Source organism: Euleptes europaea, chromosome 19 (assembly GCF_029931775.1).
Source record: "Euleptes europaea isolate rEulEur1 chromosome 19, rEulEur1.hap1, whole genome shotgun sequence".
Lineage (NCBI taxonomy): Eukaryota > Metazoa > Chordata > Lepidosauria > Squamata > Sphaerodactylidae > Euleptes > Euleptes europaea.
This window is the reverse complement of record NC_079330.1, coordinates 27,353,197-27,496,409: the sequence shown is the minus strand read 5'-3', so window position 1 is coordinate 27,496,409 and position 143,213 is coordinate 27,353,197. Positions and strand designations below refer to the sequence as shown.

The following is a 143,213-nucleotide window of genomic DNA, read 5'->3' as shown; positions in this document are numbered from 1 at the left end:
TTTGTTCAGTCCAAGCTACACCGCTTTAAAAAAGGAACAGGCCATCCACAAGGGGGCGCTTGGAGAAGATGCTTCCCCAGAAATATACAGTCCTATCAACCAAAACGTCCTGAGATGAAAACAAGAGGCAAACACCTGATATTCTCATCTATAGGATCCTCCTGACACTACTGGTTGGCCACTCTGTGAGACAGGATGCTGGGCTAGACAGACCACTGGTTTGAGCCAGGAGGGGCTCTTTTTATCTTCTTACATAAGAATGAGAAACCATTATCATCTTGTGGTGGTATTTCCCCCTAAATTAGGACTGCATAAGCTCGCTGCTGGAAAGGAAGTTACCCCAGCCTATCCCAGAGGAGATTAAGGCCTAAAACGCATGGTCACTTAGCCCAGTTCCAGCCCAGTTCCATCCCCGTTCCACCCAGGATCAAATGAACCCGCATTACCTGGAACGAGAAGGGACTAAACTGTGTGCAAATGGATCCATGTAAACAGAAAATGCGGGTTCCTACTGAGTAAGCCCTCCCCCACCCCACCTCAGCTCCTGGTGATTGGTCCTTTCGAATTGACTAATGGAGGCTTCCCCCACCCCGCTTGTAATTTTAAAAGCATTTTAAGAACTAAAAAACAAAAAACGGAGCTACCTGAAAGAAGGGGGGGAATGCAATCCTTCTTTTTCTCAAAAAAGCTCCAAAGTAGCAGCAGGCAGGAAATAAGGTCCCGTCCGTTTGCGAAGATTTGATCCTGGGTGAAACTGGGAGGGAACGGGGCTGGAACGGGGCTGGAACTGGGTTAAGCGACCATGGTTTTAGGCCTAAGAGAAGGAACAGTTGAGATGTGGATGGTGCGTCTGTGTGTATAAAACAGGGATGCCAGTTTCCAGGTGGGGCTTGGAGCTCTCCGGGAAGTACAGCCAATTTACAGAGATCGGTTCCCCTAGAGGAAATGGCAAAACTGTAGGATGAACTCTGTGGCATCTAACCCACTGAGTTTCCTTCCCTCCCAAGCTCTGTCCCTCACCAGGCACCATCCCCAAATCTCCAGGTATTTCCCAAGTCAGAGTTAGCAACCCTGCTATAAAAGACAAGGGCCTCTGTTTGCACTGGAGCTATACAGGGTAGGGAGGGATTTCACCTTCCAACCTCCACTTGGATTTGTCAACTGAAACTGGGCTCACCACACTTTGTTTATTAGCATTTTAAAGTGGAAAAGAGATGTTTTTAAGGACATGTCTCCCCCCCCCCTTTAAAATTCTAATGGCAGGGTAGGGTGGTTGACTTGGATTAGGGAAACTGAGTGGAAGTTGAAGGGTTAATCTCCCTCTCTGTTCTCTACATGACCCCAATGAAAACTGAGGCTGCCCAAGCTTGTAGTTTGCATTTTGTAGACAAAGCGTAGTTCCACACAGGAAGTTTTCCCCTCGTGGAAAGCAGGAAGTACCCAGATTAAAGGGGGTGGTTCTTTCACACCCACCTTCTGTATCATGACACTGTAGATCCCTGTCAGTTGGAATCCTCGGGTGTAATACAGCAAGTTCATCCAGCCCAGCAGCAGGGAAAAAACCATCAAAGGCACATATTCTTCCATCCCCACAAAGTACATTGGCACTGCGATCAACAGCATGAGTGACTGCACCAACCTGCAAAAGACCAGGAGGAAGAAAGCGTCACATGCCGCCCAGGATGTACCAGAGTTTCACAAGAAAGCTAGAGAGGCATTTTTCCACAGGGCTACAGGAAGCATGCCCATCTTGCCATGGAGTTCTACGGTCCATCCTTCTGTTCCATCTCACTCCAAATTAAAACAATAGTGTGCAATAAAAATATTGCCATCCTGTTTGTTTTTGCTAAAACTATTACAGGTGCTAAATATAGAGTCATTTCTTTTTACATATTGCTGGGTTTCGAGAGACTGACACAGGAAAGTCGCTATTAAGCTTGGAAAGAATGTCACCAATGCCCCACTAACACCTGCCCCACACCCCCAAGGAATCTGTGGCCACTGCAAAAATCCTTCTGTTTCCCTTATTTCAATCCCTAACCTGGGATGGAGGCCTCTTCAACCAAAAAGATACTAGCGAAGAAGAGTTGGTTTTTATATGCCGACTTTCTCTACCACTTAAGGGAGACTCAAACCGGCTTACAATCACCTTCCCTTCCCCACCCCACAACAGACACCCTGTGAGGTAGGTGGGGCTGAGAGAGCTCTAACAGAGCTGTAACTTGCCTAAGGTCACCCTGCTGGCTTCCTGTGGAGGAGTGGGGAAACAAATCTAGTTCACCAGATTAGCCTCTGCCGCTCATGTGGAGGAGTGGGGAATCAAACCCGGTTCTCCAGATCAGAGTCCACCGCTCCAAACCACCGCTCTTAACCACTACGCCACTCTGGCTCCCCCAGGACTGCCTGTTCCTCCCCCCCACCCACAATCCCCAGTCCCAACGTACAATAAAACCTGAATACAGTCATCTGAGAGCAGACGTTTCAAGGACAGGCGCCTCCTCCACAAGTAAAGAGTCTAAACAAATGAACAGGGGCAGTAAGTTAGAAGAAAAGGAGGGTGAAGGGCTAATTCACAGCAATAGAACAAATTGTGTTGGCAGGAGGGAGAGGAGGGCATCCTTACCTGAGCAATGAGAAGATAAATGGTACCCACTAAAACAATGGCCTGGCCAAACACCCTTAACGTATCTCCTGCTGCATAATTCCTCGGAATTACAGACTGTGAAGGAAGGGAGAAAACCAACATAGGTGAAAAACACCCAGACTCTCTCACATGAACACATGAAGCTGCCTTATACTGAATCAGACCCTTGGTCCACCAAAGTCAGTATTGTCTACTGTAAAGTCAGTATTGTCTGCTCAGACTGGCAGCAGCTCTCCAGGGTCTCAGGCAAAGGTCTTTCACATCACCTACTGGCCTAGCCCCTTTAACTGGAGATGTTGGGGATTGAACCTGGGACCCTCTGCGTGCCAAGCAGATGCTCTACCACTGAGCCACAGCCCCTCCCTCTCTGCTGTCTTCTCTTTGCTACATCCACAAGAACAGAAGGTTATTCAGGCTTTTTACAAAGGTTGTCCCTAAAATTAGGCAGGGCACCAGATTTTGGGGTAACATTAAAGGGCAGCACTATATGCACATATATGCTCCACATGTGCAGATGCCTAGCAGCATTTCTTTACAAAAGCAAGCCTATCATGTCTCAGGATGCTGGCTTTTCCTCTCTTCCCAGGATGAATGCTGATGCCTTTTGTAAACCGAGAACAAAGTACAGTGGCACAAAATATCTCGGCAGCCTGGCCCAGGCTCCACTGTTAATTTAATTTATGACTCTGTTTTACCTAAATGGAGTGCATCTGTCAGTCAGTCAGTCTTTATTACAAGTCATAAAGAGCAGAACAAACAATGTCAATTAATTACCTAAAATCATGTCTCTTTATATATCATTCATCCTAGGACATCAGGCAATGAAAATCATACGCAGGACATTATCTCAGCCTGTGTTTTCATAGCAGAGGACAAAAACATAGCTGCTTGGTACACTAGCCAATACAATTTAAGAATCTTCTGCTCAGAAAAACATTTTTTATCAACCAAGTAAATCAAGGTGTGCTTAATTCTAAAATCTACAGTGAAATAATACTTGAGGACAGGGACAAAATCTACAGTTAGCTGGATTATTTTGATATGGAGTGTGTCAGGAATACAGATGTGTCTGCCTGAGGCATACAGATGTGTTCTGCTGTCCCTGTGCCTTACTTAGACCAATTTACCTTCCCAGTACTTGAGGCTCATTAACAAGTATCACGGGCAAAATAAAGGTTGCCAGCTCCGGATTGGGAAATATCTGGAGATTTTGGGAGTGGAGCCTGAAGAGGGTGGGGTTTGGGGAGGGACTTCAATGGGTTATTCTGCCATAGAGTCCACCTTCTAAAGTGGCCATTTTCTCCAGGTTAACTGATCTCTTGCCTGGAGATCAGTTGTAATAGCAGAAGGTCTCCATCCACCACCTGGAGGTTGGCAACCTTAGGCAAAAGGCCCCAGCGTCCTTGGTTAAAAACTACCACTCAGGGGAGCTGGGAAAGATTCATGCCTGAGACCTGGGAGTCCTACTATCCGACAGAGCAAAGACTACTAGGCTAGGACAGACTAGTAGTGCTCATGAGGACTTTAATATTACGAATATAAGAATCTGCCCTTTTTCATGTTTGGGGGGGGGGTTAGGGTTGTCATTTTGATTCTTCTCACTTGTGCCGTTCCTGTGGGTGTGTTCCTGATTCCTGTGTTTCTTTATGACATTTCTATAAAAAAATTATTTAATTTATTTAATTTACCGGTATACATTAAATGCCATTTATACACAACTTAAGCAACCATCATTTCACTGGTAATTCTTCTCTTGAATATTGTATGATCGAGAGAAAAGATGACTGCCATTTTGGCCTGAGCGAGGAGAACCCATATGAGAAAATAGGACTTGCAGTGTGAAACAATGTCATCATGAACATCCCTAATTGTTTACAGAACGAAATAATTGCCACACTCATACACACACGTATGTCCCAAAGCTGACGTGGTGTGGTAGGTAAAGTATCAGTCTAGGACGGGTCCCCCCACATGGTGCCCACAAATAACTTTTTTGGTCCCCGCCTAGTGTTTTTAGGTCATGGGTGGGGCAAGGTAGGGCTTTTGCCCAGCAAGGCTTCTGACTGGCTGTGCAGATTTTAAAAATATTGCTTTGGCAGCAGCTGCCAGCACAGCACAAGGATCTATTCTATGCTGTGTTACTGAAGTTAAGCTGTGGCAATCGTTTTGTGGCTCGCGCCTTCTCCCGCGGCAGCCATTGTGTGGCAGCCATTTTGTTGCTGCGCCCACTATGCCATGTCACTATTCCAAATGTGCCCACAGTCTCAAAACGGGGTTTGGAGATGGGAAGGGACTTCAATGCATAGAGTCAAATTGCCAAAGCGGCCATTTTCTCCAGGGGAACTGATTTCTATTGGCTGGAGATCAGTTGTAATAGCGGCAGATTTCCAGCCACCACCTGGAGATTAGCAACCGTATTGCTGGGTGACCTGGGGCCCATCACAGTCTCTCACTCAGCCTGACCTACTTCAGAGGGGTGCTGTTGTGAGGATAAGGGTGCAGCAGCGGAGAATGCTGTGTTAATAGGGTTGCCAACTGCCAGGTAGTAGCAGGAGATCTCCTGCTAATTCAACTGATCTCCAGCCGATCGAGATCAGTTCACCTGGAGAAAAACGGCCGCTTTGGCAATTGGACTCTATGGCATTTAAGCCCCTCCCCTCCCCAAACCCCGCCCTCCTCAGGCTCCACCCCAGAAATCTCCCGCTGGTGGTGAAGAGGGACCTGGCAACCCTATGTGTTAAGCCCCTTTGGGTCCCCAGTAGGGAGAAAAGCAGAATAACAAATAAATAAATAAAATTAGCCACACCTTGCCATCAATGGCCTGGTAGCAAACAACAGCTGTGAAGACGCCCATGAATATCGCATGGGTCAAAAAGCTTAGATGAAATCTCAGGGCAGCAAAGGAGTCCCATTTGCACTGGAGCAGTTTGTTCAACGGTTCCAAAACCACCATTTTGTACCGATTCTGTGTTCATGAGAAAGAAAAACAGCACACTGGTAAAAATATACACCCGTGAAGCTTCTCTTCTTACAGCCCACATACATTACAATATAAATCTCTAATGAACCCTAGAAACTAGCGCTTCATTCTTGTATCCAGATAATTTCAGAAGGTAGCTGTGTGTATCTGACAAAGGGAGCTCGGACTCCCAAAACCTTATACCCCAAGTCTTGTTGTTGAACTCTAAGGTGAAAGTGGACTCAAATCTAGCTATCCATGTATCCAGAATTCTTTATCAGAGGTCTTCCTCAGAACAATTTTAGCTCGTCTCACCCACACTTCACATTTCTTTTAAAAAGGACGCCCTAAGCATTCCTTTCTTGCCTACCCCCCAGGGAAGAAATTCTCCCAGGGAAAAAGATTTATCTCAGAGGAGAGGATTTCTCTCAGAGAAGAAGAGTGGCTTCTTTTAAATGAAATTCAAGGCAGAGACACATCTCTGGTCCATCATCATGGCTGATCTCTTGCATTTCTCTCTGTCAGGGCTACTAGTTGCATGCACACACATTAATATGGCATTGAAGAGCCTGCTTATTGCTGTGGGCGGGAGGGGAGAAGTGGCCATTGACTTCCATTCCCTCCCGCTGCAGTCCTCCCTGCCTCCTGTGCCAATGCTTGCCAGCACATTTTTGCCTCTGTCTGGCTAGTAGCATATGCTGTCTCTAGCTGTGAAGTGGTGGTGGAGAAAAGTCTGTGGGGCTGCCTGCCTCTCTACCAGTGTGTATAAGCAAAACATTTGCCTCTGTGCCTAGCAGAACAGCAAGCAAAAAGGAGCAACTGCATTTTTCACATGGAGTGCAATGAAAACCCTCCCTCTTAAAGCTGGTGATGGATTTCAATAGCACAAATTTATCAGCACAGTCATGAGGCTGCCTTATACTGAATCAGACCCTTGGTCAATCAAAGTCAGAATTGTCTACTCAGACTGGCAGCAGCTCTCCAGGGTCTCAGGCGGAGGTCTTTCACATCACCTACATGCCTGGTCCCTTTAACTGGAAATGCCAGGGATTGAATCTGGGACCTTCTGCATGCCAAGCAGATGCTCTACCACTGAGCCACAGCCCCTCCTCTCTGGTGGCATGATCTGCATATAACTCTGATAAGTTGGTAAATGTCCCTATAAGTTGAATATCTCAAGAGAGGTCATGACTCAAATTCTCCCTGCCCCTCTCCCCGCTGCAGGACTTTCTTGAACTCTAGACAACCACACATTAGAACAATAGTCAAATCCAAACGCTTCCTAATATTATAGCTGTCATCAATATTCCCATTTGTATTAGCTATAATAATGATATTAAAGAACAGTGTGTATTTAGTTCAGGTTTTGACTAGTTACCATCCAATTGCATATTGCCAATCATGTCTATCTTATGCAAGGACCATTTTCAATCAGAACTATGTTTTTTTCTTTTTTTGTGTAGCGTTGCTACCAAATCTTGTTGTTCCACCATTTGGACTCCAGAGTCCCCTGTCATGATTCTGCTTGCTGGTTGTGTGAAACAAACCAGTGAGTATTTTCCCAATTAAATATTTCACTATATTTTTATCGATCATCTACAAAGGCTATGAAAATGCCATGAAAAAGGCAAATGAATCCGTAAGCACCAGCAACAAACATGAACAAAATATTGTCGAAGGCTTTCACGGTCAGAGTTCATTGGTTCTTGTAGGTTATCCGGGTTGTGTAACCGTGGTCTTGGAATTTTCTTTCCTGACGTTTCGCCAGCAACTGTGGCAGGCATCTTCAGAGTAGTAACACTGAAGGACAGTGTCTCTCAGTGTCAAGGGTGTAGGAAGAGTAATATATAGTCAGAAAGGGTTGGGTTTGAGCTGAGTATTGTCCTGCAAAAGTATTGTCCTGTAAGTATCAAGATAATCATATTAACATACCATACCCTCATTAGCACATTATCTTGATACTTACAGGACAATACTTTTGCAGGACAATACTCAGCTCAAACCCAACCCTTTCTGACTATATATTACTCTTCCTACACCCTTGACACTGAGAGACACTGTCCTTCAGTGTTACTACTCTGAAGATGCCTGCCACAGTTGCTGGCGAAACGTCAGGAAAGAAAATTCCAAGACCACGGTTACACAACCCGGATAACCTACAAGAACCAAACATGAACAACATTAAAAGGCAGCATACAAACATAGAAAAGGGAGCGTTTGTACAACCTTACTTCCAACTCACCGGAGTGTCACTGCTGTAGGCCAGGATTTCTAGCACAGAGTTTTTCTCATAGCTATCGATGGAGGATAAGTCATACAAAGACACATGGACCGGTCCATAGGTCCATTCGGTGAACTTGCGAGATAAGTGCTTAAACTTGGGATCTTTGATCTCTCGCTGAAGAATGTGCTTGAAAATCTATGAAAAACAGAAGTGATCTCTTTGGGCCTTGTTTTCCAATATGGTGATTGGCCATAGTGTAGTTTGAGACTCAGCTACAAACCAGAAAGCTTCCAGTTTGTATCCTGCCTCTGTATGAGTTACTAGGTGGCCATAGGACAATCACACTTTGCCTCAGCTCTGGCCACCAGTTGTTGTTTTTAATGTTTGATACCATGAACACATGAAGCTGCCTTATACTGAATCAGAACCTTGGTCCATCAAAGTCAGTATTGTCTACTCAGACCAGCAGCGGGTCTCCAGGGTCTCAGGCAGAGGTCTTTTACATTACCTACTTGCCTAGTCCATTTAACTGGAGATGCCGGGGATTGAAACTAGGACCTTCTGCATGACAAACAGATGCAGGAGAGCCAGCGTGGTGTAGTGGGTAAGAGTGGTGGATTGGAGCGGTGGAGTCTGATCTGGAGAACTGGGTTTGATTCCCCACTCCTCCACATGAGTGGAAGAGGCTAATCTGGTGAACTGTATTTGTTTCCCCATTCCTACACAGGAAGCTAGCTGGGTGACCTCGGGCAAGTCATTCTCTCTCAGCCTCACCCACCTCACAGGGTGTCTGTTGTGGGGAAGGGAAGGGAAGGCGATTGTAAGCCGGTTTGATTCTGCCTTAAGTGGTAGAGAAAGTCGGCATATAAAAACCAACTCTTCGTCTTCTACTACTGAACCACGGCCCCTCCTTTTTGTCAACTGAGAAAGGCTGTATGCTTGTTCATTAATAACAATCCCAAGATGGCTATCAATCAATTATAATTTAAAAGGGTTTTTAAAAAATCAAAAGTACAAAAAAGTCAGATTGAAAGGACCACAAGACCAGGAATAAAATTATATAAAAACCAACAATTATAGCAAAATTTAGAAAAAGAAACTTTAAAATTAGCTCCAGTTAAAATCAGCCTGTTGGAACAAAGCCACAAACAGGAGAATATGTTGGTGTACCTCTACTTTGCCAGTTTTGGCCGCCAATTTCAAGGGAGTTAACCCTTGGTTGTTCTCTATTTCCTCTAGTTTCAGTAGCGGATCCAGCTTGCAACCTTCCATTAGGATCTCATCATACATCCTGATGACGACCTCTGTATTCTTCTCCGTATCATTGGCCACCATCACTAAAGCATGGAGGACTGTGTTGCCCAAAGAATCTCTTGCTGACAGGCTTGCCTTCTGTTGGGGGTTGTCCAGAAGGTACTGCACCACTTCCATCTGATTGGTACAAGCTGCCAAGGACAGGGGGAGCTCACCTTTAGGCAGAAAGAGAAATTAAAGCTAGCCTAGCGAATGAGAAATGACTTCAGGCTAGGAATGCTACCAAGGTTCTTGGCCCTATGATTTTGACTCGAAATTTCCAAGCCAGTTTCTGACAGGGGATCTTCCCCCAACCACACAAATAAAATTCCATAGCAATATTGTTAAATGGCTCTGCCCTGGATGGCCCAGGTGAGCCCAATCTCATCAGATCTTGGAAGCTAAGCAGGGTGGCCCTAATTAGTAGTTAGATGGGACACCACCAAGGGAGTCCAGAGTAGCTTTCTTTACTTTAATGATACTGCTCACACAGCCAATTCGTCTCTGAACAGTGTCACAGAGTAGCTATGCAGAGGCAGGCGATGGCAAACCACCTCTGAACGTCTCTTGCCTTGAAAACCCTACCAGGGGTCGCCATAAATTGGCTGCAACTTGACAGCACTTTCCACCACCATTGTTAAGATAAATACCGGCTTTGGTGGCTACTGCGTAAAAAAATTCCACAAGAAAAAGAAACAGATTAGGAATATCAGCAATTAAAATGGGCAAAACAATTTCTTTTACAACATGTGAGCACAAATAAACATGAGAAGAACCTATTTGCGCATCCTCTATTCAGGGGTCACTAACAAACAAAGAAATCTCTCTCCTCATTAAGGATCTCTGAAAGCAGACCTGGGGTTATATTGCCAACGTACCAAAATAGAAGCACACCCCTTTCTTCTTCATCTGGAAGAACTCTCCTGAGGCCCTGGCGAAGACATTGGCGCCGTTCTCTACCAGGAGCTTCACTAAATCTAAATTCCTCTTCTCAATGGCAATATGCAGTGCTGTGTTGCCTGGGGAAAGAAGGTTCACACAAGAAATGCATCTCCAGCTTCTGATGTGGGACTAACATCCAGAGCTGCACTACCTTTCCTCAATTGCAAAACAGAGCGACCGAGGAAGATTTTAAAAAGCATGTGACTAGTAACAGATGCCAGGTTTGATTAAGCAATGTGCCACTTGATAAGCAGGGATTTGTTTTTAAAACACGTTTTTTCTCCTTTATGTGCATGTAATGTAATAAAACTGTTCCCACCACTTATATGACCAGGGCCGGCATCAGCATACCATCAGGTGGGGGATCTGGCAGGGCCCAGGGAATCTGGCAGGGCCCACTGCCACCAGCCCCCACCTGCACTCCCTCTGCTACCTGCCTGCATGCCCTCTCATTGCCCACTTGCTTGCAAGCACTCCATCTCTTGTGCTCCTAGAAGAAGAGTTGGTTTTGATATGCTGATTTTCTCTTACCTTTTAAGGAGAATCAAACCAGCTTATAAACTCCTTCCCTTCCCACAACTGTCACACCTTCTGAGGTTGGTGAGCCTGAGAGTTCGAAGATAACTGTGACTAGCCCAAGGTCATGTAGATTCATGTGGAGGAGGGGGGAAATCAAACCCAGTTCTCCAGATTAGAGTCTGCTGCTCTTAACTACTACACTACGCTGGCTCTCAACAGTGCTAGGGAAGAATGTTTGAATAATGATGGTCACAGCAGTGGCACACCCAGCCGTACACACCTCCCAGTTCCATTGAGGAAAAGGCAAGCATATGGCTGCGGGAGAGGTCATGAGTAGGCAAGGGCAGGCTGGGGGGGTACATGGGTGGGGCCAGAAAGGGAAGTGTGAGTGGGGGTCCAGGTGGTGAGCATAGGAGGGGGAGCTCAGCAATCTCTGCCCAGGACCCAGCAAAACCCTGGATATGACATATATGCTGACACCACTCATTTCAACTTGAATTACTCAGACAAGCAATCTGGGATTCCCCCCCCCCTGTGATCTATATGCCATTATGCCAAATATCATACAATGGGGACCTGCCCCTCAGAATACCTTGTGGACCCTGTAGTACTGCACTGGAAGGCTACCTTTCAGGAGGTCAGTCTAGATGTTCTCAGGAGGTACAGAGTGGTGGCAGCAGGTAACCAGGGTACTTTCCAGGGAGCCCTTGGTCTAAGGGAGGTTCCCAGCAAGGAAACGCACCATTTGCCCCTTCCTACCATAACTCCCTGATTGGATGGAAAGGTGACATAATTTTTAAATAAATAAATAAATAATCATCATCCAACTTGGTCAAACAAGAATGCTCACATTTTGAACTAATAAACAACCATAAAACCAACAGGCAATGAAAAGGGTGATGTTGGTCCATAGCCCTAGTGCTGATGGAGGGGTGGGCAGCAATTTGAAATCCCTCTCCCTCTCTTCTATGCTGCAGACACTGTGGACCTAAAAAACCAACTCACCCACTTGATTGGAAACAGGCCATTAAGTTCTATGGAATAAACCATGGTCGGATTTATCAACAGGATATGTCCTTTTGGCCTTTGCTCATCTGTAGTACATTCTGCCCTGGATGGGCAGAGGCATCATTTAGGAACACTTACCTTGGTAGTACCTGTCAGTGCAAGAAGCATTGACCAGAGGGTTCGGATTCCCACTCTCCCGGTCTATCTTCAACAGCAAGGAGATGGTGGGGTTCGTCCCATCTTTTAAATTCAGCAGGGCCTTCATTAGGCAAGTCTTCCCTGTTTTTCCATCTGGAAGAGAAGAATTTGCACTTAGCTGCACCATCTCCTGTCGGTTGTGCTTCTGTGGTGATATCTACCTAACTCTATGGATATGTGGCATTTCGTATCTAGGAAGAATGTGATAGCTTCCCTCCCCCACCCCACCCCGCCATTTCAAGAAAATATAGTTCTGGAAGGACAGATATTGCGTCAAGGATATGGTGCATAATGTAATAACACCTTAGAAGAAATAAACAAATCAGGAATGCCACCAGCCCATCTGGGCAAAATGAAAATGCTCACAACAACATAAAAAAACACACACAGAGAAAGGGGAGAACAGATTTGTAAATCTTAAAAGCCATGAATGCGTAGGTTCTGTCCATGTGGTTGGGAATGCTGATATTCCAGTATCCCTAATCACAAGGGAGAGACCAACATAAGCAGTTTGTACCCTTATGTTGTAAGATGTTATCTTGTACTCTACCGAAAATGCAGAGGCGGGAAGTTAGTCCAGTGGGTACGATTCTATTGTCTCTCAGCCTCACCAGTAATAGGGTGCCTTGCAAGCTCAAGGCCTTTGTTTTAACCATTCTCATCTTTGCTTAATAAGGGCCTTGAGTATCAAGGCAGAGGATCTGGGGACCCAATGCCACTCAGAGCAGAGAATGAATTTGTAATTTCCAGGCTATGTGCCACAATCAAACTGATAGTCTGCCATAGGGGATTGAATCATCCTTGGCTCATGACAGCTCAAAGCACCTAACCACCAAAAAAGGTTGTCCGCTATGTCCACTGGATAAGTCCTTGGCCTGGGCTTGCTTCCTTCCAATCAGCAACAGATGGAGCGGGTACTTCTGTGGTATCTGTATTTTGGCACACAGAAACAGGTCGTTTATGCATGGGAGTTTTACCTGAGGTTCAATGCTCGCTGAACCCACACTTTCCTGTTGGGAATCTATGCACCAGCAGTCTCCAAGCTCAAATCAAAAAACATTTGAGTCCCTGCCCCTTGAAATGCTGCTTTGTAATTGGCTGCAGTGCTTACTGTGAGAGAAAAATCCCGTGTCCCCCCACCACCACAGAAACCCAATTGCCGCATAAAAAAGCATTTTAAAAAACGGAGCTTTCTAAAAGGAATGGGGGGGGACCCAAACCTTGTTTCTAAAATCCTTTCTTCTGCTCAGAAAGAACTCAGAGGAAGCAGGAAGCATTTGAAACCCCGCCTCTTTACACGCTGTTTTGTAATTGGCTTTAGTTCTTTCTGTGAGAGAAACCAAGCTTCTGTGTCCTGCACTTTGCCTTATGAATGGGGAGTTCACCTGGGCTGAGCTCAGGGAAGATGGAAGAATCCGGTTAATAGAGGAATGGGAAGTCCTGGGATTTGCAAGGGCTGGCCGCGAGGTCATCTCTAATGGACGGAAAACTCATGCATAACTAAGGAACAACCGAGACAGATGGAGGCAAACGCAAGTGAAAGTACCCATGCATAAACGACCACAGACAAACAAACCCCTTTGGCTGTCCTGAGCCTATTCTTAAACTGACAAAAATATGACCCTCTCCAGGCAATGGCAAACCACCTCTGGACGTCTCCTGTCTTGAAAACCCTATGGGGTCACCATAAGTCAGCTGTGACTTGGGGGCACACATACACTCACACATACAAGACTACACTGTTGTGTTCTACTTTTGGGCAGGGAAATGCACGCGTCTACCTCTGTATTCAGAGTTGGAGAGAAATTTATGGTTTCTTTGCAAGTATTCAGCCAAGCCTTCCAGCTCCTCAGGTCTGCCCCTTGTGACGGCAGCAAAGATACGGTCTCTATTAAAGGGGTTTGGATCCTTTGGACTGCGGAAGAAAAGCAACGTTACTTATTCCAGTAATTACAGGAGTTTGGGGATCCAGTTTGGAGATCTGGGATCAGGGAACTTGGGCCAGCAGGCTGGAGGGCAGGGTTTGGGAAGTGGAGGGACTCCAGTGGGGTATAATTCCATAGAGTCCACCTTCCAAAGTGGCCATTTTCTACAGATGAACTGATCCCTGTCATTTGGAGATCAGCTGTAATCCTAGGAGATCTCCAGCCCCCACCTGGAGGTTGGCAGCCCTATATCCAGGTGCTTCACTGAGCAGTCCATAACAAGATGTTATCCTTGGACAAGTAAAGCATTTGTTATGCTGCAGGACTTCACACCCTCAGGGAAAGCTGCCCACTGAATCTCTGCATGAGTCACTATTCTGGGCCTTCTTGCTTCCTGTCAGGAGGCATACCCCGGACAGTGATTTACACAGAAACAAAGGACATGGGCACTTCTAAGGGAGCTAATAACAACTTGTGGGATGTAAGTTTGCCTTCCATTTTAATCCCCTAAAGCAGTGTGTCAGTTATCAGAAATTTGAGGAGAGTGGCAGACTGCTTACCTCACATTTTTACCCCAATCTTTTCTTATCATGATCTTTGGGGCAGGCTGCCTCTCCTTCTGGAAAGGGGTGTCCAGAGGTCGCAACTCATCTTCCCCATCATCTGTCTGATTCCTGGCTGCCTCTGATTCCTCAGTGACACTGTCAGCAACCTCTAACAATGGCAACATCGTCCGATTGGAGGCGCTGCCAGTGGGATGGAGAGAAAGTGCCATGAGAAGAATTCATTAGTTGCAGCAAGTAGATTGAACATGACCTCAGGACGCTCATAATGGAATGTGAATCTTGGGTTTTGGCTGACAATGCAGAACAGTAACTAAGTTTCTGGCTCTCGTGATCAGGGAGAAACGTCTGGGAATGTGTCTGGCACATCCACTGGCCAAGAGAATGGAAATTTTGAGAAGTCTATTGTGGAAGTGCATTTGCCATGGGGTATGCTGTCCTGAGCCCTGACCTGGATGGCCCAGGCTAGCCTGATCTCATCAGATCTCAGAAGCTAAGCAGGGTCAGCCCTGGTTAGTATTTGGATGGGAGACCACTAAGGAAGTCCAGGGTTGCTATACAGAGGAAGGCACTGGCAAACCACCTCTGTTAGTCTCTTGCCTTGAAAACCCCATAAGTGGTCGCCATAAGTCAGCTGCGACTTGACGGAACTTTACACACATATGCTGTCCTGACCTGGATAACCCAGGCTAGCCTGATCTCGTCAGATCTCGGAAGCTGAGCAGGGTCACCTCTAGCAAGTATTTGGATGGGAGACCTCCAAGGAATACCAGGATTGTGACATGGAGGCAGGCAACGGCAAGCCACGTCTCTTGCTTTGAAAACCTTTTGGGGTTGCCATGAGTCAGCTGTGACTTGATGGCACTTCCCACCACCATGCTGCTCTCTAGCTATCGCCTCATTGGAGACCAGACCTGCCAGTTTGCAGCAGGGGCCACCTGTGATTAATTGATGCTTCTGACATGATAAATCCATCTTGCCTTCACAACCCCAGACTAGTTTGGCAGCTCTTTTAAAATTAGATTTTCCTTTAAAAAACAACAAAATGATGAACAAACAGTTAAATGACAGCTGTACTTAAAAAAAATCAAGAGGCAGAAACTCAACCTGAAGACCTTCACAAAAGCCAGACAGTTTTCTGAGATCATCATTTCGATTGCTGATTTCATCAATTTAATGCATTCGGTGGGGAAGGGGGGAGGTAGTTCCATGGGAGGCAGCTGCTGCTTAGAGAGGCGCTTGTACACCCCAAATGATTCCGAGATTGATTTAGATGTGGAGTGTATGCTTGGGGGGGGGACCCTGAAATTTAAAGACTTTTTAAAATGATGTGATAGGCATTTGTCTAAGTAATAGAGGTCGAAAGAACTAAGCGCTTATCAAGACTAGAGAGCTTGGTCTGGCCACACACTGGCTACGGAAACAGGAAGGGTATGAATCAGGAAGTGCCACAGTTCATATCCGACTTCTGCCTGTGCTGCGTGCCTACCTAGTGGGGAAGACAAGCTTCCTGGCCTCCTCCCCACCCACCACCAACCTACTACGAACTGGCTCCCCTCTAAAATCTCCTTAAGAATAGCTAAGGACCTGCAAGAGATTGTGACACACTTAAGAACTTGTATCTGAGCTGAATTCATAAAAGTCTCCTTCCCTCTTGGTGGTTGGGCCCCCACCTGAATAAAATTTTAGACTGCACGCTTCTCATAGCAGTGCCCTTCCTACGTTGTTGTTAAAGCATCCTGCCTATTCATGGAAGAAAGAACCTGGGATTAATCCTCAACCCTACAGTGATCTTTAAAAATGCAGCACAAGGATAACTAACAGAGTGCCTTTGAGCGTGCACAGAGTGTTGTCTCCTCTACTCTGTAATGAGGAGTGTTGTCTCCTGTACTCTGTAATCACAACTAAACTGTGCACGTCTGAAATTAGGGGAAAGAGGTTTTCAGGCCAGGAAAAGGGGAAATTCTTTAGACTTGAACCGTACCACCTATCGTTTTATAAATTTAGTGCAACTTATGAAACTGCCTTATACCAAGTCATCCCGTTTGTCCATCTGGTATCACCTACTCTGATTGGCAGCAACCCTCCAGGATCCCAGGCGCTGGAAGTCCTTCCCTAACACACATCTAAGATGCTTTAATCTCAGGCATCGAGGCTTCAACTTGGAACCTTCTTCAAGCAAAGCAGGCGCTCCACCAAAGAGCCACAGCCTCTCCAAAGAACAGCCTCAACAGCAGCCAAGCCTGTGCTGACGGAGGTGGAAAAGTCTACATGTCTGTGGGGTATGAAGGAGATTTGTGGCCTGTGTGTCTGTGGAAGAAAGGTGCGAGGGGTGTGTGCATATAATTACGACTTGAACACATGAAGCTGCCTTATACTGAATCAGACCCTTGGTCCATCAAAGTCAGTATTGTCTACTCAGACCGGCAGCAGCTCTCCAGGGTCTCAGGTAGAGGTCTTTCATATCACCTACTTGCCTAGTCCCTTTAAATAGGGAGAGACCTTCAGCATGCAAAGCAGAGGCCCTACCACTGAGCCACAGCCCCTCCCCAGAGAGAAAATTACTTCCAGAGAGAAAACTACACCCTTCTAGACAGAGGCTCTGTAACTTTGACAAGCAGAAATGCACCTAGCCCCCAAATACACAGTTTTAGCAGCTGTTTTTTAAAGCAAGAAGCCTCACCCTCTGATTTAAACCCTACTTCCTAATTCCAGATGTGCAGGGTTATTTCCAGATCAGGGTTACTCGCCAGCATGGGGAGTGGATTCTGTACATGCCTCGAAGTAGCCTGACCATTGTTTCTAAGACTGATTCCATGGCTGACCACATAAATTCATCAATTTCTGTACTTAGCATGCAAGAGCCTTAACTACCGGTAGTCTGAGGCTGTGGGGGGAAAATAAATGATATACTTACTTTGCGGTGGGGTTTCTTTCACTCTGTCTCTAATATCTTGTTGAGCAGAGTAAGGAGGCAAACGTCAGATTTCACAAACCCTCCTCTTGCAAACTTACAATGCAGCTTTTCCTATAAAGGCGAATGTGCTGGCTGCCGAATCCACATGCTTAAGATCCTTACACACAGGGTGGTGTTCAGTCCAGTCGGAAGGAGATCTATGGATTTCTCAGCTGCCAGGTGCAGAATTATAAATATTGCAGCCTCAAGAAAAAGACAAAGTGGTTCTCAAATTCCCACTGAAAACATTAAAATCATCCTATAGAACAGATGAATGTAGCATTACTCGGATCAGACTGTACATGATCAATATCTTAACCTCTGCCTTACCAAGATGGAGAATGCAACACACACAGTACAGACACTATAAGGTTCCTTCTCCTTTTTTAATTCTTCTGCCTGCCTGCAGATCTGTCTCTCGAGTTCATCACAAGGCTTCTAAAAAAAAACCACAACCGCCCTGGATGGCATCCGTCACGGGATCAATTTCTTGATGGAGCTGGGTTTTCCTCCCTCTGACAGTTTCATTTATGGTGCAACGTTGAGAAAAGAGGAAGCAAGCTAAACCACCATGTTAGCAGAGAACATGTGGCATCAGCTGAACAGCGTGGCAGAGAGCACGAAAAAGGTCTTGATGCTTTTCTTGTTAGCTGCTTCTCAAAAGGGCTGTGCATATGCTTTACTGGAGCTGATATTCTGGTCCTCGTGGACATGAAAGATGGTCGTACTCTTCCGCTTGAGTAGTGGTGGCCAGAAAAGTAAGTCCTTTCAGCTACCAGGGTGAAGAGAATGAAGCGACCGTTGGGCTAGAGATGTGCAAACATGTCCTTTTTTTGGGCTCCTTTTGTTTTTCACATCTTGCCATTGTGAACCTTTTTTTTGTTCCAACCAATTCGTTCATTTATTTTATGCTATTTAGATGTTAAATCTTATTTACATGCAAAAGACTGTTAAGACTGTACAAATTTAACAGGAATAATTAGAAATAAGGAAACAGAAAATACTGTAACTCTGAAGGCTTGCCAGATCAATTTGCACAAGGGAGAAACAAAACTAAACAGAGATTTTTGAGATGAGCTTGCAAGAATGAGAAATTAGAAAGCATTCCTCAACTGAGAAAATTTTCACACATCATTAAATTGCTTCCTGGGTCAGTGTTAAAAATAGCACAATTGGGTGGTAAAATAAATATATAACACAAGAAACAAGAATTTTACCCATTTCTCTACATTGATTGTTACAATGGCTGGAGACAATCATTTAAAATAAGAGATATGAAGGAAATGTGAGGGGAGGGACACCATTTCTTGGGATACGCATCTATATATTTTGTCTTCTTACCACCTTTGGTCAAACGGGTTTGAATGTTTTTTTAAACAAATAGAAAAGAAAACAAACCCTGCTGCACCTTTTTAACAGAGGCAATGGTGGCATGAACAGACTGTATATAGCACAAACAGGATACTAGTTTCAAACCATCCACGAAAGATGGCTCACAAACTGCAGTTCAATCAATCAATTTTTATTAATGTTTTAGTCACAGACCTTAACAACATTCAGATTAAAACCATACAAAATATATAACCTACAACCCCCAGAATTACCTGAATAAAAATGTCCTGAATGCTAACCCAGTATGATATGTTAAGACAATTGTTCCCAACCCCTTTCCCCCCTCTTTACTGTGTACTATCTAAAAAACCCAATAAAATATTTTTAATAAATAAATAAAAATGTTGAAATGTTACAAACAGTCACGTTTATACATAATATTGCTGATTTAAACATTATAGTTCGCCTAAAATCTTACTATGGCAACTTTGGAACCTAATTTTCAACAAATTTCTTCTGTAACTGAGACACTAACATGATTTAAAAAAAGCCACACTAAGCGTGATCTTAGAATGAACGTCTACCATTAAAAATCTAACTCAGCCCTCAACTGTATCTAATATATCTGGGATATGCTGGGTTAATTTAAAACGAATGGAGTCATAAAGTGGGCAACTGAACAAAATATGTGGGAGGTCCTCTACTGAACCCATGGAACAGGGACATCGCCTTAGATTATGGGGGATTTTTTTATATGTGTCATGGGTATAAACTGAAGGCATCGTTTGGAATCATGCCAAATTGCAGTTATGTATGGCAGAACCTCAAAATGGTGTCCTGTTGTAAAAATACAATATCTTGATTGCTTTTCCTGCCTAATTTCTCTGAATAACTGATTCCGTCTCTCCAGCAGTTATCAAATGTCACAAACCCACCATTTTGACTCAACTCCCTCATGTTAAGTTCACTTTTCGCTTGTTCATATCAAACATGTGAATGTTTTAGTGTCACTTTTGGTTTCCTCATGGCAAACTTTAACCATGAAATGTATCTAATTTTAATGCTAATTTGGCATCAATTTAGGGTTTCCAGCTCCGACTTTGAAAATTCCTGGATGTTGGGGACGGAGCTGGGGTTGCCAGCTCTGGGTTAGGAAATACCGGGAGCTTTGGGGGATGGAGGTTTGGGAAGGCAAGGGACCTCAGCAGGGCATAAATACCATAGAGTCCACCCTCCAAAGCTGCCATTTCCTCCAGGGGAACTGATCTTGATCACCTGGAGATCAGTTGTACAGGTGGTGTACATAGCAGCTCTCCTGGCAGGCATGGTAGAGTACTAGCCAAATGCACTATGCAGTGTTGTGGAGGAAAAGGTAAGCAGGCCGTGCATGTGGCTGAGTGCACAGGATGGGATGGGATCCAAGTTGGGAAACTCCTGGAGATTTGGGGGTGGAGCCTGGGGAGGACAGGGACCTCAGTGGGGTACAATGACATAGAGTTCACCCTTCAAAGCATCCACTTCTCCAGGGGAACTGATCTCTGTTGTCTGGAGATGACCTGTAATTCCAGGGGATCCCCAGGTCCCGCCTAAAGGTTGTCAGCCTCCAGGTGGTGGCTGGAAATCTCCCGCAATTATAACTGATCTCCAGGTGACAGAGATCAATTCCCCGGGAGAAAATGGCCACTTTGGCAATTGGACTCGAAGTCCCTCCCCTCTCAAAACCCTGCCCTCCTCAGACTCTACCCCCAAAACCTCCAGGTATTTCCCAACCTGGAGCTGGCAACCCTATCCCACCAGGAGGCTGGCATCCCTATAGTGCATAGAGGTGGGCTGCAGGGCACTCTCTGTCTGGGACCCCTTAAAACTTGGAACCGGTCCTAGCTCCAAAACTGCCATTTCCTCCAGGGGAACTGATCTCTAATTCTGGAGATCAGTTATAATTCTGGGGGATCTCCAGCCCCCACCTAGAGAATGGCAACCCTTCAGTCAATTGCATATAAAAGAAACAAATGAATCAAGAACACCAGCAATGAAAATGAGCAAAAGAGAAAGGCTCGGATTGGTTTACAAAGAACAAAAAGAAATGAAAAAGGACATTTTCATACCTCCCTAGTCTCCTACCCATATCCTCAAATAAAAAAGGTAAAGGTCCCCTGTGCAAGCACCAGGTCATTCCTGACCCATGGGGTGACGTCACATCCCGACGTTTACTAGGCAGACTTTGTTTGCGGGGTGGTTTGCCAGTGCCTTCCCCAGTCATATTCCCTTTACCTCCAGCAAGCTGGGTACTCATTTCACCGACCTCGGAAGGATGGAAGGCTGAGTCATAACCTGCCCCATAAATCTCAGTTCAGCTGGAATTATTTTGCAGAGTGGAAGAACGCATTCCACAACCCCTTTTCGCAAATATGGCTTCTTTAAAAGATTCCCTCCCATTCCAAACTCACAAACACACACACACTTTCCCCTTTTTGATAATGTTCAATATTAATGCCTCTCCCCAGAAAGCTTTCCAGCCAAGCTGTGCATTAGCAAGTTCCTGGAAGATAGCCAAAGTTAATGGCTTCTTCACCGCACAGACTCTGCATCAGCAATATTACAGGAATCCCAAAACAGATGCCAGTCCACTCACTGTCCATTTCTGCACTGGGGCGGGGCGGGAGGAATGACAGCAATTCCTAGCAAATCCAAAGAAGGGGAAATGTTAATAGATATCACATTCAACATTAGATTTACATTAAAACATTTTATTTTTGTTGTCAAGTCACAGCTGACTTATGGCAACCCCGTAGGGTTTTCAAGGCTAGAGATGCTGGGAGGTGGTTTGCCATTGCCTGCCTCCACGTCGTGGCCCTGGTAATCCTTGGAGGTCTCCCATCCAAATACTTGCCAGGGTTGACCCTGTTTTGCTTCTGAGATCTGACGAGATCAGGCTAGCCTGGGCTATCCAGGTCAGGGCATTAAAACCACAGCCTGAACTATATTAATATAGATGTTGAGAGCTACTTCAGGATACTTGAAGCAGGAAATTAAATCACAGCGTGTGGGCACACACACACCCCTCTCCCCCAATAAAAACAAGATGTTAATGAAATAAATAACTTATCTCCCAAATATGCCCCCCTGAGGTAGCCTCCTTACATGCTTCACAGGAGAGCTGATGATCCTGTAAATGCTACTCACTTATCACAATGACAGTACCGTAGTTCAGGTGAAGGAGAGGAATGTTAGGTTAGGCCTGAGGTACGGTTGCCAACCCTAGGTTGGGAAATTCCTGGAGATTTTAGGGGTGGAGCCTGGGGAGGGGAGGGACTTCAGTGGGGTATAATAGGGTATAAGGTGGGGTACAAGGCAGAGCCCTGAAGTGGTAGAACGGAGTGCACCTCTCCAGATTGCAACGGGTGGACTCCAGCCCTGAATGTTCCTTTGCCTACAAGCTCCCTGCAAACAGAAAACTAGCCTAGCAGGAGGAAATGTCCTCCCCATCTAGGGCTACCAGCTCTGGGTTGGGAAATACCTGGACTTTTTTGGGGGGGGAGTCTGGGGAAGGCAGGATTTGGGGAGAGGAGGGACCTCAGCCGGGTATAATGCCATAGAGTCCACCCTCCAAAGCAGCCATTTCCTCCAGCAGAACTGATCGCTATTACCTGGAGATCTGCTCTAATTCTGGGAGATCTCCAGGTCCCACCTGTAGGTTGGCAACCCTAGCCTGAGGAGAAATCTTCCTTTCTAGGAATGAGACTTAATTTCAAAAGCTGAATGATTCCATTCAAATATCTCCATTTGGGTATATATATATTTTGCCTCCCTTGCAAAAAACGAACCCATCCATCTTGATTCTTGTAGGTTATCCGGGCTGTGTAACCGTGGTCTTGGAATTTTCTTTCCTGACGTTTCGCCAGCAACTGTGGCAGGCATCTTCAGAGTAGTAACACTGAAGGACAGTGTCTCTCAGTGTCAAGGGTGTAGGAAGAGTAATATATAGTCAGAAAGGGGTTGGGTTTGAGCTGAGTATTGTCCTGCAAAAGTATTGTCCTGTAAGTATCAAGATAATGTGCTAATGAGGGTATGGTATGTTAATATGGAACCATTGTATCCTGAAGTGATCTGTTAATGTGTGTAATCCAAAACTAATCTGTATGGCTATTGTTGAATGTTGTCTTTGTCTGGAGGTTTTTCAGGGCAGGAAGCCAAGCCTTATTCATTCTTAAACTCTCCTCTTTTCTGTTAAAGTTGTGCTGATGTTTATGAATTTCAATGGCTTCTCTGTGCAATCTGACAAAATAGTTGGTAGAATTGTCCAGTCTTTCAGTGTCTTGGAATAAGACCCTGTGTCCTGTTTGTGTCAGGATACAATGGTTCCATATTAACATACCATACCCTCATTAGCACATTATCTTGATACTTACAGGACAATACTTTTGCAGGACAATACTCAGCTCAAACCCAACCCCTTTCTGACTATATATTACTCTTCCTACACCCTTGACACTGAGAGACACTGTCCTTCAGTGTTACTACTCTGAAGATGCCTGCCACAGTTGCTGGCGAAACGTCAGGAAAGAAAATTCCAAGACCACGGTTACACAGCCCGGATAACCTACAAGAACCAATGAACTCTGACCGTGAAAGCCATCCATCTTGATTTTTCATGAGTTTTTATTTCCTTGCTTTCCAGATAAAATTAATTAATTATTAATACTTTTTAAATTTTGCTTTTGCATTAAGCGCATAAAAATGGCAAAAACCATATGGTGCAAAAACCCTGTAAAAGAAATGAAGAATCATCAGCAACAAAGGCAGGGCAAGCCTCATCCAATTACAATGGCAAATAGACAGAGATATCAAAAATAATTTAAACCAGCCTTTTTTTTTTTGTTACCGTTTAAACAAAAAGAAAATTGCTTAACATCCAATGAGGAGTGCTTTCTAAAAAGAAAGACACTGAGGCCAAAGCCTGCATAGATTCAGTGCCCTGGAATATATCCTCCTTTCCCATGTTCTCTGATACACTGAAATTGGTTGCAGTTACAAAGCGATGAAGGGGAAGGCACTTTGTACATGCTCAGAAGCCAGTGCTGCCGACCTCCTCCAGAGGTCCTGGTGCTCTCCTGGAAGTACAACTGACCTCCAAACTATAGGCCCCTTTGGAAGAAATGACATCACATCCCTACTGGGCTCCCTTCTCAAACTCCACCAGGCATTGCCTCCAAATCTCCATGAATTTGTGTGTGTGTATGTGTGTTAAAGTGCTGTCAAGTTGCTTCCAACTTATGGTTACTCAATGAATTAATTACCGCCAAAACATCCTATCAGTAACAGCCTTGCTCAGGTGTCGCAAACTGAGGGTCATGGCTTCTTTGATTGAGTCATTCCATCCTCTTTTGTGTGTGTGTAAAGTGCAGTCAAGTCGCAGCAGACTTATGGCGACCCCTTTTTGGGGTTTTCAAGGCAAGAGACTAACAGAGGTGGTTTGCCAGTGCCTTCCTCTGCACAGCCACCCTGGTCTTCCTTGGTGGTCTCCCATCCAAATACTAACCAGGCTGACCCTGCTTAGCTTCTGAGGTCTGACGAGATCAGGCTAGCCTGGGCCATCCAGGTCAGGGCCCATCCTCTTTTACCGAGTGCAAAATCCTATAGAAAACCTATCCTGGTTAATTATTTCATGTTAACCATGGATGAGAGCCGGCGTGGTATAGTGGTTAAGAGCGGCAGATTCTAATCTGGAGAACCGGGTTCAATTCCCCACCCCTCCACATGAAGCAGGCTAGGTGAGCTTGGGCCGGTCACAGTTCTCTCAGAACCCTCTCAGCCCATGAGGAGGCAGGCAACGGCAAACCACCTCCAAACATATCTTGCCTTGAAAACCCTACAGGGTTGCCATAAGTCAGCTGTGACTTGACAGCACTTTCCACCACAGCTATGGATACTCAGTTTCTAGAAGAAAGCTCTGTACATTCTCAGAAACACTGTGCTATTCCCTTACATGTGCTAGGGTAGAGCCCGATTGAGCCCTGGTTTCAATCAACCAATCTTTATTAAAAACCGTCGTAGACCAGCACAGCTCTTCACAATTTACGCTCTACCCACAAGTTATTACAAATAGTAAAAAAGTTGTTTGTACTCTTTCCAAACTATATAAACTACCCATTAAAATTAATGCCATGCCAGTGTTCTCAGCAGCGTCTGACAAATTCTACAGGCCACTGCACAAAACATAGCCGTTCCTAATGTAACCTGTGGATTTTAATCTATAAGCAACATTTTAGTATGTTCCTGACCTGAATGGCTGGAATGTTGACTAAGCCAGGGGGAGATAAACTTAGAACGAACCACTTGATATAATGGAGAGCGGAGTAGGACGTGCTCTGTTGTTTCAATCTCCTTTAAACCACAGGGCCATACTCTATCCTCCAAGGGAATCTTTCTGTATCTCCCTTCCACAACTGCCGAGGGGAGAGCTTGGCATCTGGCAAGGGTGAATGCTTTCCTATATGTAAAGATCTCTAATTGGGAGAGGTAGCCGGCAGGAGAGGCTACATATCTGGACTGGACTTTGATAAAGATGTAGACAAGCTGGAACGTGTCCAGAGAAGGGCAACAAAGATGGTGAGGGGTCTGGAGACCAAGTCCTATGAGGAAAGGTTGAAGGAGCTGGGTATGTTTAGCCTGGAGAGGATAAGACTGAGAGGGGATAGGATAACCATGTTCAAGTACTTGAAGGGCTGTCATATAGAGGAGGGTGCCGAGTTGTTTTCTGTTGGTCAAGAAGGTCGGACCAGAACCAACGGGTTGAAATTAAATCAAAAGAGTTTCTGTCTAGACATTAGGAAGAATTTTCTAACAGCTAGAGCGGTTCCTCAGTGGAACAAGCTTCCTTGGGAGGTGGTAAGTGCTCCTTCCCTGGAGGTTTTTAAGAAGAGGTTAGATGGCCATCTGTCAGCAATGCTGATTCTGTGACCTTAGGCAGATGATGAGAGGGAGGGCATCTTGGCCATCTTCTGGTCACTAGGGGAGGGGAGGGGGGAGGTAGTTGTGAATTTCCTGCATTGTGCAGGGGGTTGGACTTGATGGCCCTGGTGGTCCCTTCAAGCTCTATGATTCTAAGGACTGTTCTGCTGACAGGAAAGTTGGTGCCTTCTCTAGATCTTTTTGGTGCTCCATATCCAGTATCCTTTGTTTTATAGCTTGCCTCGCCTGAGCCCTGGTTTAAATTAAGCACCAAACATCATAAAACTAAATGTCTATGAAAGGTAATCTTGGAGAGGATTAGCTGATTTCCCTCAGTGGTTGCCTCTTGCAGCACAGGAGAACAGGCTTCAACAAGAAGTCTGTTGTAGCAACAGCGATCACAAAGATCCACTTCCTTGTTTGTGGAAAAGGCCACGGAGAGCAATGGTTGATGCCTCAGGAGCTTCGGCTTGGCTGCAGAGGGCCAGGAACAGTGTTGAGAATTCACAGGTTGGTCAGGGGAGCTTATGGAACTCACTGCCACCACCACAGTGGTGACGATCGGGTGGCTTTCAAATGGCATTAGACAGCTGAATGAGAGACAGAGTGTGGTGCTTCACTATGTAAACACTTTTGTGTGTTTTTATTTCTGTGATTAATGTGGGTTTTATACGTATGTTGCTGTAGATTTAAAATGCAGCCCTGTAGAGTTAGAAAGAGCAGGGGCTGGATGGGTGATTAGTTTGATTGTATGGTAGCTGAACCCAAGGGGATGGAGTTGACTGGGTTGGCAGAGGGAGTTTATGGAGTGTGTGAGGAAATTCAGAGTTGAGTAGATAAAGAGTGAGTTATCTTTCCAGAGGTTACATATAAAGGGGTCTCAGAAAAGAAGCAAAATTTTACACAGAGCAATTTAGCCAACTGGTCACGGGCCATTGATAGAACCTCCAGGATTCAGAGGCAGTCTACCTTTATCAGTTACTGGGGGAATTGGCCAGGCCAGTGAACTTCATGCCCTGCTTGTGGGCTTCCTGAGCATCCATTTGGCCACTGTGGAAGGCAAGGTAGAGAACTGTTTGCTGCTTGTATCCTCTTCATGCTTTTGTTCTCTAGCAGGAATGGCAAGATTTCACGAAGGGGCTTTTTGATGCCATCCAGCAGCAGATGAGGGACAGTCACGTTAACACCTTCTTGGACCTCTCTGAGACAGAAAAGGCTTTTGTCTTACAGAAAGCCACAAAGGCCATCCAAGGAGGTAAATCACCTCAGGACATGCGGGCAAGGAAGGGGATGGGCATGTTTGCCACTTGCAAGAACCCCAAACTGAGTCTGGAGAGGTGATCCAGACCAAACCAGAAGAGGAGTGGTGTTGTGGCTCAAATGTCAGGCTAGAATTAGGGACAGTTGGCTTCACATCCCATGAAGCTCCCTGGCAGTCATTCTCTATCAACTCAACCTCACAGGTTGTTGTTAAGGATACCCCTCTCCATAGTGGACCCCGTCATCTAATGCTTAGCCACTTGCCAGACCACTGGTGCACAAGATCAAAAAGGAATCTGACTTGTCTCCTTTTAGCGGACCAAGACAGAAACCTCATGGCTTCAGTAGCTTCCTTCCTAGCTTCAGCCCTTACAGAGAGAAGCATCAAGCTCACCCAGTTTAAGAGAACTTAAATAAAATTTTAATCGATAAATATTTTTTAATAAACAACGGATTTAAACCTATTTTCGCTGACGTTTTGGCATGTTATATTATGTTATGATGCCAATAAAGGTGTTGTATTGTATTGTTGTTAAGGATACAATGGAGCACGGGAAGAATTGTGTGTGCCACCTTGAGCTCCTTGGAGGAGAGCTGAGATAAAAACATGAGAGTATCCAGGTTAGAGTTAAACAGGATTTTTTAAAACCACATGTACATGGTGAAATAGGTGATCGGACCGGTATTAGACAGATAATCTGAATGGGGCTGTGAATGTCCCATGTTTCAAGGGTGAGGTGATACACAAATATAGCATTCTGGGAATTTTCTAGTAAGCAGAGTACTTGTGTGTAAAACTTCAGCTTGTAGAAAAATACCCTGGCCATTGCGATTCCCTTGTGAAAGACTGAGCCATAAACAAAAAGAACAAAGAGTCTCACATGGTACCTTACAACTAACATTTCTTTTGCCATAAAGCCATTGTTTATTAAAATGGGCAGTTTTATGTTACAATAAATTTGTTAGTATTTTCTGGTACCATGAAGTCTCTTTGTGGTTTGTACCCAAAGCGTAATCTTTGAGTGCCATGACAGGGAAACCCTGGCCGATATGAGGAGCTCTGTGGGTGGTGGCAGCTAACTCTTAGCTCAACTTAAGGGGGAAATATTTGGAGTCAAGGAAGAGATCTTATCTTGGCTTTGAGAAGTGTGTCCATGGCTGTGGAAACAGGGAGAAGGCAGTGGGGAAACAGCTTCCCATGATCTAGAATAGGACTGTAAACTCCAGGTTGTGAAATTCCTGGAAATGGGGTGGAGCCTGGAAAGGGCTGGGAACTCAGCAGGGTATAATGCCATAGAGCCCAACTGCCAAAGAGGCCATTTTATTAAGAGAAATTGATCTGTGTAGTCTGGAGATTCGTTGTAATTTCAGGAGCTCTCCAGCCTTCACCTAGAGGTTGGGAACCTTAATCTGGAATCATTAACACAACCATGGTTAATGGCAGACGCAACTTGGAGGGGGAATTCCTCCAAGGTAGGAGAGATCCTTGTGATGGGATAAGTGCCAGTTAACTCTCTGGATTCCTCCAGGTGACCCATATCAGGCTCTGATGTCACAGGTTAGCACTTGCTTAGAGAAGGAGATTTACCACCAGATTGCTCAGGAGATGCAAAGTGGAGGTCGGATGTCAAATAGGTTGGCCTCGCTCCTGACTCGCATTGAGGATGGCGTGGTACGTAATCTTGGGCTCGGCTTGCATTCTGGAGGGCAGCAGAACAGGCAGTCTTGTGTATGTGCTTCTCAAGTGCAGCAAGAGCTGCAATATTTTTCTTCAACTTAAAAGGTTCTTGGGGAGGAAAGATGTTAAATTCAATACAGATATTGACATGTACAAAATAATACACTCTATTACTTAAATGAGAATGGAATGAAAATGCATAATGAAACCTATGTAACAACAAAGCTTTAAATAAAGCAAATTCTTGAAAAGAGCAATTGCAAGGTAGGATGATAGTTAACAAATGGGAGTCCCATTTATTAGTTGCATTAATTTATTTATTTGCTTTATTTATACCCTACTTTGCCCGTAACTGGGGACCCAAAGTGGTTTACATTGTTCTCCTCTTCTCTGTTTTATCCTCACAACAGTCCTGGGAGGTATCTTAGGCTGAGTGCGTGTGACTGGACCAAGGTCACCACTTTTGAGGTGTTGTGCTTAACGTGTCAGACTAGAATCTGACACTTTAACCACAGTACCTCACAAGCCAACCTAGCCCAAAGACCTGTTAGGACAGGATACTAATATACATAGTTGTCATTTCCCCCCCCCCAACTTGCAATGCTAACCATTGTGACACAAAACCCTAAGCCTTCTCAGAAACTATCCTAAGCTGGTACAAGGCAGCTCCTAAGGCCTTTTATGCAAGGGCGCTTCCCGCGGTCACCCCCACTGACTGCTTCAGGGCTTCCTTTTGATTATGCATGCCTTTTCCGCCTGTCAGAGGTCACCTCACTCTCCCCGTGTGTTTTACCCACATTTTCCAGATGCTGTTTAAGCAGAATCTGGAAAATGCGGGCAAAGTGCGTGGGGAGAGCGAAGCGACCTCTGACAGGTGGAAAAGGCATGCATAATCAAAACAAACCCCCAAAGCAATCAGCGGGGGTGACCACGGGGAAACTTCCCTGCATAAAAGGCCTAAGTCAAGCCTCTAACCAAATTTTTCCCTGACTGGCAGCAAATCTCCCAAAGGGTCACAATGCTACTTTGCATCCTTTGAATTTGAGATGCCAGGAAGTGAACTTGGGCCCTTCAAAGATCAGGATGATAGCCCCTCCCAGGTACTAGGCTGCTACAGAAAGTGATAAGCTTTTGTGTTTCACTGAGCTCTTTACCAGAGAATGCAAAATTCTGCAGCATAAAAAACTGCGATGTAACTTGAAAGTTGCCTGAACTGTTCCAAAGGTGCCCTACTCCTTGCAAACAAGCAAATGTGCACCTCTTTAATTCCACTGGCATGATTCCCTTCCTCGCCCCTTTGGTCATATCCAGTTTTCTTATCTAAAAATTGTCGTGAAAAAAATTGTATCAATCCATTCAGCCATTGTCAATTTTCTACCCATTTCTTTTCAGATCACCTTGCTAGAGAAACGGCCAGATCTGAAGGGGATGCTCCGCTCTCTTTTTAATCATACTTTACCTGCCAAATTGCGTGGGCTCACATGGAGGCTGTACCTGTCCGACAGGAATGGTATCCATTAGTAACTTTTGAGAAACAATTCCAGAGGGCTTGAGTGAGTTCCAGTGTTAACCTGTGGCAGCAAACACAAAAAGGAAGTCTTATGGGACCTGAAAGAGTAAGGGGTTTATTCAAGCAAAAGCTTTCATGTGGGGCAGAGCCCACTTTGAAAGATGCATGAAATGCAGTCTGCAGATATGCATTATACACATATCTGTGTGTGGGGCGGAGGGAGAGAAATTTCAACAACAGGGTTAAAAGGCCATACAATTGACAAGTTTTTTGTGTGTGTTTGATGCTTCTATGGAAAACTAAGGAATATTTAAGATAATCTCAGCAATGATTCCCAGTGGTTGCAATTGGGACCACCAATTACAGCTGTTTTGGACTCCAAGTCACATAAACTTATGCTTCACTGAACCTGCCATAGGACATTTTTTTACCTTTGAGAATGTACAGGAAGAAGAAGAGCTGGTTTTTATATGCCAACTTTCTCTACCTTTTAAAGAGAATCAAACTGTCTTACAATCTCCTTCCCCTCCCCACAACAGGCAACTTGTGAGGTTGGGGGGACTGAGAGAGTTCTGTGAGAACTGTAACTAGCCCAAGGTCACCAAGATGGCTTCATGTGTAGGAGTGGGAAAACCAACCCTGTTCACCAGATTAGAGTCCTCCGCTCATGTGGAGGGAGTGGGGAATCAAACCCACCTCTCCAGATTAGAATCCACCGCTCTTAACCACTATACCATAGTGGTATACCACTATAGGGAGGGGCTGTGGCTCAGTGGTAGAGCCTCTGCTTGGCATGCAGAAGGTCCCAGGTTCAATCCCCGGCATCTCCAGTTAAAGGGACTAGGGCAAGGAGGTGATGTGAAAGACCTCTGCCTGAGACCCTGGAGAGCCACTGCCGGTCTGAGTAGATAATACTGACTTTGATGGACCAAAGGTCTGATTCAGTATGGGGCAGCTTCATGTGTAACCACACTGTCATCCAACCTACAATCCAGGATTTCAGGATTTAGCCTTATTTATTTATTTAAAGTATTTATTTGCTGATATCAGGCCTCCTGGGCAGCCAACAATAAAATATTACTACACGGGGCTGTCCTTGAAGATTATCCAGAAACTTCATATCCACTAATGGGGGCTAGGATGTTTTTAGTTTGGTGTTTTCATACATTTTATATTTGTTTTGTCAATATTTTTATCCAATTGTTCAGAAAAAGCTGGCATACATATATTTTAAATAAAATAGATAATATTATAACCTAAACACAACACTTCTGCCTGACCCCTTGGTGTGAGACAAGCTGGGTCTTTGTATCTACTAGTGGTCACGACAGTTGCGTCTGTCCCTCTCCTCACAACTCTGAATGGCAATTTCAAAAGAAGTCTTTTAATTTATATATGATGGGCAATAAATTCAGGGCAGACAAATTAAATAGTTCTTCACTCAATGAGTACTGGTAATTAAATTGTGGGATTCACTGCCAGCAGGGGTAGTGGTGGCCATGAGCATACATGGCTTTAAGAGGGTATTAGACACATTAATTGAGGAGAGGTCCATCAGTTGGGTTGCCAGCCTCCAGGTGGTAGCTGGAGATCTCCCAGCATTATAACTTATCACCAGACTTATGGAGATCGGTTCCCCTGAAGGAAATGGTAGTTTTGGAAGGTAGACTGTATGGCATTATACCCCACTGAAGTCCCTCCCCAAACCCCTTCTCCAGGCTCCACCCCCAAAATCTCCAGGAACCTCCATATTCAGAGGCAGTTAGCCTCTGAATCCCTGAGCTGGGAGGCAACACTACAGAAGGAAGGCCTTGGCCTCTACGCCCTGTGTGTTGGCCCTTCATAGCAATTGTTTCAGCCACTGTGTGAAATAGGATGCTGGACTAGATGGGCCACTATTCTCAACAAGCATGGCTCTTCTTATGTTATTATGGGAAATGGAATAACAATCTGGGAATTCACCTATTTTATATTTTGGGACACAAAACCAGTGACATGCATGGTGAAAGATTATGCCACGGAACTTTTTCCAATGTCACAGTGAGGGAGAAATCAGTTCCTTTGACTGTGTTGACAACTCCATGAGGCACCAAGATGGTTCCTCCTTTTGGGGACACCACACTCGGGACATGTCCCAGTAATGTAGAAGTCTAATAAATAAAATAATAAACAACTGGGAGAGGAAACTTAGTAATGCATGGTTCACTTCTAGTCTTAACTGGTTCATCATCCTTCCCAAAGTACTTATGAGTTTGTGGGTTCAACATCATTATCTACATAACTGTGGCCTTGAGGTGTTTGTTTTTAAGCATTTTGAAAATGTTTCGTTCTGCCTATCTTCCCCAGAAAGGTTGGAGTACCTTTCCCAAATGCTGGCACATAGGGCTGCATCCTGGAAGGACAGAGAGATCTCTTTGAGGTGCCGGACCCTTCTGGATTCTGAGCCAGCATTCCAGGCCCTGAAAGATAGCAAAGGTAAGGAACCAGCACGGCAGGATCATGTGGGAATCCTAACAAAGTTTGGAGTCAAGGAATAGGGTTGCATGAAACATGGGGTTGCCAACTGCCAGGTAGTAGCAGGAGATCTCCTGCTATTTCAACTGATCTCCAGCCGATAGAGATCAGTTCACCTGGAGAAAATGGCAGCTTTGGCAATTGGACTCTATGGCATTGAAGTCCCTCCCCTCCCCAAACCCCGCCCTCTTCAGGCTCTGCCCCCAAAATATCCCACCAGTTGAGAAGAGGGACCTGGCAACCCTAATGAAACAGGCCTTGTTGGCTGCGATGTGTGGAGAAGAAAACCGAAGAGGTTGAGCTAGATTCTACATAAAATATCAACAAATAAATCTATTTTTTATTATATTGTTAAAAACACTGGGCCTACAATGTAGGCTACCTAAAAAGCATTAACAAATATTAACAACACATACTCAGTTGATGTCAATACATAAAATGACCAAACTTAGACCAAATGCATTTCGGCCTCATAAAGGCCCTTCCTCGGTGGTCATACATAAAACAATTTTATCATACACATCCTGACATCTATGTACACGTTATACAAGGTAAAAGATATGTAAACGCCTTTTGTATTGTGTGGCTTTATGTAGAAATATTTAGTCCATGTGTATTAAAACATGGTTGCCAGCTCACACCTTCTATATGATATCAAGCGTCTCAGGATGCGTATAACATCAACTAGCATGGAAGAGTGCCAATTCATCCCATGATCCCTTCTAATAAACTGTTTTTGGGCCTGGGTAGGTGGAGGGGGAATCTGCACTTTGAAAGCCTGGGAAACCTGTTTGACGAGAGATGACAGAGGCAAAAGAAATGAGTGTCTCTGCCATCAGAAGCAAAGCATCTATCTAGAACATAATCGGCCTTTCTCTCATCAGTTGCAGCCAGATGCTTGAGGAACGTACTCTCGTATTACCACAAACTCCAGGGCACATCCGCTCCTCTGCGTGAGCAAGATTACTTCCTACCAGTGCCTCTACTGCAAACCATCTTGCACACGGCTTCCCCCAGCGTTTCAGAGTCTGCGGACTCTGTTTCAGCCCTCCTGGTTGAAGAATTTCTGACTTTCATGAAGCTCCAACCTTGGCTTCCCAAGTTCTCTACCTCCCAGGTAATGGACAGCTCCTCCTGTTTTAAGCTAGTTGCTCATCTTTCCATGGATAACCCAAAGAAGGCACCATCACTGAGGAATTGCTGTGTAATATTCACTTACTTTACCAATTTCCATATTCCCAGGGATGCTGTTACATGCCAGACTGTGGCCAGGGGCTAGAAGTGGATTTTATTCCACAATAACGAGTCCAGCACGAGCAGGAAGGGTCTACAACAAAAGAAAAGTTATTCCAAAAAAGTTTCCCCCCCAAAAGAGAAAGACTCTGCTTACGTACTGTACCACTCTCATGCAATAAATCACATGGCTGCTATCCTATTTCTTGTTCTTATCCGGTGCCTCCCCCACAAATCTCAGAACTTCTTTGGTGAGCGTATGCAGAAATCTGTCCATCCCTACAGTCCTACACAGAAATTCCAGGGGTCTCCATGGAAAGATTATAAAGCCAGTTTAATTTATGGTTTTATATGCCTTTAGAATTTATTTCATCATCCTCACCTCCCTTATTTCTCCTTGGTTCCCAACACAGACTACAGTTCAACCTACTTTATATGTTACAAATGGGGATAAATTGTGATAATCCCATTTATGCTACCTGGAGTTCTAAGGAATGGCAGAGTATAAACATAATAAACATCTATTGGACTCCCACTTCACATAGGTATATTTAGATACCTTGTGGCCATATTTGTGTTTTGACTTTCATAAGCATTGTGGTTGTATTAATAGGGTTTTGTAAGTAGGGTTGCCAGCTGCAGGTTAGGAAATTCCTGGAGATTTTGGAGGTGGAGTCTGGGGAGGGCAGGGTTTGGGAAGGGAGGGATTTCAGCAGGGTATAATGCTATCATGTCCATCTTCCAAAGCAGCCATCTTCTCTTGGGGGACTGATCTGTCACCTGGAGATCACTTGTAATCCCAGGAGATCTTCAGCCACCACCTGGAGGTTGACAAAACTATAAGACATCTGGGGTACAATAGGCAATACTTTAAATTGATTAGCTTGTGAATTCATCAGCTTTGATTTACTGCTCAGTTGTGTGTTTTTTCCATTCAGGATCCCAACAGTGCCAGCATTCTGGAGGAAGTAGCCTCATTGCTAGAAGAAATGGACAGAGATCTGGCAAGGTTCCTGCAGAGCATGTACATGCAACCGGGTAGTTGTCTTTTGCATGGGCTTGAGGGTCATTAGGGGGAAGGGGAAATTTCCCAGTAAGTTAAATGGCCAGTCCTCCCCTGAACCCTTCTCTTATATGCAATCTGGCCACAGCTACCTAGGTGAGGAAGAGTTGGGAGTCTGCAGGCCCGGGTCTATGGGCTGGGTTTGTGGATCGGCAGCAGGCAGTGGTAGAATCTCTTGTCATTTTTCCAGAGGAAGGCCACAAAGAAGCCCTGCTGAGGGGCATGAGACAAATGCTCCAACCAGTCATCAGCACTCTGTTTGTGGGTAAGAGACTCTTCCACATCAATCAAATGAGGCCTCTTTTTCATCCTTCATGTCCTTTGATTCTGTAATTCCCTCCCACCACTGCAACCTCTGATATTAAACCGACATTCGTTATTGGTACCCTAAGGAAGAGAGAGAGACACTTTGCATCTTTTTTTTCTCCAGGGTACCTGAGCATGGACACTGTTCTGTACATCTGGGACCAGATCATCTTGGGCCTTGAGCAGCCTTCGTTTGACTGCCTCCTGGCATTTGCTACAGTTTTTGTTCTCCTTCTCCGAGACCAGCTCCTCAAGTGTCAGTCTGTATGTAAACACCGTTTTCCCAGAGTCTGATGAAAACGGTGCCTTTTGTTTTATGACAATAGAGGCAAAGCCAAAACCTAACAGATATAAAAGGCAGAATACCTGTGTCTTGAATACATGGTTCACATAGGGCATTTCCCTCGCGGACACCCCACAGACTTCTTCAGGGCTTTGCTTTCCTTATGCATTTTCCCACTGTCAGAGGTCGCCTCGCTCTCCCTGCGTGTTTCCGCACATTTCCCCTGCGTTTACGCAGGCAAAACGCACAGAAACGCAGGGGGAGAGTGAGGCAACTTCCAAACGTGAATGCACTCTGTCGTACTAGAAAATAAAAAGTACAGTGTGCCTGCCTAACCCCTTAACCTAATTCTTTCTGCCCCAGATTGCACACGAGCCCCAAATAACAGGTTTGCACTGTAGAACTGCACTGTAGCAAATTATCGTATACTACGAAAAGAACTAAATCATGTAAAATGCATGTCACGCCTGCATTAAGGAAGGGGGCTGCTTGTAGCACAATTTCTGTCTCCACCAGCAATGTGGAATGTAGTGTGAAGAAGAAAAGCCACATGGCAAAGCTGTATATAAGCCCAAGGCACAGCTATCTATCTGCCTTAGGGAACAAACTTCAAGAGACTGACCTAAAGCGACATGTTCTAACTGTACTCAAAGGAAATGGTGACACAAAGTTATTTTTTCATTTAACCTACAAAAATGATGCCAAGCTGTCACTTCACAACCAGGAAGAATCCAGAATTAGTAAGAACAAAAAACAATGCACAGTGCCCAACTCTTTCCATTGCATGAATTCACAGGAGCTGGGTTCCAATTGGTTCAGTTCTGGCAACCAACTTTATATTTCAGGAGGGCATTGTCATTTTGAGAGCCAGTGTGGTGTAGTGGTTAAGAGTGGCAGATTAGTATCTGGGAGACCCAGGTTCGAATGCCCACTTATGCCACGGAAGTTTGCTGGGTGACCTTGAACCAGTCATATTCTCTCAGTCAGAAGGAGAAGAAGAGATGGTTTTTATAAGCTGACTTTCTCTACCACTTAAGGAAGACTCAAACCGGTTTACAATCTCCCCTTCCCCTCCCCACAACAGACACCCTGTGAGGTAGGTGGGGCTGAAAGAGCTCTTAATAGAACTGTGACTAGCCCAAGGTCACCCAGCTGGCTACATGTGTAGGAGTGGGGAAACAAATCCAGTTCACCAGACTGGCCTTCGCCGCTCATGTGGAGGAGTGGGGAATCAAACCCGGTTCTCCAGATCAGACTCCACCGCTCCAAACCACCACTCTTAACCACTACACCACACCTACATCACAGGGTTGTTGGGAGGATAAGATAGAGGAGAGAAGAACGATGTAAGCCACTTTTGGGTCCCCACTGGGGAGAAAGGCGAGGGACAAATGAAGTAAATAAGCTTTTCATGACAAGCAAAAATGAAAGCTGCTGGAATCCTGCATTTTATCACTGTCATATGGTCTTAATTTATTTATAAGACCATTTAGAATTCACCTTCCCTTTCACCTCCCTCACAAAAGGAGACTCACAACAAAAATAAGCAGTAAAACAGATAGCAACAGATCCAAACCACAAACAATTAAAAACCAGACTACCAATAAGTGTCCCATAGAAAGACCAACTGCCAAATTAGCGGAAGGCTTTTCCAGAAAGAATGAGCTTCTTAAAGGACATCAGAATAGTCAAACCTCTGGCATCTATTATAAATCCATTCCATAAGGTTGGGACTATCACTGAAAAGGTGCAGGAGAAAACATGGACTGTTCTGACCACACTGGGAGGCAGGGTAAACCAAAGAGTTTGAGAGCACAAAGAAACAGAAAAAAGCAATATGGTGCAATATATAAACGAACAAATTAAATTATGTGCACAAAATATAACACCAGTAATTTAATATACAAACAAATAAAAAACAGGAACTCCTTTCCCAAAAACTGAAATAATTTGCCTGTGTCTTGTGAGCAATTTTTTAAATTTTCAATAAAAAGAATCATACATGTAGACTCAAACTGCTTGTCTTTTTGCTGTAGACAGCTGAACTGGAACTGACGCTAAAAGCTCAGGGCCAGACCTTGTCCATTCAAGGGTTCCAAGATATGATAGCAAAACACTTCTTTGATGAACTCTACAAACAGTTGCAAAGAGACAGCCGGGAACCCTTCCCAATCCATGATCCCACCCAAGGTGAGTTCACTACTTACCCTCTTCAGTTTATTTCCTTCCTGGTTCTCGACATCCCCAAAACAGCACTTTAGATGAACTGCTCCTAAAGAACAGGTCAAATAAGATTTTTATTAACTCTCAAACATATTAAAATCGATGGACTCACTGTGGAACACCAGTTATGTGAGAAGTCTGAACTTCACTCACTCTTTCTTACAAATATCCAGATGTTGCTCATGTTCTTTTAGGCTGGAGCATATGAAAAGGGTCAGAATACAAAATCCTGCTATCGTTCCACATTCTCCTGACTCCTTCTGGCAAGGGAAAGAGAGAGATTATGATGATATTTGGAATTATCCAAAAACAGATGTGGCAGTTAGGGTTGCCAGCTCTGGATTGGGAAATACCTGGAGATTTTTTTGGGGGTGGAGCCTGAGGAAGGTGGGGTTTGGGGGGGGACTTCAATGCCATAGAGTCCAATTGCCAAAGTGGCCATTTTCTCCAGGTGAACGGATCTTTAACGGCTGGATATCAGTTGTAATAGTGGGAGATCTCCAGCTAGTACCTAGAGGTTGGCAGTCCAAATACATTTTAAAAATTCAGGGAGTGGGGGAGATGCTAGCTCTCACTCATATTTTCAATTTTATTTTTTCCACTAAAGCTCTTCCTCCATGGAGCTATAGCATCTCCCAAATAGCAGCACCTCCACGGACAAGGCCGGAAGACAGAAAGAGAATGAGGTACCTACGCAGGCTCTTCTTGTTATAAACACTGTGGTTAAGGACAAAGGCTTTCCTGCTTGGCTCCCGTGGTAACATAAAAGGAAACTCAGAGACCCAATAAGCAAAGCACAAAAAGTCGACCCTTCACAGTTTCCGGTTTAGTTTTTCAGTCAGAGGTCCCCAAACGTGGTACCCATGGGCACCGTGGCACCCACCAAGTGTTTTTAGAAAGTGCCTGGGCCAGATGGAATTCTGCCCAGTAAGGGTTCTGATTGACCATTGGAGATTTGACTGGCTTGCAGATTTTCACTGAAGGTAAGCTGTGGCAGCTGTTTTGTGGTTGCACCTGCCCATGTCAGAATTCCAAAGGTACCCACAGGCTCAAAAAGGTTCCAGGGATCCCACCACTTTCCTCCTGCCCCCTTCAGTCCTGGGGCAGACAATGGCCTTAATTGGCTGCAGCCACCACTCTGGTTTAGGGCTTTATTGGAGAAGGCCCAGAGCACCCTTTCCCCCCCCCCAACTCCCTTTGCAGTCAGGGCATGCCCTGATACATAACCAGATAAGAAGGGTTGCCAGGTTCCTCTTCGCCACCAGCTGGAGGGGTGGAGCCTGAGGAGGGCGGGGTTTGGAGAGGGGAGGGACTTCAATGCCAGAGTCCAATTGGCAAAGCGGCCATTTTCTCCAGGTGAACTGATCTCTATCAGCTGGAGATCAGCTGTAATAGCAGGAGCTAGTACCTGGAGGTTGGTAACCCTACAGAGAAGGCATGAAATAGGGTTGCCAACTCAAGTTTGGGAAATTCCTGGAGATTTAGAGGATGGAGCTTGGGGAAGGCTTGGCAGGGGAGGGATTTCAAGTGGCGTATAATGCCACAGAGTCCATCTTCCAAACCAACCGTTTTCTCCAGGGAAACCGATCTCTGTAGAATGGAGATCAGTTGTAATTCCAGAAGATCTCCAGACCACACCTGGTGGTTGGGAAACCTAGGCAGAGTGAACGAGAACCACTTTATTAAACAAATACCATAACAGTTAAGTAAACAGGAGAATGGTTATAAAAATTGGCTAGAATTAATACGGCACACTACAACTACAAGGGGCAAGACTCATACAGTAACAGAAAGAAGCCGGTTGGAAAACAACCGAGCTCCCTAAAGCGAGTACCTTACTTGGTTCCTATTTCCTGTCTCAATACATAATCCCAGTAGGCCAGACTTACCCCTGTAGGGTGTGTAAGATTTTAATTAAATTAATTTTAGCATATTAGAAAAATGTTATTTTTCTATTATATTTGTAAGCTGTGGTTATTTATATAAGTCAGTAGAAAACAGTATTGTCTAACTTAAACTGAACAAAGCAGGTGATTTTTCGTATCTGGAACAGGGAGGTATAGAAAAACAACATGTGACCACGGAGATGAGATCAGAGTTAGGGTGGATTTGAGAGGAGGAGATATTCAAATCCTCTTGGAACAAAGGGTTTTGGAGGAGTATATATAAGATATAGAGGGCGGGGTTTTGTTAGGAGACTTTCACTTTTGAACCCGAAAAGGGCTGAAATTCTCTCCTCTTTGCCTGGCAAAATAAAAAAAGCTTTTTTCTCCCTTTGCTTCTTAAACCTGGCGTCGTCTCTGCTTTGTGATAATAAAATCTGGTCACAGAGGAGAGTGTATTTACATCCAACACCCCCACTATGGGGCAAGGATAACTCCTTCTAGGGTTGCTAGCTCTAGGTTGAGAAATACCAGGAGATTTTGAGGGTGGAGCCTGGATAGGGTGGGATTTGGGGAGGGGAGGGATCCCAGTGGGGTATAATGCCATACAGTCCACCTTCCAAAGCAGCCATTTTCTCCAGGCGAACTGGTTTCTGTCATATGGAGACCAGTTGTAATTCCAGGAGATCTCCAGCCACCACCTGGAGACTAGCAACCCTAGCTCCTTCCAACAACAGCCTCACCTCTGCTCAGCTTCAGGGAGTTAACACCCTCCCTCCCTGGTAGGGTTGCCAACCTCCAGGTACTGGGGGAGAAACAGGCACCTCTATACTAATACCAAAGGTTAGGAAAACAGTATAGGAGCGAAAAACATTTACAAACTAGGTGCAATTTTTATATTAGCTACTAAGATTCCTACAAATATACAATGTACAAATACAAGTAACCGCACTATAACCAACACATTGTATGTACAATTTTGTACATACTATGTGTTGGTTATAGTGCGGTTACTTGTATTTGTACATTGTATGTTTATAGGAATCTTAGTAGCTAATATAAAAATTGCACCTAGTTTGTAAATGTTTTTTGCTCCTATACTGTTTTCCTAACCTCCAGGTGCTAGCTGGAGATCTCCTGCTATTACAACTGATCTCCAGCCGATAAGAGATCAGTTCACCTGGAGGAAATGGCCGCTTTGGCAACTGGACTCTGTGGCATTGAAGCCCCTCCCCTCCCCAAACCTCGCCCTCCTCAGGCTCCGTCCCCAAAACCTCCCGCCGGTGGGGAAGAGGGACCTGGCAACCCTACTCCCTGGGCAGAGCCTTATATCCTTTCTGTTAAAGCTTTGGCTTCTGGACAGTGAATAGTGCCTGTTTCCCCTCCATTTTCACCAGGCCCAGCCCTGAGGCTTGGAGGGAGCCTGGGAAATATAGGCCTGTAGGAAATTGGCAGCCAGGCCTGAGCATGAGGGAAAGGCTATCTGGAGGCCTACGCTACTCCACTAGGGTTGCCATCTCTGGGTGGGGAAATACCTGGAGATTTGGAGGGGGGGAGCCTGAGGAGGGCAGGGTTTGAGGAGGGGAGGGGCTTCAATGCCACAGAGTCCAATTACCAAAGTGGCCATTTTGTCCAGGTGACCTGATCTCTATCGGCTGGAGATCAATATTAATAGTGGGAGATCTCCAGCCACCACCTGGAGGTTTAGCACACACAAAAAACAACAACACTTGGCCACAAGCGTGTAAAAAAATCACAAAAGGTGCTGAATGCTAAACATATATTGCAACAAGACAATACAAATAATGCTTATAACAATCTAACTATCCACCAATGATGCCTATACCATTCCACAATGATGCATTTAAAATACAAGGACTGGAACATTACAAAAACACTGTGTTGAAACATGCAATCCAACACAACGTGCCGGTGTTACTTCCTATAGTCCCGTGAAGGGACGTGATGCACTTTTTTTCTCCGCCACGGCTTGCAAAATTTAAGAAGAAGAGTTGGTTTTTATATGCCGACTTTCTCTACCATTTAAGGGAGACTCAAGCCAGCAAAGTTGAGTTACAAATGAGTTACAAAGATTCATTAACAGATACCTTGTGGGGTAGCCAGGGCCGAGAGAGCTCTAAGAGAGCTGTGAGTAGCCCAAGGTCACCCAGCTGGCTTCATCTGGAGGAGTGGGGAATCAAACCCGGTTCTCCAGATCAGCACTCCTTGAAGTCCAATGTTAAATGCAGCCAGTCGCAGCTATTGAGATTTATGATCCACGCGATATAGTCAGTTGCCACCTGGAGGTTGGCAGCCCTATACTCCACTCTCTAGCCTCTGGCCTAGTATCGTGACTAGGGTTGCCAGGTCCCTCTTCACCCCCAGCGGGAGGTTTTTGGGGCGGTGCCTGAGGAGGGTAGGGTTTGGGGAGGGGCTTCAATGCCATAGAGTCAACCTTCCAAAGCGGCCATTTTTCTCCAGGTGAACTGATCTCTATTGGCTGGAAATCAGTCGTAATAGTGGGAGCTCTCCAGCTATACCTGGCGGTTGGCAACCCTAATCTTGACAGCACTACACCACACTGGCTCTTGTTTATGGACATGAAGAGGCCAAGGCAGGGAAAACCACACAGAGAGAAGCAAATGAAATGCGTCTTTGTTTTCAGAGAGCAATATGTTTTGCTAAAAAGGCAATATGAGGAACAGATGAAAGAGCAAGAGAGGCTTCACAGGGTCAGGGAAGAAGAACTAAAGAGGTACAATCCTAAATATCACATTTCCAGCCCCCCCCTTTTTTTTCTGGGTCGTGAAGGCTCTACCCATGGCTTAAGCATGATGCTATTACTATAGTTGCCAGATCCCTTTTCAACACTGGCAGGAGATTTTTGGGGTGGAGCCTGAGGGGGGGTGGGGGTGGCTTCAATGCCATAGAGTCCCGTTGCCAAAGCAGTCATTTTTTCCAGGGGGAACTGCTCTCTTTCGGCTGGAGATTGGTTGAAATAGCAGGAGATCTCCAGCTAGTACCTGGTGGCTGGCAACCCTAGCTATTACATGGGGTAGGAGCCCAGCCACATAGGGCCCCAGTTATGGTATTATGAGCTAGATGTTTCTCTGAGCAGACTTCTGCAAACTGTTTTTACGGGATTGCAGGCAACAGGAGGGCCTACTGGAGAATTTAGAAGCAGCCATGAGGAAATTTGAAATGCAGAAAATCCACCTGGAAGAGCAACTGTCGCAGGTATCCTCCTTCTGCAGGGAATGAAGCTAAATAGGGTGGGGCTGTGGCTTAGTGGTAGAGCATCTGCTTGGCATGCAGAAGGTCCCAGGTTCAATCCCTGGCATCTCCAGTTAAAGGGTCTAGGCAAGTAGGTGATGTGGAAGACCTCTGCCTGAGACCCTGGAGAGCTGCTGCCGGTCTGAGTAGACAATACTGACTTTGATGGACCAAGGGTCTCATTCAGTATAAGGCAGCTTCATGTGCATGTGACTGCATAAAAGCATGTGTAACTTCAGCCCAGTGTTTGCTTTGTGTGTCTCTATCAACTGAGGCTATTGTACTTTTGGTCCCATTACAAGAAAACAAGAGTCACTGTAAAAGTCAATAAGGTAGAAAAGAGGAAGACCTAACATGAAATGGATTGACTCAATAAAGGAAACCACAGCTCTCAGTTTGCAAGACCTGAGCAGGGCTGTTAGCAACAGGACATTTTGGAGGACATTCATAGGGTCGCCATGAATCCGAGGTGACTTAACAGCACTTAACACACACATCATATGATGATAATGGAATTTGAGAATCTTTCTTGCCAACCTTTTGACTCTCAAATGCTATCTTCCAGGAAAGACAGTTTCGTTATGAAACAGAAACAAAAACAGAGGAGCAAATCCGTGGTTTTCAGGCTGAAATCAACCAACTCAGAGAGTGGAAGATGGTAATTACACTCTACATTCTCCCCCCCCCACACACACACACCAAATAGACATGGTCATGAACAAATCTACCTAGCAATCATATAAATAAAGTAAAATACCACACTGAAAGTCTCCGGTGCTTCCTTCCTTCCAAGGGAACCAGCTCAGGTCAGGACAAGGTGCCGGAACCCTTAACTGCTCAGGAAAGCAAGGTGAGCAACTGACTATGTACTCTCTCTGTCCAGTACTAACATCTGTACCTTTCTCATCTAGGAATTACAGGCTATACTTGGGTAACCACACCCATACAGGCCTAAAGAAACTAAATTCAGTGTGCTGAATAAAACTTTTAGACGGGGGATTGTTGTGAGGTAGGGAAACTTAACTTCTGCTAAAAAGAACTTAACAGATAAAATTCCAGAGAGGTGGCCATGGTAGTCTGTTGTCAAACAATGATCACTCTTTTCAGTCCTTAAGAAGTGGCAAATTTGATGTGAAAAAAGTACTGGTCAAGGAGGATAAGGACATTTCTCTGTCTTTCTTTTATAGGCTTCTTCAGAGACCTATTCTGCTGGAAGGTAAGAACCTATTATGTAAGTGCTGGTTTACTCCATATTGTAAAGCCTGCCATCCCAGGGTTGCGTTCAAAAGAAGGAAGCTGTCCTGCAGCTCTTTTATATGGTAGGTCTTCTCCCCCCACCCCTGGGTTGCAGGAGCATTTACAGCAGAACAAAAGGATTTATAGTAGTAGCAAGAGAAAGAAATTCCTTGGAATATTAAAAAACAAACACCAACTTCTCTGTTGCAGCCTCCTAGCCCCTCCACCTTCACCACAATCCCAAGTGCCAACTCAAGCTTCACAACATCATTTTTTCTTGGCAGAAACAGGTGAGTGAATATTCAGCAGCGTTGCTGGTCGCCTGGTCACAAAAAGCAAATGGCACCTGCCTCCTTGTAGTCAGTTTGGCAGACCTGGAAATACTAAACATAGTCATCTGGATCATATCTGGGGGTGTACAAATGGGTTCTTTTTGTTGTTTGTGTCTTGGTGTTTTCATATGTTGTAATTGAGTTTTTACATTTTGCTCATGATTGTTTCTGAGGTTCCCAGCTCATTTGGACATACAGCATTGATATGCAATTAATACAAAAATATTGCTAAAAATGCATAAAGTGTTACCAGGAAAACAAAAATGGTGCAGAAACTAAAGGGTCACGGGGTTCGATTTGCACACAAAAAAGGCCAAATCAAAATGGGGATTTCTGGAATGAGAAATAACATCTGGGGTAAGAACTTCAAAGTTATCCCTAGCTGTAGGTTCTCCCTGTTTTCTTTCTGCTACGAAGGGCCAGGAATTCAAGGCCCAAAGAGCTGTTAATTATTTTGGCTGAGAGAGAATATGAACTATTGTTTTTATGCATTACTCCAACTAACATACTGGTCACTGACAGTAAGCAGGAATCAGTTCCAGCCCTTCCAGGCCTGGAATCTCCTGCATATTCTAAGAGGGTTGCTGGTTCTTTTATTCTAGGCTGCTCATGCCCCAAAAACGAATAACTTGGATAAGGCTGTTACCGCACTTTGTATTCCCAGCGATGTATTAAGAGTTTGAAAACGTTATAAAAAATACTGTTCTCACTTTGTTTGGCCCCTTTAGCTGTGAAGACGTCTTCCAACCATTTATTAGCCGTGGTATCCAAAAACACTTTTAAAGCGATTTTTTATAACATTTTCAAACACTTAATACATTGCTGGGAATACAAAGTGCGGTAACCCCCTAAGTGTAGAAAAACAAGCTAGCAGAGGGTTGTTGTTTTTTTGGTAGACTAGCCCTCTCTTTATAAACATTTGTACAGCTGTTTTATTAATAATATCCCACAATTCAACTGTGTTTCTTTCACATCAGCCACAGGGAAGGACACACCAGAAACAAGCAACAGAGAAAATAAAGCTAGGACCCTCGTGCTTGAACTGCTGAAGCAGATGATGGAGACAGCTAGCACAAGTAGGAAGAATCTTTCTGAACTGCAGCTTTTTGTAGCCAGTGGAACTGATTGCCACTTGATGTTGTAAAAACTATTAGATACAGTGGGACCAGCCTAAGAAAGATTTAAAGAATTAACACTCATTAGCCAAGATGCTTGATAGAGCAAACTGCTGACTTTTTAAAATAAGGAAAGATACAACAATCAAGGGGCATCTTCCTTGTGAGAAAAGGCTAAACTTTTTTAGACTTTGCATAAAAGATGATCAAGGAAAGAGGAACCATGTCAGAGGTTTATAAGATGAGCACCACTGCGTATGGACAGAGATGTTTTTAATCTCTTATAATGCTTGAACTCAGGGTCACTCAAGAAGATTGATAGACAGTTAAGTCCAGGGCAGACAAAAATAAGTTTTCAGCACAAAGCCAAACCATGTGGAATTAACACATGCAGTCAACAGCAGCCATTAGAGGGCTTCAGAAAAGGATAACCAATTCAAAGAGAATAGGTTATCTAGTTTATAGCCTCTGTGATTATCAGCAAAGCCACACTGCGATTGGAAACTTTGCTGAGTGTTCACACAAATTGAACTGGTACACACACAAGAATGGCTGGCTTGTGAGGCCGCTGGTAAGAACTTTGCTCAATGTAACTGTAATGAAAGTTGTGATCTAGTTTCTGTGCTTGCCAGAGCAGGTAGTGAACAATGATGCCCGTTTCTTCTACTGAGGAAGACTACTGGTTCAACTAGCTCAGTGTCTTATCTGACAGAGTTCTTCAGGGTCCCAGGCAGAGAATGGTCTTGTCCTACACCTGCTACACAATTCAAAACACAACAAAACTGAAGATAAGGACTGAACCTGGATCCTTCAATGTGTAAAACATGCATTTTACCCCGAATGATGTCCTCTCCAGTTGGTATTTAAACTGGAAATATCAGTTACATCAGAATATTATAATCCATAAATTAAAGTAGAATGCCTAGATTTAAATAGATTTAGTTGGTGTGCATAAGTAGTTGCAACCTTCTACCTGGTGTCTATTTTCCTCTCGTTAGTGTTTAATGGATCAAGCATAGAAGCAAGGGAACAACTGGATGCAGCCACAAGGGAGAATCTTCAGAACTACCACCAGGATCAAACAAATGCAAAAGTATTTTAAAATCTTACATTTTCTCTCCCCACCCCCCAGTCTCCTACCCATATGCAAATGTAATTATTATTGGTAGACAAGGCTGCCAAACATGATGCAGGTGAAATCACTTGATAGCCATCATGAAACAAATTTTCAAGGTTTAAGAGGGGGAAGCAGGAAAATTTCCCCTGTATTCATAGTAAGTTAAAATTGGCACCTATTTGTCTTTTCCCCTGACCTTTGAAGTCTCTGGACCCCTTCTCCTCACCAACAGAAACTTACTTAGGATGTAGGGCCAGGCGTTTTTCTTATTGTTCCCTCCACCTACAGCCTCTTCTCCTCAGAAATGCAAGAATATTTACTAATATTCTGTAGTACTACAGCACCAACTTCTGGAAGACTATCCCTGTCCTCACTGCAATTTTCCTTTTGCTGCCAGATTGAGGTTTTTGGTTATGAAATCAGTGAAGAAGAAATTGAGGACATTCCAGAACCCAGAAGAAAATACGTGAGAACGAAACTGGAGGCAATCATCAGAAGAGGGACAGAAGCTCGTTACAAAGCCCAGCTCGCAGCTAGAAGAAATGTACCAGAAACTGTGACTTGTGTGGGAAAACTCCAACTGCCAAAGTAATTTTCTTGCAAGCAAGGCCTATGCATCCCATAGGAAGGGTGGGAACAGCAAGGCCTCCACTATCAGCAGGTCTCCCAAGTAACCTCTTACCTGCATCAAAGGGATAAGAGAGGCTTCCTCCACCAGCTTAACTGGGCCCCGGCTGCATTGGCCCTAGTTTAACAAGTTAAGAGTTGATACATACTACCTCCCCTCCCCATCCCTTTCATTTTGTAGGTCACTGAATAAATATATTTTGAAGTGCATACCATGAGCAGGCTTAGGCACTTTATGAATTTTATGCCTTGCATCCCCTCCCATCAGAGGCCAGTGGCCTCAAGTGACAAGCTGTTGCTGTGACGCTACTTCTCTTTATTTGGCATAATCAATCCATTATGATGGATTGAGCTTTTTTAAAAAAGCTTTGTCATTGTATTTAGCCTCTAGTTGTAAGTTATATCTAGTTATTTTAGTGAATTAAGAATCAGCATCCAAAGTGCACTACCAGAAATAGGCTGGATCTGTATATTTCCTGGTAAGGGAATCCACCACACTCACCAATGGAGATTATTAATTTCAGTATTAAGGAGTGATAATCCAAAGGGTATAGTACAGAAAGCCACAGCTGGTTCACACATATACTGTGCAAACCCACATGAACTACTGATGAAAAATATGCAGGAGAGAAGACGAAGGTTGCCAGCCTGCTAGTAACTCGTTTGACACTGTTGTGACAAAAATTGGAAGGGCAAGTAGCACAGAGGGAACACATACATCTAGGTTTGGTAAAACAAAAACATGATCAAGTGCAACTGGAACCTTGAGAACCAACAGCCTTGGTGGATAAAATACCCCCTTCCCCCAACATTTGGGGCACCAGATTGTTCATTCGTTTAATATAATAAAATATTAAAGTCTCTGCAATAGGGAAAGATGCTTACTGGCATTTAGAACAAGCAGCAACCAGCAAGGGAACTTACAGCTTTCTGCCTCCCCCAAGCTCTGCCTGATGCCACCACTACCTCAGATCTCTTCATAGCCATAGGTTTTGAGGACTTTTCCATTGTCTGAATTTGTGGTTTTAGTAAACAGTTGTTAAAAATGTTTGGTTTTTCCCGCAAACCTAAATATCCCACATTTGCAGAAAAATCTCTATAGATCACCTTAATGTGGTTAACTCCACAAATTTTCAGCCACTGTCAATTAGAAACATGCTGTGATCAGAGTTTGTGATCTCTAAGTTCCCACTATGAACAGTACAGGAATGCCCTTTCACTTGAATTTATTTTGCCCATTTTTCTATAATCAATACCTATCATATACAGTTTATGAGACAGGACTTTTGAATTTCAGAGTAGTCTTTCAGAGAACTTTTCTGTAAACCATTTCAGTAACCATTCTTCGGCCAAGTAGGTATGAAATTATTTTAGTATAATTATCTTAAAAAGTTTTAGTACCTTACTCCATATGAATTGCATATATAAAGTTTAGAACAATGACTTTGGGATCATAGTCTTGGCAAGGATACCCATCTTAAGCAGCCCTTTTTCTTCATTTGCTTCAACCGTTATTCAACAGTTCATACAACCCCAGGGTTAAAACCTCACATTCCCTTTCCAAGCCTTTAATAAAAAGGCACACCACTATTATAAAAAAAGAGATCCTCTCAACTTGGGCCAAAATCACAATACCCCAGGAATGTGCCATGAGCCTACAGAAAAGATGGGGTCCCTCTAGCAACGAAGACACAGAAGCAGGTGCCCCTTGTACTCAAATAAAAATGTTTGACAACCTGTTTCTCACATGACTGCATGTTATCTATACAAAGCTAGTTGGTCTGAAGCGCTGTTCCTGTGTCCTAACTTTTTACTTAAGGTTAGGGGCTTTTAGTAATAATACTTGGAGGATGCTAGTCACATGATTTTGTTAAAACACAATTCTCCCAGGCAAGATTTGGAGTGTAAGTTGTTTCTTTACCCAGTTCTTCATCTCTTAACTAAGCATGATGTAAAAATGGAATTGTATGAGGAAACATTTCCCCCCTCCAAACTATGGGTAAGGAAGCTCCACACTTGTCCCAATCCAGCTTCAGTTATTGTCAGCTGTGTGAGAGCCCAAACTAGAAATACTGGTGGTAAGGAACCAAACCCAAAAATTTAAGCTACAACTATCAATAAATTGTTTCAGTATCTGAAACAATCTTAAAACTCAGGTGTTTTACAACCATTTTTGAGTAAAAAGTCAAGATGCGTACCATCAAACCTGAATGATGGCAAGATCTCCAACACAAAACTGAATTAAGACAACTGGCATTCTCAGAGTCCATGTCACAGAGCTCTTTATTCATCAAGACAATCAAGCAATGTGCAACACAAAACTTTATTAGCTTATACACAAACAGTCCAGCAGTTACTAAACTTGCATTTACCTTACAATTTTAAGAAAAACTGCTACAGTGCAAACAAATGTTATTGGCAACTTGTAAATTAGGATGGAAACACAATTAACAGCCACCCCTAAGGCGCAGCACAAGATGGAGGGTGGACTCCTTCTGGATGTTGTAGTCAGAGAGGGTGCGGCCATCTTCAAGCTGCTTGCCCGCAAAGATCAGCCTCTGCTGGTCAGGGGGAATGCCCTCTTTGTCCTGAATCTTGGCCTTCACGTTCTCAATGGTGTCACTGGGCTCCACCTCCAGGGTTATGGTCTTGCCAGTCAGGGTCTTAACAAAGATCTGCATGCCTCCCCTCAGGCGCAGTACAAGGTGGAGGGTGGACTCCTTTTGAATATTGTAGTCAGAGAGGGTGCGGCCATCTTCAAGCTGCTTGCCAGCAAAGATCAGCCTCTGCTGGTCAGGGGGGATGCCCTCTTTGTCCTGGATCTTGGCCTTCACGTTCTCAATGGTGTCACTAGGCTCCACCTCCAGGGTTATGGTTTTGCCAGTCAAGGTCTTAACAAAGATCTGCATGCCTCCCCTAAGGCGCAGCACAAGATGGAGGGTGGACTCCTTCTGGATGTTGTAGTCAGAGAGGGTGCGGCCATCTTCAAGCTGCTTGCCGGCAAAGATAAGCCTCTGCTGGTCAGGGGGAATGCCCTCTTTGTCCTGGATCTTGGCCTTCACGTTCTCAATGGTGTCACTGGGCTCCACCTCCAGGGTTATGGTCTTGCCAGTCAGGGTCTTAACGAAGATCTGCATGCCTCCCCTCAGGCGCAGTACAAGGTGGAGGGTGGACTCCTTTTGAATATTGTAGTCAGAGAGGGTGCGGCCATCTTCAAGCTGCTTGCCAGCAAAGATCAGCCTCTGCTGGTCAGGGGGGATGCCCTCTTTGTCCTGGATCTTGGCCTTCACGTTCTCAATGGTGTCACTGGGCTCTACCTCCAGGGTTATGGTCTTGCCAGTCAGGGTCTTAACAAAGATCTGCATGCCTCCCCTCAGGCGCAGCACAAGATGGAGGGTGGACTCCTTCTGGATGTTGTAGTCAGAGAGGGTGCGGCCATCTTCAAGCTGCTTGCCGGCAAAGATCAGCCTCTGCTGGTCAGGGGGAATGCCCTCTTTGTCCTGGATCTTAGCCTTCACGTTCTCAATGGTGTCACTAGGCTCCACCTCCAGGGTTATGGTCTTGCCAGTCAGGGTCTTAACAAAGATCTGCATGCCTCCCCTCAGGCGCAGCACAAGATGGAGGGTGGACTCCTTCTGGATGTTGTAGTCAGAGAGGGTGCGGCCATCTTCAAGCTGCTTGCCTGCAAAGATCAGCCTCTGCTGGTCAGGGGGAATGCCCTCTTTGTCCTGGATCTTGGCCTTCACGTTCTCAATGGTGTCACTGGGCTCTACCTCCAGGGTTATGGTCTTGCCAGTCAGGGTCTTAACAAAGATCTGCATGCCTCCCCTCAGGCGCAGCACAAGATGGAGGGTGGACTCCTTCTGGATGTTGTAGTCAGAGAGGGTGCGGCCATCTTCAAGCTGCTTGCCGGCAAAGATCAGCCTCTGCTGGTCAGGGGGAATGCCCTCTTTGTCCTGGATCTTAGCCTTCACGTTCTCAATGGTGTCACTAGGCTCCACCTCCAGGGTTATGGTCTTGCCAGTCAGGGTCTTAACAAAGATCTGCATGCCTCCCCTCAGGCGCAGCACAAGATGGAGGGTGGACTCCTTCTGGATGTTGTAGTCAGAGAGGGTGCGGCCATCTTCAAGCTGCTTGCCGGCGAAGATCAGCCTCTGCTGGTCAGGGGGAATGCCCTCTTTGTCCTGGATCTTGGCCTTCACGTTCTCAATGGTGTCACTGGGCTCCACCTCCAGGGTTATGGTCTTGCCAGTCAGGGTCTTAACGAAGATCTGCATTTTGAACTGCAATGACACAGGAACATCAGTATTTCCAACTTAAGTGCCCCACCCTCCTATTTCAGCAATAAAGGCAATAGTCCATTCTGACGAACGCCCACACAGGAATGTGCAATCAAACCAAACAGCATTAAAAACCACTCAGAACGCACTGTCACCCAAGGATGCTATTCCCTCCTCCATTTCAATTAGAAATCTGAACCTGGAGTGGCAAGAGTGGAAAAACAACTATCCCTTCACGGAATGTATCTTTTTTCTGTTTTCCCCCCGCCAAATACAACGAACAAAAACCCCAACACAGTAAAAAACAAAGCTTTTCCCCGCCTCAAAAACCTCACCATAGTGTGTCCTCAAAGACTGCTTTAACATCATGCCCCACCAAACCCATAAAGTTAATCTGAGCCCCCCCCTCCCCTAAGAACAACCCTGGAAACCCCAAGCGCCTCAACAGCCCAATCCTGAACGCGTTACAGACCACCAAAAGGCAGAGAGTGACGTGACAAAACGGGGGAAAGACCTAAAAATCAGAACAGCGTCCGTGGGTCAAGGACACTAATCTCCCCTGGGCCTCCCGTAAGGAAAGGCTACGATCGAGGAGCTCCCCAGCCGCCATGACAGTTTTTACCTCGGCGGCGCCAAAAGCGCCCTGGGCCCCCCCCCTCAACCGCAGCCTCCCTGAAAACTCCCCATCGTCTCTCTGGGGCGCGGCTCTCTCCCCCCCCCCCCGTTACATTCAGTTCCTCGCCACAAAGGGCGCCAAGTGACGCCAGGCCAAAACAACCATCAGAATGAGCCGTTGCCCTGGACTACGCCAGTCGACGAGGCCTGTGATAACTTAACCCGACGTCCTCCATTTTCCCTTACCTTTTTTCTTACGACCGCCGCGATTCAACTGCTACCCCCGTAATGGTAGTAACTCCTACCTCCTCTTCTCGCAAGCGCTTCAACTCTGCCTGAAAGGCTGCCGGTCACCGTTATTTATACTGACTCGTCACTCAACGCCCCGCCCCTTTAAGTGTCCTTGCGCGTTGAAGAAAGACCCGCGACTAAACAATACAAAAGCTTTCCCCTCTGTCGGAAATTAATTATCCTATCTTACGCGGGGATCCCAAAACGAAGGCTTCTTTGTTTTCCGTGTTATTAACGACAAATAAACATTAGCAAAGGGTAGGTGGGAAGACTGAGGAGCGGAAGGATATCTCACTAGAGGTGAAACGACCCTTTCGCGAACTATGCAGATTTTCCAAAGGGCGGTTGAGGGAGGGATTAAGAGACGTGTTCGTTATAGCGATTGGTCGAGCGAGGGAAAATGTGGTTCTTGATTGGCTGTCGGTAAGGAAAGCTCTGGAAGAATCCAGGGAGAAGGAAAGACGGGGGGTGGGGTAATGGCGATGAATTGCTCGTCGTTGATTGGTGCAGAGTGAGGTCACCCTTGTTGCTAAGGTTCGCCGCGACAAAGAAGCAGATTTTGGGACTGGATAAAAGTTTTGCGCATGCGGGGAATAGAGAAAGCTGGCCAAATTTACGAAGGGGGGGGATGGGAAGGGCGAAAATGGAGGGACGAAATCTTCTAACCGAGCCTGGGATTGTCCCACCTTTTCCACACTATACTGTGAACTTAGTCAGAGAAACCGAGTTCCCTTCACAAATCAACGCTTTCATTTTTTTCTTAATTCCCCCCCCACACACACCCTTCTTCCAAGGAGTTTAGAAAAAGGTCAATTCTATTCTCCTTCTTTTGGCCCTCACAACAACCCTGTGAGGTAGGCTAGGCTGAGAGAGTGAGTGACTCAGGGAGCTTCATGGCTGAGGGAGAATTTGAACTTGGATCTCTCCTGACCCAGTCTGACAATCTGCCCACCGCCGCGATGAAGGGAATCCCTCCGCCACAGCTTTATCTTCCGAAGTAATAAACACACATTTCAAATGCTGAAGTGTTCATTCAAGTTGGACTGTTACCAGTTCAAAAACCAAACATGTTCGGAGGATGGGGAATTGTTCATTTGTACAATAAAGGTTATGTGAGGAAATAATGGTTATTGGAGGAGAAGGAGGAGGGAAAGGATCGCCTTCATTAATAGCCCTCAAGGAAGATTACAAAATCTGATAAGCAACATCAGGCAGTAAAGACCTCCAAAAAACAATGCAGTATTACTACATTTAAGGGTTCGACATTTCATTTGGTTACTGGGTGTTTTTGTACTGTCGATTCCCTCCTCTCTGTAAATGTGCTTTGGAAGAGTGTGCGTGGAGAGAAGTCTTTTCGTTACCTTTAGTCTGTATAAAAAAAGGGATGGTCAAGTCAGTTAAAGGTATAACAAGTCCACATTAAATAATCTTGAGTAGATTACTTTTTTAGGAGCATGAAAAACCTGTTCCTGGAAGAGTTCCCCCCCCCTCCACCATTTAAAATGTGATTTCCTGATTTTTTAAAACCTTTCTCAAAAAAGCATTGCAAGGCTTACAAAGTTACATTGATTAAACAGTTAACATTGCATGAAATGCATGTGAGTGCCTAGCAGTAAACTATGCCCAGGCTGTGGAAACATTTCTTCTGCACTCACCTAAAATTTAATCTACTTTGTATCACATACAACCTTGCTGCCTTTGAACCTGGGTCACATCCACTTTTTCTTTTAGACTTGGTCACGCGGCACCCAGCCATCTTGCTACATTCAGCGTTCCATGTATTGCTAGTACTTATAGACATGCAACTTTGGGAAGAAATAAATAAGGTGGGTATTTTTTATTTGGGCCCCCAAGCAGCTTACACCATTCTTCCCTCCTCCGTTTTATCCTCACAACATCCCTGTGAGGTAAGTTAGGCTGAGAGTATATGACTGGCCCATGATCACCTAGCAAGCTTCCAAGGCAGACTGGGGATTCGAACCTGGGTCTCCCAGATCCTAGTCCAACACTCTAACCACTACACCATGCTGGCTATGATATTGACATGATTTCAGCAGCCAGGATGGGCAAGGATCCAGGGTACAAGTAATGACATTCACAGACCCCAGGATCTTGTCAACATCCATCACAGAAATTGGGTCAAAACAGTCTATAAATAGACCAGGCGGTATATTAGGCATTCCTTTTGGTGGACCAATGTTGCAGCTGGCATCCAGGTCAGAGTGTATTCTCAGTACTTTTAAAGTATTACAGATAATCCTCTGTTCATGAGACAATAAAGGCTTAGATTTAGGCATCAATATATGCCCAGCTACCTTGAACAATTGGGATGGTCATTAACTAACTGATACAGTCATAGCAGCGAAGTAACATTTCTTTGCCACGATCGCCACTGCTTCATACATCTTCAAGTGGGCTCTACAGCAGTGGTTGCCAACCTTTTTTCACTTGTGTACCCCTTGGCAGCCCATTTCCATAAATTGTACCCCTCATATCACCAAAATGTTTGTAATTAATATAGTTGCTGTTATTTCAAATGCCTTTTCCTGCCATTATTCATTTATTTTCACATACCCCTAAGTGTCCTGGTTTGTACCCCTGGGGGTACATGTACCCCAGGTTGGGAACCACTGCTCTATGGCATTGATCTGTCAGATTCAAGACAAGTTCTCCACCAAGGGCATACTATATGTTTCCTACCCCTCTTCAGATCACCCAGTTCTGTAGTAAACCAGGGGACTGGGTTTGACCCCCACCCCCAATGAAGAGCAACCTTCTTGATAGCTTTAAGAAGCTTCACTTTCTATATTCCCACCACAGCCCCAACAAAGCATGTATTTTGAAATCCTAAAGTCCCCCGAAGCATTTAGGAATCCAGTAGGATCCATGAGCCTCCATTTTAATTGGGGGCCCTTTCCATCAGGGTGTCAGGGCCTCTTTTACCTTGGTGTTGAGTAGCTAGTGGTCAGAATCTCTAACCCCAAAACCAAACCTTATTGCTGGCTGTATCTCTCCTGAGTGAAAAAGATGCCTTTTGTGTTTCTTGGGAGCAGGATCTGTTCTTTAGTGCTTTTTTCTTCAATTGTAGAATTAGCAGCGATGAACTGTGCTGGGAACACAAGCTTTCCTCTTGTGCTTGTCTTTCTTTGCCTGCTAGTATTTCCAAAGGACAATTAATTTATTCTGTTTTAAGACTGAAACAGTGTTTCAGCACTAGGTATTCCCAGCGATGTATCAAGAGTTTGGAAATGTTATAAACAACATCGCTTTAAAAGGGTTTCTGGTTGCCACGGCTAAAAAATGGTTGGAAGACGTCTTCACAGCTAAAGGGGCCAAACAAAGTGCAAACTTTTTTAAACTAACAGTTTCAAACTCTTAATACATCGGTGGGAATACATCGAAAGTGCGAACAGTATTTTTTATAACATTTTCAAACTCTTAATACATCACTGGGAATACCTAGTGCAGTAGGTACCTAGTGTGGTAACACTAACAGAGATAAATGAGGTGAAGGCATAGAACCATGTCATTGCTCAAAATCAGCTCCCCCTCTTTGAAGCAAGATTTAGGCACTGAACCATGTTATTGTTCAAAACCAGCCTCTCCCCACCCCCCTTCTTTGAAGCAATTTTTGAATATCTATCCAGAGGACAAAGCTTGCATATTGTTTTGCTGATGTTGGCAGGTCCTAATGAAAGCCCTTGGTTTTACTGATCCTGTGAGTTTTGACCTATTTATGTTGCATCACATGCTGAGATTGTAGATTGTACTGTTTTGTGGGAAAGCTCTGACTGGAATGTAGGCAGATGACTCTGGAAGGCCTTTAAAATATTCTCTGATCCCGTTCCCCTCCTGCCTTGTTGCTGAGAGTCCTGGATGACTAAGGAGCAGCAGCTGACTGTTAACACATGGCTAATTGCAAAGTGTGTGTGTGTGTGTGGGGGGGGAAACTCATCTTGTGACCAGGGAAATAGGATTGGTGCTCTAGAATTTCTCAGAAGTTACAAGAGTTCTGAGGATGTGGACCTGAGGTTTTAAAGAAAGGATCTCTGGGCAATACTCCAGATGAATCTGTTCTGTGGAAAGAGAGTTCGGTGTTTTCATAAGAAAAGTCCTATGCACCCATTTGTACTGTTTGTTTTATTTTCTGTTGCTCTAAGGCAACGTGGTTTACATACAATGAATGAGAACACGTCTTCTATTTTAAAGACAGAGTGGTAAACAGGGCTGGTTGGTTTGTTTTCGCCTCAGGCGCTTGTGCCAGGCTCACAAGGCCACATATTTATTTTCCAGGCAGCTGAAGGCAGAGAGTTCGGATGACCTAACAGCCTCAAGAAGCCAGCTGTGAGCTAAAGACTTTCAACATGTCTGGACCTGTCTTTCTAGGCCAGGTCTGAATCCTTGGTAGAGAATGTTTCTAAACCAGCACTTTAATAAAAGATGGGATAAGCCAGTGAAAAATATGTGAGAGGTGGGTTTCATGTTTATTGTTGTAAATATTTTACTCCAGTTTTCTCTCCAGTGGAGATACAAGGCAGCTTACAAAATACAAAAACACAGTGTAAATAGACAAAAAGGGGAAAATACAAGACACCACATCCTGAGCTAGTTCTGGATCTCTCACCCAACTCACTCAGGGCCCCAGATAGGATTTCCAACTTCCAGGTGGGGCCTGGAGATCTCCCATTATGACAGTTGTTCTCCAGGCAACAGAGATCAGTTCACCTGGATAAAATGGCTGCTTTTGAGGGTGGACTCTATGACATTGTAATCTGCTGAAGACCCTCCTATTGCCAAACCCCACCTTCCCCAGGCTCCACCCATAAAATATCCAGGTATTTACTAACCCAGAGGTGGCAACCCTAGCCCCAAGTGACAGGCCACAGGTTTTAAGAGCCCTTTGACCATGCCTGGCTTTGGACCAATAAATTGTGGCAAGAATGTGCTTAGGGTTGCCAGCTCCTGCATTGGGAAATACCTGGAGATTTTGGGGATGGAGCCTGGGGAGGGTGCGGTTTGAGGAGGGGAAGGACCTCAGCAGGGTACAGTGGCATAGAGTCCACCCTCCAAAGCCGTCATTTTCTCCAGGGGAACTGATCTCTGTAGTCTGGAGATCAATTGAAATACCAGGAGATCTCTTGGCCCCACCTGGAGGTTGGCAACCCTAAATATGCTAGTTTCCCAGAGTTCAGAGCACAGCCTACTGAAAGGTTCTATTAAATCTGGAAACTTGCAGAGCCAGTCTCAGCCCATATGGATCCAATAAAATTTTCGAAATCTGTTATCAGATTGTAGTGCTCAACTTTCTTTTCCAGCTACATTCTGATGCACAAAACAGCGAAGGCACCTGTGGACCAGGGACTGCCATCTGTCCTGGAAGCTGCATTGAATCGCACACAACAGCTTCTCTTACTCCTATGGTTGCCAACCTCCAGGTACTAGTTGGAGATCGCCTGCTATTACAACTGATCTCCAGCTGATAGAGATCAGTTCATCTGGAGAAAATGGCCGCTTTGGCCATTGGATTATATGGTATTGAAGTCCCTCCCCCCTGGGGAGGGGAGGGACTTCAATGCCATAGAGCCCAATGGCCAAAGCGGCCATTTTCTCCAGGGAAACTGATCTCTATCGGCTGGAGATCAGTTGTAATAGCAGGAGATCGCCAGCCACCACCTGGAGGTTGGTAACCCTATTGGCTATACATATATATATATTTTAAATGTTGCCTTGGCAGCAGCTCCCAACCCAGCACAAGGATCTACTCTGCGTTACTGAGGTTAGGCTGTGGCAATCATTTTGTGGCTGGCTCCACCTCTTACGGCAGCCATTTTGTTGCTGTGCCCACCATGCGGTGTCAGAATTCCAAATGTGACTGCAGGCTCAAAAAGGTTGGGGGACCCTTGTACAATCCCAACAATGCTCAGCCTCCTTGCACAAATTATTGAAACTGTGAAGGTAGCCATGTTGGTCTGCAGTAGAACAGCTAGATTCAAGTCCAATTAGCACCTTAGAGGCCAACAAGATTGGGGAGGGGCATGAGCTTTCAAGAGTCAAAGCTTTCTGATGAAAGACTCATTATCTCTTGAAAGCTCGTACTCACCCCCCAAATCTTGTTGGTCTCTAAGGTGCTATGGATTTGAATCTAGAGAAGAGATAGGTGTCTGTCCTTCTTCTGTTTCCTTCAGCTAGGGTTGCCAGCCACCAGGTGGGACCTGGAGATCTCCTGGAATGACAACTAATCTCCAGATGATAGAGATCAGTTCCCCTGGAGAAAATGGCTGCTTTGAGGGGTAGACTCTATGGAAATATACCCTGCTGAGGTCCCTCCCCTCTCCAAATCCTGCCCTCACCAGGCTCCATCCCCAAATCTCCAGGTATTTCCCAATCTGGAACTGGCAACCCTACCTTCAGCAGCCAGAATATAACAGGTTTGGGGGCACAGTCCCTCACTGGGAACAATTTATGTGCAAGCCCTTGAATCTGTCAGCCCCTGCTGAGAATATTGGTATGCCAATAATTTTAATGGGTAGTATATAGTTTGCAAATTGTGCAGATAACTTTTTACTGTTTGTATAAACCTGTGGGGAGAGTGTAAGGGTTTCAGTGGTAAATTGTGAAGAGCTGTGCTGGTCTATGACTGTTTTTCATAAAGCTTGATTGATTGATTGGTGGTACAAGCCCTTGTGAAAGGCAGAGGAGCTATGCAAGATCGTTGGACCTTCTTTCATAGTCCCCAAACATTTTAAAAAAGGCTTACTTAGGCAGGAGACATTCTGAGTCGTTTGTTCCTTTTGGCATAATTTCTCTGTCAATCGCAAAGTGGGCGGCTCTCTCGGGAACTTTGTTCTGCTGAGTCACTCCTGCATAAGTTACTCAGTAGCACAAAGTTCCAGAGAGAGCTGTGTGTGTCTAGAAAATTCCTTAATTCCTTAAGTAGTGAACGTCAATTCCACAAGTAAGCTGGAAAGATTTTAACTGTCTCTGGATGTTTCTTTCCTTGTTTTCTCCCCTTTTCTCCACAAATCGGAGAAGTCTCCAACAAGTTGCAAGCTAGAATTTTACAGAACAGTCTGGATTCTCAGTTTGCAGGGCGGCTGAGATGCCGAGGTCCCAAGGGCTCATGGGAAGGTCACCTTGGCCAGAGTGAGATCCTTCTTAGCTCAAGGGAAGCAGCCCTAAGCTTAGACTAACCAATCTAATTAGGGTCAACAAATATATGCCCGAGTTTTCCTGGGGGCACCTGACTGGCACTGTTGGCACAGGTACTGGACAAGAGAGACATGTTGTCTATCCAGCCAGGTGATTTTTGCAGTATCAGAAGTTACATGTTCCTGCTCACAGGACATGCTCTTTACAGTGGATGGAAAAAAAAGATCTGAGGGAAAGGGAGAATGTATGAAAGAGTTCCCATTGACTCATCAAACAGAGAGTCAAGAGACACTGGAGGAGTAAATAAGGTCAGCTCAGAGCAATGTAGGAAAGGAGATTTTATTACAATTTTGAAGAAGGAGTAGAGGAAAGCAATACAACTGGAGGAGAGCCTGCTGTTCTAACCAGTGTGGTGTCGTGGTTAAGAGCGGCAGACTCTGGAGAACTGGGTTTGATTCCCCACTCCTCCACATGAGTGGCGGACTCTCATCTGCTGTACCAGGTTTGATTCCCCACTCCTCCATGTGAAGCCTTCTGGGTGACCTCGGGCTAGTCACAGTTCTCTCTGAACTCTCTCAGCCCCACCTATCGGCATATAAAAACCAACTCTTCTTCTTCTAGCCGCAGGGACTGGCATGGCAGAAAACTCAGAGCCAACGCAAGTTGGTTGCATATGGATCCTTGTGCCGTGAATTAACTGGATGGACAGCATGCATTCTCTGTTCCCCTTCTACAAAATGGGAAGAACCATATCCTGGCTCTCAGGACTGTCAGGAGGGCAAAGCACTATGAAGATGGGGAAGGTGTCTTATAAAGATAAATGACAGTCTGTTTTTATCCCCCCCCCTTTCTTCTGTCACTGACCAAACCCAGACATGCTTGGCTTCATGAAGGGCCTTCCAATCACACCCTTTCAGCAGAGTTGGTCAGAGGAGGCTGAAGTTGGTTCCTTATTCCCAGTTTGTTCCCTATTCCCAGTTCCTTATTCACATTTCCTAGTTTCTGAATGATTTTGAGGACATTTCAAAAGCTCTGCACCCCAAGATATGAATTGGACCACCACATATCATACACCCCCACATTCAGGGGACTGTGCCCTTCCAGATGGCACATGCTGGGTCCTGGTCCAAAGTTCGGTTCTTGTGCCAGCGGCTAGCCTCCGAGAGCACAGTTTCCAGCTGCCCCAGGTCTTGTTCGATTTAATTTCCTTCAATTGTACCTTGTTTATCTGTGCCCTTCCCTGCTCTGTGTGTTTGCCCTCTGTCCATGGTGACTCAGCCTATTATGCGTGAAACAGGAACTGAGAAAGCCTGCTAGCACGCCTTAATGACTGGGATATTATCCCTCATAGTGATAACTCCAGATGGGTGGCCCTGTTAGTCCATAAGCAGCAAAATGAAACAAGTCCAGGGGCCCTTAAAGACAGCAGGAGCTTCCTTGAGTCAGAGTTCACTTCCTCAGATGCACCAAAGTGTCCACCCATTAGGATAGCATTTATACTTAATGCTGCCTCTGATGAAGTGAGTTCTGACTCAGGGAAGTTTCTGCTGGAATACATTGAGTCACTTCTTAAGGGGCCCCTGGACTCCTATTTGATTTTCCTACCCTTCATTGTGTGGCATGATGGCTCCGATCAAGCAGCCAGTCAGTACTGGATGGGATGATCCCTTCCTCAGCCGAGGCAGATAGGAGTAGGTCTGGGTGAAGAAGCCAGAGCACCGTGGTTGGAAAGCAAGGCAGAAAGGCAGGCCTATTGTTCGTTGTGTGAGTTGACTGAAGCACCCAGAAGGTACAGGGTCATTCTGTCTCCAAGGGTCTGATGTGGGGTTGAGGAACTGTTGCCCCAAAGAAGGGTCTCTGTAGCTCCATCTGTGCTCTACCTGCACATTGTTAAATTTATTTACTGATTTATTGGACTTGGATCCTGCCCTCTATCCCAGCCGAAGCCAGGCTCAGGGCGGCTAATATCCATTAAAATATCATAAAACACAGTAAAAACAAACAGAAATTCAATTTAATACTAATTTAAAACCAACACTTCTGAAGCTAAAAACAAATAAGTGCTCAATTTTTGGCACACAGGGCCTAGGGTTGCCAACCTCTAAGTACTAGCAGGAGATATCCTGCTATTACAACTGATCTGCCAATAGAGATCAGTTCCCCTGGAGAAAATGGCCGCTTTGGCAATTGGACTCTATAGCATTGAAGTCCCTCCTCTCCCCAAACCCAGCCCCCCTTGAGCTCTGCCCCAAAAACCTCCCACCGGTGGCAAAGAGGGACCTGGCAACCCTAACAGGGCTGCACCCAGCCCAGAGAAAGTGGTCAGGGTCCCCTATTTAAATGATCTAATGAAATATAAAGAAAGAGAAGGGGAAAAGGAGGGGGAGGCCAGCTATAAAGCAAAAGCTACAAAAAAATGCCACAAGTCTCTCGTTCTCTCTCCTTCCAAGGGAACCAACTTGGGGCTGATGTTATCCCCTGGAATTTCCTGTTGCTTGGAGACATGAGGTGGGAATAACAACACAAAGAATATGGAAAGGGGAATGGGGGGGGGATAGAGAAGCAACTCAAGAAATAGCAGCAGACCCAAAGCTTCCCATTAATCTTCTTTCCTTCTAATATCTGGTTCGAACAAAACACAAGCCGGTTTGACCAGCGGTGACAATCCAAGGCATTTGGTTTCTACTGAGCAGCTCAGGGAGTGCCAGGCTTTGTCAACATACCAGAAGCTTAACAGTGACTCACATTTGCATTAACCACTGGCATGCCTTTGAAACGGGAATAACAGGAAATGACAACTTCCGCTTTCTTTTCCAGCTGCCAGAAAAGTAGAAATGCTTTTGAGGGTGGGTGGGTTTGAGACTCCTTAAAGGTAGAGAAAAGCAGAGTATTAAAAGCCAACTCTCCTCCTTCTCCTCCCCCTCCCCCTCCGCCACATGTGAACCGGACCTGAGCGTCATATGTACATGTGTGAATGCCACTAAAAGGGAACAGAGAGTGAAAAAAGGGAGATGGTTCTACCTAGAATGTGCAAGTACAACATTTGAATTAAAAAGATGGGGAAAGCAAAACCTCATTGTTTGTGGAATAGCCTGTGGGTATTGCATAGCTTGTTCCCAGACTTGCTGTTCTGTTTCCCACCACAGCTTCAAGCTGTGCGGCCTGCCAGCCACCCTACACAACTGGTGTGTGTGTGTGTGTGTGTGTGTGCGCGCACGCGCGTGTGTGCGCACAGCAGGAGGATCTGTTTCCCTTGTCCTTCTTTAACCCGCCCTCCCCTAAGGGGCTGTGAACCTTTCATCTTTCCTGGTGACTTCAGGCCAGAGGCTTCAACCAGTCCACATTTCCATGGCCTGAACAGTAAACACTTGATTCTGCCAAACAGGAAGCACTTGATTCTGCCAAACTCTGACCACCACCCCAAGTTCCACCCTGGCCTGACACCAATATTTTTGAAATCGAAAGTCAGGTGCCCTGCTTCACCCTTGGCCAACTATCCTCCAGCTTCCAGGCTTGAAAGGTCCTTGTTTAGGAGACACTGTGTTCAGGAGATCTCTATCCCTTATCTCTATCCTTTAAGCCTTGCCTTTTAAAAATAGGTTCTGGGGCTGACTGTCCCCCTAACAAGGCCTGCCTCTGGATTGTAACCAGACACAATGCTTGGAGCATTGCAGTTAAATGGGAGAGGTTTATTCTCTGGTGTTTGGGGGCATGTGGCATTTGGTTCCCTTTATCAGGAGTAACTTCATTCCATTAGGTAAGGCCACGGGAAGCGCATCCAGTCACTCTGGATCATATCACGAGCACATGTGTGTATGAGCACTTATTTAAAAGGTTCTGGCATGCATCGCCCACATTTGCAGTTGAGTCACTCTTGCTGTTTATAGGATGGAGGCGTGAGCTGTCAGGAGAAGAACATCCAATGGATTCCCTTTTTAGGATATGACAGGTGAAGCAGGGGGAGGGACCACTGGCCAAGTCCGGCACCTTGTGGGGTTGATTGCAAAGCAAAGCCGAGCCACCCGGCTGTCAATGTCCCCCTCCGTCAACCTCGTCTGCAGCTGCCATAGTTCTATGGCCAAGTGCAAGGCCTTTGGCTTGGAGCTGAAATGCTTGGCTGTCCCCATGTTAGAGTCCCCAAATCAGAGCCGGTAGCAAGAGAACTGTGACAAACAGAGAGCAGACACATGCTCCCAGGTGTGTGGTAGGCTGTGGCGTAGTGTTATGGGAAAGAAACTTTGTCCATGCCCTCTTCTTTGTTATTGTGCCATCCACATCACATCAACCGTGTCGGTGTGGTGTAGTGGGTAGCGTGTTGGACTAGGATCTGGGAGAGCCAGGTCTGAATCCCTGCTCTGCTGTGGAAGCTCATTGGGTGGCCTTGGGCCAATCACACAGTCTCAGGCTAGCCTACTTCACAGGGTCATTGTGAGGGACAAAATGGAAGGGAGCCAGTGAAGGATGTAAGTCGCTTTGGGTCCCCATGGTGGAGAAAAGCGTGGTATAACTGATGTAAATAAATAAGCGAGAAAGCATGTTTGGGGAGGGGCTGTGGCTCAGTGGTAGAGCATCTGCTTGGCATGCAGAAGGTCCCAGGTTCAACTCCCGGCATCTCCAGTTAAAGGGACTAGGCAAGTTGGTGATGTAAAAGACCTCTACCTGAGACCCTGGAGAGCCGCTGCTGGTCTGAGTAGACAATACTGACTTTGATGGACCAAGGATCTGATTCAGTAGAAGGCAGCTTCATGTGTTCAAGTGTTCAGGTTTGAGCCTGGTTTGAAATTTGACCTGGGGGAGAGGAGAGCTGGGCCCAGTCTGACATGACAAGCAAACACTTGGGGCACAACTGTTTCGAAGGGTATCCATGGTGATCACAAAATGTTCTGCATCTTTTGCTAAGTTGCATCGGATCCTGGGGAGGCGGCGTCTTGTGGATGATGTGGTGCTCAGCATTTTAGGATAGCAAAGCATCATTAGGCTTTAAGAACCGGAGATGGGGAAAGGACTATTATGACTGACCTAAAATGCCCAGTTACCTAGCTTGGATTTACACAGTTCAGATCTGGGTGTAGGGAGGGCACCTAGGGTTGTCAGCTTCCTGGTGGGGCCTGGAGATATCCTGGAATTACAGCTAATCTCCAGACTACAGAGATCAGTTCCCCTGGAGAAACTGTGGCATTATACCCTGCTGAGGTCCTCCCCCCCGCCACAAGCATGCCCTCCCCAGGTTCCACCCCCCCACACCTCAACCCTAGGGGCACCCCACCTGGCCATTCTGTTGCTGCAACAAAGGAACCTTTTCTTGTCCTCTCCCAAGGTGCCACAGGGAGTCACATCTGGTCAGCAGCCACATTTGCAACTATCTTGAGTACAATCCTGCACCTGCTACTCAGATTGTTTGCAGCTAAATACGGGATTCCACCCAATCTGTTTTGCACAGGTAGGCATGTGTGGTTATGGCAGAGTTGCTGGCATTCTGTTAACAAGGAGTGCTTGACTGTATTCAGACATTTGTCATTTCCCAGACTGCCTGTTAAGCTATGATTGCTAAGAACAGGTACACTGCTTCTGAACATGGATGTTAGAATCATAGAATTCTATGATTCTAACATCTATGTTCAGAAGCAGTGTACCTGTGAATACTGGAAACTGGGGACCAACAACAGGGAAGGGCTGTTCCCTTCTTTGTCCTGCTTACAGACTTCCTGAAAGTCTCTGTGGTAAACCAGGATGCACTTGAGCATGATTAGCCTGCCATGCACAACCAAACAGCAACAGCCTGGCTCCAGATTTGTAGAGCACAAAGCAGCACAAAGGGATTGACAGGTACTCAGGTGACAACCTGGATGAAAAGGCAGGATCTGAGAGGCAGAAAGGGTCCTCTATGGTTGCCAACATCCAGGTGGCGCCTGGAGATCTCCCAGAATTACAACTGATCTCCATACTGAATAAAATGGCTGCTTTGGGAGGGTGGATTCTATGTCATTACACCCTGCTGAGCTCCCCCACCAAAAAACCCCTGCCTTTCCCAGGCTCCACCCCCCAAATCTCCAGGAATTTCCCAAACCAGAGTTGGCAACCCTAGGTCCTTCACTCAAGATAACACTTTGCGGATTTAAAGGGGTTAGCCAGGGCGGCGCTCTCTGCACACGCTCTCAACTACTGCCTCCGAGCCGATGGTATCGGGCATACCGCAGGGCTGAGACCTAGACTGCCCGTCAACCTACTGAAACGACTGGAAGGTCTGCCCCCTTTTCGGGCCCGGGCCCGATCCTCCTCTTTTTCCGCCACGTGGCCGCCCACCGTAGCAGCCGCGCGGCTCGGGAGCGCCCTCCAGCGGCCCCGGCCGAGGGCGCAGGGCAGCGGCGGCGTGGCCACCATGGGGAAGGCGAGGAGGGTCCCCGCAGCCGCGGCGACGCGTAAAGGCCACCAACCTGCGGGAAGGAAGCCGCCGGAGCCTGCCGGTTGCCCTCGGGACCGGCCTCCCAAGGGCAAGGGCTCGCCGCGCCAGAAGCCCCGCGACGCGGAGTCGCCAGACCCGGAGGAGCAGGGCGCCCTGGCCCTGGGCGCGCAGCAGGAGCGCTGGACACAGTTCTTGCAGCGCCAGCGGGTGAGCTGCGAGGAGGCGGCCAAGCTCCTGCTGGACACCTTGTGAGTAAGGGGGCTGGAGGGGGGGGGCGTCGATCCCCGGCGGGTGGTGCTTGGAGCAGCGCTAGACGCGCGCAGCCCGGGACTTGTTGCCGGAGCAGCCTCCCTGCGGGGAGCCTCGGTTGGGAGGCGCACCTGCCGCGCCTGCCGCCGCCCCCGCTCCGCAGCGCCCCGGCGTTGGCTGGAGGCGCAGGGCTGCCCCCTCGGAGGGCACCGCGCAGGCTCAAGGCCGGGGGCTTGGCGGAGAAAGCCCCTGCCGCATTGGGAGAGGAGGGGGAGCGCAAGCGGCCGCGCGCTTGGGGCAGCCTGCGCGGCAGCTGTACGCCCAGGGCGCGTTTCGGGGAGGCGGAGGCGGCGGGGCCCCAGGCTGGAGTCCGAGGAACTCGTGATCGAGGTCCAAAGTCCTTTTGGGTCACCTGTGCTGTGCAGCCGCTGGCGAAACCCAGACTGGAGCCTTGGTCTGCCGCTTAACTGAACGGAGCGCGTTTGCCGAGCTTGGCTCTGGGCTGCGCTTTTCTCTTCCCTCCCAGCGCTCTCCTTCTGCCCCCATGATTCTTCCTCCTCTCACTCCTTGGCCTGGACAGCGCTAGGGACACTGGATTTGCAAAAGCCCTGGAGCACTGAGCCACCTATCTTGCTTGTGACTCTCAGTCCAGTTTTCCCCCCCAGTCCCTTTCTGCTTAAACTGGCTATGGGTGTGTTGGAGGGGGTAGAGTCCTTCTCCCAAAATACTATAACTCGGAGGCACCCAATGAAATTGGTGGGTGCCAGATTGAGGAGGGACGAAAGGAAATACTTCTTTACTCAAGGAGTAATTAAATTGCGGAATTCACCGCCAGTGGGCATAGTGATGGTTATGAGCACAGATGGTTTTAAAAGGGTAATAGACAGAATCCCGGAGGAGAGGTCCATCTGTGGATAAAAGCCCTGGTGACTAAAGGGAACCTCCACATTCAGAGATAGCAAACCTGTGAATGCCAGCGCCAGAAGGTGGCATCAGGGGTTGCCCTGTTTTTTTGGCCCTCCGGGGCGACTGGCTGGCCATTGCATGGAATAGGATGCTGGACTAGATGGACCACTGCTCTGATCCAGCAGGGCTCTTCTTATGGCAAAGAGACGGAGGCCTGAGAGGCAGCAGATAGAGACCAGCCATAGAAGAGTTGCATTTGAATCCCCGCTCAGAGGAGATGCACACTTTGATTTGGGCACGGGTGCGTTTTCCTTCCCTTCTCTTTCCCCTTAGAAGCTCCTTGATTCATAACTCTTGAGCAGCATAATTCTAAATCTATTGTTTAAGAGATATACGGGCTGAGATAAATTTTGCCACTGCCAATGTAACTTTAGGATGGCTGTCACTTAATAAATAGAGTATTAGCTCAGACGCAGAGTTACTAGTCCAATCTGTTAGAAGAGGAATATCTTAGATCCTAATAAAAAACGACATTCCAGGAGTACATGTGCTAAAGGATGGGTGTCAAACATAAGGCCTGCAGGCCAGATGTGGCCCCTTGAGAGCTGTTATGCGGCCCATGAGCCAGCCGAGGCAGCCACCCCTCCCACTCTCAATCTGGGCTGGCAAGGCTTGGCCCAGCCTGACCAAGTGACAATTATGTCACATCTGGCCCTCATAACAATTGAGTTTGACACCCCTGGGCTAGAGAATCAATAGAACCAGAAGAACATGGGCAGGTCCTTTCAGAATATGGTAGGTTCGTGTATCTACCTTGCAGAACCATAGAAGGGTTAGCATTCAGTTTAACACACTGGTTCCCAACCAGGGGTCCGTGGACCCCCAGGGGTCTGCGAGAACTAAATTAAGGTCCATGAAACAAAGTTATAAACCCATAATAAATTAATATTTTCAATTAAAAGTTCTCTATTATAAAAATATATATTCAAATATTATTCTAAGTTTAATGTTTAACTAACAGTTATGATTAAAGTTTATTTTCAAATTCTCAGAATTTTAATTTTGAACCTTGGGGTCCCTGCACCGAACAAAAAAGTCCTAGTGGTCCCTGGTCAAAAAAAGGTTGGGAACCACTGGTCTAACAAGACAAAAAGTTCTTAAGAAATGAGGGATTGTCAAGAAATAGGTACAAGCAGGCATGCAATGTGGGGGAGGAATTCCAAAAAACTGAGACGAGCAAATGCAACGACCACGAAACAATGTGCTAACATAACCAATCTCTTTAATACGCATCTATTTCAGAGAAGGCAATTCCTGGTTGGTCTTATTGGGCTGTCTCCAGGAGAACCAGAAAGCTACTCTCGACCTTTTTGCAAAAATGTCCTAGACACCTTCGGCTTCCTGCAATTCTGAACAGATCCTGACCAGTCTCCATTCTCCTGCTTTCCCTCCCCAGCGAGTACCAGGGGCTGGTGAAACACACAGGAGGCTGTCACTGCGGAGCGGTGCGCTTCGAGGTCTGGGCCGCAGCCGACCTGCACGTCTTTGACTGCAAGTGAGTGATGGTTTCCCTCTTCCTTGGGGACTCTTTTGTCACAAAGAAATCCCCACGCACCAACTGCTTCGTACCCAGAATTGAGGCTGGCACAATCCAGTTCTCAGCCTGGAGCAGTGCTCTTGGCTTTCCAAGCGTTTGGAGCATGAAACAGGCCCTTGTGCTGGTGTGGTGTGTCTGTGGGGGCAGACTTCCCATTAGTGGTGGTTTTCCCCCACCCCCAAGGACATTTCCCTCTCTTTCCAGTTGCAGCATCTGTGTTAAGAAGCAAAACCGGCATTTCATTGTACCTGCTTCACGTTTCAAGCTGCTGACGGTGAGTCGAGGGGTTTTGGGGTAGGGCGTGCATCTGGGTGAGCATGGAGAGTCCCTCCAGGAAGATTTTGGGTGGTGGAGCAGCTGCTGCCTCTGCAGACAATCAGCGTTCAGTTTGCAGATTAATTGCAGGGTGGTGTTGATTGTTTTTATTTCAAATATTATTTTATAAGAAAGTGATCGTCATCACAGATTTTTTTTTGCCATCACATTGCAGCTGACTTATAATGACCTGGTAGGGTTTTCAGGGCACAAGATGAACAGAGGCAATTTGCTATTGCCTACCTCTGTGTAGCAACCCTGGACTTCCTTGATGGTCTCCCCCATCCAAGTACTAACCAGGACCAGCCCTGCTTCGTTTCCAAGATCTGACATAGCCTGGGCCATGCAGGGCAGGGCAGACAAACAAAGGTGCTTTGCCATTGCCTGCCTCTGCGTAGCTATCCTGCACTTCCTTGCTGGTCGCCCCTATTTGAATACTAACCAGGGCTGACCCTGCTTAGCTTCTGAGATGTGACAACATCAGGCTAGCCTGGGCCATCCAGGGCAAGGTCAGAGGCATTAAAAGGTGTTTGCCATTGCCTGCCTCTGTGTGGCAACCCTGGACTTCCTTGCTGATCTCCCGTCCAAGTACTAGCCAGGGGATGACCCTGCTTAGCTTCTGACAGCCAACAGGATTAGGCTAGCCTGGTCCAGGTCAGGGCCTAGAGGGCATCAAGAGAGTAGGGCAGTGATGGCGAACCTTTTAGAGATCGAGTGCCCAAACTGCAAACCAAAACGCACTTATTCATCGTAAAGTGCCAACACGGCAATTTAACCTGAATACTGAGGTTTTAGTTTAGAAAAAACAACTCATACGTTAACATCTTATGCTCACAAGCATAAAATGATCCAAACAAAGTAAGGAAAGCAATCCCAAGTGCTTTCATTGATTTAAAATTATTTGGCAGAGAATTCCACACTTTAAGGATTTCATTTTCAGAACTAATTGTACTATCCTTTGTCATCCATAAAATTAAATCATGGCAATGACTGACAAACACCATTTTCCCCATCTGCATTCTCAAAACTCTGCAGGGGGGCTTATTGTTGAGTTGTGCATCTGAGTGGCAAGTCCAAGGCAAAACCTCCCATTCACAAATAGACAACAAACCCACCCCCCCATGCAGTTTTGAGAATCTGGATGGGGTAAATGTGCATCTCAGTGGCAAGTCCAAGGCAAAACCTCTCTTTCACAAATAGACAAAAAAAAACCCCATGCAGTTTTGAGAATCTGGATGGGGTAAATGTGCATCTCAGTGGCAAGTCCAAGGCAAAACCTCTCTTTCACAAATAGACAACAAACCCCCCCCCCCCATGCAGTTTTGAGACTCTGGATGGGGTAAATGTGCATCTCAGTGGCAAGTCCAAGGCAAAACCTCTCTTTCACAAATAGACAACAAACCCACCCCCCACCCCATGCAGTTTTGAGACTCTGGATGGGGTAAATGTGCATCTGAGTGGCAAGTCCAAGGCAAAACCTCTCTTTCACAAATAGACAACAAACCCCCCCCCCATGCAGTTTTGAGACTCTGGATGGGGTAAATGTGCATCTCAGTGGCAAGTCCAAGGCAAAACCTCTCTTTCACAAATAGACAACAAACCGCCCCCCCCCCATGCAGTTTTGAGACTCTGGATGGGGTAAATGTGCATCTCAGTGGCAAGTCCAAGGCAAAACCTCTCTTTCACAAATAGACAACAAAACCCACCCACCCCCATGCAGTTTTGAGAATCTGGATGGGGTAAATGTGCATCTCAGTGGCAAGCGAAAGAGCCGCCCGCCGCAAGCCTCCCGCAAGCCTCCCGCCGCCCCGCTGTGCCTCAGCAGCAGCGCCGCCGCCGCACCCAGGCGCCGCTCTGGACCCGCCGCCGCCACCGGCCGCTCATGCTCGGCCCCGAGGGCTGCCCTGCCGGCCGCACCGCTACGCCCGCCGAGTTGCCCCCGCCCCTCGACAAAGTTGGCTGCGGCGCGGCGGAAACGTTCGCCGAGGCTGCGAGGAGGGGCGGAGGAGGGGGACGGGCAGCCAAGGGGGTGGAGGAGGGGGAGGGGGCGACTCGGTGGGCGTAGCGGTGCGGCCGGCAGGGCAGCCCTCGGGGCCGAGAATGAGTGGGCGGCGGCGGTTCTGGAGCGGCGCCTGGGTGGGGCGGCGGCGCTGCTGCTGCTGCTAAGGCGGAGCGGGGCAACGGAGGCAGATGGCGTCGAGGCCGCAAGGAGGGGGCGGGGGACGGGCGGGGGATGGGCGGGGGACGGGCGGCTCCACGCGTGCCCATAGAAAGGGCTCGGCGTGCCACTTGTGGCACGCGTGCCATAGGTTCGCCAACACGGGAGTAGGGCATCAGAAAGGGATCCTTTTCTTCCAAAACATTCAGATGGCTGGGGGGGTGGGGGGTGGAGGGCTTCCTTGTGGAGATTGTGTTTCTGTCTTTTATTTAAGGAGTGCTAGGTCTTACATGGCACCAGCACATCTGACTCAGGTCTGGTTCTCGAGGTTCACACTTTGGAACGCTCCTTTACGTTAGAAGCTCCCTGCAAACAGAGAACAGGCACAGCCAGTACAGAGAGCCTCTCTCCCTGCTGAGCGGGTTTTCTTTACAAAGGGAGTTTTTAGCTGATGGAACATTCCAGGCTGCCACTCACTGTGGAGTAGCTCATGGTAGTACCTCTGGGCTTTGCCACCTCAGCTCCCAGCCTGAGTGACCCGGGGAGATTGGCTGCTTTCTGGCGGCCCAGGTTCTGCTTTGAGGCAAGAAAGAGTCTTGTGAAGCCTTCAAATTGTCGGGCCCGCACAGATGGTCTGGAGCCTCAGATGGCATTGGCCAAAGGGAAGTCGCATACCGTTGCAACCAAATACAGGAATGGTTTTCTCCAGAAGGAAGCAGCATGTTCCTTCCGGCTCCTGTTGCAGCCTCTGCCAACTGCCTCTGTTGTGCCTTCTACTTGGCTGCTTCCTCACCCTGCCAGAGCTCCCTCCTTTATCCTTCTTCCCCAGACCCTCTCCTCCATCCTTGTCTTGCCTGAAGCACACAAGCTTTCCTTGCCAGCATCTTCCCTGGTCCCAGACGGGGCTTGTGGCTGCATCCACAACAATGGCTCAGGCCCACGCCAAATAAATGGGGGCCCTCTCAGGGCTCACAGGGAAGCAACCAGGGACTGTGGCCCTGAGGGGTCTTGTCCCGACGCTCCTCTCCCTCAGTTCTCCATGGCCCGTCAGCCAGTCTCTGCCTGGTTTCTCATGTGCCTGGCTGTGCCAGAACAAGCTGGTCTGTTGTATGGGGTCAGAAGACTGGAAGGAGGTCCCCAAGCAAGACCACGCCTCAGCCGTGAACTCTGTCTTCTGGCTGTCAGAGTAGGATGAGAAACGCTGCCCTCTCTGAGGGATCGTTGGCAGGCCCTACACAGGAGGAGCGCTAAGTGCCAGTGGGAGACCGCGGGATAGTCATTCGGCGAATAAATAGAGGCGTTGTTGTTATTTCTCTAAAGGGTGCTGACAACCTGGCTACCTACACCTTCAACACCCACTGTGCCAAGCACACTTTCTGCAAGACCTGTGGTGTCCAGAGCTTCTACACTCCCCGCTCCAATCCAGATGGCTACGGTAGGAATTGCCTGCAGCTGCTCGCCTCTCCGATCTGAGCTGTATCAGGCATAAGGGGGTTGCAGTGGACTGCATGTCCGGTGGGGTTGCTTCCACATGGAGGTTTTGCTCTCGTTTGGCATCCAAACTTCTGCGAGGTTGGTTTGTTTCAGCATCCATCTTCAGCATCCCTGATCATCCACTTTCCTAGTTTTGCCCTGCTTTGCTCCAATCTTTCCCAAACTCAATGCGATATAATCTTTTTCTGAAAGATTGAAGTCAAAACATGCTTGAATGCTGTGTGGAATGGACGGTGCACATTTTTAAAGGCCGTAACCCATATTGGCACCATTTTCCTTGACTCAACCCCACCCCTAGCCACCATTCTTCCCCTACACCATGAACTGCTAGATGGCTATAATGTTACCGTGCTGTATTGCCACACTTTATTTGGAATCTCGTTTTATTTTTTAAACAAAGTAAGCCTCTAGCCCTTTTCATTGTAGAGATATAGGGGTGCACCTTTCCACTTATATCCCCACAACAAAAAAGGCTGCAGTTGCACTTTTTAAAAAAAATTGAAGTTTGTGAATTCAGAGGGACTGCTAGATCGTGGCAAAAGATCATTATGGTACAGTGCAATAGTAATTGCCAATTACAAAAGCAAAATGCACACAAATCTGTATGGATGCTGTGTTGCCAATTTGATTGCATTTGTGGTGGTGATGACAGGGAAACAGAGAATCCTCATTATGCAGATTCAGCCTTCATGGCTGATAACTCTGTTTCACAGCCCCCAGTCCCTGCAGCCCAGAAATGTTCCCATCCACCTGGGTGATGTGGGTGAATGGCACACTTTAAAACACTCTCCTCTTTTGCTGTCTGTTTTGTCTGGAACTCTTCCCCTACACACATGTTTACTTCTTTACGCTCATAAACCAATTGGTCATAAGCAAATATCGGAGAAAACAAGATACATGATTATAAATGATAGTTACATTATGAGACATCATTATAGTTATTAAATGACATAGACAGGAATTTTGCCATTGCAAGAGTCACACGAGGATCAACATCAGCTAACAATTTAGCTACAATCTTCACCACTGGACCTGGGGTCCATTTCTGAATGTACATTGTGATCCACTTATCTCGAGCAGTAGCACAAGCATGCGAGGTTCCCATCCGCTTCCATCGCGCACACACCTCATTTCTGAAGAAACCTTTGGGACAACACTTTAGTACTCATCTGGTGTGAAAACGGGACCTTGGTTACTTACTGTGAAGGTTCCTTCTACTCTGAGATAAGGAGGGCATCTTGGAGACAGATGGGTGATTCCTTTCCGGTTCTAAGGTAGGCAGGAACTAGTAAAAAACTTCCCCCACTTCCTGTTTCCTGCCTGGAATCGTCCTCTTATCTCCAGTTTTCCTTCCTGCCTCGCTAGGGTAAGGCAGCTGCTGAGGTTGCTCCGCTGAAACTTTACCTCCCACTTAGAATCCGCCGACTTAAGAGCAAGCCAGCTCTCCATCATTCATCGGACTCTCTTTTTTCCTGCTACCTTCCTTCCCATTTCACACAGGCTCCCCAGTTATCCTAATGATCATTTTCCTCTCTTCCCTTCCGTCTGGGTCAGATGCCACGCTCCCTCGGGCAGAGACCCCGTTTTTTGTGCATTGCTCAGTGAAGCTTTCACTGGACACCTTAATACGCATAAGGAATAGCAACAGTGGTACCCAGAGTTTCTTCATCACAGATGGCTTCTTTCTTTTTAGGAATAGCACCGCACTGCTTGGATGAAGGCACGGTGCGCAGCATCACCACGGAGGCTATCAGTGGCAAGGAGTGGGAAAAGGCCATCAAGGCGCATCCCACAATCAAGAGCTTGTCAAAACCATAGCTGTGCTACTTCGCAGAAGCGCAGATGCCAAGGATTGCTCAGCAAGAGAGCCCTGTTCCCACCATTTAGAAAATAAAGCTTGTATTTTTGTAAAATAACCCTCCCGCTGCCGCCTGTTTTTCTTCTGTTAAGCTGGGGGCGAATGGAAACAGGAACCCCTAGGAATCCTATATACCCCCCCCCCAAAAAAAGTCAGTAGTCCTCACTGTTATAATCAAAACATTAGCAAGCATGTGTGCTGGACAGTGAAGAAAGCTGATAGGAAATGTGGTGTTGGAGGAGAGTGTTATGGATACCGTGGACTGCCAAAAAACAAATCAGTGGGTTATAGATCAAATAAAGCCTGAACTGACCCTAGAAGCTAAAATGACTAAAATGAGGCTATTGTATTTTGGTCACATCATGAGATGACAAAAGTCACTGGAAAAGACAGTCATGCTAGGAAAAGTTGAGGGCAGCAGGAAAAAAGGAAGACCCAACAAGAGATGGACTGTCTCAATAAAGGAAGCCACAGCCCTCAATTTGCAAGATGTGAGCAAGGCTGTCAAAGATAGGACACAAAGAAGATAAGCCCTGCTGGATCAGACCAGTGGTCCATCTTGTCCAGCATATTCCTAAAAACAGTGGCTCTGGCACAGGTATGTGCTCCACATTTTTGTGGTGGTGGTGAAAAGTGCCATCAAGTTGCATCTGACTTATGGCGACCGCATAGGGTTTTCAAGGCAAGAGACGTTCAGAGGTAGTTTGTTATTACCTGTCTCTGCCACAAACATCAATAGTTATGGCATGACAGTCTTGTTTATTTCAAGCTACCATTGTATTCTTGTAAAAAAAGAAAAGAAAATCTTAGCAAAATGTCCTGGTACCATCATTTAGGGATACTCCCCCCGCCCCGCCCCCCGCCCCTAACAGCATATGACCTGTTGCAAAGGTTCCTCTTAGCCAGATTCCAAAGAACCAGCCTTCTGGTTCTGTTAAGTCACCACAACAACATAACTGGTAGAATCCAGACATTGGCCAGAGGTGAGAACCCACACAGCAGGAATCGGCCTTCCCATGCTTGACACGGGTCTTGTTGGAAAGGATCCGGTTCCATTTCTGGGCTCAGCAAGAGCTTTACGGAGTTCTAGGCTTCTCTCATCTTGAAGCTGCTTGAAGCCCCCAAAGTCTTTGATGGTGTCCTTTTTCCATCAGAGGAAGCGAAGTGAGTTGATCACCATGTAGCGCGAGAAGAAGACATACAGGCGGCGGAACCAGAGGAGCTGGCTGCGATGGCACCACATGGCTCTCTAGGAGAAGAACACAAGACCCCTTTGCAATCGGATGCTGGTCAGGGTGGTGTGTGGGGGGCCCTGGTGTAGTGGTTAAGAACAGTGGTTTGGAGCGGTGGACGCCAATCTGGTGAACTGGGTTGGTTTCCCCACTCCTTCACATGAAGCCAGCTGGGTGACTTTGGTCTAGTCATAGCTCTCTTAGAGCTCTCTCAGCTCCACCTACCTCACAGGGTGTCTGTTGTGGGGAGGGCAAGGTGATTGTAAGTCGGTTTGATTCTTCCTTAAGTGGTAGAGAAAGTCGGCATATAAAAACCAACTCTTCTTCTCTTTCTCCTCTGGAGAATGGATCCCTGCTAGCAGGTGAGGAAAATAACCTTCCTCTGCCTGGGATTCTGAAGAGCCACTGCAAGTCAGAGCAGATGGTTCTGAGCTAGATGGACCAGTGGTCTGATGTAGCATATGGAGAGCACAATGGGGGTGCCTTGAATTAAGAAGAAGAATTGGTTTTTATATGCTCACTTTCATACCTTTTCAAGGAGTCTCAAGGCGGCTTACAATCGCCTTCCCTTCCTCTCCCTGCAACAGACACCCTGTGAGGTAGGTGGGGCTGAGAGAGCTCTAAGAGAACTGTGACTAGCCCAAGGGCACCCAGCTGGCTTCATGTGTAGGAGTGGGGAAACCAACCCGGTTCACCAGATTAGCGCCCGCCGCTCATGTGGAGGAGTGGGGAATCAAACCCAGTTCTCCAGATTAGAGTCCGCCGCTCCTAACCACTACTCCACACTGGCATCAGAGAAGACAGAGAGTTGTTGTTAGTTGGGAGGGGCCGAAAGGAAACATCAAGGTGGCAATGCAGGGCTGAGGAGGCCAAGGCTCAGGTGACCTGCTGGGCAAAACACAGTGGCAAAGTCCTCTTTGCAAGTTTTTATTGTGGTCAGAGTGTATATCTCTAGACCCACCAACACTCTATTCCTGACGGGCAGCTTTTTCACAGCTGTTCCCTCCTTTGGGTGGTGGCACACAGACTGAAGTCCCACCTCCCACCCAGCATCTCATATTCCTGATAGGAAAGATCACCTGCCCCCTGGCCCGGGCAGATGAACTTGTGTAAGCCACATTGAAGCGTGCCATGCAGCAAGCAGGGAGCTGACGCACTACACAAAAAGGGCCCGTGGGACAAATGGAACCAGGTAGCTCTAGTGAGTGAGCTAAGGCACAAGCACCTCCTCTCACTCTTAAATTCTGTTTTAGGATTATCCCTTCCAGAATACATGAAGTCGTCTTATATTGAATCAGAGCCTGGTCCATCAAGGTCAGTATTGACTACTGATACTGGCAGTGGCTGTCCACAGTCTCAGGAAGAGGTCTTTCACATCACCTGCTGCAGATCCTTTAACTGGAGATGCCAGGGATTGAACCTGGGGCTTTCTGCATGCAAAGCAGAGGCTCTTCCGCTGAGCCATGGGTCATCCCAACACACTACTGGGGTGAAGGTAAATTGAGCAGCATCCTTGTAGAAGCTACTGATGCAAGGCATCCCATTCCGTGGTCTAACATAAGAGCACGAGTCATGCTCCTTTTGCCAGGTATAGGAAAGCTTATTGGCTGCAGCCCTATGAAACACCACCCCTGAGAGTAGAGGTAAGGCCTCGCTTATCTGCTGCAGCCAGGGATGTAGTCTCTGCCACTTCCCTTCACAGTTTCTCCTTTGGACACTGGAGATCAGTGTCACCAGCCAGCCAATCCCAGAAGAGCCTCGGACGGTGACTGGCCAGATTTGTTCATCCAAAGCCACCCTGAATGTGGCACTTCCTGGTACCCCAGCAAAAGCTCTTCCTGTCCCCAGCAGGCCATGCCAGAGATCCCCAAATAATGGGCAGCTCTTACCTTGGCCAGTTCTGCCTCCTCTTTTGTCAGCACAAAGAGAACATCCTGGCTGTGAAGGCAGCTGATGAGGACATCGAGGATGGAGAGGTACTTCCGGAAGAGGCTGACCGTCTCCAGGGTAAGGACTCGGCAGTCTGGACAGAATGCAAAGGGCAGGCCGATTGAGACAGGAGCGAGACAAAAAGCTCCAGCCCAAATCTGCCAGAGCCACACAGCGCTTGGGTCTGATCCTGGTGTAGTGAAACCGCTGGGAGATGTTCTGGCAAAAAATATTGCCTTTCATCTCCCTTTTGTGTGTGTGTGTGTGGGGGGGGAGAGCAGGCACATCTGTGTCATAAATTAAAAATTCCAGCAGGGGGTGCTGTCCAATGCTAAACAGGCAAGGTGAAACTCCACCTTCGAACTCCACACCAGCTCAAGGCCTGTCCACTGGTTGAGGGATGTCCTCTACAGCACATCCCTAGAACTGCCTTCAGAAGGTGGAGGAGGGTCTGTGCAACCTCCACATACCAGCCTGAGGTTGCTGAGCTTTCCATCAAGGGGTGGTGGCCGTGTTTCACTCCCACCACAACATCCCCAGCTGTAATTGTTACCTTTCTCTCCTCACTTTCCGAGGAGATCTCATAGGGAAAAAGTATGAAGGGAGCATTACTGGGTGGGGGCTAGGCTTGCTCTGTCCCTGAGGACCACAGCCATTGAGAAGTAGGCCTGCTCTTCTCTGCAGGGCCCCATCCCGTGTTCTGGTCCTTGATCATACCTTCAGTGCAACAGGATGCTGGGAAACAGCTTTCAGATGGATGAACATTAACCACAGACAGCAGCGAACTCCCTAAATACGCTATAAAAGGATTCTTAGAGAAAAGCTCTGAGAAAAGTCCTTGGGTTTTTTGCATTTGGAAATCATTTTTCTGATCTGAAGAGTGGGATTTGCAACTGCGGGCAATTGATTCCAAGGAAAAGCCTCCCAGTTGAAGTTTGGTCAACTCTGACGGCTGTTCAAACAACCCAATTCCCCCCCCCACCTGAAGCCTGCGTTCCCCAGGCACTCCACCATCCCACTGTCCCTCCCTGCCCTTTAGAGCCAGACACAGCAGGAGCTGCCCTCAAAAGATGAGGCGGGGGGGGGGCAGAGGCAGGCCTGAGACGCTCCAGAGTGGGATCCTTAGGACTGCAGACAATGCTGAAACTCCCACCGGGTGTCATAGGACCCCCTCCATTCCCTGTCCCTTTTTCTAGCTGGGGTTGCAGAGTGAATGTGCAGGACTGGAGCCAGTCAAGGAGGACTGCCAAGAGCCACCGTTGCCCCCAGGGGGCCTTCTCAGACATGAGACCCATGATTTGCACAGGTAAGCAAATGCTACAGCTATCCCCCAGTGGCAGTTTGTACAGCGCCCTGGGCCCCCAATTCTGTACTTTTATCTTCCTTCTCCCTCTTAGCAAGGGAGTGGGGCTGATGAAGAAGGGAGTGTCTCTTATCCTAGTCTTAGGTAGCCAGAACTAAAGAGAAACAAGCCTTATGAAAAACCTAATGGTAATCTTTGTGACATCCTTGCTGAGTGGCCTGGGAAATGTTGGCATTTGCAGAACAGCGGCGTCTCATCAGATTGGCCGCTTCTACAGGCTCTGGCCCCTGCTTAAGAGACAAGCGAGCAGGTGGCTTCTGTGGACAGACGTGCTTTCTCAGCTGCCCTAAAGCCAGCCAGGGCAGGCCCTGACGTCACCGTCGTCCTCCCTCGCCCCGCTTAAGCCCTTCTAATGTACGGCCCTGATGCCTGCCAGATCAAATTAAGACATACTGGGAATTGCGGCTATATTTGGAATGGCTTAGCGTAAGCAGCAAGACAGGAGCTCCCTGGGCCTTAGGCGATTGTGGGTCAGGGAAAGGGTGACGCAATTGGAGTGGTCGCTGGGATTTGCATTTGGATGAAGGGGTCCCTCGGGTGCAGGGCCCGTCCACACAAAGCTGCTCGACTCTCACCACTTGATAAGGACAACCTTCTGGAAGCAAAAACATCAGTCGGATCTCTCAGGAAAAGACTCCAGTTCCTATTCCCTGTTTGCTCTCTGTACAGTGGCCCTTTGCTTGTGATGTTTTGCCATTCCAAGACGTTTCTCCTGCTCACCGTGCTGATAGAAAATAACAACTGTGTTCTTAGGTGGGACCAAATCCCTCCTAATCCAGAGTTTCATTCCCAGGAGGGGCTTGGCAAATACCGCTGGGCACTCACAACTGGGGCATGTATGGAACAGCCATCCCTGATTAGCTGTCCTCCAACAGCTGGTATTCAAAGCTAGACTGCTTCTGTTTGTGGAGGATTGTTTTAGCTGTCATGGCTAACAGCCTTTTTGGCAGACCTATCTTCCATAAAATGGCCATTCCTTTTGAAAAAGCTACCTTATACCAGTGGCCGTCACTGTTTCATGGTGGGAAGAAACTACCAACTCCCATTCTCTACTTGGATCTTTCCTGAGAAAAACCGGAGGGAGGGGGCACTTTTGGGAGACAATTAGTTGGCTGAGATAGTCTGGTCTGGCAATACTTTCTTCGTCAGCATCTTTGGCTTTAGAAGAATTATGTGACAGAGCTCCTAGGAGATTTTTAGAATGTAGGCATGGAATGACAGCATCAGACCCTGGAGCTGCTAGTTTTCTATGAGCAGGGAGATTGCTTTTAAGGCAGGATGTATCATGTGGTCCTTCTGTGCTTTTTTATTGATTGTGATTGGCTTGTTTTTCATTTGTTTCCTCAAGAGGCCATATATAAATGAATGAAATCAACTAAAATCAAGCAATATATAAAAATGCATGATGTTACGTACCTTCTGGAAGCTTATTCTCTGAGTGCAGGTACCTGTGAATTCCAAATAATACAACGATGAGTAAATACTCCACAAGGAAGAAGAAGAAGAGTTAGCTTTTATATGCCGACTTTCTCCACCACTTAAGGAAGAATCAAACCGGCTTACAATTACCTTCCCTTCCTCTCCCCACAACAGACATGGCTGTTCTCTGGGCTGAGAGAGCTCTAAGAGAGCTGTGACTAGCCCAGGGTCACCCAGTTGGCTTCATGTGCAGGAGTGAGGAAACAAATCCAGTTCACCAGATTAGCATCTGCCGCTCATGTGGAGGAGTGAGGAATCAAACCCGGTTCTCCAGATCAGACTCCATCGCTCCAAACCACCACTCTTAACCACTACACCACACTTCTTTAAAGTACTGATGTGCAAGGAGTTCTGCTTGGCACCTCTTGAGGTCAGATTTCCAGCTGCTGCAAGCTTCACATCTGTTTTATCAGGGGATCGAACAATTCAAGTCTTTATTGATTAATCTTGGGCTAATCTACCAGTCCTGAAGACCTGGACAAGGCTGTTAACGACAGGACGTTTTGGAGACCATAAGACATGGATTGACTCAAATCAAGGAAGCCATGGCCCTCAGTTTTCAAAACCTGAGCAAAGCTGTTAACGATAGGACATTTTGGAGGTCATTAATTCATAGGTGCGCCATGAGTAGGAAGCGACTTTACTGCACTTAACACACACATACACACAATTAATAGGGCCACCCTAAGCTGGAAACGGCTTGACAGCATAGAACACACAATCTACCAATATTTAACTCTTCCTCCAAGATCTCAAGGTGGCATATGTTGCTTTTCCCTCCCCTGTTTTATCTTCACAACAGCCCTTTGAGTAGGCTGAGAGGGAATGAATGGTCCAGAGTCCCCAAGCGCACTTTAGGGCTAAGTGTGCCTTTGAACCTGGCTTTCCCAGTCCTAAGCCAGTAGAACACCCTAACTGCTACTCCACTTCTGGCTCCTTTTAAACCCAGGGGGAGGAGAGTTCATTCAGGACCTGCTTGTTTGCATTTGACTTTGCTCTGCTGTTAGACTTGAGTCCAGTAGCACCTTTGAAATGTGGTGTTGGAGGAGAGTGTTACAAATACTGTGGACTGCCCAAAAAAATATCAGTGGATTATAGATCAAATCAAGCCTGAACTGACCCTAGAAGGTAAAATGACTAAACTGAGGCTACCGTATTTTGGTCACATTATGAGAAGACAAGAGTCACTGGAAAACAATCATGTTAGGAAACGTTGAGGGCAGCAGGAAAAGAGGAAGACCCAACAAGAGATGGATTGACTCAATAAAGGAAGCCACAGCCCTCAATTGGCAAGATCTGAGCAAGGCTGTTAACGATAGGACATTTTGGAGGACATTGATTCATAGGGTTGTCATGAGTCGGAAGTTACTTGACGGCACTTAACACACACACACAGCACCATAGAGACCAACGAGAGTTTCAGGGTATAAGCTTTCGAGAGTCAAAACTTTCAAAGTCAAAAGGAGTTTACACCCTGAAACTCTTGTTGGTCTCTGAGGTGGCACTAGATTCAAATCGAACTATTCTACCACAGACCAGCACGGCTACCCTCTGAAACTTTGATCTGGCGAGTCATTGCAATAGGGAAGGAGGAAGAACCAGTGAAAAGAGGGCCTTTTCCCCTGACGAGGAGCAGAAACAGTTGCCATTTCTTCGGGAGCTCAAAAGGGCACCTGTACAGAGCTTTGGGTCATTTATTTATTTACTTCGTTTACACCCCATCTTTCTCCCAAGGGGAGGGGGTCCCAAAGCGCCTACCATCGTTTTCCTCTCCTCCATTTTACCAATTGTTTTGTAATAATTTATTGCGGCCATTGACCAGTATTACAAGGTTAAAAGATCGTTAAAACAACAATAACCCAATACAACAAAAAAGTGACTACCTGATCATTTGAACTAATCAAAGGGTTTAAAACTCTGCATCGACTTTAGTATCATTTACGTATCCCAAGACAGAATTTAGCTACTTGAAAACCAGGTTTTGAAAACCGGGTTGGTTTCCCCACTCCTCCACATGAAGCCGGCTAGATGACCTTGGGCTAGTCACAGCTCTCTTAGAGCTCTCTCAGCCCCACCTACCTCACAGAGTGTCTGTTGTGGGGAGGGGAAGGGAAGGCGTCTGTAGGTCGGTTTGATTCTTCCTTAAGTGGTAGAGAAAGTCAGCATATAAAAACCAACTCTTCTTCTTCTACTTGTCTGGACACCCAGTGGTTTTTATTAGACAACAGATATTCCAATTTAACCACAAGTTTAAGTGTCATCGATTAATTAATCAGTTTAGAGGCATGCAATTAATCTGCTCCAAAGACTTGACAGTCCAAAGCAGCATTCAACCCTCGCCCAAAGGGGGATCACTCCCTCGCCACCCCCAGCCCTGCTGCTTGAGCATGATTGATTGACCCCCTGGGAATCCCTGTGCGTTGGACTACCTCAAAGGCCTCCCACCTTTCTGTCTCTAGGGGGACTTTACAGTGCATGCTCAGGAACCTTGTTTTAAACCTGTCCAGGAAAAAACACAAAATCAAATACCCTGGTAAAATCAGTAACAGTAACAGACTTTCCATAGGACAGATTTAAATGCATATCATCATGATATTCAGTGTATTGAACATTCTTCCTTTTTGTGCTTAGCAATCTGACTGTGAAGCTAAGGAGCATACACTGGTACAATATGAGGATCCAGAAATGGGATCTGTTCCATCATGATTAATTTGCTGCCTAGAGGCAATTTATCAGGTGGATGACGGGTGAGGGGAAAATTGTACTGCCTGGATGCTGACAAGTTAGCTATATTTTTTTTTAAAAAAAACACTCTTAACACTTTAGAGGAGAATCAGTTCGTTTGGGGAAAGCTTTCCTGTACACCACAAACTGTGTGAATGTGTGTTGCTGCCAAGTCACAGCTGACTTATGGTGACCCCGTAGGGTTTTCAAGGCAAGAGGCATTTGGAGGTGGTTTGCCCTTGCCTGCCTCTGCATGGGCTGAGAGAGTTCTGAGAGAACTGTGACTGGCCCAAGGTCACCCAGCAGGAGGAGTGGGGAACTGAACCTGGTTCTCCAGATAAGAGTCTGCCACTCTTAACCACCACACTGGCACCACAAATAGGAAAACAGTAACTCCTATTGGCATTTTAAAAACTATACAAAAAATCTCAGGTCACATAATGACCAGTGTTATTTTGGGAGTTGCTTTCCCTTCCGATATGTGCCTTGAATCCTCTAGCATTACTTCAATCCCTATTTATTTTGTCGTCCCCATCCCCCAACCCCAGTTGAATTCTGGAATTTACCCAGATATGTGTGTCAGCATGATGGAATGAACACAGAAAAATTGGCTCGAGCCAATGCTTGGGAGAGCTATTTTCAGCATTGCAAAAAATAAACCTCTGCTTTGTTGCAGAGGATTTGGGGGGGGGGAGCTAATAAATTCCCCAGGACACGGCCAGATCTCCCCTTCTAAGAATGCCCTAGAATGTAGGGGAAGATCATTAGTGCTGAGCAAACTTGTCTTCCAGGGAAGAAGAAGGAGAGTTGGTTTTTATACCCCAGTTTTCTCTACCTTTAAGGAGTCTCAAAGTGGATTACAATCACCTTCCCCTCCCTACAACAGACATCTTGTGGGGCTGAGAGGTTCTGAAAGAATTGTGACTAGCCCAAGGTCACCCATCAGGCTTCATATGGAGGAGTGGGGAATCGAACCTGGTTCTCCAGATTAGAGTTTGCTGCTCATATGGAGGCGTTGGGAATCAAACCTGGTTCTTCAGATTACAATCTGTTGCTCTTAACCACTACACCACACGTTTCCCCCATTATGAATCTTCTCATCAAGGACCCCTAACAAACAGAGGCCTGTCTGTGGGACTCTAGCTGAGTTCCACAAACCCTCCTTATTTCTTGGAACGCAGCTGGAATCCCACAGGACTTTGTGATTTGATCTGGGCCTGTCTGCTTTTCCACTCTACGACCTGCAATCACTCTTTACATCCCATAGGGATGCAATCCAATTTTGCCCCCACTGTGTTGACTTGAAAATCCCTTTTGTTTCTGCTTTTTTCCTTGGGCAAACTGAACCCATGAGATTTTATATTTTTTGCACCATTTCCTCAAGCCAGTTACCCCCCATTAAACATATTAGTTGCATATACCGGTAAGTGGGGTAATGATGGCATAAAAAACAAATACATTGAGAAGCCCAGTAATGAAAAGAGTCAAAATGAAAAGACTCAAAACAGCAACATACTAAAATAAAAAGAAATGGAAAAAAAGGGGGCCAATTGGTGCACCCTTATTCTGAATCTCTCCCACATGTTGCCTAAAAGAAACCAGTAGAGGGAAGCATCAGCCCTCAAACTCCCTGTTCTCGTGCTAATTTAAAGAATTACACAACGTCCCATACTCCTAAAACGAGATTCTTATCGCCTTGCAACGGCCCGTCGAACAAGGGTGACGACGTGGTGGCCGGTGTGCCGATGGAGCACGATAAAGCTTGGGCAGACGTGAACAGCGGACGTGTCTCTATGGCCCTCCCTGAGCAGGCTGTCCGCTGTCGGGTTGGCTCCGAGGAAAAGGATTAGCCACAGACAGAGAGGAAAAGGAGGGCCATGAATACCCAAAACCCTGTTTGGAGACAGAGGCAGGCAAGGCCAGGAGTGAAGGACATGGGAGAACACAGGCGTGGTTTTGTTCCCGCATACAGACTGACAGCTTAGGTGTCAGGACAGGGGGCAGAAACAGCCTGACCACTCTTTCTGCATGCCGTGGGGCTGTCTTGCCATTTGCCAGATGGGCTAAACTAGGGATGTTGCGGAGGTCCACACCTGCCACTTCGGCTCAAAATCCCGTGCCCATTTCGCTTCTGCCTTGTGCACATTGAACCCAAAAGCCTGTATTTCCACTGTCTGCTCCCTTCTGCTAGTCCCCCCACATTCCATGTGTGTAAATTTTAATGTTATTTTTTGTATCTGTGACCTATAAATGCCAGATAACAGACAGATTGGGGACGGCGGCAGCAAAGCCAAGAGAAATTAAAGCACTCATGACAATGCTGACAGCCACTGAAAGCAAAGAGGACTAACATAAAAGCAGGAATAATAATCCTTGATGCAGCATCATGATGCAGGAGAGGGTATTATAAGTAAAAAATGGCTGGTCCCTTGTGTGTGTGTGTGGGGGGGGCAAAGGCATCAAGGAAAAGAGAGATCAGAAGGCATACAGGTTTTAAGGAAGGATCAGAAGGCATAAGGGGTGCTGGAAATACTCAGGTGTTTTGGGAGAGAGTTTGGTCTTTTATGCACAGCTGTTTCCCTCGCGTTTTCACAGACCTGTTTTATCTCGCATTTGAAAACATGGGCAAAACATGGGGAAATACAGGGGGAGAGGGAGGCGACCTCTGACGGTCGGAAACGGCATGCATAATCCAAACAAAGACCCGAAGTGTCGGAGGGGTTACTGCAGGGGAAGCAGCTATGCATAAAAAACCTTCCTGGTGTAAGAGCCAGTGAGGGAAAACTGGTTAAGAGAAAAGAAGACCTTTGGCTGGCTGAGAGCAGGTAGAGCCAAGAGAACAAAAGGTCTTGGGGCAGGGACATCTTGGGTTAAGGACTTGACCCAGGAGGCTGTCGTTGCTTTCTGGCAGCTGATCTGGAAGAGGGGTGTGCATGGTTTCCTCAAGTGAAGCTGGAGGGCTGAGAACAGTCTGGGAAGGATCCTCTTTAGGTGTGGGAGACCCCAGCATGTCTGTTCATTTCCTTTACTAGTCCTAAAGGAAAAACCTTTCAATCTCAGATCCATTGGTAATCACAGCCAGAGAGAGAGAGAGAGAGAGAGAGAGAGAGAGAGAGAGAGAGAGAGAGAGAGAGAAGAAAGAAAAAAAGAGAGAGACCGAGCTCTGTTGCTCTTCCCTGATGTCGCAGTCCGGAGTCCGTGAATGGCAGAGCTGCTCTGCCTGGATCCTTTCCAAAGAGGGGAGAGGTTGCAGTTTGCTCCCTGTTGCCGTTTGGGAGTGTTGTTTTAAAGCACAGACTCCTTGTGGTTTTGAAAAAAAAAATGCATGGCTTTGGCATGGAGCTGCAGTGGGAAAGATATCCTCTCCCACATACCAATGACGCGATAAAAAAAAAAAAGGCAGGCAAGCTTTTGTGTCCACTCAAGACCAAACATTCGCCCCCTTGGCGGTCTCTCTTCTAGCTACATGAGACCCTTTAACTGGAGATGCTGGATACTGAACCTGGGACCTTCTGCATGTTCCTAAGCTGCAGTTGCTCCCCTCCCTAATAGCACATTTTTATACTCAGAGCTCTGCCTACTCTGCAGTTCTGTGACAAACATCAAACTACTCGGTGCAGAATTCTGCTCTTTGAAAAGTCCAACTTTCATAAAAAGTACTGCCAAGTTTCTGGTCGTTATGCCTCAGGGAGAAGCTGAATATGATTTCGCAGTGATCCTGGGCCAATGCTCCTGGCCCCCCTCCCTGTGATCTGTAAACCCAGAATACATTCTGGAAACCATTTTAAACACCCTGCATAATAAACTATGCAAAGTAGTAGATGTTATGCAAGTGTCTAGAATACAATTAAGAAAACAGTAGCAGAATTAAGGTTTTCCAGACAAACTATAACTTTTAAAATGCGCCCAAGTGTCTTTTTTTGCCATCAAGTCACAGCTGACTTATGGTGACCCCATAGGGTTTACAGGGCAAGAGAGAGCCAGCGTGGTGTAGTGGTTAAAGTGTCGGAATAGGATCTGGGACACTCAGGTTCAAATCCTCATTCTGCCATGGAAACTTGCTAGGTGACCTTGGGCCAGTCATACACGCTCAGCTTCGACCCAGGCAAGTACTTGCATGGGAGACCTCCAAGGAATGCCAGGGTCATAACGCAGAGGCAGGCAATGGCAAACCACCTCTGAACGTCTCTTGCCTTGAAAACCCTACAGGGTCACCATAAATCAACTGTGACTTGATGGCAAAAAAATAAATAAATAAAGCACTTTTACACCAAGCTGACTTTTCCCAGTAGTAGAAGAAGAGGTTTTTTTTATGCCGACTTTCTCTACCACTTAAGGAAGAATCAAACCGGCTTACAATCACCTTCCCTTCCCCTCCCCACAACAAGACACCCTGTGAGGTAGAGGGGGCTGAGAGAACTCTAAGAGAACTGTGACTAGCCCAAGGTCATCCAGCTGGCTGCATGTGTAAGAGTGGGCAAACAAATCCAGTTCACCAGATTAGCCTCCGCCGCCCAGGTGGAGGGAGTGGGGAATCAAACCCAGTTCTCCAGATCAAACCCAGTCCACCGCTCCAAACCACTGCTCTTAACCACTATACCACGCTGACTGGTGCACAGAAAATGTACCAGCTTTGATTGCCAAAAGGGATGAAGACCATACCTGATGGCGGTGTAAAGGGATTTATGGTTAGTGTGGCCGCTCACTCCTCCCGCGTCAAAGGTCACCACCTGTAGGGGGAGAAAAACCAAAAAAGCAATGGTGATTTTTTGGCATGACGAACAAACCTCAGACTGCTGAGCAGTAGTGGTGGGCAGCTGGCTCAGACTGTGGGGATCGGGGGTGCCATTTGGAGGGATTTGGCCCCAGAAGTCTGATCTAGCACTCTAATGCACATGTAAAGGCTGGCCTATTCATTTAAAGCAGGGGTGGGGAACGTCAGGCCCGGGGGTCATTTAAGGCCCGCAAAACCATTTGGTGTGGCCCTTCATGAGTCCTAGCAGATCTCTAGCTCAGAAGGATCTAAGACTGGTGATCCGCCCCTTCCCACAGACAGGAATAGCCTCTATTCAAGGCGGATGTGAATTTGTTTGGCAGAGAAAAGGAACCTTTTTTCCCCCTTGCAGAAGAGTGCTTAGCTATGGAGCTGCTAGGACCGCCCAAGAAACTGTGTTATCCCTTTCCCACCTGGGCCATGGAGAAACGTATTCCCTCTGTACTATAAGAGGGCTGGGGGCAGAAGTGGCGACAATGGAGGGGTTAAAGGAGGCAGGGCCAGAATGCACGGGGGGAGGGGGGAGAGTTCTTAGCTAGTGTGTCCTCATTTCATCCCTGCAGGCAGAGGTAGCAGGAGCTGGCTGTAGAATCCGGCCCTGACCATGCAAAGTAGGAGCAACTCCGGCGTGTGGCTGGACAGCTACACCCAGCTGGTGCAACAAACCATCCTGTGCCACCAGGTGGGCGAGTGTGCCACTGGTTGGATGCCTGCTTGCCCATGCGCAAGGGGGGGTGTCATCTGGGGCAGCTGCCTGCTTGGGGCTTGGTCGGCTAATTTTTAAGTTGATAATTTTGTATGGCCCGCGAATGATGTTATAAATATCCAAACGGCCCTTGGCGGAAAAAAGGTTCCCCACCCCTGCTTTAAAGAGTCTCAAAGCAGCTTACAATCACCTTCCCTTCCTCTTCCAACAGATACCTTGTGAGGTAGGTGGGGCTGAGAGAGTTCTGAGAGAACCGTGACTAGCCCAAGGTCATCCAGCAGGCTTCATGTGGAGGAGAGGGGAAACAAACCTGGTTCACCAGATTTAGAGTCCACCGCTCCTAGCCACTACACCACGCTGGCTCTCAAAACTGAGGACCATGGTGACATGTGAAATCCAAAGGAAAGGAAGATGGCACCCCCCTCAGCTCTGGTCTCCAGCCGCTGCCTGCCTTCCAGGGGGTGGCAGCCTGGGCTTGACTTTGCTCTTGCTTCAGTCTGGGAGGAAGCAAATGTTGACAAAATCTTTCCTCACTCCTTGCCCATCCGGTTCTACTCCTTGGATGCTGGGAAGCTGCTGTGCCCTTGCTTACACACTGCCTTTCCCAGCTCTGGCCCGGTTGCACAAGGCAGGGCCTGGAGGCAGTGGGGGAAAGGTCGGAGAGGGAGGATGAAAGGGCCCTTTCAACCCGCTCTGCAAGCCCTTGCCAAGAGGAAGAGCTTTAAACACACACAAGCACACACAAGGTGCTGCCCGAGACGGGAGGGGAGCAGCCCGAGAGACCTGAGAAAACACTGGGGAGCTGCGGCCTCTGCCTCTGGACTGGAGGGCTTCCCGCTCTGTCTGGCAACATAGCAGGCCTCAAGGGACGAGTGCGAGCCCAGTCTTGGCAACCTCCCACCTCAACCCCGAACCTACCTGCTGAGTAACATTCACTGATTTGAATGGGATTACTAATTGAGCCAAGGGAGAGGGGAAAGGTGGACCCAGCCCAGAAATAACAACCTAGGGATGTTTAAATAGGTCCTTTTTTGCATCTCTTTCGGCAAAAACGCATGGTCGCTTTATCCTCCTTTAATCCCTGTTTTAGCCAGGATCGAACACACATTAGGTGCAACGCTTGCGTTCGATCCTGGCTGAATCCTGGCTGAAACTGGGATTGAAGGAGGATAAAGCGGCCATGCGTTTTCGCCCTTTGTTGCCACGGGTTGTTGCCCTGGGCTTTTTTTCCCCTTTCACCCATCTTTGCTGCTGGCCTTCTTCAATCCGTTTCTCTCTTCCGTGGCAACTTAGCAGCATTTTAAAGCCACTTATACACAACACAGAAGAAGGCATCCATTTTTAAGGGTAATATTTCTACTGAATTTTGTCGGCGTGGTCCGGCGGGGGAGACAACGGCAGTATTCTCCTGATCCGAGAGGGCCCGCGTCAGAACTTGGAATTTTTGCATGACCACAAAACTCAGCAGCATCCCTTGTGCTAATTTGCTTTAAACAGTGCATAGGGAAGCCATGTCCACAGAAGGTGTCCCTCAGCCCCCACCTTAGGGTTGCCAGGTCCCTCTTCGCCACCGGTGGGAGGTTTTTGGGGTGGAGCCTGAAGAGGGTGGGGCTTGGGGAGGGGAGGGACTTCAATGCCATATAGAGCCCAGTTGCCAGAGCAGCCATTTTCTCCAGGTGAACTGATCTTGATTGGCTGGAGATCAGCTGTAATAGCAGGAGATCTCCAGCTAGTACCTGGAGGTTAGGAAATCAGTACAGGAGCGACAACAACTAATAGGTGCAAATACTATTTATGCTACTGTGTCTACTATAATACTCATACATAAATACACAATTATAACACACATACAATTATTCCAAGCACAAACATACAAAACCACCTCTAGGATGGTGAAGATAGGAACAGTTCAATTCAAAAGTGCAATGTCTCTCAAAATATACATTGTTCTTCTGTATTTGTCTCATGCAGGTAAGCAACAAATATAGCAGGTATGATTATTCAAGGAGGAATAACTTCAAGGAGGATACGGCCGTTTCAAATTCTTTGCAATTGAATTCTTCATCAGTCCTTCAAGCATGTTCCTCTTATATTGCACATCTAAGTAATAGGTTTCAAAGTGCTGGATACATATTAGTTCCCACGAAGGGTAACATAAATAGCATAAATAGTATTTGCACCTATTAGTTGTTGTCGCTCCTGTACTGATTTCCTGATCTCTTTGATATAAGTACAGTGGTGCCTATTTTCTCCCCCAGTACCTGGAGGTTGGCAACCCTACCCCACCCGCATGAGATGACATTGTACCCCAAAAGATTTAGGGATAAAGTGCCAGCTCTTGCCCCTACAGTGGCCAGTCTTGTAGTTGCTAGAGACCTGGCAAATCCAACAACCTGTTAAGTCTGAGATCTTGATTATATCAAGATTTGGCACCAGCTGGACTCAAAAGTGGCTGAATCCAGACATGGAATGGGCATTCAGATATGAGGGGAGCTAGTGTGGGGTAGCAGTTAATGTCAAACTAGGATCTGGGAGACCCAGGTTAAAATCCCCTCTCTGCTGGGTGACCTTGGGTTGGTCACTCTTTCTCAGCCTAACTTGTCTTAAAGGTTGAAAGGATAAAAATGGAAGAGGACAGAATGATGTACACCAGTTTGGGTCTCCATTGCAGGGAAAGGCAGGCTATAAATGTAGTAAATAAATAAACATATTCCCAGTGTCTGGCTTGGGCTGACCTCAGCCCTGGGTGTGAGCAAACAATAATTAACTGACCAGGCTGGGTCTCAGCCGCAGACCTTTTGGTTGTTGGTTCAGGTACTTGAGTGTTTCTGAAATTCAGCAAGAGATGGCTGTGTCATCAGTTGGTAGAGTGCAGGGAGTGTCACCAGCGATCAGGCCAGAGCTGACAGCCAACAGGGGAGACCAACATTTGAACCAAGGAACATGGGACATCGCGGCAAAGCTAGCTGTGGGTAAAAGAACGCGTATCTGTCTGTGCCAAGAAATTGGTGCTGCTTTCAAAAGCAGAACAACTGCCCATTTACCACAGGAAGAGGAAGTGCTTAGGCACTGCATGACTACGTCAAAGAGCAGCGTTCACAAAGCATTCTTTTGTAGAAGCAAAAGACCAACAGCCAGTGGCTGGTAGCCACTACGGAGCTCAAACCTGCACACCAGGGCTCCCTTATGCCACCAGTTAAGCTGGTCAGAGCAGGGAATTGCAAGGAATTCCCGCAGGGACTCTTGTGCAAACAGCTCAGAGGCCTCCTCCTTCAGGGGGTTCAGGTGACACCAGAGGACCACTCCGGTGCCACTGGCTGTAGAGTCTGAGCAATGTTGCTGAGGGTGACTACCACATTTTCCCTCTGTGCTGCTAGACAACCTGTCTTCGGCCTGCTGCCACCCGATAAATAACTTGGGCTGGAACACCTGACACAGGCCAAGCTCAACACAGCTTCCCAGAGCACTAAAGGGCCACTGGAGATACTTTCTGCTTAACAACCAAACTTGCTCCATCAGGCAGGGAGAGACAACTGCAGTATTTTCCTAATCAAAGAGGGCCCGTGTCAGAACGTGGAATTTTTGCACGACCACAGTACTTGGCAGCATTTCTTGGGCTAATGTGCTTTAAACAGTGCACAGGGAGGCCATGTCCCCAGAAGGTGTCCCTCAGCCCCCCAGCCACATGAGAATACTCTGTACCCCAAAGGTTTAGGGGTAGGGTGCCAGCTCTTGCCCCTATGGTGGCCAGTCTTGCAGGTGCTAGAGGCCCGGCAAAACCAAACAGCTGTTAAGTCTGAGTTCTAACAGGCGACAAAGGCAGGCAAACAGCTGGTCTGAAATGCACAGGATGGGAGAGCCCCACCCCCCCTCCCCGTCTCTGCCATATCGGGTCTCGTGAACAGGCTTGGCTGGTAGTCTCAGAGCAAAAGGCCAGGGTGGGAGAGGCTCTCTTGGTGTGAAGTTTAGTTGCTGGTTGGACAGAAGCCGTGGCATTCTCCTCTCCACACCTGCCCTGTCACGGGCACTGCCTATTTCCTTCTTCTGAATGACCTTGAGAGGTCAGAGGAGATGAGACTTTTGCTGGTGGGAATGGGTAAGGCAGCTGAGCTAAGCTGCACAACACATCTCAAAACTCCTCAGCAGGGTGGGGAAATGCTAACAGAAAACAGAAGGGAAAATGCATCCGATCTCCCTTGGTACATGTGGTGTTGAAGGAAAGAGGGGAGTTATACATTTCGGACAAATTCAATATAGTCCTTCAAACTTCAGATCCTTCTGCCCTCTAGAGTCAATGAAGATGCTCCTTCCTATGAAAGAGATGTCTTGTTCCTTCTACCATGGGCCAATCAGTCAATTTACTTCCTTCACCCACCATTTTATCCCACAAAGGGCAAATTATTATTAGGGTCTGTGGTCTAAACTACTGGGTATAGCTTGCTGAAACTGGGATTTTTGGCATCATTTAATGTGTCATGGTAATACTTATGTTTTGTTTCAGTTCTGTTATTTTTCTTCTGGTTGGTTCTACCATCCTAATCCTATTGTGTCGTTTATTGAATGGTCTATTGGGCAATTGTATTGACTTACTCTGTGTAATCCGCCTTCAGTCCAAATGAGAAAGGCAAGCTATAAATAACATAAACAAATAAAGGCAAAGCACATCGAAGTATAAGATCTTGGGAGCCCAAGGGAGAGTCTTGAACCTGGGAACTCAGCATCCTCTGGTACTGTTGTGCCACATCACAGCCCACGGTTCCATGGAACCTTCCGGGTATGTCAAAACCTTCAAAATCCTGAAGAGTCTGGTTCAACTGGGAATTAGAAGTTCTAAAGCTGAGACCGGCCTAAAGCTGGGGCTGGCTCTAGGATTAAGTGTGCTGAGACCTTGGAGACCCATATAAGCACGCAGGGAAATGAGGAGAGTCTTGTTGACCTCTGTGATCAGCAAGCTATGAAGCCTGTGGATAGGCTAAGCCCAGCATAGATACCATGAGTCTGGCCTTCTGCTCTTATTTGGTCAACAGGCCTATTGCCTGCTGCGCTGCAAGTTCCAGCACGTAGCCTCATAGCCCCTGGGCTGGAGACTACGTACTTTTGCACGCGGCTTCCTAATGCAGCATGACATGGCCCTGCCTCAGTTCGGATCAGAAAGCTGCCACTGAGTTCACCAGAGTGGAAGTCAGGAGCTGCATTAGTCTTAACCAGAATTGCCTCCCCACAACAATGGCTGCTTGTGTTAATGACTGCTGTGCTGTAGGTGCTGGGCGGAAAGCGGTGGCCACTCTGGGTTCGTCGAGCGGCTGCCAAAACCACATAACTTGCCCAGACACACCTTATCCCAGACTGAGATCAAACAGCCCAGAAGAGCCTTCAGCTTTTGCTCACAAATTTGGCATGCAGGAAATAATTGGATGAAACAGAGGGGGAAAAGACACAACCTAAAAACAAAATTGGGTACCCAAAAGACTGGGTGATCCCACATGAAGCTGCCTTGTACTGAATCAGACCCTTGGTCCATCAGTCAGCACTGTCTACTAAGACCGGCAGCGGCTCTCCAGGGTCTCAGGCAGAGGTCTTTCACATCACCTTCTTGCCTAGTCCCTTTAACTGGCGATGCCGGGGATTTAACCTGGGACCTTCTGCATTCCAAGCAGATGCAGGGTGAAACAAGACCTAAATAGAACAATGAAATATATTTATTATAAAGCGTTTATGCATATTTTAAAAGCAAGCCCATACGGCAATCAATACAGGGCTGATAATCTAAAACCAAGTGCCAAACGCGTTTTGGCCCTCAGGCCTTCCTCAGTGGTCTAAAGCAACATATTCTGCGCACATAAAATTTCAAATACAAACATAATAATCTAGTATCAATTTCCGGGCCAGCTGAACGAAGGAGGAGGAGGGAGACAGCATGGAAGAGGGGAACAAAGAGAGGAACACAGAACCCGTCGTAGTTTCCTCTCGGAACCTGCTGGGACAGTAGACAGTCTCAAGGCCGCCAGATGGCCGAGAAGTTCTGTCAACAAGAGATCCCCATTGTCTGCATGACGCACCGTGCAACCGAAGCAGAGGAATTGTTCCTCCGACTCACCAGGAGTTATTTCCACCTCACCTGGCTCTGACACAAAGGCGGAATTAACCTCTGTCCTAGAAAGGTAGGATTACCTTGAAGCTGACAAATTTCCCTTTAGAGTTTGCTTGGCCAACCTGCTCATTTCCCTGCTGAGACTGACAGCCATTCCACCACCATTCTTTTTATCCAAGCGTGCTGTGGAGGCAACACCGCCACCCACTGACAGCTAAGGGAATAAGCACTGCATGCACTTCAGGACACTTCAGTGCCAAAAAGATGTCACACAGCGTGAACATAAGAAGAGCCTTGCTGGATCAGACCAGCGGTCCATCTATTCCAGCACCTTGTCTCAAACAGCAGCTAACCAATTAATATGGAGGGCCAACAACTGGGCACAGAGGCTGAGGCCTTCCCCCGATTTTGCCTCTTGGCAATCAAATTCAGAGGTTTACTGCCTCTGAATATGGAAGTTCCCTTTAGTCACCATGACTAGTAGCCACTAATAGCCCTATCCTCTATGAATCTGTCTATTCCCCTTTTAAAGCTATGCTTGTGGCAAGGGAGGGAAGGCGGCATGGTATAGCCCAATCTCATCAGAAGTTAACAGAGTTGGTACTTGGAAGGGAGACCACCAAGGAAGAGAAATGCAATGGCAAACCACTGCTGCTTCTCACATGCCTTGAAAGCCCCTTGCTGGGGTCGCTATACGTCAGCTGTAACTTGATGGCACTTTACACCCACACATGCTTGTGGCCATCACTACATCCTCTGGTCAAGAGGCAACATGGAAATGGTGCTGGTGGAAGACTCAATGGTTGTATTTTGTAAAAGTAACCACTGCAACAAAGTCACTGGTATTCTCAATGGACTCAGTAAAGAGAAGCTCGTGGCTTTCCACTTTGAAGATTAAGCTCATGGAACTCTAAGCTTTCCATTGGGCTCACAGGAGGAGGAGGAGGAGAAGAGTTGGTTTTTATTTGCTGACTTTCTCTACCGCTTAAACCAGAATCAAACAATGACCTTCCCTTCCCCTCCCACAACAGACACCCTGTGAGATAGGTGAGGCTGAGAGAGCTCTTAATAGAACTGTGACTAGCCCAAGGTCACCCAGCTGGCTTCATGTGTAGAAGTGGGGAAACCAACCCGATTAATCAGATTAGCATCTGCTGCTCATGTGGAGGAGTGGGGAATCGAACCTGGTTCTCCAGATCAGTCCACCGCTCCAAACCACTGCTCTTAACCACTATACCCCGCTGGTGGAGGTAGATATTTGCTGGCAGAGGTAGACATTTGCCAGTTCCCAACTTCCCAAGGCACCCCTCAGGTTGCAACACCTAATGGAGGAGGTGGAAGCGTCAGCAAGGAGGTCTAGTACTTTGATTCAAAGATTGGTCCAACATGGCTGACTATTGCTGAATGGTGGTGGGGTCATGAAAGCATTAACTCAGTAGAACTGTGTGAGAGAGACTGATGCTAACGACAAAAGCTGTGGATTCATTTTCAGCCTTGTGAAAGTTTTTGAATGTTATCTTTTTTTAAAGGGGGGGAGGCAGCCCCCTTACAACCTCCCCATTCCCAAAGAACCTCCAAGCTCATGGAGCAATAGTGAATAAGATGATAGAGCAACAGTGAATAAGATGGTAAGGACTGTCTTCGCTAGCACCCAGTCTACCAATCTGCTTCCAATACTGGCTAGCCAGAAGCCCTCACAAATAGGACACAAAGGTCATGGATGGTCTCCCCCCCCCCCGCCCATTCATTACCACCAACACCTGCAGCGCAGACATGTACATCGAGGACCCATGGAGTTACCATGGGGCAATGGCCATTAGATCCTTTATAAAGTCATCTGTGCCATTGGCCACTCCTGAATCTTGTTTCAAATGGAAAAATAGACCCTGACAGGGAAAAAAAGAAGAATTCATTACCAGGTTGATTTGGTTGGTTTCAATATGCTTTAGGATCAGAGCAGACAGCAGACTTGTGTCCCATTCGACAGATGGATGGTCAGGAAGATCCCTGGGAACAATAAAAAACATACACAGTTGCACAGACCAGCTCTGCAGAAGGAACCCCTCACATAGTAAGGGCAGAGGGGAGGCTGGTTCTTTGGCTCAGTGCTGGAAGGTCTTGGGGAAACGCTGCTGGTCGGCAGCTAGGTCAGCCATGGTCCAACCTCCCCAAGTTTGGATTTTATTTATATAAAGGTTTGCCTCTTGCCTCTCCTTACATTAAAGCTTGCATCGTAATAAATTTGACAACTTAGAAGCAAGCACCAACGTCTACTGAAAATACTGGCAAAAGCAAAATCACAGTTCAGAAACGCCTACCACAAATAGTGCTAATTGGTTTTTCACATTTTTATGCAGTCTTTCTGCAAGGATGGTAGGGCTGTGCATGGTTTTCCTGCCTTCCGTTTTAACTTCACAACAACCCTATGAGGTGGGATAGGGTGAGAGAATTAGGAATATAAACCCAGTTCTCCCCAGCCCTAACCTGACATTCTAATCACACCACCACACTGGATCCTGCAAGTTGCTCCCTTCACAGATCTAAAGCTTGCTTTAAAAAGAAAGGTCTTAAAAAATAAATAGCAAAGTTGCTTGCCTAACGTTTTGGGGGAGCTGGTTCTATAATAAGAACATAAGAAAGGCCCTGCTGGATCAGACCAAGGCCCATCAAGTCCAGCAGTCTGTTCACACAGTGGCCAACCAGGTGCCTCCAGGAAGCCACAAACAAGACGACTGCAGCAGCACCATCCTGCCTGTGTTCCACCGCACCCAAAATAATAGGCATGCTCCTCTGATACTAGAGAGAATAGGTATGCAGCATGACTAATATCCATTCTAACTATCAGCCATGAATACCCCTCTCCACCATGAATATGTCCACTCCCCTCTTAAAACCCTCCAAGCTGGCAGCCATCACCACATCCTGGGGCAGGGAGTTCCACAATTTAACTATGTGTTGTGTGAAAAAATACTTCATCTGTTTTGAATCTCTCACCCTCCAGCTTTAGCAGATGACCCCGTGTTCTAGTATTATGAGAGAGGGAGAAAAACTTCTCCCTGTCCACTCTCTCCAAACCATGCATAATTTTATAGACCTCTATCATGTCTCCCCTCAGCCGCCTTCTTTCCAAGCTAAACAGCCCTAAGCGTCTTAACTGCTCTCCATAGGACAGTTGCTCTAGTCCCCTAATCATTTTGGTTGCTCTTTTCTGTACCTTCTCAAGCTCTGTAATATCCTTTTTTTTAATACTGGTGCCACCAAAGAAAAAGTCCCATTTCTCCCATTTGCAGATTTCAGATATAGGATGAGGCCTCCAGTAGAGACTGTTGAACTGATCTGGAGAGTCATGCAGGCTCATACATACAGATAGATTTATAAGGCAGCATATATAATAAATACATAAACTGCCAATATACGTGGCCGGTCATCTGACTGTCATGTCTTGAAACCAACAAAAGGGCTTGAATAAGGCCAGAAGAGGGACCCCCATGGTTTAAGGACCACCCCTCCCCCATATACTCAAACTAGAATTGGGAATCGAGTCTCTAAAGCCCCATTAGCAATGCGTCTGACATGCCAGGTTTCCCTCTGATAATGTTGCTGGGCAGCCAGGCAGGCTTTAACAAGTTTCGACAGATGAAGGTCACCTTAGTTCAATGGAAACCAACAGCTGGAGGCAGCAGATCAAAATCCCTGGGAGCACACCGATGTGACGGCAAGCCAAAATTAACTCCAAAGCCTTACAAGGAGAGCACAACGCCCTCTGCAACTGCCCCCCCCTCAGTGTTGTAAGGGGGTTAACTGATCTCAGAAGTTTTCATTAGCTAATAGTGAAAATATACCAGATAAATGCTGTTTATTATTCTCAAAGTCCTGTGGGTGAAAGGAGCCAGCTCACTCCTTTATGAGTCACAGCATTTGAAAGTCAGTGTGGTGAAGCAGACTGCGAGCTGGGGGTCTGAGTTCAAATCCCACTCTGCCACGGTGCTCAGCAAGTGGTGCTAGCCAAGTCGCCTTATCACAGAGTCCTAGAGTTGGAAGGCGTCTTGTGGGCCATGTAGCCCAACCCCCTACTCAGTGCAGAAAAGCTACAGCATTTCCAACAGAAAGCTGCCTGTCCTCTGCTTCAAGATCTCGGCGAGGGAGAGCCCACCTCCCTCCACCCCAGTAACTGGTTCCATTGTTGAATCGTTGTCAGCATTAAGAAGTTTTTCCTCGTGATCAACCAAAACCTTCCCTCCTGGAACTGAAGCCCTGAGATCTATTCTTGCCCTCCGGAAGTGCAGAGGACGACTCTGGGGTTTTCCGCACGGGTGTTATTTTTTTCAGTCAGTTCAGGCCCCTTACTGTTTTGGTGTAGCCTGACTTTCACATGCATTTTTGTGCTTTTACCTTTTGCTACAGCTTTTGTTTTGGTCCCCCCCCCCCTGTTTTTTTCTGGTTCTTTTGAGACCATTTTTACCCCCATATTTTGCTGGAAGCTGATTTTGAGTTGGCTTTTTCCTCTAGTGAAATGCTTCTGTCAAAAGCTGCAGCACTGCAGTCAAAAGCTGTGCTCACAACCTGAGTTCGATCCCAACGGAAGTCGGTTTCAGGTAGCCGGCTCAAGGTTGACTCAGCCTTCCATCCTTTTGAGGTCGGTGAAATGAGTACCCAGCTTGGGGTAAAGTGTAGATGACTGGGGAAGGCAATGGCAAACTACCCCAGAAAACATACTCTGCCTAATAAACGTCGGGATATGACGCCACACCATGGGCCAGTAATGACCCGGTGCTTGCACAGGGGACTGAAATAGTGATTTACTGATATACCATTGTAATTATAGGCTTAGCAGATTCTCTGAATCCCCAGCTTTCATTTTTAAAAAGTCTCTAGCCTAAGTTTGCCAGCTCCAGGTTGGGCAATACTGGGAGATTTCTGGGGCGGAGCCTGAGGAGGGCAGGGTTTGGGGCGGGGAGGGACTCCAATGCCATAGAGTCCAATCGCCAAAGCAGCCATTTCCTCCAGGTGAACTGATCTCTATTGGCTGGAGATCAGTTGTAATAGCGGGAGATCTCCAGCTCGTACCTGGAGGTTGGCAACTCTACTCTAGCCCCATCCCTCACAAAAATATAACGAATAAGGCGTATCTCCTTAAGAGAAAGGGCTAGAGACGGTCTTTAAAAAAATGAAAGCGGGGGATTCAGAGAACCTGTTAAGTCTATCATTACAACCACATATCAATATAATGATATGTTAGTGCAGTTTTTTTTTAATGCAGTTTTTTTTTAATATGTCATGATATTGACATATCGATTTAAGCATGCACAGAAAAAAGAAGCCGGGGGTGCTGTGACGCCAACCACCAATGATGACAGCAGCCTCCCTTGAAAATCCTGATTATTCAATGCACGTGTAGAAGAAAACAAACTGACTCCACAACTGTGAAAATACAAAGAGAGGGAAGACGCCCAATTAATTCCAATGCTTGTGGATCAACTGCCAAGAAAATCAGGAGCTTAGGTGAGCCTGAGGAATCTATCAGGAATTTAAATAACACTATCATGTCTCCCCATCTCAGTCTCCTCTTGTCCAGGCTAAACATGCCCAGTTCCTCCAACTTTGTTTTTCCAGACCCCCAACCTTCTTTGTTGCTCCCATCGAAACTGTCCCAACATCAGACTGACCTGTGATGCCATGGCACCCCTATGAGTCACATACAAACACTCACAACCAGAGAAACCGCACATTCCAGACAGTGTTCCATCAGCAAAAGTGTGACACTACTCAAAAAGTACAGAGTAAGCTCTATGACTGGTTCAAGGTGCCAAAGCCATTTGGGTGGTCCTTAAAAAAACGGTGTGGCAGTCAAGGGCTGATTCTGACACCACAAAACGGCTGCTGCTTCTGCCATCCAAGCGTCTGTTGTCATGGACACCTGCATATTACAGCACAACCACAAATGTACTTCCAAACCACAAACTTGTGTTTTGCTCCTGGAACACCCAAATCTTCTTTTCAGTGCTGGGAACCACTGCAGAGGAGCAGCGGATTGATTCTCCAAGCCTAAACAGAGGAAGAGGAAGTGGAGGGGAGGGGGATCCTTTGCCTAGGTCATGAACACATGAATCTGCCTTATACTGAATCAGACCCTTGGTCCATCCAAGTCAATATTGTCTACTCAGACCAGCAGCGGCTCTCCAGGGTCTCAGGCAGAGGTCTTTCACATCACCTACTTGCCTAGTCCCTTTAACTGGAGATGCTGGGGATTGAACCTGGGACCTTCTGCATGCCAAGCAGATGCTCTACCACTGAGCCACGGCCCCTCCCCTACGTCAAAGTACGTCAAAGCATGCCACTGTTTTACGAAGGTATGTGAACAACATTAGCAGATGTGCTTGCTCAAAAACAAAAATCAGAGAACCCGGACCAAGCCTGTCCTGCAGCGGCAGCGATCTTTCCAACAACACTGGAAACCAAGTCGAATCAGATCAACCACGCAAGCTGGGCTCACAAGGTATTCAGCATTTATTGGGTTAACGCAGCACCTGGTGTCTCTCAAGGTTGTCCTCCTGAGATAAAGGAGTGAGCGGGCTGTGAACTTTAGCACACTACCCGGAGCCCTGTCCTCCCTCATCTTCCTACTTCTTGTCCTCTGGTTGTCTGACTTGCTGGGTGGGCCATCAAGAGAAGAACCACAGAGCAAAACCCAAGAGATCAAACAACGAGTCTGTCTACGTCCAGGCAAAGGGGCTGCCCAAAGTGGGAGGCCACAACAGAGCATGTGACGGGAGGTTAAAGTTGAAGCTGGAGCGCGTTCCTCTGCATCCAAAACCAGCTATTGATCAGCTCAACACAGAAGTACCTTGTAGTTACCATAGAAAAAAGAAAAGGGGAATGAAACCCTACCTACAAAATAGAAGCTGGGCACCTAAGGTTGGGTGGGATAAATAAAATAAATTGATAGTGAAAATATGTTACCAGGTTTATAATTAGGGTTGCCAACTGCCAGGTAGTAGCAGGAGATCTCCTGCTGTTTCAACTGATCTCCAGCCGATAGAGATCAGTTCACCTGGAGAAAATGGCTGCTTTGGCCATTGGACTCTATGGCATTGAAGTCCCTCCCCTCCCCAAACCCCGCCCTCCTCAGGCTCCATCCCAAAAACATCCCACTGGTTGTGAAGAGTGACCTGGCAACCCTATTGATGACTGCACACATGTTTTATATGGGAGACATATTCAGCCAGTATAACTTGCAGACAATCTAACCAGATGTTTGTATAATTGGAAATATGCTATACAACCTATATACATGCCTGGTCTGATATATAATTGTCTGTATATGTTTATATATCTGTAAATATATGTGTGTATATTTTACATGGGTTTCAATTGACCACTGAGGAAGGCCAAATAGGCCGAAACGCATCTAGCATGTGGCTACAGTATATCAACCTTAGGAAATGCCATTGTTCTGTTTTAACTATTTTTAAAAATAATTTTTATCTTGACATAGTGCCTTAAATAAATTATATTTTCACTATCAATTTATTTCATTTATCCCGCCCAACCTTTGGTACCCAGTCCCCTGAAGTTACGTCAACTCAGGTAGAAGAAGAAGAGTCGATTTTTATATGCCAACTTTCTCTGCCACTCAAGGGAGAATCAAACCTGTTTACAATCACCTTCCCACCCCAGGACAGACACCCTGTGAGGTAGGTGGGGCTGAGAGAGCGTGACTCGCCCAAGGTCATCCAGCTGGCTTTGTGTGTAGGATTGAGGAAACCAACCCGGTTCACCAGATTAGCCTCTGCTGCTTATGTGGAGGAGTGGGGAATCAAACCCAGTTCTCCAGATCAGACTCCACCACTCCAAACCACCGCTCTTAACCACTACACCACGCTGGCTGGGGATGTGGGATGTGCTGGGGATGTGGTTGATTTGGGGCTCTCAAGATGTTGCCGAAACAGTCTTATTAAAACAGGTAAGCTTGACCACGAGAACAATGTCATCACCACCGGCAAACCTTTCACGGCATGGTGCTGCTACAGCTCTGGTTGGTTTGCATTGCGCTAGTTCACACTGTGCCAGTTTGTGGCTCTGCAAAGATCACCACACATCCCAGCACTTCAGCTTCGTAGGAGGCGAAGCCCGCTCCTCCCATCCCAGTTTCTTGGTGCCACCATCAGCATTGGACTGCTTCCTAACTCGTCCAAGGGGCCCAAGAAGCTTGGCAGAGCAACACAGCGTCCATTTCGCCTTTGAAAAGTTGCAGGTAGAAAGGCCGGGAAAGACCATTGGCTGAGATTCTAACTATCCAATGGGTACATCTCCAGGTCTAGTTGACACCCATGTGGTGTAGTGGTTAAGAGCAGTGGTTTGGAGCGGTGGACTCTGATCTAGAGAACCTGGTTTGATTCCACACTCCTCCGCTTGAGCGGTGGACGCTAATCTGGTGAACTGGATTTGTTTCCCCACTCCTACACATGAATCCAGCTGGATAACCTTGGGCTGGTCACACTGTCTCAGCCCTACCTACCTCACAGGTTGTCTGTTGTGGGGAGGGGAAGGGAAGGTGATTGTAAGCCGGTTTGATTCTCCCTTAAGTGGCAGAGGAAGTGGGCATATAAAAAACAACCTTCTTCTTCTTGACACATGTAGCCTGTGAATTCTGAGCTCAGGACTTGGTTCCCAGGAGTACAGCGGGACCAATCTACAAGGAGTACAGCGGGACCAATCTACATCAGGATCACAGTGCATGAAAAGACTTAAGCCTCCTCTAGTGCCATTTTCTTGATCTGAAACAGCTCCAGGGAGCCAGCATTTTCTCTGCTGCAGACACTTACGGTTAGCCAATCAATATATTCAGTTTTCTCAAATAGAAAATTCCCTTGGCCATTTCAGGTCAGCTCAAGCTCCTTTCCCTGCACATTGCTGTCTCAGTCTGAACCAGGACTCCAGGTTTCTGGGCATCACATTCTGAACATGGAATTCCCACATCACGTCTGTTGACTGGGCAAAGGGACACCTGCTGAGAAAAACGTATCGCCATTTGGCCCCAGACGCCAAAAAGCAGCTATCAGCCAAATAAGTCAGCTCTGGTCTAGATGGACCAAGGTTCTAACTTAATACATAACAATTCTGATTTTTCAAGCAGCAAACCCCACTGTGTTTGGCAAGATTTACTCCAAGTATGTGCCCAAGAAGTCACAGCTTCGAGGCTGATGTAACAGGAAATGCACCAGTAGACACCTACATCAATGGCTCCAAGGATCATGTTGTGATGTCCCAACATTCCATAATTCTCCACCTCCTGCCATTGACGGTAATTGATGTCAGAGAAACATCAGCATCATGATTTCCCAACATGAGATACGACGCATGGTAGCCATTTATGACAGCTGCTTTATCAATCACATTCTTATCCCACTCTTCCTGCAACAAGCTGTGTAATATGGTCTACTTCCCCTATTTCATCCTCACAACAACCCAGTGAGGTAAGCTAGGCTGAGAGAGCGAATGGCCCAAAGTCACCTGGAGCGGGAATGGTGGAGCGGGAATCCAAACTCAGGCTTCCCCCCCCCCCTGCCTTGTCTAACACTCTGACTATTACACCAGCTCTCAAGTACTGTCTCTAAAGAACCCTTCCACAAACAACCTTTAATTCAAACAAGAACTCTCCCCACTCCTCCACATGAAGCCAGCTGGGTGACCTTGGGCTAGTCACATTCTCAGCCTCACCTCACAGGGTGTCTGTTGTGGGAAGGGGAAGGAAAGGTGATTGTAAGCTAGTTTGATTCTTCCTTAAGTGGTAGAGAAAGTTGGCATATGAAAACCAACACTTTTTCTCCTTCTCTTCTTCTTCCTTCTCCTCCTCTGCAGATTAAGGGGTTTGCTTGTTCACATTTTGGTTGTTGTATCATTACCCTTTTTGGCTTTTTCACTGCTGACGTTCCCAACGCAGGTTCATTGCAGATGTTGCCAATCCATTTAATTATTTTAAGGCATTTTCATACCATTTTTACACCAATGTCATTCATGTGCCATTTTAACACATTTTCCCCCGCAACTGATGCAAAATCAGGAGTCAGTTTTCATGGTAATATTTCCATGGAATGTCATTAGTATGATCAGGGCAGGGGGGAAGACACCCCGAGAGGGGAGAACTCATGTCAGAAACTGGAACAGTCGAATCAAAACAGCGTGTTCATTAAATTCAGTACTACCACCCCCTCCAGATTTCACGTTTGTTCTGTCTTGTAGGAAGCATTCCTAGCATTTCCCCTTGAATTATATGTCTCATTCAAATAGATTGCGATGAATTATGGATGAGTTCTCTGCGGGAGTTGAATAGCCGTTTGCAGAGATGACACAAATGCTTATCGTAATGTGAAATCTGCTATCAGTCTGACGTTGGTGCCTCAGAGGCCTGGTAACAAATTGGGAGGAGAAGCTGCTGCGGGAACAAGTTTCATATTCATCCCCTGTCAAAGGGGAAAAACCGGCAGAGACTTCTGGGTGAACCGAAACCCAAAGGAGCAAAAGCTAATCTGGAAAAAAACGGGGCTCTGGCAGAGGAAACTCAAGAGTGCAATGTGGGTGAGGCACAATCCTAGAGGCGTCAATAAGTAGGTCCCACTCTTTTTGGATATACTGCTGGGTTGTTGTTGTTTTTTAGTTCTATTAAGTTTCTATATTTTCTTTTAAGCTGGAGTAACAATCTCAAATGCTCATAATTTCCAGAGAACCTAAAATTCCTCCCAGATCTTTGGATAGCCTTCCTTAACTGACGGCATTCCTGGTCATACCAGGCGTGCTTCCCCTTACATTGGGAGGGGTGCAAGTAAGGTTGCCAGGTCCCTCTTTGCCACTGGTGGGAGGTTTTTGGGGCAGAGCCTGTGAAGGCGGAGTTTAGGGAGGGGAGGAACTTCAATGCCATAGAGTCCAATTGGCAAAGCGGCCATTTTCTCCAGGGAAACTGATCTCTATCGGCTGGAGATCAGTTGTAATAGCAGGAGGTCTCCAGCTAGTACCTGGAGGTTGGCAACCCTAGGTGCAAGAATGGTGGTTTAAAGGCCTCCAAGAGGTCCTCAAATGATTTTAAAGCAATAATTGGGTCAGGAGCATTAACTATTTCTGGAATTAGCAGCGAGGCACAATCAGGAGAACAGCATTTGTTCTTGCATGTTGTGGAGCAGGCTCCCAGGGGGCGGGGGGGACGGACGACACAATATTTGCTGGGCCTCCAGAATTGCTCATTGCTTCTCTGCTAATGCCACTCTGCTCACATTGCATGGAGAACCCAAGAAGGTGCATGAGACTCTTGGTTTGCCTGGCCTGCCTCTTCTGGGTTCAGGCAGACCAGAGGCAGGTACCTTGTCCCAAGGTCACAGCCAGCCTTCCTTCCTAGGTCAGGCTGAAAAATTTCCTGGTGGCACTTGGACCCTCCTCGTTGGCAGGCAGGAACTGCCAGAGGCAAATCTGTGAACAGCTTTAAGTTGCCCCATCCAGAACATTACTGAAGACAAGTTCCCATTCTTCAAATTTTGCTAGAAGACACAGATTAAAAGTATACTTAAAAAACAAATCTTAAGTGAGGCAAAATGGTGCTCCAGGTGCTCCAGGCTTAGGGTTGCCAACCTCCAGGTACTAGCTGGAGATCTCCCACTATTACAACAGATCTCCATCCAATAGAGATCAGTTCACCTGGAGAAAATGGCCGCTTTGGCAATTGGACTCTATGGCATTGAAGTCCCTCCCCTCCCTAAACTCTACCATCCACAGGCTCCGTCCTAAAAACCTCTCACCAGTGGTGAAGAGGGACCTGGCAACCCTATCCTGGCTATAGCTGTGCCTTGTCCAAATTTCTGGAGCCAACTTTGTCCAGGCTAATTACTGTGGATAGGAAGGCAAGACCAGTCTAAGGCTGCCTGGTTTGGGTTGGGAAATTCCTGAAGATTTTGGGGGTGGAACTGGTAAGGGTGAGGTTTGGGGACAGGAGAAACTTCAGGGGTATAATGCCATAGAGTCCACTTTCCAAAGCAGCCATTTTCTCCAGGGCAGCTGATCTCTAGAACATGGAGACCAGTTGTAATTCCGGGAGATCTCTAGCCACCACCTGGAGACTGGCAACCCTAACTAGTGTAATGCCCAGATATAAGGGCTGATATAAAACACTATGTACTTATATGCACACACATAGAAGCTTTAGGGAAGTTGGCATCCAAAGGCATCCAACAAATCATACACTGTGCCTGGTACTGCCTCTCACCAGTAGAGAGAAAGCTGTCTTTGAATTACCTCTAAACTTAGGAATGTAGTTTCTGTTTTCTAGCTCCCAAGATCAAGCACTTTCCTAAGTGATGCCTTCGGGCAATATCTATAGGCCCATGTTGGTGAACCTATGGCACGCGTGCCAACTCCCGCACGCGTAGCCCTCTCTGTGGGCACACGCGGGTAAGTGGCTCACTGTGGTTGCGTGAGAGGGCCAGGTGCACGGCAGCAGCGTCCACCCCCCCCAAGCCTCCCATCCTTCAAAGGCCTCCCGGGTCTGCGTCTGGGCCCCTCCCTCTCTCAGCTGAGCTGCAGCCGCGGCTCAGCTGTTCCTGGGCACGCGGTCGCCTCTCCGGCTCTGCCCCGCTCTTCCAGGGCTCCAGAAGGCTGCGTCTGGGCCCCTCACTCTCTCTGCTGAGCTGCGGCCGTGGCTCAGCTCTTCCTGGGCCGCGCTCGCCTCTAGGCTCTGCCCCGCTCTTCCAGGGCGGTGGCTGAGCAGAGGACGAGTCCTGGAGAGATTTGTAGCCTGCTTGGATGAAATTAGGCTGTTTATGAATAAAAAAGGGCAAGAATATCCACAGCTCACTGATATGGCCTGGCTTACCAACCTCATGTTTTTTACAGATTTTACACAACACTTCAATGCACTGAACAAGCAACTACAAGGTGTAGGGGAAACAGCAGAAAGAATGTTTTGTGATATCAAAACATTTGAGAGAAAACTGCAGCTGAAATATTTTCCAAATCTAAAAATGCATTTAGAAAATTCTACAACATTTGCAGACAATCCTACAAGCCATCAGGAAATCTACAAGGAATTTTCTAGCATTGTAGCAGCTGCAAAGGTGAATTTTAGTAACAGATTTTTACAGTTCCGTAAGATGGAGACAACCCTGTGTTTTCTTACTTCTCCAGATAAAGCCAAATTTGAAGAACTTGATCTTTCCTGCCTACACTGGTAAGATTTAGAAAATCTGGAAATGGAACTAATAGAATTTCAAGAAAGCTCTATCTGGAAAAATAAATTCTATGACCTGCGTGAAACACTTGAGAAGATAGAAGGGATGACAAAGGACAGCACAGTTAGTTCTGAAAATGAAATCCTTAAAGTGTGGAATTCTCTGCCAAATAATTTTAAGTCAATGAAAGCACTTGGGATTGCTTTCCTTACTTTGTTTGGATCATCTTATGCTTGTGAGCAGCTGTTTTCAGCTTTGAATTATATCAAATCTGACACCAGAAACAGGCTAACAGATGACCTGAGTGCTGCATGTGTTGCTCTCAAACTAACAAAGTATGAGCCAAGGTTAGACAAATTATCAGCATGCACACAACGGCAAAAATCACATTAATTGTTCAAAAAATTTGACGATGTCCTCAAAGATGTCACAAAAATGGTGAATTACATCATGGCTTGTGCTCTGAATTGTCGACAGTTTCAAGCACTTCTTGAGGAGGTTCAGGCTGAGCAGAGGACGAGTCCTGGAGAGATGCATGCCAAATGCAAACTTTTACCTTTCAATAAAAAGTTGTTTGTATCATTGAAAGCTCTGTTATTATGTTTTTCTTTTAAGGCAAAAGATGTGAATGAATGAGTTGTGTTTTCTAAACGAAAACCTCAGTATTCAGGTTAAATTGCCGCATTGGCACTTGGCGATAAATAAGTGGGTTTTGGGTTGCAGTTTGGGCACTCGGTCTCTAAAAGGTTCGCCATCACTGCTATAGGCTATGCTAATTAACATAGAGTAGACACCTATGTTCCTTTGTGAGTAACCCTGTGCCTTATCTGTGGTTCTCACCCAGCTCTGTGTTTAGCTAAATAAAGAACTGTTTGCTTTTGACCTTAACCTCCTCCTTGCTGTCTGTTCATTGGACTCTATGAGACAGCCAGGCACTTCACCAGTGCCCAGGATGCCTGTCTAAGTCGGGCTTTCCTGGCAGGGCTTGTGGGCTTGTAATAGGAAGCGGAAATGGAGCCCCCCCGCCCCGGTCCTATTACTTCCTGGTTAATTTCGGCCTGTCCGAGTGGCTGAAGAATAGATTTGTGCATCTTGGAAGCTTGTGCTTTTTTCATTTTGGACATGAGCTATAACAATAAAAGTTGTCTCAGTATGCCAGTTGCTTGGGGGACAATCACAGGACTGGTGACTCCATGCTAGGGTTGCCAGGTGCCCCCTGGCCAACGGCCGAGGGCGGGGGGTAGGGCTGCCAGCTCCAAGTTGGGAAATGCCTGGAAATTTGGGGATGGAGCCTGGGGAGGACAGGGACCTCAGTGGGGTACAATGCCATGGAGCTGACCTTCCAAAGCATTCATTTTCTCCAGAGGAACTGATCTCTATAGTCTGGAGATGAACGGTAATTCAGGGGGATATCCAGGCCCTACCTGGAGAATGGCATCCCTGTTTCATGCCCTGCTTATAGAGTTTGCAGATAAACCTGGCTGGCTGTACCTGGAAACAGGATGCTGGGCAAAACTGACTCACACTCCCCGCTCATGCACATCCCTGATCCAGCTGGGCTTTTCTTCCATGTTCTCCAGGTTTATAGCACATAGAATGGTGACCGAGGGCCAAACTGGATGCTTTTTTAGGAGTTGTGTTCAACTTCTCCAACTTGGTTTCCCCACCACCACATAGCAGTTATGGGGAATGGCTATTAAAAAATAAAGCAAAGCCAGGCTTAGAACACCACCATGGGGGGGGGGGAGAGTCCTCCTGTGTATTCCCCCCCCCACTATTTATTTATTTATTCCCCCATTTTTGCTACTTCATAGGGAGTATTCTCTGCACATAGAGCAGGAGAAACAGGGAAACAATTCCCCTCCATCACTGTTTTGGTGCAGAAAACGGCTGACTGGGGGAGGCGGGGTCCTTACTCCCCCCACAGTGTTGTTCTGAGCCCAAATGGGCTATACTTTATCTTTTAATAGCCATTCCCTTTATTTTTAATAGCCAGCGTGGTGTAGTGGTTAAGAGCGGTGGTTTGGAGCGGTGGAGTCTGATCTGGGGAACCGGGTTTGATTCCCCACTCCTCCACATGAGCGGCGGACGCTAATCTGGTGGACTGGATTTGTTTCCCCACACCTACACACGAAGCCAGCTGGGTGACCTTGGGCAAGTCACAGCTCTATCAGCCCCACCTACCTCACAGGGTGTTGTGGGGAGGGGAAGGGAAGGTGATTGTAAACCGGTTTGATTCTCCCTTAAGTGGCAAAGAAAGTCAGCATATAAAAACCAACTCCTCTTCCTCCCCTGCAGCAGCTATGTGCCTTCAGGGAACCCGGACCCAGTTCTTCAAAAAAGCAAACATCTAGTTTGGCTTTGAGTCCTGTTTGCAGTGGGGGAAAGCCGGGGTGGTAAATCCAGAAGCTGTAGCTCCAGCCTTCCAGTTTTCATGGTGCCAGGAAGGAAATCCACCCTCCTGGCAGAGCAGAGCTGGCGGCTGGTCAGAAGGAACAGCAACTCAGTGTCTTCATTTCCAAGTTGCTTTCCCCCCTTCTTTTTTTAACCACCAGCTGGATGGTACACCCTGTCCCCTGCCTAAGAACACCACACAGGCAGCACACCGCTAAATACCCACAATTCCACAGGATGAAAGAGACATCCAGGGCGGGCGGGGGGGACACACACATAAAAATCTCCTGAGGGAGGGCAACCCCATCCCCACTGCAGAGAAAGGGATGCGATAGGATGTCTCCCTGACAGCTTGTGGAAGTTTGCAAGAGCCTTTGTAAGAACAGCCATGCTGGCATGGACCAATCTAGTCCAGCATTTTGTTTCCTTCAGTGGACAGCCAAAATGCCATGAAAAGTCCACAAGCAGGGGCACAGAAGCCAAAGTTTCCTCCGTTGCTGCTCTCCAGTAACTTGCACTCAAAGGTAGATTGCTGCCAAACATGGGGGGCTCATTCAGTCAGCTTGACTAACAGCCAGTAATAAACCTCTCCCCTCCCTGAATTTGTCTATTCCTCCTCTAAAGTAACCTAAGCAGCCACAAGCCTGTGACAGCGAGTCCTACAAATTAATTATCTGTATACTTTCTTTCGTTAATCCCATTGCTTGCCCTCCAAGATTATGCCTGTTTTCTCCTTTCTTTCCTGTAGTTATGCATGTATTTACTGAAAATGTTTATATAAATGTTTATATAATACATAAAGAGCCAGCACAGTGTAGTGGTTAAAAGTGGTGGTTAGGAGTGGTGGACTCTGATCTGGAGAACCGGGTTTTAGTCCACACTCCTCCACATGAGCAGCAGACGCTAATCTGGTGAACCGGGTTGGTTTCCCCACTCCTTCACATGAAGCCAGCTGGGTGACCTTGGGCTAGTCACAGCTCTCTTAGAGCTCTCTCAGCCCCACCTACCTCACAAGGTGTCTATTGTGGGGAGGGGAAGAGAAGGAGATTTTAAGTCGGTTTGATTCTTCCTTAAGTGGGAGAGAAAGTTGGCATATAAAAACCAATTTTTCTTCTTCCAGCCTAATACAGATCTCTAAAATGGATTGCAATAGATTTTCAAAACAATATAAATACACAAATATACCATATATAAGCAACGTACAATGTAGAGAGATGGGCTATCTGAGCTGGGGAGGGAACAATTTTCCTGTGTATACTTCTGAAGGGAATTTGAAAAATGCTCTGGTGGATGTTACCAAAAGCCCTCCTGGTCCAGTATTCTGTTTCCAGCAGTGGTCAAAAATCTTACCAGAAGCACGTAATGGCCACATCTTCATTTGGTATTCTGTACATGGAGGCTTCATTTAACTTATTTCAGAAACTAGCCATTAACAGGCCAATCCTCCATGAATGCATCTAAATTCTTTCTTCTGGGGGGGACGGGACATTTTAGAGTAGGAAGCGACTTGACGGCATTTAACTCACACATTAGCCACTATTGCTAAGTAGAATATCCCTCCCAGGGATGCCTCTTAAGAGGCTGAGTACCTTAAATACCCATTTCTGGGAGGAATATTACCTCTGTTCACATGTCACAGGGAACACACGCACACCCTGAATGCAGCTGAAATATTTCTGCTTGTAAGAAAGAGCTAATGTCTGTTCACTTGGGGACCAGGACCTGAATAAATGTGCTGTTTCAACCACACATACAGCTGTACACACATTGAATGTAACAGGAGAATCACTCAATTTAAAGAAAAACAAAGTGTGCACTGTACACAGATTGTACGTGTGTTCACTGTAACATGTGAACAAAGCTAACGGAGGCACCTGACTGGCCACAGCTGGAAACAGGATGCTGGAGAAACTCTTGCTTTGACCCAGCAGGGCTCTTCTTAAGCTCCGTGGATTTGAACCCAGGTCTCCCTGATCCAAATCCAATGTGGTGCTGCCACCTCTGCACTGCACCACGTTTACTCTCCTTGAAACAGGGCCTGCCGCACGGAAAGCGTGCTTGCTCTTTTGCCGCTCTGCCAGCCGCCTCCCCCCCCACAGCCCCTTCCTTCTTTTAATGCAAAAATGATGCAACCTCAAGGGGTTTTGCGGGAGAAGCTGGCCCTCCCTCCTGCTCCCAAGCAACCTCGGGGACAGCTCCAGCATGCGCAGTGCTTTCATTGCTGCAAGCACCCAGTGATGCCGCTCCTCAACTTTGGCCCACTTGAAAGCCTCCAGTTCTGATAGGCGGCTTTCGCAAGAGTTGTTTACAGGGGGGGGGGGAGAGAGGCTCCGGGCTGCATTTCAAAAACCAGGCCAGGAAGGGTAGGTGTCAAGATTCACATTTCCCAGCCAAAGCCTCTGAACTCTTTGCATCGCCCGCTATTAAAAAAACAATTCTGCAATGGGGTCGCTGCTATCCCCTTGTGGCAGGGGAACCTGGGAATTGTAGTCCTCAAAGGGGAGCTGGGGGTATTTCACCCTCCCCAAAGAGCCAAACTACAGTTCTTACGAACGTTGGGGGGGAAGAGATTACACCAAAGGTGGCATATAAAGAGCCCGTGTCCTGAGGGTGGAGACTCCTGCTAAGAAAGAGTCAGCCAAGAATGGCAAGTCAGGTCTCTATAGGCTACCGTAACCTACCTCACAGGGCTCTTATGAAGACGGAAGGGAGAAAGGCCATGTATGTCACCCTGAGCTCTTGGAAGGGAAGGTAGGTTTCCAAAAACAAATACGGTAAACAAGCATTAGAAGGCTAACTAGTTGCCAGGTCCCTCTTCGCCATTGGCGGAGCCTGGGGAGGGCGGGGTTTGGGGAGGGGAGGGACTTCAGTGCCATAGAGTCCAATTGCCACAGCACCCATTTTCTCCAGGTGAACTGATCTCTTATCGGCTGGGGATCAGTTGCACTAGCGGGAGACCTCCAGCTAGTACCTGGAGTTTGGAAACCCTAAGGTTACCACGGGGCTCTCAAAAGGTGCCACCCAGTTTCATGCATTTGGCAAAATCTGCTCTGAGTACACCAGGTTGGCATGGCTAGAAGAAACGGTAGCCCCAAAATCTCTCCACGCCCACAGCCTCTGCCCATTGGCACTTTGGCAGAGGGAACACCCCCCCCACACACACACACACCCATCTGTTACGACATTGCTTTAAGAAAGAGAAGGCAAGAGACTGGGGATATATTCTGCGTTAGGAAGAAAACGTTGTTTGTTTCTATGAGAAGCTAAATTCTGCAATCAGAAGGTGCATAATTCATTAAAATTTTGGTGGTGGAAAGTCCCATCAAGTCTCAGCTAACTTATGATGACCCCTTAAGGCAAGAGATGGGAAGGAAAGTGGAGGGGTCCTAGATCGTGTTAATGAAGAGCTTAATCAAAAGCAACCTTTCAATCCCCGATAGCATGATTATTTGTGAGTGGGGTGCAGAATTTCACAGCACAGCCCAGAATTGTGCCTAAGAATTTACATCGGAGGCAGAGCTAGGGATGGTTTGACGCTCCCGTTCAGATCCTGTTTGGGTAGTTGCTTGCTTTCTGGTTGGGAGTGTGTTTCGGGTGCCCAAGGCACAAGGTTCTGTGTGTGCACTCTGAACGTTAAATACCAACATCTGTCCCACCCTTATTAGGTGTCACAGTTTTCTGTGGCCTTCAACAGGCTCTGGGAAGATGCCCTGCAGAATTTCTGGGAAGAACTGGAGGGGGCTTCCACCTCTGTTCAAAGTGCAGACAAAAGGTTGTCTCAGTTCATGGCTAAAACCACCAAAGCGCAAAGAAATCTGGACTTACAGAGCAGGCCACATGGGGGAGGAGACCGTCAACTCAGTGGCACCGGGAAGCATGCTGCCCCCCCCAACCCCACCTGCCAGGTGCTTGTCCTAACCAGTAGCCAAGGGAGCCTACACAGATGGAATGCTTTTGTGACGATTAGACCTACAAAAAGACCAGCTACGGAGGCTCAGATTAAAGCCATTCTTACCGAGTATGTTGGAAACAGCACAACCGTTATTATATGACTTCTGTTTCAGTTTATGGGAGCCCCCAAAGGCCTTTGCAGACAGCTACTGCTAATTTGGGAAGGGTGCCCCGTGGCCCCAGCAGCAGGCACTGTCTACTCAACCCCCCACCAAGACCATTCAGGGCAGCTTGTTGCCACGCATAATCCCCCCCTCCTTTAGCCCTTTTAAGGGCTTTTGTCCATTTCCTTGCTAGCTGCTCTGTAACACTACAGCGCTGCTCAGTCAGGAAAGGGAAAGTGAGGGGAAACGGCAGGGGGGATTCTAGGCCTTTGCACCTGTGCTTTCTCAAAGGTGTGGTAGAGCAAAAGAGAATGGAACGGGGAAGGGCAGCGATGGACACCATTTTTGCCCGTTCCCATGCCACTTGCTGCTGGAGAAGGTACATTTTCATACCCCTTTCTGGATGCAGCCATAGTAACCTCAAGGTGTCTGAAGTGCCTTCTGGGGGCAGAGGAACACCATAAGTGGAGCCCATGGGGTCTTGAGATCATGAGCTCAGTCACTGTTTCTTTAAGCCAGGTTCTTTATACAGCTATACAGACTCCTGAAGGTGTGCGTCATTTCACCCACCTCAGGGTCACACTGTTACATAGCAGAAGAGCCACAACACGGCAACACATCTCCTCCTCCTGCGTTCTTCTTCTTTTCCTGCCAGAAGCCTCTTTCCATTTCACTTTCTTCCTTTTTATAGCTCCAGCTTCACACCTTGAGTTAAGCCCCACGCAGGCAGGGCAAGGAACAGTGGAGAACATAAGAAAGGTCATGCTGGATCAGACCAAGGCCCATCAAGTCCAGCAGCCTGTTCACACAGTGGCCAACCAGGCGCCTCTAGGAAGCCCACAAACAAGACGACTGCAGCAGCATTGTCCTGCTTGTGTTCCAAAGCACCTAAAAGGCATGCTCATCATATTAGGTGCTTAGGAACACAGGCAGGACAATGCTGCTACAGGTGTCTTGTTTGTGGGCTTCCTAGAGGCAGCTGGTTGGCCACTATGTGAACAGACTGCTGGATTTGATGGGCCCTGATCTGATCCAACATGGCCTTCCTTATGTTCTCCACTGTTCCTTGCCCTGCCTCAATACCCCTGGACTCAAAGCCATTGTCGTTTCACCCAGGCTTGTTTTCTGCTGCCCACCCTTTGAGCTTCCCTGGGACTGCAAAGGCTGCCTTTGATCCCAACCTGCTCCATGCAGGTGGGTCTTGCTGCTGAACCCAAGGGCTTCTTGTCCTGCCCTACCAGGCAGTTCGTTTCTGGGTAAACTGCCACAGTGGCCTTTTATTCAGGGAACGTTCCCCCGCCAACTTCTTTGGGCTTCCTTTTGATTATGCCTGCCTTTTCTGCCCGTCAGAGGTCTCCCTCGTGCTCCCTGCGCATTTTGCCCGTGTTTTCCAGATGCTGTTTTAGCCAGAATCTGGAAAATGCGGGCAAACCTGCGGTGACTGCGAGGTGTCTTCTGATGGGCGGGAAAGGCATGCATAAGCAAAAGGAAGCCCCGAAGCAGTCGGCGGGGGTGACCGTGGGAAATGTCCCTGCATAAAAGGCCAGTGTATGAACCCAATACTAAGAATTACCATTGTTAAAATAGCTACATTTGGGGAATTACTCGACTTTAAGGCTGACAAAGAGGAAACTGAAATTGTTCAAGACTTTCTATTCCTTGGCTCTATCATCAACCAAAAGGAAGACTGCAACCAAGGAATCAGAAGGAGATGGAGACTGGGAAGGGCAGCCATGAAGGAATTAGAAAAGATCCTTAAGTGTAAGGATGTGTCACTGGCAACCAAAGTCAGGTTTATTCATGCCATAGTATTCCCTGTTATGATATAAGGGCATGAATGCTGGACGATGAAGTAAGCTGACAGGAAGAAAGTAGATTCCTTTGAAATCTGGTGTTGGAGGATAGTACAGATACCATGGACTACCAAAAAGACAAATCAGTGGGTTCTAGATCAAATCCAGCCTGAACTGTCCCTAGAAGCTAAAACGATTAAACTTAAGTTATCGTACTTTGGTCACAATATGAGAAGACAAGAATCGCTGGAAAAGACAACAATGGTAGGAGAAGGCAGCAGGAAAGAGGAAGACCCAACATGAGATGGATTGGCTCTATATAGGAAGCCACTGCCTCAGTTTGCAAGACCTGAGCAAGGCTGTTAACGATAGGGTGTTTTGGAGGACATTAATTCATTGGGTCACCATAAGAAGGAAGTGACTTGATGGCCCTTAACACACACACAAAACCTTAGAGACCAAAAAGATTTTTTGGGTATACGTTTTTGAGTGTACAAGCTCCCTTTGTCAGGTTCTCTAAGGTGCTACTAGAATCTAGCTGTTCTACTGCAGACTAACACAGCTTCCCTCTCAAACATTAAAACAGTAAGGCCATTTGTGTATGGGTATTTAGTTTGCAGTCCCTGCTGGTCTGCTTTGCGGCTACCTTTGCATTATTCATGATTTTACCGACCTTCAGACATGACTTCGCTCTGGCTTTGTTCTTCCCCCGCAGTTCTAGCATTCTGTTTTAGGACTAATTTAAATACTGCTTCGAGGGAAGAGTGATGCAAATTCCCCCCATTTCCATGCACAGCTCTTAACTTCGGGTTTCTCTCCCCATGCCCATTTTGGCTTCTCCCTCCCATGTGTCTGTCCCTCCCATCCAACCCCTTCCCTCAAAGCAAAGCACAAAAGAGGGAGTTAAACCTTCATGAAATGTGCTGGAAGACACTGAAGAAGGCTGCTAAGGTTGGAAGGCAGCTCCCGTCTGGGAACTGTTGAAGAAAGGTGGGGAGGAATACCCAGCAAAAGCACACGCCGCCCCTTTAAAAGCTGACCTGCCCCCTCCAAGTAAAGTGCAACAAGGCTGCGTTTTCAGGGTTAGGGACTCAGAAGCTCCGTGATTCACTCTGTGTTTGTGTGTTAAGTGCCGTCAAGTCGCTTCCGACTCATGGCGACCCTATGAATGAAAGTCCTCCAAAATGTCCTATCTTTGACAGCCTTGCTCAGATCTTGCAAATTGAAGGCTGTGGCTTCTTTTATTGAGTCAATCCATCTCTTGTTGGGTCTTCCTCTTTTCCTGCTGCCCTCAACTTTTCCTAGCATGACTGTCTTTTCCAGTGACTCTTGTCATCTCATGACGTGACCAATACACGACAGCCTCAGTTTAGTCATTTTAGCTTCTAGGTTCAGTTCAGGCTTGATTTGATCTATAACCCACTGATTTGTTTTTTTGGCAGTCCACGGAATCCGTAACACTCTCCTCCAACACCACATTTCAAAGGAATCTATTTTCTTCCTATCAGCTTTCTTCACTGTCCAGCTTTCACACCCATACATAGTAATAGGGAATACGATGGCATGAATTAATCTAGTCTTGGTGATTCACTGGGGATGCCTAATTAATCACAAGGTACTCCTGGAACTGGGGGGGGGGGAGCTCTCATGCATATGATGTTTGAGAATTCGAAGAAGAAAACTGTGCAGCAAACCAAACACAAATTTCCCCTGCATAAATGACCTAAGAGTTAACAGCAATTATTCACATTCTATAATGAGCTTCCGTGGTGGAAGTTTCATTGCCATTATTTTCCTTGGGTTAAACCAGTGGTTTTCCATCTTTGTTCCATCCCTAGGTCACCTCAAAGAGAAGGTCAGAAATACTGGGGAAGGGACATATTGTCCACCACAGCTACTCTTCTGCTGCCATAACCCCTGCGGAGATGATGCCCTGACGCTAATAGGATGCACTTCCTGTCATATAATTCTAGCACCCTCTGCAATGCCCAGGGGTTCCTAGGAAGGCCAACCTCTGTGGGAAAAGGTTCTCTTAAGGTAGAAAGTTGGCCAGGCTAAACCATGCAAATCACTTTTTCCCCTCTCCTAAAACATCCCCATATGTGGGGAACGGTTCTGTAATACTGCTCTTTCCAGGAATTGCTGGCAAATGAGCCCCCTCCCCTCCCCCGGCCTGTCTGTTGTCTGTACTGCTTTGAATTTGCCTTGTTCAGCTCTTCAAACCAAAATCTGTTTGCATAATATATTAAAAAAAGGTCTAGGATTTTCCTTGCCAAGACCGGGTGGGGGTGGAATGGGATTGGCTAAGTACACTATTGAGATGTTTTTATTAGGCTGAAAGAGCCATTAAATCATATTCAAGTCAGTAAAAACACAAGAGTCTATGCACTGGGAAATAAAATGTTCAACCTTATAACCATAACACTGTGAGCATTCCTAAACTTCACAACCCTCCAACCTTTCTCATATGAAAATAGGGACACTCTTGTATTTCTAGAACACCCTTTTTCTCACCCCAAAGATCACACCTGAGCTGCCTCCAAGGAGGATGATCAGTGGTCTGTGTGTGTGGGAGGGGTGGTGGAAGGGAAGGAACATCTTGGTATTTCGAATGTAGTCAACACGGATGTCTGAAATGTGCTCTTTTTTGTTTCTTTGGGATCATCGCGAGCCTTTTCATTTTGCCCGGTTTTTTGTTGTTGCTGGTGTTCCTTATTCATTTTTTTCTTTTATGTCATAAAAGAATATGTCATGTTATTTTCATGCCACTGCTGCAAAATAGGCAACAGATTTAATGCTATAAAACTTCTCTAGTATGGTCAGCAGAAAAGGTGACTGCTGTTTCAGACAAAGTATGTAGAAGCCATGCCACGAAATGGAAATTTTAAATCTAAACAGTGCATTTCTGAAAGCTGGCAATGTGCCTAGCAGATAACGAAAAAAGATGAGTGAGCTTGGGCCAGTCACGCTCTCTCTCAGCCTCTCCTACTTCACAGGGTTGTTGTAAGGATAAATTGGAGGGGGGAAAGAGCCATGTATGGATACCGTTCCTGCCCATTCTCTCATCACTTGCTACTCCTGCTTCCAGGGAGAGGCAGATCCTTTAATTCTTTGGAGGAAGGGCAAGGTAGAAAGAAGAATCAGCTTTGGGCAAAGACAGGTGAGAGGAAACTCATGGATCTCCATTCATCTGTACAAGGGAAAGTGTGCATGTGTGCAGCCCTGATTTGGATCTGGGCCTTGTAGGGAAGGGAGAAGGAGTTCAACCTCCAGGCCACATCTGGTTTTGCTAACAATTTCAGGCCCAAGTATGCAAAATTATTGTCTAGAGGCAAAGCTAGACTCCAGTTCGCTCAGAGGCTCAGTGAGGGCAGCAGATCAGGCAGAGGGACCAAATTTCTAACTTGTTAGCCAGTTATTTAGGGTTGCCAACCTCCAGGTAGTTAGGAACAAACAAAAGTAATCCCCTATGCTGCAATAAGTGTGGCTTAATACAAAAAATACAGCACAAGGCTCACAAAATGCTTAACCCACAATGCAAGAAATGTTTACTTATGGTGAACTAATAGTGAACACAAAGAACAAACAAACAGTGCTGTACAACAATAAGTCTATGAAAACACACACAACTACTTGTCAAAGAGAATATATACAAAAACAGTCCAACCGTTGACTTCCAATATTAGAAATGGCGCTCCTGTGGAGCGGTCTGTTAACTATGACAAAGCTTCCGCAGTCAGTTTGTAATATTGTTCCAAACCACAAAATGGTAACTTGAACTGCGTAAACGGCGTGACTTTTCAATGGAGCTGTTTCACAAGTGCATCCTCTGCCGCTCGGAGAGTAGCGTGGCAAATGCAAGCGTAACTTGGGTTAATGGTCAAGGAACCCATAGTGGTCGTTTTAAATTTTTTTATAGGCTGAAGAAGCCTCAGGGTGAAACATGGATTTAAATACCTGGGATACACGTACCGCTTTATTGTTGTAATATCCCTAAACATAAAGCCAGAGGGATATAAATGAGAACACCTCAAAAAGATCAGCGGATACGCTACAACCAAGACCCAAGTTACGCTAATTGCGGTTGCCACACTACGCTCCAAGCAGCAGAGGATGCACTTGTGAAACAGCTCCATTGAAAAGTCACGCCGTTTACGCAGTTCAAGTTACCGTTTTGCGGTTTGGAACAATATTACAACCTGACTGCAGAAGCTTTGTCATAGTTAACAGACCGCTCCACAGGAGCACCATTTCTAATATCGGAAGTCAACGGTTGGACTGTTTTTGAATATATTCTCTTTGACAAGTAGTTGTGTGTGTTTTCATAGACTTATTGTTGTACAGCACTGTGTTTGTTTGTTCATTGTGTTCACTATTAGTTCACCATAAGTAAACATTTCTTGCATTGTGGGTTAAGCATTCTGTGAGCCTTGTGCTGTATTTTTTTTGTATTAAAACTCCAGGTAGTAGCTGGAGATCTCTTGCTATTAAAAAAGATCTCCAGCCGATAGAGATCAGTGCATCTGGAGAAATGGCCACAAACACAGTTCCAGACTAAAAATGTACATGACTTTCTAAAAATCTTTATGACTGCAGGTACGTTGTGTTCTGAAGACAGAAATAAAAAGATATATATCTGTTATTAAAAGATTTTTTAAAATAAAAACTGTGATTGTTTTGACTACTGGAGAAGGCCATTTGGCCGAAACGCATTTGGCCAAAGTCTAATTCTGTGATTTTATGTCTATTTGTGTTGTATGTTTACTTGAATATGTTGGTTTGGCAGGCTATTGCAGGGCCTTATATATGTTATTGATTTTAATGTGTAATAAATATACACATATTTTGTATTGATTTAACCTGGACATAGTATAGATTTTGGCCTTGGAAGCTGATTTTTTCTTGACCTTTGGGTACTCAATTCTGTTGTTTTTAGGGTTAAGTTTTCCCCCCTTTGTTGTTGGTGTAGATCTGAAACCAGGCCAGCAGATTTCTTGCCTAGCAGCTTTTAAGCAGGAGTGGTCTATCTGAACCAGGAGAATGTGAATGTCAGGCGGCAGCAAAGCCCTTGAAGTCTGAAGACATTTTTAACTCTTCTGAAGCTGGTTCCCAGGAACGGGAGTGGGACTGGGAGAGTGGGGCTGCGACTGGAGGAAATTACCACTTGGTCCTCTTTGCATCCTTCACTCTGGCCTATGTTTTGTTTGTTTGCCTGACCGTGTCAGGCAGAAGGTGAAGCCAGCTGTGCCCCCCCTGCCCATTTTCGTTAAATATTTGCCCGCCTTCAGTCCTTTCAGCCCATGTACTGCTGAGGACTGGATTCTGAGAAGAGGAAATTGACCATCTGCGGAGTCAGCCAAGTTCACTCCTAAATGAAAACCACATTTGGTCTGCTGAGCACAATAATGAAAACCCGCTGACCTACTTTCCTGCAGAATCAAATCCTTTGGCTGCCCTACTCCCATTTCTAACTCAAATTGTGTTTGGTGGGGCATTAACCCTTTAGACAACCAGTAGAAGGGGGGGGGGAAACCAAGACGTTTACCACTGAGACTGCAATTGATGCCAAAGGATACAAGCAGTCCCTTCCTGGTTAGTTTTTATTAGTAGGCTTGACAACCTCCAGGTACTAGCTGGAGATCTCCCGCTATTACAACTGATCTCCAGTCGATAGAGATCAGTCCACCTGGAGAAAATGGCCACTTCGGCCATTGGACTCTATGGCATTGAAGTCCCTCCCCGCCCTCTTCAGGCTCCGCCCCAAAAACCTCCCGCCGGTGGCGAAGAGGGACCTGGCAACCCTATTTATTAGGTCTCTCAAAAGCAGACCTGCAACGAACTCGGAGTGAATAAACATCACTCTCCAGGTGACCAGGCAGGGAACCTTTACAAACCTGAATTAATTTTTTAAAAATTTTGGACACACAGGACTGAGGTGGGTTCGATCCATGCTGCAGAAGTAGGGTTGCCAGGTCCCTCTTTACCACTGGTAGGAGGGTTTTTTTTGGGGTGGAACTTGAGGGGGCAGGGTTTGGGGAGGGGAAGGACTTCAATGCCATAGAGTCCAATTGCCAAAGCAGCCATTTTCTCCAGATCAGTTGTAATAGCAGGAAATCAGTTGTAATAGCAGGAAATCTCTAGCTAGTACCTATAAGTTGGCAACCCTATGCAGAAAGAGGGGGCAGAGGGGAGGGGGGAAATCATGTTTCTGAATGTCCTCTGCAGGGTGGAGGGAGGAATCATGTTTCTGAATGTCCTCATGAATTAAAAACTCCCTGCAGGTATAAAATAATCACAGCAAATAACAATCTGGGCTAGATCTTTTTCTAATTGGAATGCTAACTTTCTTTTTGCAGGGATTTTTGATTGTGCAGGAACATTCAAAATGGCTGCCCCCACCCCACCCCAGTCTGAAGTGGTAAAAGTCATTTCACCACATTTGGCTGTATGTGTAGACCAGGACGAACAGAGGTAAACGGGGCCTGGATAATTTTTGCAAACTGACATATGAGGTTGTATTAAATAATCTGATCACTTGCCTTATAACCAACCTGGCATGCTTCCACATGGGGACAATTCCTGGCGGCAACAATGCAGAAGCATCCGCAGTGGCTAGGGTTGCCAACCTCTAGGTAGTAGTAAGAACAATAACCTGTGCCAGAGTTAAGATAACTTTAGAGAATGGCAGCACGGAGGCTCATAAATAATAAAGCATAACTTGCAAACTGAGTTTGTTAGACATTCATTTCATGCTGACACACAAAAAAACAGTGAATAAGTACAGTGGGAAAAAATCAATGTGCCATGCAATTATATACATTGAAGCACAACAACATCTATGAACAACAGAGGCAGGAAGCCTCTGGATACAGAAATATCACCCCACAAATATGCTGACAGCAAAAATGCTATATTCGGGAAGCCTCAATGAGGGGTGTGGGATAAAGTCCAAATGCGCCCGAAGGCAGGGTCCAATTAGTAGCAGCTGGAGTACGTGTGGCTAGTCATGGGTCCATGTTTAGAGTAGCTTCTTCAGCTCAATGATGTTGTTGTGCTTCACTGTATATAACTGCATGGCACATTGTTGTTTTTTCACTGTACTTATTCACTGGTTTTTTGTGTGTGTGTGTTAGCATGAAATGAATGTCTAACAAACTCAGTTTGCAAGTTATGCTTTATTATTTATGAGCCTCCGTGCTGCCATTCTCTCAACCTCTAGGTACTAGCTGGAAATCTCCCACTATTACAACTGCTCTCCAGCCAACAGAGATCAGCTCACCTGGAGAAATTGGCCGCTTTGGCAATTGGATTCTATGGCATTGAAGTCCCTCCCCTCCCCAAACCCTGCCCTCCTCAGGCCACGCCCCAAAAGTCTCCCGGTATTTCCCAACCCGGAGCTGGCAGCCCTAGTGGCCACGGGGAGTCCACAAGGTATGATTCTCCATGGTATCCCTGGCCACCTCGACCTCAGCAAGCTTTCTGCCAACTTTTCTGTACAGGTATATTGCTATAGTGTTATAATGCCATAGCCATATACATACCATTAAAAAAAATGCTGTCAAAAGTCTGCCAGTGGCAGGGGATGAGGTGATGGGTACCAAGGGCACCACAGAGAATGTGGTGTAGTGGTTAAGAGTGGTGGTTTGGAGCGGTTGATTCCCCACTCCTCCACATGAGTGGTGGATGCTAATCTGGTGAACTGGATTTGTTTCCCCACTCCTACACATGAAGCCAGCTGGGTGACCTTGGCTAGTCACAGTTCTCTCAGCCCCACCTACCTCACAGGGTGTCTGTTGTGGGGAGGGGAAGGTGATTGTAAGCCGGTTTGAGACTTCCTTAAGTGGTAGAAAAAGTTGGCATATAAAAATAAACTCTTCTTCTTCAGATGGGAGGATGAGCTCAGCAGAGCCATCCCTTGGGTAGGGAGAATGGGGAGAGGGACTGCCGCGGGCCCCACACTTTGGCGAGTCCCATGCTTGCTCAACGAATCTGCCAATCACCAGGGCAGCGAGGTTTGTGCAGGGCCCACTGACTGCCCAGATCATCAGTGGTGACTTGGGAAGTGGAGTTGCATGAAGCTGCGGGGGTGGGGGGAGAGCGGGGAAGCTTGTCCTAGACGTGCCTAGGTCACATTATGAGAAGACAAGAGTCACTGGAAAAGACAATCATGCTAGGAAATGTTGAGGGCAGCAGGAAAAGAGGAAGACCCAACAAGAGATGGATTGACTCTATAAAGAAAGCCACGGCCCTCAGTTTGCAGGACCTGAGCAAGGCTGTTAAAGATAGGACGTTTTGGAGGACATTGATTCATGGGGTCGCCATGAATCGGAAGCGTCTTGATGCCACTCAACACACACACATTCTTGCAGGTGTGAAGTTTGAAACAGTCTTCCTGATTCACAATCTGTCAGGCTGCAGCAACTGTTGCCTTGTGAAGAAAAAGCTTCTTCACACAGCAAACTTGGGGGAATAACGGCTACTAGGTTAGATGGCCTTACAAGGACCCTGAACACATACATGGAGAAGAGGTCTATCGATGGCTGTTAGCAAAAATGGCTGAATGCAGGGGTCCTCAATGTGGCACTTGTGGGCACCATGGCAAGCACCAACACCTTTCCTGGCACCAGCCAAGTGTTTTTAGAAAGCAGGTTGGGCAGGTGGGGCTTTTGCCCAGCAAGTAGGGTTGCCAGGTCCCTCTTTGCCACTGGCGGGAGGTTTTGGGGGCGGAGCCTGAGGAGGACAGGGTTTGGGGAGGGGAGGGACTCCAATGCCATAGAGTCCAATTGCCGAAGCGGCCATTTTCTCCAGGTGAACTGATCTCTATCGGCTGGAGATTAGTTGTAATAGCAGGAGATCTCCAGCTAGTACCTGAAGCAACTCTGCCAGCAAGGTTTCTGATTGGCCATTGCAGTCTAATTGGGTTTGCAGATTTTTAAAAACATTGCTTTGGTAGCCGCTGTCACCATAGCACAAAGATCTTCACTATGTCACTGAAAATAAGCAACATAAGTCATTTTATGGATAACCTCATCTCTTCCAGCAGCCATTTTATGGCTGTGCCCACCACGCTGTGTCAGAATTCCAAAGGTGCCCACACTCAAAAAGGCCAGGGACCCCTGACTTAATAGAACCTCCACGTTCAGAGGCAGTGCACATCTGAATACTTGGGCGGCAAGGCTAAGGGGTGGTTTCAGCCTCCGAATCCCTGCTTGTGGATCTTCTGGTGATACAGGGTATCTGGTTAGGCATTGTGGGGAAGAGAATACTGGACTAGATGGACCCCAGGTCTGATCCAGCAAGGCTCAGTTGAAATTAAGCTCAGTGTAAAAAAATGTGTTGCAGATTTAGGTCATCAGAAGCAACGGCACAAAAGGGAGGAGAAGGGGGGGATTTTTGCATTAATCCTGCTCCCAGCTCCAAAAGCCCCTTTTGTCTTCAGCCTGCTCTCCTGCGGTCTCCTCTTCTCCCAGCCCCACACACTAAACTCTGCTGTGCCCCTATAGACACAGGAGCCACCGGCCTCTTTTACATCTGAAATTGGCCTGTCACAGACTCTGAAAGCTGTTCTCCATTGAAAAGGCGTTGGGGAGGGGACGGATCTGCAGAGATGCATCTTTTTTTAAACATTGAAAAGGTGCCTATCGCCTCTCCCGGCCTTCCTTTGTTTTTCTTTTGCTGAAAGCATACATTCAAGGAAATTAATGATGCTATCAAGGAGAGAGAAACGAGAGATGCTTTCAAGAGGCCCCACAAAGCCAAAATGGCCCCATTTAGCAATGCTGCCAGCCAGTGGAACATCAGATGCTAAAGGGGGGGGGGGGGGGGAAACCAGCTCACCAAATTTATTGGGACCAATGTTCACTCTGGACATTCATTTTTATGGACCACATAAAAGGACAAGCTGGTTGCTGGTCCTCAAAACAAAAGGATAAAGTCCTCAAAACAAAAGGATAAAGTCAGGGTTTTGTACCCAAGGGAAGGAGTGCCAAAAGGCAAGGGTGCTCATGACTACTGTCTCCCTTTATTGTTTCTGGCTGGTTCTTATCTACCAGAGACATGGCTTTTGGGGTTGTGACCCCTTACCTTATTTCCTATTATTAGATTATTATCCTGCCCTTCTTCCAAGGAGCTCAGGTAGGGTTAGTATAAGCGGCTCTCCCTCCCCCCCACAACAACCTTGTGGGGGAGATTTAGCCGAGACAGAGTCTCCGGCTCACGTGAACTTCATGGCAGGGTGGGGGATTTGAACCCAGGTCTCCCCTGTCCAACCCCTGTACCGCTCTCAGAGGGCACTTCCCTTTATGATTCAGTCTGTCTGGTGCTGAATCTGTTACATATTAGGTAACAAAACCGTTTCTATTCCCTCTAGCAGGCCTGTTTGGTTCTGATGGTTTTGATCAGTGTTGTTTTATTGCTTTGTTTCTCCACTCCGATATTTGCGGTTTAGGGCACAGTCTTTGGGAAATGACAGCTTTATGCGATAGTTTTTACACTGGGATTTTGTCATTGGCTTCATGATGTTGTTTGGTTGCCATTTTCCCCTTTTATTATCATCGTATCTCTTGTTTTAATTTCCGCAAGCTGTCCTGGAAGGTTTAGCTGAGACCGAGTGAGAAAAAGCATTTCACACAAATTAAATAAAAATAAGTTTGCTGCAATAAGTAGGATTAATATATTTTATCCAGGGATAGGGTTGCCAGGTCCCTCTTCCCCACTGGTGGGAGGTTTTGGGCCAGAGCCTGAAGAAGGCAAGGTTTGGGGAGGGGAGGGACTTCAATGCAATAGAGTCCAATTGCCAAAGCGGCCATTTTCTCCAAGTGAACTGAACTCTATTGGCTGGAGATTAGTTGTAATAGCAGGAGATCTCCAGCCAGTACCTGGAGGTTGGCAACCTTATCCAATCTATTGGTGTATATCTGGAGTCAAAAAAGTACTCTTCTGAGTTTCAAAACTAATTCAGCAAGATATCCAATCGTAGATATAAATCCAAAAGCTGGGGGACGGCCGTTTAACTTTCGTTTCTTCAGCCCCACATTGCATCATTCATTTTATAGTAAGTAAATTACATATATAAGTCCATTTCAATTCAACATTCTGCAGCAGCACTCTCAACAGGTTCCCAATAGGATACTAGATTGTTCCATACTTACCTGTATATTTGTATCTAACCAATCACTTAGTTGCTAAGCTTTCATGTTGTACACTAGTCTGTTCTTTCCATCTTCATTACATATGTGTTTTTTGCAACCTGTTTATGTGCATTTGTGTACCACTTTCCCGTGCTAATTTCCAAACCTATTTGGTATAGGCACGGAGGTGCCTTTATTTTTGTTTTGCTTAACCTCCAGGTATTAGCTGGAGATCTCCTGCTATTACAATGGATCTCCAGCAGCTAGAGATCAGTTCACTTGGAGAAAATGGCCGCTTTGGCAATTGGACTCTATGGCACTGAAGTCCCTCCCTTCCCCAAACCTTGCCCTCCTCAGGCTCCACTCCAAAAACCTCCCGCCGGTGGTGAAGAGGGACCTGGCAACCCTATTTCAAGCCTAACTTCATAGCCATAAGGGCTAGAAATGTGTTTTCTAAATGTTGGCAGGCAACACCAATATTGCAGTCTTTAGTTGTTCCAGGGCTCTGGTGAAATCCCACCGTACACAAATCCCTGGTATACCTCCTTTGTGTGTGTGTGTGTAAAGTGCCGTCAAGTCGCAGCCAACTTAAATTTTGCTGACACGATTGAAATTATTTATTTAAATTTTAATGGAATTTCCCCCCTGGAAAGCCCACATCACTGCCGAGTGCGCACAGTATGTGCGTGGGGTAGGGTTGCCAACTCCAGGATAGGAAACTCCTGGAGATCTGGGGGTGGATCCTGGGGAAGGTGGGGTTTGCACAGGGGAGGGATTTTGTTGGGGAATAATGGCACATATCCTACCCTCTGAAGCTGTTCTTTTCTCCCAGGGAAGAGATCTCTGTAGTCTGTAGATGAATTGTGATTCTGGAATATCTCTAGGTCCCACCTGGAGGTTGGCAAGCTTAGTGGGGTGAGGGTTGTGACTCAGGGAAGGGGAAAAACAAAGACTCTGATGCTTGGCTTGCCGATGCACACATTCAACCAGCATTCTCCACAGCCACACCAAGCCAGAGGAGGCCCTGCTGGGCACAATCAAGCCATGCTAGTAGGGTTGCCAGCTCCGGGTTGGGAAACGCCTGGAGATTTTGCGGGTGGAGCCTGAGGAAGGCAGGGTTTGGGGAGCAGAGGGACTTCAATGGGGGTCTAATGTCATAGAGTCCACCTTCCAAAGCGGCCATCTTCTCCAGGTGAACTGATCTCTGTCACCTGGAGATCAGTGGTAATCCCAGGCAATTTTCGGCCACCACCTGGAGGTTGGCAACCCTACATGCTAGGGAATCACTGGACTGAAGCATCTACACACCTATTCAGGGCTTCAGATTCCTGTTTGGACTGAGAGGATTTTTTTAAAGGTCACGGAAACTTGGAAGCAGCTGGGATGTTATTTGCGGCTCGAGCGGTTGTGCCTGGCCAGGCACGCTTGCACATTATTTTGCCTGACTATTATTTTGCCTGGCATCCATCAGGCTGGGCCCAGCCCGGCCTGCCCTCATCCTATGGAAGCCACAGTGTGGATCTTTCTCTTTGTCGCTGCAAACCGTGGTCCTTGGCCAAGTTCAGTTGCCAGCAGCCAAAGAAGCAGACTGAGAAAGTGGGAGGCGGAGGAGATCTAGGGAACCTTTCCTTTGAGCTAGTAATCCTTTGCAGAGTAGTAAGGTGGGCGGGAAGCGGCCTTGGAAACGTGTTTAATCTGACAAGGCAGACTGGCTGTCGGCCAGAGCCTTGGTCAACCTGCCCAGCTTTTTAGGGCTTGTTATTAACACAGAATAATTCCCAGGCAGCAAGTGGTCCCCCTTGCAATACACGGGAAACCCAGACGAATGCAAGCATGCTACTGGATCAGGCCCAGAGTCCCTGCGGGGTGGCATCTTGCCAAATGTCTTTAGGAAGATGAGCCAAAAGGGCCAAAGGCCTCCCCTCCACCACCCAGCATCTGTCTGTCCAGCATTTAGTAATTAGATATATTCTCCCTCTATTTAGCTAGAAAGATTAATCCCAGTTTGTCTAGCCTCCCTTTAAGGCTGTTTGGAACAGCAGTCAACATCACATCCTGTGGTGGTGCCATGGGACAGTCCCTGGAGAATGGGTCCTCCTCAATGGAGGAACTCTACCAGGAGAATTCAGCCCCAATGGAGCCGCCTCTGACCTCGCAGCCTGAAGTGGGGCCTGATTCAGCACAGCCTGGCGAGGAGGCTGACAGCCCTGAAGCTGGTGACTCTCCAGAGCGGGCACAAGACTTACAGTCAGAAGTCATGGCAGAACCAACCCCCTCTTGCTCAGAGCCCGGACCCAGTGGCCCAGCTGTGAGCCCTCAAGCTACTAAGGCAACAAAGGCTGACAGGTGGAGGCAGCAGCAGAGAAAGGTACTGGTGGCTAAAAGACATAGTGCCTGGTTGGAAGCCTACCAACGTGTGCTGGAACAGAGAGTCCTCGCAGGAGGAGGACTGACAGAGAAGCCAGATGCCAGAAAAGCCTCAGATGGACAGCCCAGCGTCGAGAAAGCAACGCAGTGCATACCTGAACAACTCTCTGTGCCTTTAGACCTTGGACTGGATGTTTGGACCTCTGACTCTCGTGACCCTCGACTGGCTACCTGGACTATGAACTGTAACTCTTATTTGGCAAGTACTGGACTCTGATTTCTGGCTTTGACAAATGGATTTGTTCTTTGGACTCTGCTTTACCCTCTCCCTGCTGTTGCCAACCGTCTGGAGCAGTATCTCAGAGACACTGCAAGTGGAGACCTGAGCATTGGCAGCTAGCCAGCACAGGTGGTAACTTCCACAAGTTCTTTATGCACTGGCCATGGAGGTAGGATTGCCAGTCTCTGGGTGAAGCCTGGAGATCTCCCAGAATTACAACTGACTATAGAGCTCCGTTCCCCAGGAGAAAAGACTTCTCTGGAGGGCGGGCTCTGCCTTTCCTCCAAGAATCTCTGCATACAGTCCATGGTTCTCCTTTTCTCCATTTTCTCCTCCACAACTACCTGGTGAGGTATGCTAGGCTGAAAGAGTAACTGGCTCATGAGAACCCACTGAGCTTCATGGCCAAGTGACGAACTGCACCTGGCTTTCCCCACTCTTAACCAGGGTGGATAAAAATCAACGGTTAAAAAAAATAATAAATTGGATTTTTAAAATTTTAAATTGGATTAAAATATAAAATGCTTTTTGAGGAAAAATCTATCTAAAGATAATTTTCTATTTAAGATACATTATAGTCCAAAGGTTATTCATCATGAAATAAGGGATAGTTTTTAATCATATAGCATGAGGTTGTTTACATTTTTTGGTAAATGAATTCCATTAATCCACTCACAATGTCATGCTCTTCCAGAAATTTAAGATTATTTTGGGCAGTTTTTCTATTTAGAAAATATAATCACAGATGCTTGGTTTTGCAGTTCTCAAAACTGTGAATTTGTGTCTGCAGGACATGACTAGGGTTGCTAACCTCCATGTATTAGCTGGCGATCTCCTGCTATTACAACTGATCTCCTGCCAATAGAGATCAGTTCACCTGGAGAAAATGGCCACTTTGGCAATTGGACTCTATGGCGTTGAAGTCCCTCCCCTCCCCAAACCCTCCCCTCCTCAGGCTCCACCCCAAAAATCTCCAGGTATTTTCCAACCTGGAGCTGGCAACCATAAACATGACTCTTCTTCACAGCAAAAATGTTATAAAATAAACCTACAGAGTTAAGAAAAAGACCTTAATCCCATTGCTGCTTTGCAAATTTATGTACACAGAATCAACCCCTTAACTCTGTGCTAAGTTTCAAGAAGTTCAATGAATAGAAGCTTGTTTGGAGTAGAACAGATCTGCACAAGAAGCTAAGTGTGAGGAGGGAGGGGCAAGCAATAAAAATGAAAGTGAAACCTTTTAAGCAGAATATTCCACAAGTCTTTATGTAGAAAACCATGATTTAAATCTAGACTAGTGATTTAAATAATGCGTTAAATCAATTTGATTTAAATCAAATCTACCCTGCTACTAGCCCAAGCCTCTAACTAGGACGGTACATCAGTTCCCTGCATGCAAAGTGCATGCCCTTTCAAAGAGCTATGGCTGCTCCCCAAACTGATATTTTATCGTATCCATCTGTGAAGTTTTGCAATGACTTTTGGCTAAGCAGAAAAAACCACATCTTGGTTTGATTTTTGTGATGCAAGAAAAATAAAATCAATATGTTGCCCAAAGAATCCCTGTAAGCCCACAGTGTCTGCAGACTTCACTTAAAATGTGCAACGCCCCCTCCCCGCTGTCCGGAATGTCATCCCTTCCTCCAGCGCTGCAAATTGGACTTCAGTTGCCCGTTGGACCATGTTTTCTTCCTTCCTTCTCCCACTAATCGTCTTAGACCACAGCCTCCTGATTTCAAAGCGCTGGGAATGCCCTGTGACCTGGCTGCTGGGGTTCACGTACGGTTGCCAACCTCCAGGCGGGGTTTGGAGATCTCCCAGAATTACCACTGATCTCCAGACGACAGAGATTAGTTCCCATGGAGGAAATTGTTACTTTAGACTGGGTAGACTCTGTGGCATTATACCCCAGAAATTTCCCTAACCAGAGCTGGCAACCCTAGGTTCAGGAGGTGAGACCAAGTTAGCCTCAGCCTCTGCTCTGGCACTAAGGGAGGAGGTCAAGAAAATTAGCCTGTGCCTCAGAAAACAGGATACCCAGGCAATGTGTGGAAGCCTATGGCTTCGTTCACACGTGCATGTAGTGACTTAAGTGGCCTTCTTTAAAGGGGGTGCCATTGAGGCAGAAGCACCCCAATCTGGGACTTTCCATTCGAATGGTGTAGGGTTGCCAGCTCAGGGTTGGAAATACCTGGAGATTTTGGGGGCAGAGCCAGAGGAGGGCGGGGTTTGGAGAGGGGAGGGACATCAATGCCATGGAGTCTAATTACCAAAGCAGCCATTTTCTCCAGGTGAACTGATCTCCATCGGCTGGAGATCAGTTGTAACAGCAGGAGATCTCCAGCCACCACCTAGAGGTTGGCAACCCTAGTAAGGCACCTCGTAAAAACTGGACTGTCATTTTGGATGGGTGGCAGCTCAGTTTCAACAAGATGCCACATGAGTAAGGTTGCCAAACTCCAGGTACTCAACAAAAAGAACACCTCTGTACTCATACCAAGGTTAGGAAATTAGTACAGGAAACAGCTGACACAACCATAGCATAACAAAATTGTATTGACTAACTAAAAGCAACAAGTGAAAGATATATACAGTGCCAATGAAATAAAGTATGCACAGTATTTATGAAGAAGTCCACATAAATGGTATCCAATATCAATCTGTCCAAAAATGGTATCTTCAAACTGAAGAGTAAAATGGGATACGATCGTTTCGCAGTCTTCCTCAGTCCCACTTATTTCAACAGCAGCGCATACACATGTTCCAAATTCAGCTTATGCATATTCCATAAAGTCCCCATAGAGATACTTAATACAACTGCATATATAACTCTCCAATATTCCCAGATTGGGATATTATCATTTAATCCGAGCGGTTATTCAGCAATTGTTCAGCCAACTATTCACAGCATCTGCTACAGAGTCAGCAGGTTCCCAGCTGGGATACAGATAGTAACAGCCACTATCTGTTACTATCTGTATCCCAGCTGAAAACCTGTTGACTCTGTAGCAGATGCTGTGAATAGTTGGCTGAACAATTGCTGAATAACCTAGGATTAAATGATATAATATCCCAATCTGGGAATATTGGAGAGTTATATATGCAGTTATATTAAGTATCCCTATGGGGACTTTATGGAAAATTGTGAAAATATGCATACGCTGAATTTGGAACAAGTGTATGCGCTGCTGTTGATGTAAGTGAGACTGAGGAAGACTGTGAAACGATCATATCCCATTTTATTCTTCAGTTTGAAGATACCATTTTTGCTCAGATTGATATTGGATACCATTTATGTGGACTTCTTCATAAATATTGTGCATACTTTATTTTACTGGCACTGTATATATATATCTTTCACTTGTTGCTTGTAGTTAGTCAATACAATTTTGTTATGCTATGGTTGTGTCAGCTGTTTCCTGTACTAAACTCCAGGTACTACCTGGAGATCTCCTGCTATTACAACTGATAGAGATCAGTCCCCCTGGAGAAAATGGCTGCTTTGGCAATTAGACTCTATGGCATTGAAGTCTTCCCTTCCCCAAACCCTGCCCTTCTCAGGCTCTGCCTAAAAAACCTCCCACCAGTGGTGAAGAGGGACCTGGCAACCCTACACATGAGCGCAAAGAGCCTGGAGACAGGCCTTTCACCTCGCCTATGTGTGAGCACTTGTCCCATGATAATCCCATAAACAAACATCTATAGACGAGTAGTCCAAGAAAGAATTGATTTATTGGAACATCTACAGGTTTACAGCAGCTAAGAGTCAAGTTGGCACTAATGAGAACTATAAGCACGGTGCAGGGCATATAACAAAGAGCATAGGGTAAATCAGAGCAAATCTGGATGCCATGGCAACCCCCCTCCCATGGCAGTGAGTTTCCCACAGAGTTCAGAGTCAAAACACATAGTTGGCAGAGTTGAAGCTGGCCTTAGCCAGCACCTGGAGAAACCACAACATCCTCTGACAGGCACTGCCTGACACTATGTCACTTTTCAATCAGATCTGAATTTTCCTACCCTCAGTGGCCAGTAGCTGAATGCTGATCCAATGTACAGCCCATCGACGTCCTCCGGTGCCCTCAAGTTCTAGTACTTCAGAAGAGGGAGAAAAAGTCCTCTCTCCCCACTTTTCTCAATGCATAATTGTATAAACCTCTACCATGTCCAGTCTCTCCCCCCCCCCCAAATTATCTATTTTCCATTGTGAGAAGCCCCAAACTCTGTAGCCTTCTCTGGTAGGGAAGATCATGTGAGTTGCTCTTTTGGGCACCTTTTCCTGCTCTATGGTGCTTTTTTGAGATGAAGGTGTTCAGAGCTGTATGCAGAATTTTTACCATTTCATCTGCCTTCCCCACCATTTGAATGAGACCGAATCTTACTACAGCCTTGGAAATAAATCCACTGAAATTGCCAACCCAGGAACTTATTTTATTAGCCAGCCTGCCCATAAACTCCTCTGGTAATAAGTTGTGGCTTGTCAAGAGCTTCCACCTTTTCACTACTCTGCTGTAACCTCACCAGTATAACAAGTTAAACACTGGACATGGCTGTTAATTCCGTTGTCTTTTATTTTTTCTGGAGGTCAGTTGGGCAAACAGCCACCAGGAGTTTCCTCTTTTGAAAGCTCTCTGCTGTGTCCTCTGCCTTCCCCCCTCTTAGGAAACTCTTCAGAAGTTTCACCACTTTACTCAACACCGTGGGGGAGGGGAAGGAGAGTGGGGGAATCCCTCCCCCAGCCAGCCGCTCTGATTGCCAAGGATAAAAGTGACCTCACAGTGGAGTAAAGGTCTCAAAACATCTGAAGAGGAAATGTGAAAAGCAGAATAAAGGAGAAGTGGTTGGGTGACTGGGTCTAGCCGATGATCTCCGGAACTGAACAGGAAATGACTTGCTATGTAACGTGTGCTGGGTGGATATATTTGGTATACGCAGACCCACAGTCAGAACGTTTGGTGGTTAGAGGGCCAAAGGGGGCAGTCAGATGGTCCAAACCTGTAACAACAACCACTGTGTGCAGAACCAACAAGCAGGCTGCTGAGCCTGATAGGGTTGCCAACCTCCAGGTACTAGCTGGAGATCTCCTGCTATTACAACTGATCTCCAGCCGACAGAGATCCGTTCACCTGGAGAAAATGGCCGCTTTGCCAATTGGACTCTATGGCATTGAAGACCCTCCCCTCCCCAAACCTCGCCCTCCTCAGTCTCTGCCTCCCAAACCTCCTGCTGGTGGCAAAGAGGGACCTGGTAACCCTACCCTAAGCATGGCAGGGAGCATGGGGAATGGCTAAAAAGCACTCTTGACAGACCAGAAGGCAGGCTAGAGGACTGTTTAAGAAAAAAAACTGCAAGGTATGTGAGATTTTCCAGTCATTGGATAAAACAAAAAGCAAGCTTCTAGCCCTCCGTGTGTGGGCAGTTCCTGCTAGGGTCAAATGGGGGCTGAATCCCACTAACAAGAAGCAGGACTTCTCCCTTCCCTGTGACCACTAGAAGCAGAATTATGAAAAACTGAATTACTAGATTATGTAACATTATAGAAACTATGCAAATCAGCACTATAGTGGTTGTAGGAGGATCTGGGAGACCTATATGCAAATCCCCTCTCTGCAAGCTTTCTGGGTAGCCTCGGACCAGTCTCTCTCTCTCTCTCGGCCAAAACTACCTCACTGAGTGAAAGTGAAGATGAAACGGAGGAGTGAGACCCACATACGCTGCCCTGGGCTCCTTTGAGGAAGGATTGGATAGAATAATATTGGCAGATATATAGATCAGGCAGGAATACGTTTAACTTGCATCATGTATAGCTGGCATGCCCTGATCTGGATGGCCCAGGCTAGTCCGAGCTTGTCAGATCTCGGAAGCTAAGCAGGTCGGCCCTGGTTAGTATTTGGATGGGAGACCAAGGAAGTCCAGGGTCACTATGCAGAGGAAGGTAATGGCAAACTACCTTTTAGTCTCTTGCTTTGAAAACCCTATGGGATTGCCACAAATCGGCTGTGACTTGACAGCATTTTACACATACACACACAAAGGACATTAAATCTGGAGTTCCTAACTGCAAAATGCCACCCTGCTCAACACCCACTTTTTGTGCAAAGCTGTTGCTTAATACTGTCATCCCTCCCCAAGTCCTTCCCTATGGCTGCTAAGAACAGGAGTGGCATCTTCTCACACCCTTCCTTTGTGACCCTGGACCCTCCCATCTGTGACCTGTCTTGCTGGGGGCCAAATGACTCCAAAGGACTGCTGAGGTTTAGATCCTTTCCAGATGTTGCAATGTAGAGCCCAATCACTGCTGCTTCCTCCTGCCTTGCCTAACTGACTGTAGTGAAAATATCTGAGACACAAGAGAGATTGGGAGTATGGGGGGTTCTTTCACACCTACATGTGAAAAAAAAAACACTACAGGGTCCCTTTATTTCTATTCTTCTTGCTGTGAGACAAGAAAAAGAGTTTAGGGGAGGGGCTGTGGCTCAGTGGTAGAGCATCTGCTTGGTATGCAGAAGGTCCCAAGTTCAATCCCTGGCATCTCCAGTTAAAGAGACTAGGCAAGTAGGTGATGTGAAAGACCTCTGCCTGAGACCCTGGAGAACCACTGCCGGTCTGAGTAGACAATACTGACTTTGATGGACCAAGGGTCTGATTCAGTATAAGGCAGCTTCATGTATTCATGTGAGTTGGTCCACAAAAAGATGGCATCTTAATGCTCAGTTATGGTTCTGGACTACAGCAGAGTGGAGAAGAGGTCTTATCCAGCCCCTTCTGTGTCCAGCCCCTGCTGGAGGAATACAACAGACATTGTATTGGAACTTTTCTATTCAGAGCTAGAAAGAGCATGCATATTACTTCCGTTCTGCAGATGCTCCACTGTAGGGTTTTTTTGTTTTGTTTTTTGTTTGTACTGTCAGGTCACAGAAGCCCTGTATGGTTTTCAAGGCAAGAGACATTTGGAGGTGGCTTGCCATTACCCGCCTATGCATCATGACCCTGGTGTTCCTTGGAGGTTACCCATCCAAATACTCACCAGGGCCAATCCTGTTTAGCTTCTGAGATCTGATGAGATCAGGTTAGCCTGAGGCTATCCAGGTTCCACTGGGTACTCATTATTTTTTGTTGTTGTCAAGTCACAGCTGAGTTATGGCGACCTGTAGGTTTTATAAGGCAAGAGACATTCAGAAGTGGTTTGCCATTGCTTGCTTCCATGTTACAACCCTGGTATTCCTTGGAGGTCGCCCATCCAAATATTAGCCAGAGTCAGGGCTGAGAGTGTGTGATTGGCCCAAGCTCACTCAGCAAACTTCCAAGGCATGAGTGGGGATCTGAACCTGATTTTCCCAGGTCCTAGTCCAACATCTTAACCACTACATCATGCTGGCTCTCACTCATTTGTTACTGGGCTCAGTTTAAGTTACTGCCTATCACACATAAAGCTCTTCATGGCTTTGTTCCCTCTTATCTGTGGGACTGCCTCTCCCAGATTTTTTTTTGGTGGGGGAAATAACACTTTCCCCTCCTCCTGAGGCTATCAGCAGCTCAGGGGAGGTAGGGCTGAATTCTATCAGGGAAATACAGAAGGGAAGGGTTAATCCCTGCCACCCCAATGCAAATTCTTAGCTTATTTTGAAGTAAAATAAAGGAGGTCTAGTCATAGATCCCAAATATTACTTATGTACCATACTATTTTTGGCAAAGTCTGTTAAATTACAACTTTATAAATGGTCAAGTCTGTTTCAACCCAGAAACAATTCTCTGTATAGCTTCCTTGAAAAAATCAGGAATTGCTAGATCGCTATAACATTATAATGTTTTAACAATTTATTGCAATGATCCACTAGTTTCTGGCTTTCGTTAAAAACACAGCAAACCCTTTCAATTAAGGTAAAATGTTAACTCTGCATATTTTCCCATAATGCCACAGGGAAAAGGGCTAGAGATGAACTTTTTACAAATGAAAGCTGGGTACTAGCAGATTGTGGCAATAAATCATGATAACACTATAGTGATCTATCAATCCACAATTATTTTCAAAAAGGCATCATGTTGTGGAGGGGAGGCAGCTATGTGAACTGAGGCAAGGAAAATGTCACCAATGTGGGAAGGACCTGCAAAAACACACACTTTCCCATCCACATGGGGTCTAAAGGCACTTTGGTGGCAATCTTTCCAAAAAGCTTGTATCATGCCAGGTTTGGGAAAGATTGTGGCACAGTGGGGGGAACACAGAAGCAGGACAAACAGAGGACAACATCATGAGGATGCTCCCCAAAATACTGCGCCTATAAGGAAACAAAGGCAGAGCAAAGCATTCACATGGAAATAGCAAACAGTCAACCTAGGTTCTCAGACAACATCATATGGTTTAAATACGCAAGTGATTGCAACCCTGCCCCCACCAAAGAGCCCCAAAACAAATTCAGCAGCCACTTTGAGAAGCAAGTTGGGTCCAGTACTTGTTTAGAAAGCCAAGACTGATCAGCTTGCCACATGCTGGGCACTAATGAAGCCATGTGGAAAGAAAAAGCCTGGTCTTTGATTAATATCCGAATAAATCATACCAAATCTGGGCAAAAGTTTAAATAGCTTGATTATTTTCAAGGGTTTTGCATTATACAAAACCAAGAGCAAAGGTGTCTCTGTTTGGGGTGTAGGGCAGGGAATGGCCAAGTGCTTAACTTGAAAAATCCGGAAAGAAAGCTGCCAGCAGAGTTCCTCTTGCTGTTATCATGGGGCCTAGGCTCTGTACTGCTTTCCATTATCAGTGACCCATTTCTTCATCTGCTTGAATGCCCTGCATGCTTCATCTAATATCCTCAGTTGACTCAACTCCAGTGAAATCAGTTCATCTACTCAGTTTCAGAGGACAGCCATTTTGGTATCTGATGAAGGAAACTTTGATTCTCAAAAGTTTATACCCTGAAAATCTTGTTGGTCTCTTAACAGCGCATTCCTGAGATTCGCTGTGCGTGGAGAGTGGGGAGGAGGCGCTGCTGCGCCGCCTCCTAAAGCTGCTCCCCACACGCCGAAACACAAAAAAAAACCTTTTAGAGGCTTTTTTTGTGTGAAATGGGGCTTTTTAGCCCCATAGAGAAAAGCAGGCGCGGCCTCGCTCTTCTCCGCGCTGGCATTCACGGGGCGAAAGGGGGTAGGAAGCTGCCTAATGGCAGCTCCTCCCCCTGCCCCGCCCCAGGAATGCCTTCCAGGATGCTGGGATGCCTCCCGGGACACCGGCGTGGGCCTTTACGCCAGTGGGACGCCGGTGGAAGGCCCCATCGGTGTCCCGGGTCAGCGACTGGTGTCTAGACCTATCCAGCCAGTGTTGGGGCCACTAACGCTGGCGTAAGTTGCCTGGACACCGGTGCGGGAGGCCCCAACACCAGCACAGTGCCTTCCTGGCCTCCTAAGGGCTTTCGCCCTTCAGGCTAAGGAATGCGCTATAAGGTGCTACTGTACTCAAACCTAACAGTTTATATTCAATCACTGCTAGGGATTAAACAAAGCAATGTACATGCACATATGAACCAAGCCCTTAGCTGATGATGATGGCCAGTAACTATTGATAAGACCTGCTCTCAGTGAATTTGGTCCGCCTTTTCATCCTGGAGAAATGCCAACACCAACTGTCCCAGCATGTAAGCAGGGGCAAGAAACCAGCCTATGGGGAGCTGTGGCTTGCATGGTTCACTTAAAAAAAAAGATGTCAACCACATACAGAAAATTATGCTATATTACATGGTCAGACGATGCCAGTACTTTAAAGGTGGAGAGATACCTGTGGTTGATGACAGTCACATTGGAACGAGGGATTCCAAGAACTGCACAGCTCTCCAGGAGCTCCTCCTTACGAATGGCCCCTTGATTGTAGTAATTACCTGCAAACCACAAAGACAATATCAAACCACTCTGCTTTGGTTTGGAACAGAACCAGGCTCTTCCCTAGACCATGAATGGTTGTTTATTGTGGCAAACAGCCAAAGAATCCAGTGACACCTTAAAGACTAACTGGGTTAAAAGTGAGAAGCTATCAGGTGGGTTGAAAAGGAAGTATGCAGATGGCTGGCCAATCACATTTTATACACCTTCCCAGGACCAAGTAAAAATGTATTAGTGGTAGTTGCAGGTGGCATGCAAACTTGCCTCTCAGTCCCCTGTTGTCTTGCCAATACCAGTGGCCAGTCTGGAGACTAGTGAAGAATCCTGGGTGGGGAGGGAGGATTGAAAAATCACACAAATTTCCCCTTATAGTTATTTCTAAAAACTCTATGGGCCCTGAGTAGGAATACCCTTTCTCTCTCTGTAATAGACTCTCAACTTCTCCCAACATGCTGTGCCTCTTGGAGAATACTGTCCTCACCAGACCATTTTTTGTGGCTTTGTTATTTTGCCTTGGGCTAATTTGCAAGTTCACATTTTTCTCTGTGTCTGGGGATCTCCCTGAGTATGTCAAAACCACCACTGTGTCGGTGGGTGGCTTGGGTTTGCTTCTTTAATGATTGGCACAAGCCACCCAATATGGTGAGGCATAAAGCTAACAGGAAATGCAAATTCCTCATCATTTTAAATATAATGTGCCACTTTCTGCATACCAAGAAAAAAATAGTCTATAAACCCTACAAAAGACCCCAAAATTTAAAAGAGAATAAAATAGCTACTGTAATTGGGGTCTGAGGAAGGCAGGGTTTGGGGAGAGGAGGGACTTCAGTGGGGTATAAGGCACAGTCCACCTTCCAAAGCAGCCATTTTCTTCAGATGAATATATCTCTGTCACCTGGAAATCAGCTGTAATCCCAAGAGATTTCCAGCCACAACCTGGAGGTTGGCAACCCAAACCTTAAGGGATCCTTGGAAACCCAGTTGCCAAAGGTAGAGGGTAGACATAGACACCAAAAGCATGGGGGTGGTGCCAAAGGAGCTCAGTGTGTGGGCACCTATGGAAAGAGTGGACAAAGGGAATCTAGACGTTAAGTATCTGTGTCCTGGGGGCTTCTATGCTGCAAAGGAGTCGAGTAAGTTGAGAACAGGGAGCCATTTATATATATGAAGGAATTTATATCCAGCCTCATGGCTCTGCGGACTCCTCAGACAGGCACAAATATATACATTACACTCAGAAAAGACTTGCTGAATCCAACCAATATGGGTCCATCTAGTCCACCATACTGTTTTTCATAGTGGAAGGTCCACTTATAGTCCTTGAGGTGCTACTGGACTTCTGTTTTATATTATTACACTGACAAAGAGACCCTCAAAAGCTTATACCCTGAAAACTTTGCTGGTCTCTTAAGGTGCTACTGAACTCTAATCTAGCTCTTCTGTGGCAGAGCAGCATGGCTACTCTATATTATTACATAGCACCTGAACATGGAGTTTTCATTTAACTATCATGGCGAATGTTTATTGAATATTTATTGAAATATTGATTATGTTTATTGAATGTCCCCTTTTAACAGGAATTCTCCTAATGCTATTTAAAGCTTTCCTAACTATCGGCCATCCTGGGGCATAGAGTTCCACAAATTAATTCTGTATGGTGTGACGCTTGCATGTATCATGACTAACAGATGCATAGCTTTTATGGTGCGATTGTCTTCCTCGTCTCTGTAGAGCTTTTTGCTTGGCTAGATTGAATGCTAACCCTTCTACGGTAATGCAGGGCAGAATTCTGAATATACCATACTCAGACAGGACCTGCCCTTGCTCTTCTGGCTCTATTGACTCATTAGCCCATGCCCTTTTGGAAGGCCGCTTTTACGAGGAACTTCGATCGCACTATATTTCCCCCCTTTTAATATACAAATCCAATGCCTCTGTGACTGACATAATGCCTTTTTTACTAAGCGATAGGGACCCCAAGGCTACATTGTCAGTGGCAAGATTTGTTCCAGTCCTTATATCCCTCCATCACTAGATATATGCTGCTCAAGATCAATTGATCAAGGAGTTTCTAAGGGATAAAAGGAAAAGGTGCGGTTTTCTTCACGGCACAGGGCAAGTCCAGTGTGATGAGAGGCGAGAGCTCCCAATCTGGGATCCCATAAGACTTTCAGGGCGTCGGGGCGCTGCAACTGACGTCATAACCCGCTCATCTAACGCCCTTCGAGCTGACGTCACAGCGCGTTTGAGACTTTGAGGAGAGCAACAGTTTCCGGAGAAGCGCCGCGCCCACGACGCCACGCACCAACGGGTCTGACGCGTTGCCGAGCAACGGTGACGCCAGAGCCGTCGCGGCGGTGGATGGGACGTTACGGTTGCTGGGCAACCCCGCGTCGCTCTCCCCTCACCTGCGGACCCGCAGAGCAGCCACCGCCTGGCTCGAGCCAGTTTCAGGATGCTCGGAGCGAAGAACATCGTTTCGTCATCAGGGTGCGCCGTTACAAACAGAGCTCGCACTGCGTCATCGCTGCCGCGCCGCGCCGGTCCGTTAGCGAACAGGCTCCTGCGGCCCCACCGTCTTGTTCCATGGCCTCGCTGCAGCCACCAGCAGACGGCCAACCATAGTACAAGCGGCGACAACAACAGCAAGGCGAATGATACTACTGTCGCCACCATAGTATTCCTCCACAAGGGGAAAAAAAAATACCCGGAAGGGAAAAAAGAAGGTTCGGGCGGAAACGGGTACCACGAATAGCAGAAAGAATGGTTCCGGTTGTGCAAGGCCCCGACTTAAAAAGCGGATATGCAGGAGGAGCTTCTCCGAAAGAAGAAAGAACTAACCTATAAAAGTAGAAAAGGGCAAGAGTCCAGTAGCACCTTAAAGACTAACAAAAATATTTTCTGGTAGGGTATGAGCTTTAAGAAGTGAGCTGTGGCTCACGAAAGCTCATACCCTACCAAAAATATTTTTGTTAGTCTTTAAGGTGCTACTGGACTCTTGCCCTTTTCTACTACTGCAGACAGACTAACAATGCTACCCACTGTGAATTAACCTATAAAAATACGCGTGGCAGAGTTGTGGAAAGCGTTACGCGGGGTGCGTTGATGGCCAGTGAGTTAGGGGAATTTAACGGAATTAGACAAATGCATAGAGGAGAAGAGAGAGTGTGATGGGAAAATGGAATTTTCAGATCCAAGAGGCAGAGAACCTCTGAATGGCACTTGATAGGTGGGGGAGGCCGGAGAAGGCTTGGGTCTGTGGGTGTTCCAAGAGATCCTATTGACCAGCACTGTAACCTCCATAGAAAAAAAACAGTGTACCTCTCCCGCT

General features: G+C 46.6%; 4 protein-coding genes and 1 long non-coding RNA gene across 5 annotated transcripts in view; 2 read left to right on the top strand and 3 right to left on the bottom strand.

The window, feature by feature from the left end:
- Nucleotides 1-14,442, bottom strand: part of TRPV2 (transient receptor potential cation channel subfamily V member 2) — a 21,044-nt gene extending 6,602 nt beyond the window's left edge. The window contains exons 1-10 of the mRNA XM_056865017.1: nucleotides 14,273-14,442; nucleotides 13,569-13,702; nucleotides 11,728-11,880; nucleotides 9,999-10,139; nucleotides 8,998-9,296; nucleotides 7,846-8,022; nucleotides 5,451-5,609; nucleotides 2,624-2,719; nucleotides 2,445-2,515; nucleotides 1,474-1,639 (exon numbers count right to left, since the gene is read on the bottom strand). Coding sequence (XP_056720995.1) covers nucleotides 1,474-1,639; nucleotides 2,445-2,515; nucleotides 2,624-2,719; nucleotides 5,451-5,609; nucleotides 7,846-8,022; nucleotides 8,998-9,296; nucleotides 9,999-10,139; nucleotides 11,728-11,880; nucleotides 13,569-13,702; nucleotides 14,273-14,442 — 1,566 coding nt within the window. The remainder of the gene's footprint in view (nucleotides 1-1,473; nucleotides 1,640-2,444; nucleotides 2,516-2,623; nucleotides 2,720-5,450; nucleotides 5,610-7,845; nucleotides 8,023-8,997; nucleotides 9,297-9,998; nucleotides 10,140-11,727; nucleotides 11,881-13,568; nucleotides 13,703-14,272) is intronic.
- Nucleotides 14,443-29,889: 15,447 nt separating this feature from the next.
- On the top strand, nucleotides 29,890-33,472 carry LOC130491714 (uncharacterized). The gene is made up of 3 exons (XR_008933862.1): nucleotides 29,890-29,962; nucleotides 32,309-32,437; nucleotides 33,361-33,472. It is a non-coding gene; the product is annotated as an uncharacterized LOC130491714 (long non-coding RNA).
- A 15,962-nt stretch (nucleotides 33,473-49,434) lies between these two features.
- LOC130491709 (polyubiquitin-C) lies at nucleotides 49,435-51,472 on the bottom strand. The gene has a single exon (XM_056865497.1). The coding sequence runs from the start codon at nucleotides 51,442-51,444 to the stop codon at nucleotides 49,615-49,617; it is 1,830 nt and encodes a 609-aa protein (XP_056721475.1). The 5' UTR covers nucleotides 51,445-51,472; the 3' UTR covers nucleotides 49,435-49,614.
- A 14,409-nt stretch (nucleotides 51,473-65,881) lies between these two features.
- On the top strand, nucleotides 65,882-74,540 carry CENPV (centromere protein V). Its single transcript, XM_056865015.1, has 5 exons — nucleotides 65,882-66,153; nucleotides 68,517-68,615; nucleotides 68,862-68,931; nucleotides 72,451-72,565; nucleotides 74,318-74,540. Exons 1-5 carry the CDS (start codon nucleotides 65,882-65,884, stop codon nucleotides 74,440-74,442), a joined length of 681 nt encoding a protein of 226 aa, XP_056720993.1. The 3' UTR covers nucleotides 74,443-74,540.
- Nucleotides 74,541-75,606: 1,066 nt separating this feature from the next.
- Nucleotides 75,607-142,558, bottom strand: PIGL (phosphatidylinositol glycan anchor biosynthesis class L). The gene is made up of 7 exons (XM_056865500.1): nucleotides 142,291-142,558; nucleotides 139,782-139,881; nucleotides 96,697-96,787; nucleotides 87,872-87,939; nucleotides 80,423-80,454; nucleotides 77,604-77,737; nucleotides 75,607-75,731 (listed from the first exon to the last, which is right to left on the bottom strand). The coding sequence occupies exons 1-7, from the start codon at nucleotides 142,556-142,558 to the stop codon at nucleotides 75,633-75,635; spliced, it is 792 nt and encodes a 263-aa protein (XP_056721478.1). The 3' UTR covers nucleotides 75,607-75,632.
- Between the last annotated feature and the right edge of the window lie 655 nt (nucleotides 142,559-143,213).

Bases quoted from the DNA above. Each gene is read 5' to 3' on its own strand.
- LOC130491709 (XM_056865497.1), bottom strand. From the start codon at position 51,444: ATGCAGATCTTCGTTAAGACCCTGACTGGCAAGACCATAACCCTGGAG.
- CENPV (XM_056865015.1), top strand. From the start codon at position 65,882: ATGGGGAAGGCGAGGAGGGTCCCCGCAGCCGCGGCGACGCGTAAAGGC. The intron at 66,154-68,516 runs GTGAGTAAGGGG...TTCCCTCCCCAG, and splicing joins AAGCTCCTGCTGGACACCTT to CGAGTACCAGGGGCTGGTGA. The intron at 68,932-72,450 runs GTGAGTCGAGGG...ATTTCTCTAAAG, and splicing joins CACGTTTCAAGCTGCTGACG to GGTGCTGACAACCTGGCTAC.
- PIGL (XM_056865500.1), bottom strand. From the start codon at position 142,558: ATGGTGGCGACAGTAGTATCATTCGCCTTGCTGTTGTTGTCGCCGCTT. The intron at 139,882-142,290 runs GTGAGGGGAGAG...TGTGGTTTGCAG, and splicing joins GCTGCTCTGCGGGTCCGCAG to GTAATTACTACAATCAAGGG. The intron at 77,738-80,422 runs GTACGTAACATC...CATTCTGTCCAG, and splicing joins AGAGAATAAGCTTCCAGAAG to ACTGCCGAGTCCTTACCCTG.